General features: G+C 42.8%; 3 protein-coding genes across 4 annotated transcripts; all 3 read right to left on the minus strand.

Annotated features, from left to right (window-relative positions):
* Window positions 1-1159: 1159 nt before the first annotated feature.
* Window positions 1160-10068, minus strand: KLHL41 (kelch like family member 41). Its single transcript, XM_075284192.1, has 6 exons — window positions 8888-10068; window positions 6467-6624; window positions 6279-6386; window positions 5212-5397; window positions 2964-3110; window positions 1160-1589 (listed from the first exon to the last, which is right to left on the minus strand). The coding sequence occupies exons 1-6, from the start codon at window positions 9977-9979 to the stop codon at window positions 1478-1480; spliced, it is 1803 nt and encodes a 600-aa protein (XP_075140293.1). The 5' UTR covers window positions 9980-10068; the 3' UTR covers window positions 1160-1477.
* Window positions 10069-14483: 4415 nt separating this feature from the next.
* Window positions 14484-31378, minus strand: BBS5 (Bardet-Biedl syndrome 5). 2 transcript variants are annotated; one of them, XR_012717378.1, is made up of 13 exons: window positions 31225-31378; window positions 26313-26395; window positions 26134-26199; window positions 25907-25956; window positions 25177-25304; window positions 24079-24214; window positions 23245-23340; window positions 21387-21449; window positions 19918-20052; window positions 16673-16756; window positions 15766-15789; window positions 15306-15670; window positions 14487-14807 (listed from the first exon to the last, which is right to left on the minus strand). XR_012717378.1 is itself a non-coding variant. In XM_075285500.1 (12 exons), exons 1-12 carry the CDS (start codon window positions 31284-31286, stop codon window positions 15569-15571), a joined length of 1029 nt encoding a protein of 342 aa, XP_075141601.1. In that variant the 5' UTR covers window positions 31287-31378; the 3' UTR covers window positions 14484-15568. The 2 variants fall into 2 exon arrangements, 1 of the variants encoding a protein (XP_075141601.1); XM_075285500.1 differs by having other exon boundaries at window positions 14484-15670.
* A 4650-nt stretch (window positions 31379-36028) lies between these two features.
* COL28A1 (collagen type XXVIII alpha 1 chain) lies at window positions 36029-76678 on the minus strand. The gene is made up of 36 exons (XM_075285461.1): window positions 76528-76678; window positions 75569-76137; window positions 71333-71353; window positions 68817-68876; window positions 68177-68230; window positions 66030-66074; window positions 64676-64702; window positions 64290-64334; window positions 62826-62870; window positions 62591-62644; window positions 60556-60624; window positions 59101-59169; window positions 58206-58274; window positions 57846-57914; window positions 57674-57742; window positions 57522-57590; window positions 57217-57285; window positions 53691-53762; window positions 53467-53535; window positions 53209-53280; window positions 52876-52944; window positions 51713-51781; window positions 51529-51597; window positions 50851-50919; window positions 48284-48352; window positions 47982-48050; window positions 47750-47818; window positions 42935-43015; window positions 42651-42686; window positions 42453-42489; window positions 40977-41534; window positions 40493-40875; window positions 39238-39331; window positions 38039-38155; window positions 37559-37750; window positions 36029-36036 (listed from the first exon to the last, which is right to left on the minus strand). The coding sequence occupies exons 1-36, from the start codon at window positions 76676-76678 to the stop codon at window positions 36029-36031; spliced, it is 3756 nt and encodes a 1251-aa protein (XP_075141562.1).
* Window positions 76679-112075: the final 35397 nt, after the last annotated feature.

The following is a 112075-nucleotide window of genomic DNA, read 5'->3' on the forward strand; positions in this document are numbered from 1 at the left end:
AATGAGCTGTCTGGTTCTGTGCACTGTATTTCATTGATCAGTGGGGGTGCTGGGTGTCATATCCTCAATAATCTGATATTGGTGAGGATAAGCCATTGTAATCAGATCTTGGACAGCCACTATAATATGATCCTTCTTCTCTGCAGCTGCATACACCAAGGGACAGTAAGTCAATGTCAGCTGATTCCACCAAAATAAGTGGGATCAGGTAGGAGTGTATGGTCAGCTTTTGTTAGGTAACTATTACCCAAGGAGGATCCATAAGCAACATTGAAGGAGATTCTAGAAGACAAGCCGAGTAGTCTGTGGACTAAATTAGACAACTTGAAATGGCTGGCTAATCTATTTTCCCTATGACAGGCCAACATCATAGGTGTCAGAATGTCCCCCTGCTTGTAGTTACATGTACATGTATGAGCAGATGAACCAAATATGCTCAGGAAATATTTAGTAAGCTCTTGTAAAACACCACAGTCTTCATATTAGTTTTGTTTCCTGAATACTTTATCGGCAGATTAAAGCGTACCTCCAGCTAATAAAGGTTATGATACTTTATAATATCAAAGAAATCTGTTTTCAGTTTTTAGGTAGTTACTTCCTCCATTATCTTCTATGAAGAGGGGAAGGGGATAGAAAAGACACTCAAATAATTGCTGCTGTTACACTACGCTAGGTTGTAGATAAGAGGCTGTGAGTACACAGAATTAGGCAATAGTGATGCTGCCACCACTTGCAGCACAGACTGCTTCTCTACTTAAAATATGCTCATTTTTTAGTATGAAGGTAGATAATTTCATTTTCCTGAAATGGTGCCATTCTTGTCCATTGGTTTTGTCTGGTATTGCAGTTAGTTTTCTTTAAAGAAATGATGATGGTTCAAGATGAGTGAATGTACTTGATCGAATACCTGCTGCTGCAAAGCTCTCATTGGAAAAACACTTCTGGGGGCATCGAATTTTTACTGCCCACCCCACCTCCCTGGCGCTGGGAGCTACACCATGGAGGTATTCGATTGAGTATATTCGCTAATCTCTAATGATGGTCTGCAATATTAAACACTGCACACAGATAAGAGTGGCGCGGTTTCGGGGGGAAAAAAAGAAGACTCTTCAAGTAAAAAAATAAATAAATAAAAATTCATAGATATGTCAGACCAAAATTTTGAGAAGATGAATACCTCGTTTCCAAAACTTTATTAATTGAACTATAAATGTATGTACAACCTTTCTTTAGTCTTAAACAATTAGTAGCAAACAAAAAAAAATCTTGCAATACTTTAATTTCTGGTATCACCATAGACCGGGTGTCAGCCATCTTCAGCTCTCCAGCTGCTGTGAATCTACAACTCCCAGCATGCTCCATTCACTTCCATGGGAGTCCCAAGAACAGCAGAGCAAGTATGCATGCTGGGAGTTGTAGTTTTACAGCAGCTGGAGTGGCGAAGGTTGCTGACCCCTGCCATAGCCATCCTCTATTCTTACAGCTTTGTCAGCTTAAAAAGATTAAGGCGAGAATCGAGGCAGGTGGCCCCGGAGGCGTATCGGATCTCCTTTAGCATGCCGCTCCATTCCTTAGTGTCATCTTCAAACCTAAAAAAAAAATGTAATAAATTTAAGTTTGGATGGAATATACAGAGAACATGGAGCCTAGTGAATCAACAGAAGGGTCACATAAATTGTATCACATGGTGGGGTATCTATTTGTATATGCAAGGAAGAGTATGGCTGGGAAGAATACAGGTATTTTTTGCCCGTTTTCACAGATCCGTCCATACACTATAATGTATGGGGATCCTTGGGGTGCAAGACGGCTTTGAAAAATGGACTATTTTCATGACCATTTTGCAACTAGGTTGCCTGACTAACCTCACTTTTGTGAGAACAATAGGATCAGGCATGTTGAAATACAACAGCCCAATCCTTTGTGCACGGATTGCTTGTATGAATGATCCCACTGCAGAGGGTATGGAGAACGGCTATATGTATATTATGTTTTCATACAATGATCGGAAGAGAAACCTATAAAGATCGAATTCAGCATTCGACACTTACTAAAAGAATGCATGGGCAATATAATCCGATACGATTGATATGGCAAATATTTCTTCCTATAACCATAATCGCATCCTCAGGATCAATTGTCATATGACAGATTTATTGCAAAAATTTGGTGCACAAAATACATGAACCTGCTGCAGAAATAAGGCCATAGAGAAATATATGATATGGATATACTGTATATGTGGAGTCGATTTTATCACTCACTGGAATTGTACTAGTAGGGTCTACATTGCCCCCTATTCTAACAACCTTATTATAGAAGTGGTTCCTATACAAACAGCTGGCTGAAAGTAAAGGAGGAGTATATAGCGATAAAGGAATCTGCAAATTGGTAAGCTTGTACATGTGCATAAAAATCGCACATGTGTGTACAACCACCAACCTAGAAATGTTGCACATACTGCAATGTAAGTTCTATGACACCTCGGCACTAGAGATGAGCGAACACTGTTCGGATTAGCTCCCATAGAAATGAATGGAAGCACCTGGCACGTACACTTTGCCGGTGGCCGGTCGCCATGCCAGGTGCTTCCATTCATTTGTATGGGAGCGTGCTGTTCGGAACAGTGTTCGCTCATATCTACTCGGCACTAGAGTTGATTCGAATAGTATTTGAAACATAATCTGGAATACCTCGCTCCCATAGGAATGAATGGAAGCGGCCGAACAGTAAGGGGTTAAGCATCGGCCGCTTCCATTCATTCCTATGGAGCCAGGTATTCGAAACTATCGTTTCGAATACTATTCGCTCATCTCTACTCAGCAACATTAGTTACGTAGTATGGCAGACACAGAGGTCCACAAATACTTCAAAGCCTGCTTTGAAGGTTATATCTGGTCTATGTGTATAGGCCTCGCCTGTATACAATATACATTCTTCACATTGAAACCAGCTCAACTTACTTCCATATATCTGTGACCTCTGAAGGTGCAAATTCCTTTGATTCCAGCTGAACCATCGCAAATCCCCCTATTGCGTACAGAGATCCTGATGAAGTGACCAGGTTGATGGAGCTTCTTTCTTGTGGGAATTCTGCTATTGTTTCCCATCTGGAAGAAATGGCAGAAAATAAAAGGTTAACTTGTCAAAGCTCCAGCTCACGAAATGGGTTGCGTAGGATTAGAACAACATGGCCGCTCTTGTTCAGAGGCTGCATTTGGTATTACAGCTAAGTCCCAATCACTTGTATGAGCAGAGCTGGGGAGAGGTGTAATTCCAGACACAGCTTATGGACAAGAGAGGCGCTATTTCTTTCTCACAGCTATTTAATATGATGTTTTAGAAGGGGTAGGATCACATGAGCGGGTAAACTCTTGCAAATAACCATGTAAGCATCTGCGAAGGTTTCTAAGGAACCGACCGGCAATGTTTATTGTGAAGGATTCCATTATATTGAATTCACTTTAACACCGGTGACTGGAAAGAGCATTGTGTTCTATCTCCAAATCTCATGTGCCCAGTGCCAAGGGCTTCATGGATGCCTAGTAGTGGGCACAGGCAGGTTTAGCTTTCATCTTGGGATTACTGTAGGATGTGTCACCCATATAAATCCTCCAAGAAGGCTATTACATGACATCAGGTCCCCTGTTTTCTCTTGTAGCTGCTCATCACTTATTTCCTGGAAGTAATGTGCTTGGCGGCAACTTCTGCGGTAACTGATAACTAACCAGGATGTTCTATGAAGTTATAAAACTATTACACTACTTGGGATAGAACTCAAGCATCTTAAGATCCTGCTGGAGATGTATACTCTTTGTCAGCAGCTCTTCGGCTTACAAGACCACAGGGGAAGGATATGCTGCGGGATGTTGGCTCTGCATTGCAAAGGTTGAAAACACAGCAATAATGGACATGTTGCATGTTCAGAACACCCCAGCTCAAGACACTTTATATGCTGTGAGTTGATGAGATTGCCATGGGGGCTAACCCTTTGCAAACTTGCCCCATGTTCCCTGACCTTAGCGTTGATTCCCAGGCTCCCCCTATTACAGCTATATTCCATATAACGTGCACCTCCAATCACACATAGTTCAGGTGAATTTAAGAAACTTTGTAATAGACAATATTAAAGGAATATATTCCGTCTACATTTAACAAACTGAGCTACTTCTTACATATTATTCTATGGAGAGGGGCGGGGGGACTAGGAGGCTGCTGGAGAAGACATACAAATAACAGCAGTTGCTACACGGTGGATCCAGGAGCTGTTTTAACACTGCTAAGGTCCCGTTCACCTCTGCATTGGTAATACCAAACGCACTTGCAAGCGGTGTGCAGTGAAAGCACACGGATCCCCATAGACTATAATGGGGTCCGTGTGCTTGCCGCGAGATCTCCATGGAGAAGAAGCAGAGAGGAAAGTACTTCAAAATCTAGTTTCCTGTCCGCATGACTCGTGTGGAGATCTGGCAGCAAGCACACGGACCCCATTATAGTCTATGGGTTCCGTGTGCTTTCACTGCACACTGCTTGCAATGCGTTTGGGGGGGTCCCCATGCGGACTCCTCAAACAGATTACCAAACACAGATGTGAACTCAGGGTAAGTTTCTGGATAAGAATCTACCACTGCACAGAAAGAGGCAATAAATCAATTACCAGCCTCCTCCTCCTCCCCTCTCCATAGACCTCTGTGTGTGAGATGAATACAAAGATATAATCTACTGTAAAGAAACAGTTTGATAATGATTTAAGGAGGAGGAGAGCAGGCAAGTAGAAAACTAAACAGATTTCCTTAATTAGCTATATTACAAAGCTTCTTATATTCACCTGTACTATTCATTTCTGAAAAGTGGTATAATTAATAATGAAGGTACGCTCTGAGGCTACATTCACATTGTGAAAAACAGGCAAGACAGTAGTGGGAGTAAAGCTGTTGGTCAAAGATAACAGACATCACCATATTTTACTTGGTAGTGGAGCTTGATGACCACAGTTCCAAATTGTCTACTGTCACAGTGTGAAGCAGAGCCCTGCATTATAGGTGCATTATATCCCCCTTCTAGAGGATGCATTGACCACTAGACAGGCTTTCCATTGTGACTGAAGCTCCGAGTAGTGGCTCACAGCATTGGTATAATAAGACTAGGGGTCCTGGTGGTCTGGTGTGAGAACTGGTGGGATATGCAGGAGGTGTACTCTCTCATACTTACTTGTTTGTGGGGATATCATAGGCTTCCACTGATGCCGTCAGCCCTTCCTCTGTGACTCCTCCGGCAACAAAGATCTTGTCTTTATGGACAGCAATACCAAACATGGAGCGAGCGGTTCTCATCGGAGGAAGATCTTTCCATTCCCCTTTCTTGGGATTAAATACAAACATTCTGCCGGTGCATTTCCTGCAATGAAAAGAAAAGCCTTGAGATATCAAATGTCTCTTTATGAAGTCCAGCAAGATTCACAGGCCTTGTCTTGTTCTCTAATCTTAATGCAAGAAGATGACAAATTTTCATGGACCCAGACGGCCATGAAAACTTCCCATGCCCTGTCGGTGCCCCCTATTCTGCCACAGCCTCCCCCCTAGAATCCCTCCTTGAATTTATTCTGCTGACCATTTGCTACTTTTGGCATTATAAGGTTCACTTTCTCCTTTATGTTAGTAAAATTCTGTGTACCATAAATCCTTTTCACCTGTCTGACTCCTGTGCACCGGTGGACAGGGGGAATACATGTATGATGTGCAGATTACCAGCCATCTAAGGAAATCAAAGAAGTTTACCCATCTTCAGGGTGGTGAGGGAGACCTGTGACCCCACTAGCTTTTGGGCCCTGACGCAGTTGCGACCACTGCTCTCCCTATAGTTATGCCAGTGCTTATGGGCACCTATTACCTTTACAAATAATCCAGCACCCATTGAAATAAATGTGATTAGTACAATGGGTGCCGAGGGGAGAAGACAGAAGAGCCTTCAGTGCAGAGAGTCTGGGACCACATGGGATGAGAACCTTCCATGACACTTGTGATCTCGGAGGACGAAGACTTGCAAGTAGCCGAACCATCAGCTTTCCAAAGATTTAAAAGGAGACTCTCTTACGCTAGGTTCACACCTGCATTCGGCACTCCGTTCTGTGGTTTCCTTCTTCTGCATGCAAGAAGACGGAAACCACAGACCGGGTCCGGCCATGTGGACATCTTTATGGTCCATGGCTATGTCTATGGCTGAACAGTGCTGACCCTACAGACTGGAAGAATCCATGATCCTACACGGAAACCACTTACTTGTCATCTGTTTTTCCTCCAACACAATAGATGAGTCCATTATGTGACACTACAGAATGTCCATAAATCTTGGCGGGAAGTTTCTTTGCCTCTTTCCAAGCCACTGTTCTGAAAGGGTATAAAGAAACTTAATACCATGGCATGGGGGCGCCAAATAGTAAAGGTCTTGGTAACTATATACAACATACTTAACATCGTAAGAAAACACTGTATCAAGTGACTCTTCAGACTGCAGGTCTTTGCCAGCGATGGCATAGATACAGTTATCGGCCTCGCCCAGGCCAAAAAGACATCTGGCGGATGGTAGAGGTGGCAGCCCAATCCATTCCCCACCGATGCTGTCCAGCTGCAATACAGAAGGGGCAGAATATTATATGGTGTTACATCACCATGACATACTGTATGTGGTTTCTCTATCTGCTTCAAGATTAATTTGCAGCAAATGTCAAGTATATAATACAGAGGAACATAAATCCTGTGTATTAGTAAGCCGTGCCTGCTTGTGGCTACCCATAAAATACCAATAGCCCATAATGGCTATAACTATAGCACTGCTATACATTAGTTTACCATAATATCCTATTCTTAAAGGGGTTGTCCGAGATATAGCATGCTATAATATAACATAAGGACCTATATTCAGCCACTTAATCCCATGCCGATCCTGCACTGCTGCTCTCGTCCCTCCCACTGGGATTTGTATACTTGCCTGCAGGAATGACACACCCACATGACCCCTGTAGCCAATCACTGGCCTTAGTGGTATCACGTTATACACATGAAGGCCAGTAAATAGTGGTCATACGGATGGCCAAGTAAATAAAGACCAATGGGGATCACTAGAGTGTGCCACTGGAGAAACGAACAATTTAACAATTTTTGATTCTTTTATTTTATCACATTCCCTTCCTTTAGACACATTTTTTTTTACAATGTAAGAAGCCATCTCTAAAGCTTCCACCAAGTCCATCTCTTTGCATCCATCAATAGGCTCTGCACTCATGATCCTTGGCCAGTTGGAATTTTTTCTCTAGTCCCGACTGTTCCCGAGTAATCATTGCTGTTACCTTCACTCTCTACCGTCAGGTGGGCGGCCCTAGGCTGGAGCAGACAGACAGGGACCGCCCACTTGACAGCAGAGAACATAATAGTGCTACAACTAACAGGAATGGTGAGGGCTAGAGAAAAAATTCCAACTGTGTCAGAATCAATGAAGCGCTTTGTCAGAAATGCATTCACATTTATCAGTATCCTTGTGCCCTTTTACTCCAAAATATTCCTCTCGCTCCAATAGGTGGGCGGCGTAAAAAGTAACATGCAACAAAATTGATGCCACATTGCTTCCAGTAAAAGTGATTTACCATATGTGACAAATTGCCCCCATTGCCAAAATGCCACTATCTTTTTTGGGAGAAAGACCTTTAGTTATATTGGACAGGAATAGCATGTACATTCAGCTCAGATTGCTGTAGGGAGTCGGTGGGATAGCTGTCTACACGTAACATAATCTAATGTATAAGCCTTGGTGTGACAACTCACCCTTTAAATTTCCAGTCCTTAGGTATAATTTTGGTAAAATTCTGTTTGCATCAATTTCTTAATATGTTTCTTCATGGTGTCCAGAGCTTTTATTCTGATACAGAGCTCCAGATCCCCTTTCATAGATATAACATTAAAAGGGGTATCCCCTTCTTTGGCATTTCCACAGGATGTCCCTAACAGGTGTGGGCCCCACCTCTGGAAGCCTCATCCATTGAGACAACATTTAGAGGAGTGTGTTCTCTCCATTGAAACTTATAGAAATTAAAGGGGTTGTCCCATCTGAAGGATCCTATCTATACTGGTAGCTTATATAACTTGAAGACTTTTCCTAAATATATTGCTTTAGAAATTCTGCTTTGTTTGCCTGCTATGTGAACGTATACCTCACATTATTTACACAGCGTTGCTATAACCACGGAACTGTATGATAGGACAAGTGACATCACGCACTGCTTTGCCGGCAGGAAAATCAGTTCAGATAATTGCAGTTTGCTAATAAAGCCGAGTCTGTTATCTCTCTATGTAAACACACAGATTACACTCTGTACAAGAATCTGCATATTATCTTACCTGTATAAGTATTATGATACATCATAGTGTCATTCAGCAAGCTGGGGGGGGGTGGGGAGGGGAAATACAGGAAGTAAGAACAAGAGACAGCAGGCAAACTTCTAAAACAGTGAGATGGGAACACCCCTTTAAAGAAAGAGCTGAGATTTCTGCTAATCCTAGGATGGGAATATTCATGGTGAAATTCTGAATACCTGCTGTCACCACTAGGGGGAGCTTGGGAGTTTACTGCATACTGTTTAGGCCTTAAAAGTGTCAATTCTTTAGCTATGATTCTCTCCAGGCGGGGCCTCATTCTTGAGATAGATGCAGGTCCCAGAGGTGGGAGATTTATTGTACATCCTATGAATAGAACTGTAAATACTGAGATTGGAATACCCCTTTAAATTCAATAATATAACAACAGGGATGAAAAAATTGGCATTCCCTTGAAATAATCCCGGGATGTTAATATGTTTTACCCTATAAACTGATTAGATCATATCGCGTCTACATACCTGGAAGAAGTAGGACTGTAAAGGGTTATCCTTACTTTCTTCATCCACATACAGCCCACCAATGACGTACACTTGTTTGGATTTGGTGACGATACTGGAATGATTTCTTGGAATCTGCTCGGATAGAGCTACCAAGTAGCATTCGTTTTCTGTAGGATCGTAAGCCACTGTAGCCGTGTCACTGACCATTATGATAAGATCTTTGACAAACATGCCGTGCCTAGGAATGTCATTCAGATATCCAGGAAGTAAATCTTCATCCCCAACATCCCCATCTACTCCCTTATCTTTGGACGGTTCGGGCAGTTTTCCTCCAAAGGCGTCTTTAATAGCCTTAATTTTTTTCTGGATTTCCGGATCTCCTTTAAGCAGCTCCTCCTTTTCTACATGATCTTTGAAATACTTTTCGTTCATAAGACGAAATCGAATGCAGTCAAAGACGTCTGCCAGGGACTTCACCTTGTTCTCCTTGTCCGTTTTGACCCATTTGATGACGGCCTCGAAGACGGTTTCTTCTTTTTCAACATTCAACGTATCGCTAGAGATAACAGCGATCAATTCATGCGGGGCGAGCTGCAAAAAGTCATCTTCGTGACAGATCTGATTGAATCGATCGCACACATAGTCCCGAGCGGTGACTGCCAGACGTGGGCAGTCCAGAAGAAGGCCCAACCGGAAGATTGCCAGGCAGTTAGTGGGTGACAGGCGCCTCTGCAAGTAGGTGACACATACAGTGAAGACAGAGGGGATCTGGAATCGACTGGCCAGTGCAAAAATATCCTGGACATTTCCATCATTAAGGTCAATATCGGCGGAGTACAAGTATTTCAGAATGGCTTCCATTACCAGCGGGTCGACGTTGTCCAGCTCCACATTGTTTTTCTTCTCTTCGCTTTCATCAGATAAGAAGAACTCCCGGAAATAAGGACTACAGGCTGCAAGGATCAACCTGTGACAGGGTATACTTTTGTCTCCAGCTTTCAAGAAGCAATCGACAAACTTATTTTCATCTAGAAGTTCTTTCAGTCCATCCTGAAGAAGAGTAGATTGATAAAGCCGAAGCTCTTCTTTTAGTTCCCGGGTGGGATCCATTTTTTTTGTCTTTGCTTGAAGAGCAGAAGGTCCGAGGAAGCAGAAAGGCCTGAGCTGCTGTCAGCTCCCAAGTCAAGCAGTAAAAGGGCTGATCTGTGAACTTTGCCAAGCTTAAACTCTCTGCAATTTAAGCCTACCAGCTAAATATAGGTACAGGCTCTTACAATATGGAATTCAGGTTGGCCAATTTGGAAAGAGGAATGGCTCCTGCAGCTGTCACAGATTGAAAGAAACAACTGGAGATTTTGGTTGTTACTAGGGCGAGAGAGCTTTGTAAAAGTGGCAACGAAAGGATAACACTTTGCATATTCTTCAAGAAGATTGTGAGATTCTTAGAAAGTCTACATTAAAAAGAGCTATAGCTTTCTTTAGGGTAAGTTCACATAGATTTGCTTCTAAAAAAAATAAATAAATGTGTTCCATCCATATGGGGTTGTTTCTGCAACATGTGCATGGATGTGTGGGACAGTCGTAGAAAATTCTGCAACATATCTGCCACGTGTTTCCGTAATCCAAGCTCTGTCTTCCTCCCCACTGCATGACCGCCGTGAATGGAGCAGTTGTCAGGGATGTGCATTGCTGCTCTATTCAAGGTCTATGGGACTGACATAGATAGCGGCGTACAGAGCTTGGATATTTCCGCCAGTACCATAGACAATGAACGGCAAGGTGCATGCTGGACTGCTGCTTCATTCAAACAGTAACATTTAAAGGGGGGTTTAGGACCCCATTCCGGTTATGGGTGTTTGTTATTTCATCACTGCCCATTCATCTGTCCTGTGGATAGGTGATGTCCCCTTAAAGGGCTTCCCTAAAGATTTTTTATTTTTTTTTGCTAACTTCGTCCTTAGGATTTTAGATGCTGTACCTAGGTCTCCAAGTCAAGTGCCTAGGTACGGCTTCTAAGATCCCTGCAGATATTAAAGGGGTTGTCCCATCACAAGGATCCTATCTATACTGCTAGTTTATGTGGATGTAAGACTTTTCCTAAATGCATTGCTTTATCAAAACTGCTTTGTTTGGCCGCTATCTTAATTTATTCACTTCATTGTTTACACTCTGTTTCTATGGCCCTTGGGATTATCTGCTCATTTGTCAAGTGATGTAGCTGCCTGCTCTCAGGGGGGAGGGAGGGGCTGGGAGCAGCTCTGAGCCGTTTGTGTCTGATAAGTAGCTTCTCCGGGATTTCTGAGCTCTTATCAGTCGGTTTAATTGAATTTGGCTGATAAGGGCTGAGATAGAGAGGTCATTACCTTGTATGTAATGCAAACTGACTCAAATCCAGCTCTGCTACATCGGCTTCACACTGTAGTAATTAATTTACAACCAATCCCGTGCAAGTGAAACCCCACCCACCAATGTGCCGAGAAAAGAAGAAAGTGAAGAGAGCACTACAGCCTGCAGGTTAGTGAACAAGCGTCATGGGAATACCCCTTTAAGCCTGAAAAGACTCCCTGGAGAACCCCTTTAATCCTGCAATAACGGCACCCAACAAATACTGGATTACGACACATTCTGATAGAAATAATTTAGGATTAAAGCCAAAAATATATTATATTAATACAAAGGCTGCAACTATAACTTTGCTTTTATTTGCTTTCCGCACGGAACATGAGGACAGAAAAGTAGTTCACAATCTACTTTCCTGTCCGTATGACTCGTGTGGAGACCGTGCGGAAAGCACACGGACCCCATTATAGTCTATGGGATCTGTGCGCTCTCACTGCACACCGGTTGCCAATGCGTTTGGTAGTCCGTTCGGGGAGGGTACCCATGCGGACTTTCCCGAATGGTTTACCGACACAGATGTGAACGAGGCCTTATCAGACATCAGATTAAAGGAATCTCATGATTACCATTGGGGGCAAAAGGGTTTCAACAATGTATTCTCTGCATGCTGAACACTAATTTTTTTGAGTATATCTGTTTATCTACAAACTTTTTGCAAACTGTATATTAGAACAAGAACTGTGTATTAGGTAGACGGTATCAGATTTGCAGACGACACCTACATTTGCTTTATCGTCCTATTGATGTCTGGCTTCTTGATTTCATATTCTCACTGTATACTGTGGGGAGTCGACTCTCTAGAGATTACGGTCATGTCTGCTGGCAGCAAAAGTCACTGACAATGTTTCTAAGTTTAGCTGCCTCTGGACAAAGTATCTACAGCAGTGAGCGCACACATGTATCGGGACAGACGGCGTCATATACACCAAGCATAAGCAATCAGGCGATTCTCTGCATCTGGTTATCTGGCGGGGCTCTTATTTCCACCCAATTTAGAATATTTTTGATTTATGTAAAAGATGACAAGTATCTTATAACTAATAAAGCTTCAAATACTGCGAGGCCATATTCACAACACCGTCCGATTCTCGCTGTGCAGCACTTGTTGCAGTTGTTTGCACCAAAGCCAGAAGTGAATCAGGAGATGTAAAAGTTCCTTTATGTTTCCATTTCTTTTACATCCATTCCAGGTTGTGAATGAAAATATTGCAGTAAAAACTGCCACTAAAATACTGTACGTGACAGCAGCCTGAGGGAGCGTATTATTCGATAGTTTGGCCAGTGAACTGTCACACCCCTGTTACACCATGCTGAGACAGTCAGCTGCTAAAACAACAGCTGAGCAAAGAGCTCAGTTGACTAGGAGTCCATGTTTAGCTGAGCACATGTTATAAGGTAGTCGGTGACCTAAAGGACTGTCAGCTGTACTACACTGGGTACGACAATATACATGACATAAACCTCTCCAAACTAGAAGGAAAATGCTAGAAGGCTAACAGAGCAGAGACCATCTGACCTCACTCTATACAGTAATCTCCCTGCAATTATTACGCTTGGTTAAGGGGGGGGGGGGTCTAACACTGTAGTACAGAGGAGGAGCGATAGCATAGTCCTGATAGAAGACAGTATGACGGTGGAACAAGTGCAATAAATAGCAGTTATCACTATTGACGGGGTAGTGGTGCAAAACTCTACAAAGCCAAAGACAAAGTGGATCCAGCAGTAAGGAGAAGTACATGTCTTCCCTTTATACTTTCCATCCTTTTGAATCCAGCTCTGTTTTTGTCTCAAAAATCTGCCACATAAACTACAGCATTAAAAAAAAATAAAAATAATATATATATATATATATATATATATATATATATATATATATATATATACACACACACTCACCGGCCACTTTATTAGGTACACCTGTCCAACTGCTCGTTAACACTTAATTTCTAATCAGCCAATCACATGGCGGCAGCTCAGTGCATTTAGGCATGTAGACATGGTCAAGACAATCTGCAGTTCAAACCGAGCATCAGTATGGGGAAGAAAGGTGATTTGAGTGCCTTTGAACGTGGCATGGTTGTTGGTGCCAGAAGGGCTGGTCTGAGTATTTCAGAAACTGCTGATCTACTGGGATTTTCACGCACAACCATCTCTAGGGTTTACAGAGAATGGTCCGAAAAAGAAAAAACATCCAGTGAGCGGCAGTTCTGTGGGCGGAAATGCGTTGTTGATGCCAGAGGTCAGAGGAGAATGGCCAGACTGGTTCGAGCTGATAGAAAGGCAACAGTGACTCAAATAGCCACCCGTTACAACCAAGGTAGCCAGAAGAGCATCTCTGAACGCCGCACAGTACGTCGAACTTTGAGGCAGATGGGCTACAGCAGCAGAAGACCACACCGGGTGCCACTCCTTTCAGCTAAGAACAGGAAACTGAGGCTACAATTTGCACAAGCTCATCGAAATTGGACAATTGAAGATTGGAAAAACGTTGCCTGGTCTGATGAGTCTCGATTTCTGCTGCGACATTCGGATGGTAGGGTCAGAATTTGGCGTCAACAACATGAAAGCATGGATCCATCCTGCCTTGTATCAACGGTTCAGGCTGGTGGTGGTGGTGTCATGGTGTGGGGAATATTTTCTTGGCACTCTTTGGGCCCCTTGGTACCAATTGAGCATCGTTGCAACGCCAAAACCTACCTGAGTATTGTTGCTGACCATGTCCATCCCTTTATGACCACAATGTACCCAACATCTGATGGCTACTTTCAGCAGGATAATGCAATGCCATGTCATAAAGCTGGAATCATCTCAGACTGGTTTCTTGAACATGACAATGAGTTCACTGTACTCCAATGGCCTCCACAGTCACCAGATCTCAATCCAATAGAGCATCTTTGGGATGTGGTGGAACGGGAGATTCGCATCATGGATGTGCAGCCGACAAATCTGCGGCAACTGTGTGATGCCATCATGTCAATATGGACCAAAATCTCTGAGGAATGCTTCCAGCACCTTGTTGAATCTATGCCACGAAGAATTGAGGCAGTTCTGAAGGCAAAAGGGGGTCCAACCCGTTACTAGCATGGTGTACCTAATAAAGTGGCCGGTGAGTGTATATTAATAAGTGAAACCACTCCTAATATGCCAAACAATTAAATGAAGAATTTTCTTTATTTAAAATTAAACTGGATTCTATAAAACATTTAATAAATAGAAATTTTCTTATGTGTACACTCTCATACAAAAAGTTACCTAACATGAAAGTATCTCGGGTAGACTAGTGTGTGAAATTCTCAATAATGACAGTTTCTTGTAGAACTATTGTACTTACGGTGCTGTACTGTACTTAAAGTGGATCTTTCATGTCCTCTGTCGTCTGCAAAAAAGGTGGACAGTGGGCCAAATTCAGCAGACTGGTTTACGCCATGTGGGGCCCCGGCCTAAAAGTTTTTCTAAAGCTTAATTGTACCTTAAAGGGAACCAGTCACATGTTTTTTTCAACCTCAGATGGGTCCTTGGATGTCTAGCACAATCTCCACTGTCTACCAATACGTATTTGAACACCTGTGGTAGAATAGAAGCACAACATTTATTCCTATTCAATAGTTGGTATTCCCCAGCAGATGCCTCCTTATGGATGATATTGAGCGACACAATACTCCCGGATGCCTGGTGATACTCCTGGTGTATGTGAGCCATCAGTTGGGTGCAGTTTCTCTGGCCAACACTTGTCGCTCTCTATCTCCCAGTTTCTGCAGACTCGGTGCACAATCTGACAATCACCCTTCATCTTCCACTTGGTAATCACATAGGCCACTGTCGATTTTGGGTAATTCAGTTCGCTTGCTATGTCCCTTAAGGATCGACCATTTCTGTGGTACCCCACAAATACCCCTTTCTCGAAATCAGACAACTCTTGCATGCGATTAATGCCTATGCTGTTTGCTATTTAACGTCAGAAGGCGTGATGTACATCACCACCACAGATATCTTCATGTGCATGGGTGTCCAAATACTTATTGGTAGACAGTGTAACCCTCTCTCCTCTCATGCCCCTGAATAAGTGACCTGGAACTGAAGAGTTAAGTTATAATAGTTTATAATATTCCTGTGCTGGATCAGATATATCTAAGTACATCTGCATACATTTAGATATATCTAAGTACATCTGCATACTGCCTTTTGACTTTCATTATCAGGCTGCTTATTCAGAGACATAATAGAAAAGGGGGTTAAAAACTAGTAAAAAAAAAAAAAATTACAAATAGATAAAGTCGTCATTTTATCGTCTCTGAAAATTTAGCTCATAACATCCCATAATCCCTGAAGAGTAAATCCATCCTTTAGCTTCTCAATGGCGAGGCCAAGTTCTTCAGAAAAGACCGGCTCACGATCTTGTTGCTTGTAGGAAAGATAAAAAAGAAATGAAATAAACAAATCAAGGTTTTCCTATGACCATGCACTACAAATACTGACATGCCAGGAACTGACTGTACCTTGTTTCCATCAGCAAAATAAGCCTGAAAATGGAAAATAAAGAGTTATAAGCATAGATCAGTATATACATAGCATACCTCATGTGCAGTGACAACAATCTAGTACAGCCTCATGTATATGAATATGTGCACTGTCAGGGCTAGCTGAGTTTTTCATGGCAAGCACACTGACCCAATAATTTCTATGGCCCCATACACACAGCCATGTATGTTCACAATCCTGACTATGGGACCATGACCCAAGGTAAAATTCCTATATAAGTTTTATTCAGTGTCGTAACTACCAGGGTAGCAATGGTAGCAGTTGCCAGAGGGCCCAGGACAGTAGGAGCCCTGCCACAGCCACTACCGCTGCAATTTTTTTCTTTTCTTAATAGGCCCTATCCTGCGTGTCCGACTTTGCGTCTGGTTAAAAAAAAAACTGTTTTGTGGCGGAGAGCATAAAACACTCAAGGCGCTCACGGCCGGACTGCTTTCAAACCCATTCAAATGAATGGGTATGAAAGTCATGCAGCTTTCCGTCTCCTGCTCTGTTTTGTGCAGGAAACGGAAACCTGCAGAACGGAGACCGGGCGCAGATGTGAACAAGCCCTGAGAGATCTTTTTTAAAGGTATGTTCCCATTTCCAAAGTCCTCATAGAAAAATAGCACAGCATGCAGAGGTGTAAACCACAATGGACCCCGGACTAGTCCCATTTCAAGTCAGTGTGGTCATTAAGGTGACACTGGGATTCTAAAATCCAGAACTGTGGCTTCTATAATGAATGGAAGCAATGATGTATGTATGAACAAGGCCTGAGAGGAAGGACATGAGAAAGCACATCCACAATGTGTGAACAAATCCGCATTCAAATGTATTCTATGTTGTTGAGCATTTTCAGGACAGAATCTCTGCCAAGGCTCTTACCACAAACGCATCCGTGTGCTCATCAGCTTCTATCTCCACGTCATCCTGAACCTGTTCAACTGTGAGCTCCTCCAGGGCCTGGGGCTAAAATTAGAGAAAAGACACTGGTTTTACTTTCTAAGGCTTAAAAGAACATTACACATTCCCCAGCCTTTCTCTCCTCCTTTCATTCTACTTAATCTCATATTAAACTTAAAATCAAATCTTTCTGTGCCGCCCCCCCGTCTCACTGTCCTACAAGACTGTAAGACAACTGGCTGTACACAGCGGCACACAATCATATTTAAGTCCTGCCTCCTTCGCTAAGCCCCGCCCCCAGTTGGTCTCTACCCTGAAGGATTTCTACAAGACTGTTTGCCTCAGGATCATGCAGAAAATCCAGCAGACTGACAATCTCTATATTTCTTACTTAGTTTTTGCAATTATTTCTAGTCGTGTTGCTTTAAGAAAGAACCGCTTGTATATTTTCAGATTTCTAAGGATGTTTTTACGCAAGGGCAAGAAGGCATTTACATCCATTGCTACTTCTTACAAGATACTGTCAGTCTTGCTTTGATCATCTATTAGTAGTCATCTCCATACACCAGTCACTTCTGATATAATCTGTTTTAGAGCCCTAATTGATATAATAATAGTTTAACAATTATTAGTAACCCCCTTAATTAAAGGGATTGTGCACGTTGGACAATGTATCAGTCTTCAAATCCCCCCTATAATAATCTCCCAGTGATCTGCTGTAATCTGTAAGGAAACTTGGCAGCGCCACCACCAGTAAAATAAAGCATTACGCAGTTCCCATTAAACTTACTGGACTGCCCCTGTACATCACGGAGGTAGCGGGTCTTACAATCTCCTTGTACTCACTTTCTGGTGAGGGCCTAATTTCAATCACTAAAATAAATTAGCAATAAAAAAAAAAGCTTTGTAAACCAGACAACCCCTTTAACTTTCTATGAATGGTGACAAATGCTTAGTGCGGTGTAGAGGTGTCAGCATCGTAATGAACTGAGTAAGTGAAATGTCCTGGGTCATGTAAGAGTCACAGGCACGTCGCCATGAATAAATGGAAGCCCTGCACCTTGTCATTTTATTTATGGCACAGCTAATCTTCTCCAGGCAACTCTACATGAATATTCTTGAAAAGACCTTTCACATGAATCACAGTGCAGGTATGTGCCCTTGTGCCAGCCTTGTGCCAGCCGTTTTATAGAATACACATAAGCCCTCCAGTAACTTGCTATGTCCATGACAAATGAAGTCTGATATTTCCAAGCAATGACTAAACCTTTACAACATGTAAAATGGAAATGCTGTGTCATCTATATTAAATAAAAATTAGATCCCTCAGTCTGACACAGGGACATCAAGCTGCAAACCCATCACGCAAGCTGAAGCATTAAAGAGGTTGTCGGACTTTAAAGGGATCCAATCATTCAGACGACATTTTTTCTAAGTACCAGGTTGGAATAGCCTTAAGAAAGGCTATTTGTCTCCTACCTTTCGTTGTCTTCTCCGTGCCGCTGTTCGTCTACAATCCCGGGTTCTCTCGGTATGCAAATTAGCTCTCTCGCAGCACTGGGGGCGGGCCCCAGTGCTCAGATAGCACTGGGGGCTTCCCCAATGCTGCGAGAGAACTCTCTCCAGCGCTGCCTCCATCTTCTTCAGGAACGGCCTCTTCATTCTCTTCTTCCGGCGGTGTCTTCTTACTTCTAGGCCTCAGGCAGAGCAGACAGCGGATGCCCACAGGCCCCGAGAAAATGGCCTCTTACAATACTATGCAAGCACTCACGTCTCCCCGCCCTGTACCTGCCCACACTCTCCTAAGCCACAAGGGGGGCAGCGAAGCAAGAAGAGGAATGAGAACAGCGGGGTCTGGACCAGCGGCAGCGCTTCTGTGCAGGTAAGTGGACACCAGGGGAGAACGAAGTAGCCAGAGGATTCTATTTTAATCACTACACAGCATGGAGTCTCACAATTAAAGCGTTCAATTTTTAGACTCCATGTTGTGTAGTGAATAGGATCGTTTTTAAAATCCGATCTTCGATTATTAAAAAAATCCCATTGACTTGCATTGGGATTGGAATCGGGATTGAATGGAAAATGATCGGAAATCGGATTTTAAAAACGATCCTGAAATCTCAAGATCGGCTCAACCCTAGTGGCCATAGTGCTGACAATTAGAGATGAGCGAACAGTAAAATGTTCGGGGTTCGATATTCGTTTCGAGTAGCCCCTCAATATTCGACTACTCGAATCGAATAACGAACCCTATTATAGTCTATGGGGGGGAAAATGCTCGTTTCAGGGGTAGGCAACGTTCGATCAAATTATACTTACCAAGTCCACGAGTGAGGGTCGGGCTGGATCCTCCGAGAAGTCTTCTCCCTGCAGCGTCCCCGCGGCATCTTCCGGCTCTGAATTCACTCTGCCAGGCATCGGGCCTGGGCAGAGCAGACTGTGCATGCCCGCACTACAAGCGGACATGCGCAGTCGGCTCTGCCCAGGCCCGATGCCTGGCAGAGTGAATGAAAAGCTGGAAGACGCCGCGGGGACGCTGCACAGAGAAGACTTCTGCAGGTAGGAGAAGAACCAGTGTTAATTGGCCGACTGTATAGCATTCGGCCAATCAATGCTGGTTCTGCATCGAAGTTTTACATTCGAACAGCGAGTGGTACTCGATTGAGTACGAGTATTTTGAATACCGTAGTATTCGATCGAATACCTACTCGATCGAGTACTACTCGCTCATCTCTACTGACCATACATCACAGCGGTCACGTTTTGCTGTCACACAATACTAGAGTAACAGGAGACCAGGAAAAGTTGACACCAAACTGGACGGAGATTGGTTATAGCTGCACAGTGATAAGCTGAAATATTCATAGCTGCCCAGTGATCAGCCAAAGTGAATATTTCAGCCTAACAATCTACAGACCAGGACCCGTTTCCCATAGGTATTTTCTGAAAAGGGAAAGCTCATCAACATACCCTAAGGTGCTGCTGACCCCTCCTCTCTAGGAAGCTATTCTGCTGCTGGGGAGCTGGACTTGTCCTCATACTCTCCAGCTTCTTGCAATACAATGTGATCTAGTTTCAGCTCTGTAATTTTCTGAACGTACAAGTCTATATAGAAAATGCAAATTAAAAGGGCTACAGCGCTGTGTGACAAAAACAAACAAACCTCTACGATGCCGGCTGGAGATTTCTATTAACCATTAAAAATTCATAACAAAATGGCAAATGACCTTTTCTTCCATCTCATACTCTACTCCAAATATGGGGCTTGCAGAGTAAACTCGGTGCAGTGAATTTATCTCCTTTACAGAATCCTGGAGCTTCTCTACTGGGTCGATTTTAAAGCCGAGAACGTACCCGCCACTCTAAATCACAAGAAAGAGACAAGAATGGTGAAAAAAATGTGCAGAACAGGAGATTTCAAACATAAGTATCTAGGAAACTAAAGTAAATAAAAGTAAAACCTACAAAGGGTTATAAAAACTACCCAATAATGTAATATTACAATGGATAGTAACCCCAAAAAATATCAAAATCATCAATCAACATCAAAGCCTGCGACAATATAACTAAAAGCTTTAGGATGTTACGAATCTGCGTTCCTGGCCTGCTAGCAGAAAATTACCGTAATGACTCTAGTATAAGCCGAGGAGCACTTTTTCACCACAAAAACTGTGCTGAAAAACTCGGCTTATACTTGAGTATATACGGTAAGTATATTAGAAAAATGTTCACCAAAAACAAACAAACAAAACAAAAAAAAACGGCCGTTACACTATATGTGAATGGACGAAGTTGCAAAAATAGACAGGTACAGTACAGCACCTCTGCAGCCCGGACACAAACAAATTATAGATGTGTGTATATGAGTCTGTGACTAAGGCCTGGTTCACATCTGCTTTGGTAATCTGTTTGGGGAGTCTGCATGGTCACCCCCCCCCCCCCCCAATGGACTACCAAACACATTGGCAAGCGGTGTGCAGTGAAAGCAAATGGACCCCATAGACTATAATGGGGTCCTTGTGCTTTCAGCACAGTCTCCGCACGAATCATATGGAAAATAGATCGTGAAGTACTTTCCTGTCCGCATGACACGTGTACAAACCGCACGGAAAGCACAAGGACCCCATTATAGTCTATGGGGTCCGTGTGCTTTCACTGCACACCTCTTGCCAATGCATTGGGTAGTCCGTTCAGGGGGGGTCCCCGTGAAGACTCCCTGAACGGATTACTGACGCAGACGTGAACCAGGCCTTATCCGGCTACAAACCGCGGTCATGTGTATGGGATCTTAACAGCCAGTATTCTTTACAGCTGGTCTTTGAGGTCGCATAAGCGATTTCACAATGCCCTCCCCCACCCTTAAGTTCAGCAAAATAGCTGTCTTACGGAAATCCACTATTGTAGAACTGTTATTTACAGAGCACAATGACCATCCCATCCACACATGAGCAGCTCTCAATGCGAGGCCGGCTGTCCTCCCTACAACATAACTAGTAGGGACCACCAGCTGCTGCGACTCAATCACCTTCCGCTGACCAACACTTACTTTTCTGAATAAGCCACCTTCTCTACGGGAACAAAAAAAATTATCCATAAATTGTGTTTCTCAGTGGCTCTATTTGCTACTGAAAATTTCATAGTGTTTTTCAGCCAGTCTCGTTCACCTGAATGGGCTTGAGCTGCAGAGAACTTTTACCTGCTGGGAGCTTTCGATAACAAGAGCTAAGCCGAACTTGGAGTCTCGTATCTTTATGGAGCGCTAGAAGGAAAGGTAAAAGTAACGTAAATCACTAAGTCAATAGATGCACAGTATACCCAGTGGGATATGACATGTAATACAATGAGGCAGTATGTAACATTCATTTTCAGGACCCGGCTCCCACTTTTAGCGTCGTTGAAGGCAGATTCTGGGTGGGATCTAGTGCAGATTTTGGAGCGTATTAATGTGACAAGAGATGAAACACCAAGGATGTATGTTTTCTGCTGTTTTTGTTATTCTAAACCTAATCCTTTTTGGGTTGAACAGTACACAGAGGACAGGTGTGGGTTGTTTTTTTTAGTTTAATGTGAAATGGTCTTCAAATAGGTCCTGGCAGCTGCTCCACAAAGACACACAAAGAGTAAAGCTAACAAACCCAGCATTACTATCCTGCACCTGCATCCAAACAAAACTGACTCCGTTTATCTAGAGATCTAATGGCAGGAAAGAGTCAAAATATGGATAATGGAGTCAAATCCATAGGGAATTTCTCCATTAAGTGACACCTCACAGCAGAGAACGGTATAGGAAGAGGATGTGATTAATGAGCTAAGATGAGAAACTCGCTCACAACAAGCTATTCCTTATAACATTTCATTTTTGAGGAAATATTTCCATTCTTATGCTAACCATAATTCTAATTAAAGAGGATTTGTCACCACGTCTGAAAAACCAGATAACACACATCATCAGATCGGCGCTGTCATCCTAAGCAAATTGAGGTTTTATTTATCCAAATCTATTCCGCTATTCCACAGATAAAAGCCCTTTTAGTGTTGATTTGAATTAGGGTCTACTAGCCAAATGGGCGGTAACATTGCATAACATATAGCACACAGAGGACCACAGTGTTACCGCCCGCTTGTCTATTACATCCTAATTTGCACCAATACTAGAAGAGCTTATATCTGTCAAATGGCTGAACAGATTTGGATAAACAAAACACAAAACGCTTAGAGTGACAGCGTCGATTAAAAGATTTATGCAATGTTTCATTGATTGTATTGAATTTACTAATTTTGTGTGTAATTGTAATATTGAGTGTAATATGTTTTATATATAATGGTATTATTTACTGTATATAGAAATACCAAGTTATTGTTAATATGACTGGAGTGATCATATTTAAAGGGAACCTGTCATCATGTTTGAAGCCCCTTAACTAGCAGCCTGTCTTTATAGGGATCCAAACCTGGTAATCTCCTCTCCCTCTGTAACTCCATTCTGGAGTCACAGACTCCTCTCCGCCGCTTGTGTGCTGCACTATTGAAGCCAGGGACAGTAGGTAGATCTCACTTCACTGACAATGAAATGAGGTGTAATGCCTTTGGCATCAACAAAACAGATATAAAAGTTAAACTCCTGAGCAGTGTGATGGTACAGAAATAACTAGGAGTGGTGTCCTAAACCCCAGCAGAATAGTGGCCCTAAACCTGGTAAGAGGTTCCCTTTAATTGCTCAGATAACCCTTCTTCAATTGTGATCAAGTCTAAGAAATCATTGAAAGAAAGATGAAGACTAGGGATACATGGCGGCTTTGGTTCCATGACATGAAGATGGCAATATCACTTTGCAACTCTGCATCTAATGATTGTCAATATGGCTGCACCAAGACACAACTGTTGCCAAGATCAATCCAAATCAAAACCTTTGCCATCAACTGCAATATAAGAGGTTTGTGACTTGCTGCGGGAAAATTTCACACTTTTTCTGGTGACCAAAGTCTTTGTGTAGTTCTAGTTGAAACTGAGATGTGATTTACCAATATTAAAGTCATGAAAAATGAAAAACTTACAATTTGAAGGTAAGGTATGCTGACATTAAAGCTGTCGTTCATGTTGGCATGCCAAACTATTCTGACATTAGTTATAAAGAACGTGCCTAAGTTGCCCTGTGAAAGGAAAATAGAGGTTAATATACAGAAAAACAAGGAGCCTAAATATGAACCACTAATGATCAGATCTGATAACAATGGTGATTTTATATATATATATATATATATATATATATATATATATATATATATATATATATACACACACACACACACATACTGTATCTGTATCATACTTAGTGATTGTTGTCCCTTAAAGGAATTTTCCTGTACTTATATATTGATGACCACTAAGGATTTCCTTAGAATAGGTGATCGACGGAGGGCTGACACCTTTGACCCTCGCTGATCAGCAGAATTCAGGTGAGTGCTGTGGCCTCTTCACTGAAAACCAAACACAGTGCTGTAATCTGTATAGTGTCTATACTTGGCATCACAGCTCAGCCCAATTCACTTCAATTGAACTTCACTGACTATACCACGTAGCTGATGGACACGACATCACTAGCACAGGGAAGAGGTCGCAGCACTAGTGATAAGTCAAACAGTAGATTGGCGAGGGTCTCTGGTTTTAGAGCACCACCAATCACATATGGCTGACCTATTCTAAGGTAATAAATCCCGGAAAATCGATTTAAAGTCATATCTGCTGAGTCCGACACAGAATGTATCACACTCATCTCTAGTGCTGGTGGTGTTGGACCTCCAATAACAGAGATCCTGACTCCATGTCCAATTGCCAGAGCTGTGAAAGCTGTGTCCATCAAAACTGCCTTGCTAAAGTATTTGCATTACCTGGTCGCTGGACAGGTTCCACACGCCATTGATTTTGTCATAAACTTGTTCCCGAGGAAGGAGTCTAAGTTGCTTATTTTGGATCAGCGCCCCTCTTAGTTTGAGATCTCGATACATCTTAGATGTTTCATAAGCTCTATGAAATACCAAAGTAAGTATGAATAATGGATCCATGGAAAGAATGTAATAAAGATACCAGATTTTCAGGTTAAACTGACATAAATAAGATTTGAGCCACATGAACGACCCCAAAATGAAGCAATGCAGTTAAAGGGTCAATTCACACTGTGAGGAGATGATGTAGATATTCAGTAGGGATTCTCTACTGACAATCTACAGCAATGTGCGGTACACGACATATGGGATGGGGTTTTAAAACTCAGTACTGTTAGAATAAAGACACTGATAGACTGGTCTATATAAGTATATACAGTGGCAGAACACTACATGAGTATTCTGTAATAAATGATCAGAATCCAATCTCCATAAGGATATGGCCACAGTTTATTTGTTGCAAAATTTTTTGTAACTTTCCCATATATCTCAATCCAAAAATCCACATGGCTACTGCCAAAACAATCCTATTCACATGTATGGAGCTGATTTTCCATCAATTTCTGCAACAAAACTGCAGCATGTAACTATATACCCTTACAGGAACACAGGGATTTATTTAGATAGGCAAAGTTTTGTTCATTTCATTTCTTGTGCTATTTAAGGGATCCTTCACACAGAGTTACGCTGCGCTCATTCTGAACGCAAAAACATGTTCAGAATGAGCACGTAAAAAGTAGCTCCCATTGACTTGAATGAGAGCCGGCATACGTGCGCTCCCCATTGAAATCAATGGGAGGCTTTTTTCCCTATTGCTTTCAATGTATTACGCGCGTATCACATTAAAAGCAATAGGGAAAAAAGCCTCCCATTGATTTCAATGGGGAGCGCACGTATGCCGGCACCCATTCAAGTCAATGGGAGCTGCTTTTTACGCGCTCATTCTGAACGTATTTTTACGTTCAGAATGAGCGCAGCGTAACTCCGTGTGAAGGCTCCCTAAAATGTTACAACTGTGAGACTATATAATGACAGTAACATTACCTGTGTACAGCAATAACTGAAGTGAACAGCCTTGGACTGCCCGGTACCACATTGGTAAATATAAACTCAAAGCGAGTGTTGTTGCATTTAGTCAGTATATAGAGAGCTTCAGTTTGGCCCCGCAATTTCTAAGGATAAACAGAAAAATTCTTAAGAAATATCATAAATTCTACGCACAGATAGGCTAATAAAGAATGCAACATTTTTTTCTACCACTCTTGTTAGCACTATTGCCTTGCAGTGCTGAAGCCCTGGATTCAAATCCGACCAAGAGCAACATCTGCATAGGGTTTGTATGTTCTCCCCGTGTTTGCATGCATTTTCTCTGCACACTCCAGTTTCCTACTACACTCCAAAGACATACTAATAGGGAATTCAGATTGCGAGACCTACTTGGGACCGTGATTGACAATGTCTCTGTAATGTGCTTCTGAATATCCTGGCGCTATATAGATACCCAACATAAGTAAATAAATATTGGCCCCCTACACAGTATAATGTCCCAAAGTGGCCTCTCCATACAGTAAGAAAGTTTTAAAAATATGGAGCAGGTCCTATTCCTTTTTGTGTTTTCAGCTTGGTCTGTACACTTAAGGTCAGTGAAAATCACGGAGGACACATGGAAATTATGCTGTGTGCCATCCATTCATGCACTGCACATGTGCATGAAGCCTTAATAATAGGTCTGTTTTTTTCAGATAGTAAATGATGTAGACTTGTCCACACTTACTGAATTGGCTGTCCTCGTAGTAATGTTTATTATACAATTGTAGCCGACCGCTGGAAAACAGAGGAAAGAAAAAATCCATGTAGGCAGATACAATGATACAAGTATTATTTCTTTACAATGGCGCAGTGCTGGTAGCTGATACATGATGTTCCGGATTACGACTTAGTCAAAAAGACGCAGTTTTTGTATATACTATCTAAATACATTGACTAAGAAGTGTTACGTACCAAGATTAACTCTGGGCAATGCTATCGAGTGCCAAATGATTCGCAGGTTGGTTACTAAAAGTCTCCCTGACAAAAAAAAAAAAATGACACAAATGAGCATGCGACATGGCCATAGTATTTGCCAACAGACCAGTAAAACTGGCAAAATATTTCCTAAATTTCTGACGAATGAAAGTTACCTCTGTCCCCGTTGTTCCCCTTGGTATCTTCGATAGAGTCCAGGCAGTCTATCAGCACTTCTCCAGGTCTCATTTTCATTTGTCTGTAATACAAGAGCACATTGACTACTGCATAAGCATAAGCAAGAATGACAAATGGCCGGCATATTGTGTCATAGTATTGTGTTATATATGAAATTCAGCATTATTGGTGTCTGGTATCAAATTTTTCTACAGATCTGAATGTTGATTTACCATGGTTGGTATATTTATACGGTGCTGCAGAACTAGGCTGATCTGCTTCATGATACTTCAGTAATATACAGAATCAAAGGGTATATACTGCCCCCTATCTCAACTACAACCTACTTGAGATGTTAAATACTATACAAAGCAAAAACCGTACCTAGAAAACACAACCCAGTGTCATGTCTTGTTGGGCTAATTTGCTTTTAATCTTTAGGCCTCATGCACACACCTACATTATGGTTCTGTTTTGTATAAAGTTATCACCCTCATCCACAAGGCTCTCCATAATGCCGCACCTCCATACATTTCCTCCCTCATCTCTGTCTACCGCCCAACCCGTGCTCTCCGTTCACTCAATGACCTAACACTTACATCCTCTATTATCAGAACCTCCCACGCTCGTATACAAGACTTCTCCCGAGCTGCACCACTTCTCTGGAATGCTCTACCCCGGACAATCAGAGTAACTCCCAATTTCTACAGCTTCAAACGCAAACTAAAGACGCATCTTTTCAGACAGGCCTATCACAATGTCTAACGTAAACCCTTAACCCTCCTCTGTCCCCGCTCCCACATTTCTCCACATGATATGACGTCATCTCAGGATAACTTTATAGGTCCAAGCTCCATCCACATGTTAAAGGACACGACTGTTGACGGCTCATAAAGTTTTATGTTTGTGTAATGACAGTCACCTCTATTACAAAAGTGTCTGACCTCTGCATAAGCAATGCCGCCCCTGCTACCTCTTGTGTCACCCCCTCTACCTCATAGATTGTAAGCTCTTGCGAGCAGGGTCCTCAGTCCCATTGTGTGAAATGACTTTCTTTGTAATGCATCTTTCTGTCTGTATTTGAACCCTACAAATTGTACAGCACTGCGGAATATGTTGGTGCTATAGAAATAAAATTTATTATTATTATTATTACCTATATGCATGCATAGGCCTTTACTGTACCTCCATATGTCTCCTATTTCTTAAGGAGGGATACACGATCATCATGGCGATCTATATTGGATGGATATAGCACTTCTTGTGATTAGAAGGTCCACATATACAGCACCTGATGAAGCATGATATGCTAATAATGCTTCACTGCAGGGCGATTTGGGACACTAAACCCCTGGTTCATAAGGGTCTGTGGGTGGTTTAGGGTCCCAAATCGCCCTGATAGATTCCCTTTAAGCATTTAGTCTGATGTGCAGGCAGCAAGTTATAGAATAGGAGGAGATGAGCAGGATGATATATTGTTTCTTTAGAATTTATATTTTAGCCATTGAAATCTCTTCTGAAAAGTCCAGTGGGCGGAGTCTGATCAGTGATTGACAGTTATCTCTATGAGCACACTCATACAGGAAAGAATGTCAGTCACTGAGTAGGACCGCCCACCGGACTCCTAACTATAGACTGAGCAGAGATTTAAATGGATAAAGTGATACTGAATCTTTTCCTACAAAACCCTATAGCGATCTGCTCCTCTGCATATGGACAGAACTGTCTGATTACGGTGACAGGTTACCTTACCGAAATAACCACAGCCTGTTACCACTGATTTACTACACCGGTCTTCAGTATTACTCAGGGGATTTATGAGGATCCTGATATGTAAAGCAGATTATTTTCTAGACTCCTAATAAGATTACATACAAGGACAAGGTTTCATAGTAAACACCTATATACGGTACTCTTGTGGTCCGTAAGGCAGATGGACTGACAACCCACGAAACATTAACAATGGGGGCAGGAGGTCTCTATAAACACCATTATACTACACTAATGGCCATCTATGCCAACCGCATAGTTGTTCAATCTTCTTAGGAGACATTCGCGCTGCTGTAAAAAGCAGCCATTGCCCACATCTGTAAGGTTGCGGATGAGAACAATGGCTGCTCTTTATCGTAGCGTGAACGCATACCTCCCAACTTATGAAGAGCAGAAAGAGGGACAAAATGTGCGGCGCGCACAGCGGCAAATTTAGCCCTGCCCACTTTTATGTTGACTCCGCCCATTCTCGTTCATTATATGTCCTCCCTCCATCTCTTCCCCCAGTTTCATATAACCCCTTCATGTGCCCCCAGATTCATGTCCCCCCATCTATGCTCCCAAATTCATGTCCCCCCATCTCTTCCCCCAGATTCATGTTCCCCCATCTCTGTCTCTCCCCCCATTATGTTCCCCTCAATATTTAACACAAAAAAACACTTATACTCACCTTCCAACGCTCCCCCGCAGCTCTCTCTGCGGTCACTCACATAGTTGTAGGCGCGATGTGACGTCATCACATCGCGTCTACACATGCAGAAGCCGGAGCGTAGCAGTAAGGCAGGAGCTGAGCTGTGGCAGCTCCTGCTTTACTCGCTTATGTCTGACTTATGTCCGACTTTGTGTCCGGTTAAAAAAAAAACAAAACGGTTTTGCCGCGGAGAGCATAAAAAGCTCATGGGCGCTCACAGCCAGACACTTTTCAAACCCATTCAAATGAATGGGCTTGAATAATGCCTGCAGGTTTCCATGTCCTGCCCAGTTTCGTGCAGGAAATGGAAACCTGCATAGCGGAGACCGGGCGCTGGTGTGAACAAGTCCTCACCAAACTTCTACAAACTCGTGAACAGTAAATCTGTCCAGTTATGTGGTGACATATCCTCTGCTCCTAGAAGGGCGAGTCCACTCTGCTTCACCATTTGGCCCGTCTCTACTCCCGGAGTCTTGTGAGCAGACGGTGCGATGTAGTGATGTCACTGAAGTCTCCAGGAGCAGAGACAGGAGCGAACACAGGGGGATCTGGGAGAGGTATTTGTTTTTTGGTGTGATTGTTCAATACTGTGGTGCCACACGAAGAGCGACATAATACTGTGAGGGAACCAAAAGATACACATATATGGAGAAAACGGAGTTCATCATCTCCGCCCCACCCCATATGGCCCCTCCACCTGACCCATCTATCAAAGTCAACAGAACCACAATTACCCCTATCCCATGGACCCGATGCCTTGGAGTAACACTGGACCCCGACCTATCCTTCAAGTCACACATTCAAACCCTCAACACTTCCTGCTGCCTCCAACTCAAGAACATCCATCGAATCCGCTCCTTCCTCACCCCTGAAACGACTAAGACGCTCGTCCAGGTCCTCATAATCTCCCGCTTAGACTACTGCAACACCCTTCTCCATGGACTCTCAGCAAACACCCTCGCCCCCCTCTAGTCCACCTTAAACTGTGCTGCTCGCTTAATTCACCTCACCCCCCGATCTTCATCGGCTGCTCCCCTCTGCCAGTCCCACCACTGGTTACCAATAGCCCAGCGAATTGAGTTCAAGCTACTAACGCTAACATACAAAGCCATCCACACCCTGTCCCCTCCATATATCTCTGACCTAATCTCCCACTACCTGCCCACACGTAACCTCAGATCCTCCAACGACCTCCTACTCCGCTCTGCTCTCATCCGCTCCTCACACAACCGCCTCCAAGATTTCTCCCGTGCATCCCCCGTACTCTGGAACTCCTTACCACGACACATAAGACTGACCCCGACAATCACAGGATTCAAGAAGGCCCTGAAGACTCACCCATTCAGGAAGGCCTACAACCTCCATTAACACTATCACCACACCGCCATCTGTACAGTCTCTCCCTCTCCTTCTGTCTCTACCCCCTTCCCTCATAGATTGTAAGCCCTCGCGGGCAGGGCCCTCTACCCCACTGTGCCAGCCGGTCATTGTTAGTATTATATCTACCTGTATATTCTGTGTATTGTATGTAAACCCCAAATGTACAGCATCATGGGAGTAATATAATAATGTAAAGCACCAGGGAATTAATGGTATATATATATATATATATATATATATTATATTATTATTATAAACAATAATAATAATACACATGATACTGTAATGTATTATGTATTACAAAAGGTAATGCTTTCTTCCGGTGGATTCCACGGCTGAGTCAGCCCCGGCGTCCGCCTTGCGACAGCACCCTCCGGACTAGGCTTATTCATTTGGGCCTACTCCGGAGCGGGAAGCCGCAACAGTCGCATTTTGGTCCTATTCTGATGTGGCTTCCCCGCATAAGAATCAGGACCAAAATACGCGGCCCCGTGCGAACAAGGCCTTAGGTTTACACTATCGTTCGGCTCCTCATGGGGCCTATCCGCTAATAAAGCGGTTACCCGCGGCCCTGAGGAACCCATAGACTGTAAAGCTGTGACAGACTTTTCTCTAATGCACATGAACCTCGCCTAAAACACTTCTATTTAACTTTTTTCACCTGTAATTCTGTGACAACTGAACGTCTCCTGAGAAGGTTGAATAACTGTTCATTATACAATGTCTATGTGTTTTAGCTGTGGCCAATCCAAGAGCAGGGGGAGTGTCTCAGACTACTGGGGCGCACTGTACACGATTGGGGATTGATACTAGGCAGATTTCTAGACGAGGCGCAGATTTGGCGCAAGAAAGTGCTGGTGCTAGGTATGTGATCTATATATGGCCGAGCCCAAGGCAGAGACTGGCGCTGCTGCTTATCAGGGTAGAGAGAAACCTCATATAACAATGCCGGTCACCTAGCGGTCCACTGAGGAATCACATGACACAGGCACGTGACTCTTCTCTGCGCCTTGTAGTGCTACATTACCATGATTACTATAAGACGGAATGATTACCGAGTCTGTACTCACTGGGAGGCGATGTCAAACCGGACGTCGCGGTCCTCCCACAGCGCATCCAGCACGGACAACATGCTGCGCGAACGATTGGGGCCTGTAGAGGGAGAACGCAGCTTCTGTTACCAAGGCGACCAGACGTCCGTGCGCAGGATGACACGGTCCTGTACAGCGCATGCGCCCTGAGTGACACGCTCGCGCAAGCGGACTAGCCGCTTTTAACGCGCATGCGTGATAAGCCTAGCCTGGTTCTGGGCTGTAGAGATGTGAGATGTATAGGCTGCATTTTGTAGTAGCTCCAGATGGAAAGCTATTGCCTATATATACATATATATATATATATATATATATATATATATATATATATATATATATATATATATATATGTATATATAGATAGATAGATATGGGTAAAAAGTATAAGAATGACAAATAATTGTTAGTTATTTTATTTAATGTGTTTTTGGAACAAAGTCAAAGTGTGCATCAGTATAAGTTGTCTGTTTTCTGGTCTTTTGGAGGACCAGAACAACGGACAGGCAGTCCGCTACAGCAGGGGGTACACAAAAAAATTGTAGATCTTTTCATCAGGCAAACACTGTGACTAATTCTCTGAGGCCTGAGGTGGAGACTGACGCAAAAACTACCAAAAGTCGTCAGAGCAAGAAGTCCTGCATGGCCGTCTCAACACATTGATGGTCCCAATAAAAATGTTCCATAAGGGCACCCCAACATCACCACCACTTAGACATACTTGATCTGCAAAAATTGTAATGCCCCCTCAGTGCCCCCCCCCCTACACATAGTAAAATGTCCCTTAGTAGCCCTCACATAGTATAATGCTGTGCAATGGCATCACACACTAACCTGCCCCCTAGACATTAACATCACCCCCCATTGGCCCCTCAGACATTGTAATCTAATGTCTCCCTCCAGTTACCCCTTTAGTATAAAGTCCCTCTCCTTTTTCCCCTACGGTATAATGTCCCCCTTCTGGTTGCCCCCGACAGTTCCATGTCCCTTTCCAGGTCCCCCCCCCCCCAGTTTCATGTCCCCTTCCAGACGGCTTTCACTGTTTAATAGTAGCCCCATCACACAGTATAATGTCCCACCTTGGCTCCATCACACAGTATAATGTCCCACAGTGGCCCCATCACACAGTATAATGTCCCACAGTGGCCCCATCACACAGTATAATGTCCCACAGTGGCCCCATCACACAGTATAATGTCCCACAGTGGCCCCATCACACAGTATAATGTCCCACAGTGGCCCCATCACACAGTATAATGTCCCACAGTGGCCCCATCACACAGTATAATGTCCCACAGTGGCCCCATCACACAGTATAATGTCCCACAGTGGCCCCATCACACAGTATAATGTCCCACAGTGGCCCCATCACACAGTATAATGTCCCACAGTGGCCCCATCACACAGTATAATGTCCCACAGTGGCCCCATCACACAGTATAATGTCCCACAGTGGCTCCATCACACAGTATAATGTCCCACAGTGGCTCCATCACACAGTATAATGTCCCACAGTGGCTCCGTCACACAGTATAATATCCCACAGTGGCCCCATCACACAGTATAATGTCCCACAGTGGGCCCCATCACACAGTATAATATCCCACAGTGGCCCCATCACACAGTATAATGTCCCACAGTGGCCCCATCACACAGTATAATGTCCCACAGTGGCTCCATCACACAGTATAATGTCCCACAGTGGCTCCATCACACAGTATAATGTCCCACAGTGGCCTCATCACACAGTATAATGTCCCACAGTGGCCCCATCACGCAGTATAATGTCCCACAGTGGCCCCATCACACAGTATAATGTCCCACAGTGGCTCCATCACACAGTATAATGTCCCACAGTGGCCCCATCACACAGTATAATGTCCCACAGTGGCCCCATCACACAGTATAATGTCCCACAGTGGCCCCATCACGCAGTATAATGTCCCACAGTGGCCCCATCACATAGTATAATGTCCCACAGTGGCCCCATCACACAGTATAATGTCCCACAGTCGCCCCATCACATAGTATAATGTCCCACAGTGGCCCCATCACACAGTATAATGTCCCACAGTGGCCCCATCACACAGTATAATGTCCCACAGTGGCTCCATCACACAGTATAATGTCCCATAGTGGCCCCATCACACAGTATAATGTCCCATAGTGGCCCCATCTCACAGTATAATGTCCCATAGTGGCTCCATCACACAGTAGAATGTCCCATAGCTGTCCTCACCATGGCATAATGTCCCATAGTGGCCTGATCCACACAGTATAATGTCCCACAGTGGCTCCATCACACAGTATAATGTCCCATAGTGGCCCCATCACACAGTATAATGTCCCACAGTGGCCCCATCACACAGTATAATGTCCCACAGTGGCTCCATCACACAGTATAATGTCCCATAGTGGCCCCATCACACAGTATAATGTCCCACAGTGGCCCCATCACACAGTATAATGTCCCACAGTGGCTCCATCACACAGTATAATGTCCCATAGTGGCCCCATCACACAGTATAATGTCCCACAGTGGCCCCATCACACAGTATAATGTCCCACAGTGGCTCCATCACACAGTATAATGTCCCATAGTGGCCTGATCCACACAGTATAATGTCCCATAGTGGCCTCTATGAATTTTTGAAAAATTTCAGGTTCAGACAAAATATTTAGGGTTCGCCATTCAAGCTACTAATATACTCTGGGGTTTCTTCAGACCCCAAAGTGTAATGAGTGGAAGCCAAGGAAAGGTGATAGCAACCCACATGACCACTGAGACCCACTCACAGGCCATTTGTGACATCTCTGTGAGGGCTCTGGGACTGTCCTAAGGGGTTTTGCGTAACTGCCCCATTTGCCCTGTTGTGTAAATAAACACTAAACCCCAGAAACGGAAAAAAAAACATCGCAACTAGATTATTTATCACTTTAATGGATTTAAAGAATGACACAAAACAAAAACAGCATCTCTACTCTCTACAAAAATAGTGATATGTACAATATGGAAGGCTCCATTCAGGTATACAGCAGTGTGGGGGTCTGTAGGAGGGTCTTGTATGATATGGACTATGAGATATTATACATATAATTTATATCTGACGTACAAATAATTAGTTGTAAATGTAACAATAATAATAATTATATAGAAGTATAAAACACACACAGTACATGTGTCTGAGTCTAATGGAAACTGCTACATTGTATTACTACAATAACGTTCTGCAGTTCATCTCATGAAAAATATACAAAATGAATTTAGCACCAAAAAACACAGGTTCACAATATGTCTCCGAGGCACACTTGAAATTTGTCTTCTTTTTTTTGGAGCTGATTTGAGAGATAAATTCTGCCCCAAAATCTGATTCAAAAACATCTGAGGCCCCACGTTGTGGAAACGCAGCTTTTTTTGTTGCAGATTTTGCTGTGTTTTTTGAGCCGAAGCCAAGAATATCTACAAAAGGAATGAAGACTATATAAGCAGCTCTCAGGGTATGTTCACACAGAGTTTTTTGCAGGCTGATTTTGAGGCATAATCCGCCTCAAAAAACGCCTCCCATTCATTTCTATGGGAGCCAGTAGCAGTTTTTTTCCTCTAGCTATAGGGAAAAAAAAGTGACGTGACCTATCTTCAGGGCTCGTTCACATCTGCACCCGGGACTCCGTTCTGCAGGTTTCCGTTTCCTGCACAAAACAGAGCATAAAACGCCCACCGGCGCTCACGGCCGGACTCGGCATGACAGGTTTCCGTCTTCTGCATGCAGAAGATGGAATCCTGATATCGGAGTCCAGACGCTGGTGTTAACCCAGCGTCAGGCAGATTCTGCCTTAAAAAAACTCATTAAAATCAATGGGAGGCGAGAGTTTTTTTGATGCGGTTTTTGATGCAGCTTTTGCAAAACCCACATCAAAAAGCGCTAGCTTTTTTTTTTTTAAAGAGCAGTTTTCAGGTCCATATAGTGTGCTGGAGCAAAAAATGGGGCAAAAACCAAAAAATCAGGCCTCGGGCAGAGCCGACTGCGCATGCCCACAGCCACAAGAAAAATGGCCACTTACACAGTAAGTACGCGGCCATTTTCTTGTGGCCTGTGGGTATGTGCAGTTGGCTCTACCTTGGGCCGAAGCCTAGAAGTTTGACCGCCTGCGCCGGAAGAAGATACGTGAAGAGGCCGTTCCTGAAGAAGATGGAGGCGGCGCTGGAGAGTTCTCTCACAGCATTGGGGACGCCCCCAGTGCTGCGAGAGAACTCATTTGCTTTCTTAAGGCTATTCCTACGTGTCAACAAGAAAATTTTTTATTTTAATGGTAGAATCCCTTTAAGATTCTGCCCTTGAGACATGAAAGTCAACATAACGGTACATGTCAAAAAAGTATAAGACAATGCTATGACATCATAAACAGCGCTGATGACGAGCTGACACATAAAGGCCTCCTTCACACACACAGCGTTTTTAGACAAGAGTTTCATATAGGTTTTTTGTTTGCATTTTTTCAAGTATTTTTGGTGGCATTTTTTATTTTGTTACTTTTGTAACATGGTTTTTTTCTGCCCTCTTTTCAGTCCAATAGAGGGGCCTTTGGAGAATACGCCGTGCTTTGAAACAAAGAAATGCTGGTAAAATCGGCACAAACAAAAACGCTTTATGCAGAATTTGCAATACTTTTCTATGGACTATTGGGATCTAAAAAACACTGTTAGAAACACAAATAAAACACCAGAAGAAAAAGTTTCAATGAATCCTTCAGTTTCAAGAGTAGCGCCTCTCGCTTTACTCCACATTATTTTTCTGTAAAAAAAAAAAAAGAGAAAGTTACACATAGTGTTGTATATAAGGACGTAAGAATGTTATAAGATTTGCATCATTGTGCAGTTCCTATATAGATGTAATGTCTACCATATACGAGTAACTGTAGATTTAAAGGGGTTTCCCATCTCAGTATTTCAGCAGTTTGCCTGCTGTCTCTTCTTCTCACTTCCTGTATCCCCTCCCCCTTGCTGAACGACACTATGAAGTATCACAATACTTATGCAGATCAGATAATATGCAGATGCTTGTACACAATGGACTCAGTATTATCTGTGTATTTACATAGAGAGATAACAGACTCCTCATTATCAGCAAACTGCAATTAGCTGAACTGATTGTCCTGCAGCAGAGCAGTGAGTGACATCACTTGTCCTATCGCAAAGGACTGTGGTTATGGTAATGCCGTGTAAACAATGGGATGAATAAAATAACATAGCAGGAAAACAAAGCTACATTTCTAAAGCAATATATTTAGGAAACGTCTTCAATTTACATAAGTTACCAGTATAGATAGGATCCTTAAGATGGGCCTACCCCTTTAAGTTTTTGATTTAATTTTGTGCATATGTCTTCTATGTAAACCTATGTGTCTCTAAGGTTACAGACTACAATCAAATCTTATGTAGTCTGATCCAGCAGTCATATTTCCTACTATCTGTCATAACCTTGCAAAGACACACAGGACTGTGTAGGAGCAGTAGAAACAGAAATTATCAAACAACAAGATTTGCAAAATTGCTTGATGTTCACTTTAAATGTATTGGGACAATAAAAAGGGGGTTTAGGTGGTCACAACCACAAACTGATCCTAAGTTACTATCTATGGTACTCTGCTCCATAACCCTCCGGTGGGAGCACAGCTACGATTGGAGGTTTTATCATGACCGCGGCATGCTGCGGTATTAAACATGACTGCAGCATCCAAGGGGTTACATGTTACATGTCCCCCACGACACCTCCCGTGATGAGATCAGGGCGTCCCGATATGCATCTTCTGCAACCCGGGGTCTGGCCAGTGACTCTGGACTGCTAGTAGCCCCTAGAACCTGGTTGATCTTGCCCAGAAGTGAGGAAGTCAGCCTATGTATCTGCTGACTTCCTCTATAGCAGTGGTTCTTAACCTTGTTTGAGGTACCGAACCCACCAGTTTCATATGCACATTCACCGAACCCTTCTTTAGTGACAAATCAAATATGATTCCAAATTCAAGACATAGGTATATGTTTTTTTACTGGTACACAAAATGAACTGTGCATATGGCCTAGGGTTCGATCGAACCCTGGTTAAGAACCACTGCTCTATAGACTGTCATACATGTCTATAGAATCTAACATTTAGCGTTGTACATCTTGGAATTCAAGAAAGTATTGCCTCCTACCAATGGAATACAACTGGGGTAGGGAGACTTATGTTCACCCAATACTCCCAAGGAAAAAATTGTGCAAATTAGCCTTATTCCAAAAGAAATGGTTTTTGGACTTATTTCTTTTTTGGAACTTACCTCCCTCGAAGGCGAAGACACAGGATTTCTTACATTCATCTTCAGTATCAAAGCGATTACCATTTCCACTGCAGCCACCATACCAAAACTGGGCGCAAGAATTGGCTTGTTTATCGTAATACCATTTTATGATATATGTCCGGCATGGACCCTGATCTAATGGCAGCTTGCACCGTGCATCCTGGATGAACTCTACAAAAAGGGATGAAAGGATATATTTATTTACTAGCTTTGATTGACTTCTTATGTACCATTAGGTAAACATTAGACATGTAGCCAATGCCAAAGCATATGTATTCAATAGCAGTCTACATAGAGGAAATACAACTAGAGTTGCAAAGAAGATCTCCCAATCAATAGTAGGCTTTCGTCATCTACAAAATCCCTTGGCCATTGTGGTAGGTTCTGCTAAATACTTGTTATATCATTATATTTTTCATAGGCTTGTCTTACAGATGGGTAAATAGAAGTAAAGCTCACCTATTTTTGGTATTACTGTTTCAACTTTCTCAGATGAACTTGGAGATAATATGACAGTCCTAGATGAAGATGATGATATTGATATTGAAGGAGACGCAATCTCACCTGAGGTTACTACTATTGAAAGTAAACAGAAAAGAGACATGGTTAAGTCCAAATAACGTTTCAGCCGTCATTTTCTATACAACATTGTCATGCTAGTCACTTGAGCTATTTTATGAAGCTCCGCAGCAGTATGTGCCAGAACTAGAGATGAGCGAATCGAAGCTGACAAAGTGGAATTTGATCTGAATTTCAGGAAATATTCGATTCACATTCAATCTGGATTTGGTAATGAATCGCATGGTTTTTTTTTAAATGGCTGCTGTACATGTTAGGACATAAGGCAAGGAACTCTGGGAACACAGGATCACCCACAATGCTATCCATGCAACCAATCGCCAGCCAGCCCTGTGATGTTATAGTCATTTAACCCCTACGAGACCACCCATAACCCCCGGTGGGAGCACAGCTCAGATTGGAGGTTTTATCCCCTTGGATGCCGCAGTCAAACATGACCTTGGCATCAAAAGGGTTCCGCCATGTTACATGTCCCCCTCGGACACGTGTCAGAGTGTGAGCGCTCAAAACAGATCCCATTCATTTCAATGTGTCGGCTTACGGCGCTACACATTGAATTCAATGGGAGGCTTTTTTCCCTATTGCTTTCAATGTGTAGCGCCGGTAAGCCGACACATTGAAGTGAATGGGATCTGTTTTGAGCGCTCACACTCTGACAGGTGTATACGTGTCAGAATGCGCGTGCGTTAATTCCGTGTGAACGGAGCCTAATGCTTATTTTTTCCACTAGCTAAAAAAAAAAAAAACACCTACAGGAAAAATTCAAGGTCTGACTCACATTATAATTAATGGAGGTTGGTTTCAGGTGGAATTTGAAGCTGATTTGGGAGCATAATCAGCCTCAAATTCAGTGTCAAATTCTGCCATGTGAACATAACCTTAGGGTCCATTCACGCAAAGGAAAATGGTGAGGAATTTGGTGTGGAAAAGGAACCCATTGAAGTCAATGGGAGGTTTTTTTTCAGCGCTGAAATTCCACACCAAATTCCTCGCCATTTTCCTGCGTGTGAATGGACCCTTAAATAGGTAAAACTAACTAAAATAAGGGAAAAGTGTGAAGGGAAAACCAAAGCTTCAACTACCTCTACTATTAGAAGAAACTGGTGGTTGTTCTTCCTCCTCCTCATCATAATCTTCTTCCTCTTCTCCTCCTTCATCTACAATTTCTCTTTGCTATAACAGGAGAAAAAAAATGTTAAAATTATGAAATGTTATTTTTGGAGCATTTGTTTCCAGTAATACATTTGAAATTTTGATTTGCCGGTATTGATTTTTCATCACAATTGGTCACCTCCTAGAGCAGGGGTCCTCAAACTACGGCCCGTGGGCCACATGCGGCCCATCGAGAATATTTTTCCGGCCCGCCCGCAGTCGTTGTCTGGATCACTCACTAACGGGGAATCTGATACAGGATTGCCCGTTAGAGAGCAATCGCTACTATCAGTTGTATGTGCAAATGCACATCCAGCTGAAAGCAGTCTGTGTAGGCCGAGGTCCATGCGACCGTGGCCTACACTGACTGCAGCGTGTGATCTCTTGCCCCGACGCAGGCGCGATGAAGTAAGTCATCAGCTCCTGCAGTCAGAAGAAGGACAATGCCCGGCGGCTCTTCATGGGTAAGTATAATACTGTCTGTGTGTTTGTGGGGAAGGGGGGGGGGTTGAAAGGGTCATACTAAGGAGCATACAATACAATGTGAGGGGTGTACTGAGGAGCATATAATACTGTGTGTGTGGGGGGGGGCATATTGAGGAGCATATAATACTGTGTGGGGGGGCATACTGAGGAGCATATAATACTGTGTGGGAGGGCGTCCTGAGGAGCATATAATACTGTGTGGGAGGGCGTACTGAGGAGCATATAATACTGTGTGGGGGGGCGTACTGAGGAGCATATAATACTGTGTGGGAGGGCGTACTGAGGAGCATATAATACTGTGTGGGAGGGCGTACTGAGGAGCATATAATACAGTGTAGGGGGGTGTACTGAGGAGCATATAATACTGTGTGGGAGGGCGTACTGAGGAGCATATAATACTGTGTGGGAGGGCGTACTGAGGAGCATATAATACTGTGTGGGAGGGCGTACTGAGGAGCATATAATACTGTGTGGGAGGGCGTACTGAGGAGCATATAATACTGTGTGAGAGGGCGTACTGTGGAGCATATAATACTGTGGGGAGGCCTGCTGTGGAGCGCATAATTTAAAAAAATTTAAACTATATTTCAGCCCTCCAATGGTTTGAGGGACAGTGACTGGCCCCTTGGTTAAAAATTTTGAAGACCCCTGTCCTAGAGGGTCCATTTGCACTGCACATTTTGAGATCTATCATACCGGAATTTGATTCTCTCGGGAAACAATTAAAGTCTCCTCTTTTCTTCGCCTTTCTTCATCAAGTCTTCGTTTTTCTTCTTGACGAATCCTTTCTTCTTCTTGCCGAATGATTTCCTGTTGCCTCAGTCTTTCTTGTCGATTTCTTTCTTCTTCTAACCTTATTCTTTCTTGTTTAATTCTTTCTTCTTCTAACCTAATTCTTTCTTCTAACCTACGTTTCTCTTCTACTCTGCGAGTTTCTTCTGCATCAACATTGTCGGTAAAGGTAGTACTGGAAGAACCTTTCGGCGCATACATTGTACTGATTTTGTTTCCAATTCGATTGTAGATAAGGGCACCATTTTCATCTTCACAGAACTGGTTAACCAATTTTGACTCCAATGCTGAAAAAGAGTATGTCAAATATTAGTAATAGTGCTAAAAATTCTAGCTGAACTAAGCAGTGTAATGTATGTTGGGGTATTCAGTTCTTGCTCCCTTTTACCTGGTAGAGTGTTGAAATCGTCGATTAGGTACATGTGCTCAGCATCGGGGTCCGAGGCTATAAGATTTAGTTCCCTTATGAATTCTTGTTGCGTTGGGTCAGAAGAATTCACAATTCCAATGGCGTACATTTCTATATTGGCTGCTTGAGCCTCCCGAACTGCTATGTCCAGTTTCACAACTTCTCTCTTATCTGTTTGACCATCTGTAAGTACAATGGCTACTTTTCGGACACCATTCCTTGCTCCATAAAATCCTTCTTGTGTGGCTTTTCGTATGGCAGTTCCCGTGTAGGTTCCCTCTCCCATGTACAGCACCTTTCTGATAGCTTGCTTTACATCTTGTTGAGTAGTGAACCTGTTCAATCCAAACTCAAGCCGCACTTCTAAACTGTATAGAACAAGTCCTATGCGAGTGGCGTTTCGTCCTACTGTTACACGCTCCACAAGAGCAGTCACAAAGTCTTTGATAATTTCAAAGTTTTCTGGTCCAACACTCTCAGAGCTGTCGATAACAAAGACAAGCTCCATGGGTATCTCCTTACACTTCACACCACACCCTACAGGGGAACAAAGCATACATGTTACATGGTTAACCTTTCAGACAGCTTATTCTCATTTAAAACAGCAAGTGGAAAACTTCTCTAAAGTTCTTGCCACAGGGTGTCTCCCTCCTTCCTAATTTGCAGTCCGTTACCTGTTACTAAGGAAGCTTCATCTTTAGATACCAAGATACTCAAGCTGGAATAAAGGAAGTGGAAGGGGACGGGCAGGTCTACATCTTTACACACATATCTTCTGCTTTGTGCTCCCTTTGTCTACACTGCTCAAAGAATAAACTGGAGCTTATCACAGATCACAGTGAGTGTAAGGAGAATCTATCTATGGCTGACTAGCTGCTTGTGTTATTTATTGCTGACGGGATGTTAGTCAGAGACAGTAAGTGACTTTGCTTATTGTGCTCAGATTTCTCTTTTAGCAATCTTTTTAGCTGCATCATAACCTGGATTGGAGTCCAATATCCCTGGTTCATATATACTATGTTCACTTGAACTTTTCTTAGCTTTTTGTTTGCTATTTTGCAGTTCTGGCAGAATTACATGTAACGAAACAAGTAGTGACAGACATATTAACAGATTACCTAACAGGTATTTTATGTTTTAATGAAAACTCAGGTAACCTTTAAGTACACTGTAAAAATCTCTTGTCTATATGCTTCTCTTTTTATATGATATACCCACTTCAAAACAGAGTATGTTAGCAAAGGCTAAGGGGTAGATAAAAGTGAGTATGACTATAGGATCTGACTACACAGAGTAGTCTGTTTGTAGTCTGTTACTATAGATTCACATAGGGAAATAGGAACACAATTCAATCAAGGACTATTACAAAGTTTGGTTGCAAAGGTGGATATAGGATATATTATTTTAGCTTATAAAAAAAATTAAACAAGACAGTATAGCAGTCCAGTAGCTTACCACAAATTTCCTTTATCATCTTTATAATATCTTCTCTCTGTGTGATTTAAAAAGATACATTTGATCGTTTGAGAAATATACAATAAAAATATACAAAAATTTACACTGAAATTTAAATATAAAATAATATATAAATATATCACTTCATGTGCTACTGTTGTAATGTGATAAAATAAAAAATAATAACAGCTCGCTTACTGTTAATCCGGGGTCTCCTTTACTTCCAGGTCTGCCCTGTAATAACATGAAAAATAGTTGACATTTTTGGAGAAGAGGGTAGCCTTCACGCTCTTACAAGACAGCATAAGATCACATCCTTAGGTTTTTCTGTCCACGGGTTTCCTTGGTTAAGAGGATTGGCTTTCTGTTTTTTGGATCCCCAAGCGGACACAAAGAATTGAAAACCCAAACACAGGTTTGAACCTAGCATAAGCGAACTTGTATACTGGACAATGCAGTTGGAAACATTGATGAAGGCTTACCGCATCTCCAGGGGATCCAGGATCTCCATTGTCACCTTTATCCCCTTTTCTTCCTCTTTCACCAGAAGACCCTCGATCACCCTGAAAAGTTTAATGGACTCACATTAGAAAAAGAGTTTTTTGTGTTTAAGAAGAAAATATTTTACTCTGTACATCTATGTTGGAGGTGTGGGCCTAATCATGCCTCTCAAAGAGAGGAGGAACAAAAGCTATGGTGGAAGGAGTGCGCTGTGGCTAATTTACATATACATGCCTTTAATACTGCTCATGCACAGTCACAAACAGTCCCTTTGTGTATCCACACAGTATAATGTCTCCTCCATGTGGCCCCCAAAGTATAATGCGCTGTCCTTGTGGCCCCCACACAGTATAATGCTCTCTCATTATGACCCGCACACAGTATAAGGCTCTCTCCCCTTATTGTGACTAGAGATGAGCGAACAGTGTTCTATCGAACACATGTTCGATCGGATATCAGGGTGTTCGCCATGTTTGAATCGAATCGAACACCACGTGGTAAAGTGCGCCAAAATTCGATTCCCCTCCCACCTTCCCTGGCGCCTTTTTTGCACCAATAACAGCGCAGGGGAGGTGGGACAGGAACTACGACACTGGGGGCATTGAAAAAAATTGGAAAAAGTCATTGGCTGCCGAAATCAGGTGACCTCCATTTTAGACGAATAGTGGATTTCAAATCCGGGTCATATGAGAATGTGAACTTTGTGACTATGAGACAGGGATAGCTGTACAGGCAGGGATAGCTAGGGATAACCTTTATTTAGGGGGGAATGTTATTAAAAATAACTTTTTGGGGCTCTATCGGGTGTGTAATTGTGATTTTTGTGAGATAAACTTTTTCCCATAGGGATGCATTGGCCAGCGCTGATTGGCCGAATTCCGTACTCTGGCCAATCAGTGCTGGCCAATGCATTCTATTAGCTTGATGAAGCAGAGTGTGCACAAGGGTTCAAGCGCACCCTCGGCTCTGATGTAGCAGAGCCGAGGCTGCACAAGGGTTCAAGCGCACCCTCGGCTCTGATGTAGGAGAGCCGAGGGTGCACTTGAACCCTTGTGCACCCTCAGCTCTGCTACATCAGAGCCGAGGGTGCGCTTGAACCCTTGTGCACACTCTGCTTCATCAAGCTAATAGAATGCATTGGCCAGCGCTGATTGGCCAATGTATTCTATTAGCCTGATGAAGTAGAGCTGAATGTGTGTGCTAAGCACACACATTCAGCTCTACTTCATCGGGCTAATAGAATGCATTGGCCAGCGCTGATTGGCCAGAGTACGGAACTCGACCAATCAGCGCTGGCTCTGCTGGAGGAGGCGGAGTCTAAGATCGCTCCACACCAGTCTCCATTCAGGTCCGACCTTAGACTCCGCCTCCTCCGGCAGAGCCAGCGCTGATTGGCCGAAGGCTGGCCAATGCATTCCTATGCGAATGCAGAGACTTAGCAGTGCTGAGTCAGTTTTGCTCAACTACACATCTGATGCACACTTGGCACTGCTACATCAGATGTAGCAATCTGATGTAGCAGAGCCGAGGGTGCACTAGAACCCCTGTGCAAACTCAGTTCACGCTAATAGAATGCATTGGCCAGCGCTGATTGGCCAATGCATTCTATTAGCCCGATGAAGTAGAGCTGAATGTGTGTGCTAAGCACACACATTCAGCACTGCTTCATCACGCCAATACAATGCATTAGCCAGTGCTGATTGGCCAGAGTACGGAATTCGGCCAATCAGCGCTGGCTCTGCTGGAGGAGGCGGAGTCTAAGGTCGGACCTGAATGGAGACTGGTGTGGAGCGATCTTAGACTCCGCCTCCTCCAGCAGAGCCAGCGCTGATTGGTCGAGTTCCGTACTCTGGCCAATCAGCGCTGGCCAATGCATTCTATTAGCCCGATGAAGTAGAGCTGAATGTGTGTGCTTAGCACACACATTCAGCTCTACTTCATCAGGCTAATAGAATACATTGGCCAATCAGCGCTGGCCAATGCATTCTATTAGCTTGATGAAGCAGAGTGTGCACAAGGGTTCAAGCGCACCCTCGGCTCTGATGTAGCAGAGCTGAGGGTGCACAAGGGTTCAAGTGCACCCTCGGCTCTCCTACATCAGAGCCGAGGGTGCGCTTGAACCCTTGTGCAGCCTCGGCTCTGCTACATCAGAGCCGAGGGTGCGCTTGAACCCTTGTGCACACTCTGCTTCATCAAGCTAATAGAATGCATTGGCCAGCACTGATTGGCCAGAGTACGGAATTCGGCCAATCAGCGCTGGCCAATGCATTCTATTAGCCCGATGAAGTAGAGCTGAATGTGTGTGCTAAGCACACACATTCAGCACTGCTTCATCACGCCAATACAATGCATTAGCCAGTGCTGATTGGCCAGAGTACGGAATTCGGCCAATCAGCGCTGGCTCTGCTGGAGGAGGCGGAGTCTAAGATCGCTCCACACCAGTCTCCATTCAGGTCCGACCTTAGACTCCGCCTCCTCCAGCAGAGCCAGCGCTGATTGGCCGAATTCCGTACTCTGGCCAATCAGCACTGGCTAATGCATTGTATTGGCTTGATGAAGCAGTGCTGAATGTGTGTGCTTAGCACACACATTCAGCTCTACTTCATCGGGCTAATAGAATGCATTGGCCAGCGCTGATTGGCCGAATTCCGTACTCTGGCCAATCAGCACTGGCTAATGCATTGTATTGGCTTGATGAAGCAGTGCTGAATGTGTGTGCTTAGCACACACATTCAGCTCTACTTCATCGGGCTAATAGAATGCATTGGCCAATCAGCGCTGGCCAATGCATTCTATTAGCGTGAACTGAGTTTGCACAGGGGTTCTAGTGCACCCTCGGCTCTGCTACATCAGATTGCTACATCTGATGTAGCAGTGCCGAGTGTGCATCAGATGTGTAGTTGAGCAAAACTGACTCAGCACTGCTAAGTCTGCATTCGCATAGGAATGCATTGGCCAGCCTTCGGCCAATCAGCGCTGGCTCTGCCGGAGGAGGCGGAGTCTAAGGTCGGACCTGAATGGAGACTGGTGTGGAGCGATCTTAGACTCCGCCTCCTCCAGCAGAGCCAGCGCTGATTGGCCGAATTCCGTACTCTGGCCAATCAGCACTGGCTAATGCATTGTATTGGCTTGATGAAGCAGTGCTGAATGTGTGTGCTTAGCACACACATTCAGCTCTACTTCATCGGGCTAATAGAATGCATTGGCCAATCAGCGCTGGCCAATGCATTCTATTAGCGTGAACTGAGTTTGCACAGGGGTTCTAGTGCACCCTCGGCTCTGCTACATCAGATTGCTACATCTGATGTAGCAGTGCCGAGTGTGCATCAGATGTGTAGTTGAGCAAAACTGACTCAGCACTGCTAAGTCTGCATTCGCATAGGAATGCATTGGCCAGCCTTCGGCCAATCAGCGCTGGCTCTGCCGGAGGAGGCGGAGTCTAAGGTCGGACCTGAATGGAGACTGGTGTGGAGCGATCTTAGACTCCGCCTCCTCCAGCAGAGCCAGCGCTGATTGGCCGAATTCCGTACTCTGGCCAATCAGCACTGGCTAATGCATTGTATTGGCTTGATGAAGCAGTGCTGAATGTGTGTGCTTAGCACACACATTCAGCTCTACTTCATCGGGCTAATAGAATGCATTGGCCAACGCTGATTGGCCGAATTCCGTACTCTGGCCAATCAGCACTGGCTAATGCATTGTATTGGCTTGATGAAGCAGTGCTGAATGTGTGTGCTTAGCACACACATTCAGCTCTACTTCATCGGGCTAATAGAATGCATTGGCCAATCAGCGCTGGCCAATGCATTCTATTAGCGTGAACTGAGTTTGCACAGGGGTTCTAGTGCACCCTCGGCTCTGCTACATCAGATTGCTACATCTGATGTAGCAGTGCCGAGTGTGCATCAGATGTGTAGTTGAGCAAAACTGACTCAGCACTGCTAAGTCTGCATTCGCATAGGAATGCATTGGCCAGCCTTCGGCCAATCAGCGCTGGCTCTGCCGGAGGAGGCGGAGTCTAAGGTCGGACCTGAATGGAGACTGGTGTGGAGCTATCTTAGACTCCGCCTCCTCCAGCAGAGCCAGCGCTGATTGGTCGAGTTCCGTACTCTGGCCAATCAGCACTGGCCAATGCATTTCTATGGGGAAAAGTTAGCTTGCGAAAATCGCAAACTGACAGGGATTTCCATGAAATAAAGTGACTTTTATGCCCCCAGACATGCTTCCCCTGCTGTCCCAGTGTCATTCCAGGGTGTTGGTATCATTTCCTGGGGTGTCATAGTGGACTTGGTGACCCTCCAGACACGAATTTGGGTTTCCCCCTTAACGAGTTTATGTTCCCCATAGACTATAATGGGGTTCGAAACCCATTCGAACACTCGAACAGTGAGCGGCTGTTCGAATCGAATTTCGAACCTCGAACATTTTAGTGTTCGCTCATCTCTAATTGTGACCCCTTACACTATAATACCTTCTTATTGTGGACCTACACTATAATGTTCCCTTAGGTTGAAGCTGGGAAATATCCCTCATCACCTGGGACAGCACCCAAAATCCAGGACAGTGTCGCTGAATCCAGGATGGTTGTGGGTATGAGTCTAACCGCTTGAAATAAATTCTGTAGCCCTGACATTTTTGTGATTCATGTGGGTCCTACCTCAAACATTTTTACACATCATGCACTGAACCTTCTATTAAAATAATTGCTTATTTTATTTCGCCATTTGTATGTGGAAGCCTTGACACAAATTCATAATCCTAAGCATTATAATAGTGTAAATAAATTTTGTTCTGACCTTTGGCCCTAGAAGTCCCTCTCCTGGAAGTCCACGTGGCCCGGGCATACCTTGACTTCCTTGTTCTCCCTAAAAACAGAATAAAACATATAGCACATTTACTTAGAAAAAGAAAGACAAGCAAAAAGTGTAGAACATTCTAGAGAATTCTGAAGAAAAAGAAAAATCTTAGTGGTTTATTGGTTTGTCAAAGGCATGGCAAAAAGACAACATTGGGTGGTATATTCCTTACCTTTGGACCCTGTATCCCTTCTCCTGGAGGACCTTGGGGACCTTGTAATCCTGTTTTTCCCACATTTCCCTAAAAACAATATTAATATGAATGAAGTATCAAACGCAGCGGTAACTGCAAATACAAAAACAATGCAGAATTTTAGGAATTATTGTATTAATGTTTGTATTATTTGTATTTAATGTTTCGCTCTTGCATCATTTTCAAAATTAAAGACTAATAAGACTCTAGACAACTAGGCATGAGACCTTATAGATCTCAGCCACCAATTGGGCACACAGCTGTCTAATGGGTTTACTTACCTTAGGTCCTGGCAGTCCTTCACCAGGTGGACCAGGTAGACCAATAGGACCTCGGAAACCTGGGTCTCCCTATAAAAAACATTTGCAAAAAAAATTAGAACATTGCATAATTTAATTTCTAGATATGATTCTTTATAATCCTGGCATGATATAATCTCATTGTCTTTATTGACACATTGCAAAGCAATTTGGACCCATGTATATGATAAATTCGATATTTAGATGCTTGGACAAGTGACAGTATGGAGACGTGAAAGGAACCTGGCACATTGAAAATGCAGACCAACCTGCAAGCAGAATGTTGTAGAGCAGGAGCAGGCCGATATATAGAATGATATATTTAAAGTCAAGAGGGTGGTCTTTCTCAGTGATTGGCAGCCTCCTAACACAGGGAAGGCTTTAAATTACTGAGTAGGACCACCCACTTGACACTTAAGTAGTCAGAATAAACAGAGATGTAATACATAACAAGTTATACTGGAGCTCAAACAAGAAATAGATCTATTGAGTTCCTCCTGCTCTCTAACATGCTACCTAATTTTCCAATGTTTACTTTAAAGGGAGTCTGTCATCAGGAAAATCGGTATCAAACTAATGACAGTACCTTTCCAGTAGTCTTTCCAAAGATAACTTTCTTATTATTAAAATCAGTGCCCATCAGTAGCAGTATGGTTTCTCAGTCTCTGATGTTGCAATAGCCGATTGAGCTTTTCAATCATTTGAGGGAGATCATGTCATTAAAAGGAGTCTGTCAGCAGGAAACTTGGTAACAAATTAATGACAGAGCCTTGTAGTTCCTTGAAAACTGGGGTTTTATTCTTATGCAAATTAGATGAAAAGATCTTGAGGGGCGTGTCTTCTTCTGTACGCTAGATAACCCCCAACTGACACTCAGCTTCGCCTCCATTGCTTGAGTGACATCTTACCATCTGCACTTATTGTCTGGATAAGACATGGCAAGGGCAGTATTAACTGTATTGTGCATGCCTGATGATGTCAGTCCGTGCCCAGACCAGCAGTAGGCCGGCTTCGAACGATGTCACTCAAGCAATGGGGAGTGAAACTGGGTAGCAGGTAGAGGGGTTATCCAAAGTGGAACATGAAGTTCTGGCAGGAGAAGAAGTGCCCTTAAGAATACATAAGAATAAACCCACGCTTTTCAAGATACTACTGTAATGTCCCGGTGCTGCTTGTCCCATTCCCTTTAATAGTCCTTGCAGACCGAGATGATATGGATATTTGCATATAAGGTAAAGCGTTTATTCCCCCTTCATTCCTTCATTTCTATTTTTCCAGAGCCAGCACACAGAGGGTCTGTATGCGCCATCTTGTGGATGTTTTTGTGTACTACTCTGCCTATATTTACCATTGCAATGTAATTTGAGCTGGCACTGTAAAGAGAGTGTCCATTATAATTAGGTGACCTCCAGGACCACTCAAGGGAGCTTGGCTGGACTGGAGGCGGAGCTGAGTGACCGCCCTCTCTAGAGAGGGGGTTGGGAACTTTTTGGTCTCTTGTCTTCGGTGTTGAGCTGAGCACATGGGAAGTTGTAAAAATGGCAGCTAAGTCTCTGGGAAATTGTAACAGAGACGTCTTTTCCTCTGTACCCACGATTCTTCTCATAGAATATTTTCTCCTGAATCTCCAAGCAGAGATGTCTTTTCCTCTGCCTCCAAGATGTTCCTCAGAGAGTGTTTTCCTCTGAAGCTACACGTCTCTACGAGTAGGCTGTCCTGTTATCCATACATCTGGGAACTCCACACGTATCTATTCAAGTAAGTCTTTGGGACAAATCTATATTTAAGGAGCCCATAGCTAGTTCGACGGAAATTGAGGGTCGCCCGCCGTCGATAACTTGTATCTCTTCTTCTATATACGTGTACCCAGCTTTGTTGAGGTCTAACCCCCTGGATACAGGCCATCCTTACAAGTATATACAAGTTTAACTTCCCAAGCTACTACGAGTTAACCAAGTCCAAGGTATTCTTGCTCAAAGCTCCATCACCTGATTAAGTGGACACTGTCTATAAAGATCGCTGTATTGTATGTGAAGAATTCCTCCATATGTACATTTGTATTACTTTGTCCTGCTAGTAAAAAGAGCAACGATTACCCCCAAAGCCTGGTTGTCTGTTGTCATTGTCAGATATCAGAGTGGGGGCGGGTAATCGGGGCCATCAAAAAGGGAGATTTGGTGCACATTTGGGACCAAGGGACTCCCTGCAAGCCGGCCACATCGGATATAATCACCAGTGATACCAGCCCTGGCCCCTCCTGAGTGTTGCACTACAAGGTTCTATCATTGGTTTCTTACTGATTTTCCCTCTGAGATTCATTAATGACTTGCTCTCCCTTGACTGAATGAAGATCTTGAAAGGTCAGACATGACTCTTACAAGTGCCGAGACTGAGAAATCCTACGGGTGCTGACTGAGCACTATTGTGTAGCACAATATTTATAGCTTATCTTCACTTGAAATGGTAGACTTTATGTTTAGTAGATGAAGAAATGTCTGTTGTTAGAGTCCAATCCACTACTGTTACAGTATATCTGAACAGAAGGTTACCTTTGGTCCTGGAAGTCCAATGCCTTCTGGTCCTGGTTCACCTTGCGGTCCTGGAAGTCCTGGCATTCCCTAATTTAAAAAGAAAAGAAAAAAACGCAATCAAAAATAAGTACATTTTAGAATTTGAAAGGCTTTTCATGGTACTGGATGTGCCTAAAACACCAAAACCTATTGGGGAGAAACTTGTTCAGACTATCAGATTGTCGGTGACACTGGCAGAAGTGGCAGTATCATCAAGAGTCCCCGGCAGGAGGTCTTGTGTGCAGGGGCGTAACTACCATGGTAGCAGCGGTAATGGCATTAGGGGGCCTGACTCCGGATGTTTTTTTGGAATAGGCCATTACCTGCTGGAGTAACTCCAGCAGGTAACGGGTCCTATTTACTTACTGATCCTCGCTCCTGCTCACAGCTGTTGGATCTTCTCCTTCTGCGGAGGCGGCTGTGAGCAGTAGCCCGGATCGGTAAGTAAGGCCGCAGGCCCGCAGGAGGGCTCAGTCAGTCGGGGTGGGGGTCCCATGTCAAATGTTCTTGTTGGGGCCCGCCATTCCTAGTTATGCCACTGCTTATGTGCCATACTTAAAATCTATGCAGTCAAACCTCTCACTTTTTTGAACAGTGGGAATCGAGTCGGAAAATTTACAAACTGGCATGAAAAGTTTAGTAAGTTGTTTCACTTACTGGAGGTCCTGCAAATCCATCTCCTTTTGGTCCATATGGCCCTGGTGGTCCTGGATTTCCTCTGTCACCCTATAGCACAGGAATTGGTTTAATCAGATGTGATTATAAAAGATATTACATGGTCAATAGTATATAAAAGTAACCCAATATCAATCTCCATGACGACTGATAAATGTCACATTACCTTTGGACCAGCAATACCAATTCCAGGTTCTCCAATAAGACCTTGTAGACCTGGTGGACCAACATCTCCCTAATAGAGAGATAAAAGTATAACAATATGTAGAAATATCTAAAATGATAGTGGTCGAGGTTATGGTTAGGGGGTTAGAGTCAGGTGTAGGGTCGAGGTTATGGGGTTAGAGTCAGATGTAGGGTCGAGGTTATGGTTAGGGGGTTAGAGTCAGGTGTAGGGTCGAGGTTATGGTTAGGGGGTTAGAGTCAGGTGTAGGGTCGAGGTTATGGTTAGGGGGTTAGAGTCAGGTGTAGGGTCGAGGTTATGGGGTTAGAGTGAGGTGTAGGGTTGAGGTTATGGTTAGGGAGTTAGAGTCAGATGTAGGGTCGAGGTTATGGTTAGGGGGTTAGAGTCAGGTGTAGGGTCGAGGTTATGGTTAGGGGGTTAGAGACAGGTGTAGGGTTGAGGTTATGGTTAGGGGGTTAGAGTCAGGTGTAGGGTCGAGGTTATGGTTAGGGGGTTAAAGTCAGGTTTAGGGTTGAGGTTATGTTTAGGGGGTTAGAGTCAGATGTAGGGTCAAGGTTATGCTTAGGGGGTTAGAGTCAGGTTTAGGGTTGAGGTTATGGTTAGGGGGTTAGAGTCAGATGTAGGGTCAAGGTTATGGTTAGGGGTTAGAGTCAGGTGTAGGGTCGAGGTTATGGTTAGGGGGTTAGAGTCAGATGTAGGGTCAAGGTTATGGTTAGGGGGTTAGAGTCAGGTTTAGGGTTGAGGTTATGGTTAGGGGGTTAGAGTCAGATGTAGGGTCAAGGTTATGGTTAGGGGTTAGAGTCAGGTGTAGGATCGAGGTTATGGTTAGGGGGTTAGAGTCAGGTTTAATGTCGAGGTTATGGTTAGGGGGTTAGAGTCAGGTTTAGGGTCGAGGTTATGGTTAGGGGGTTAGAGTCAGGTGTAGGGTCGAGGTTATGGTTAGGGGGTTAGAGTCAGGTGTAGGGTCGAGGTTATGGTTAGGGGGTTAGAGTCAGGTGTAGGGTCGAGGTTATGGTTAGGGGGTTAGAGTCAGGTGTAGGGTTGAGGTTATGGTTAGTACTTCAACACAACTGCTACTACATAATTGTATATTTACTAATTTAGTTCCGCTACATTTATGGGATCATATTACATCATAAGCATACCTTAGGGCCCACTATTGCCCGACCAGGGGGACCAGGTAATCCGAGACGTCCAGCTGCACCAGGTTCACCCTGAAACACAACGGGAATTTATATCTGTTAAAAAAGCAGAAGATCCTAATACTTCCAACACATAACAAATTTAATATTTTGTTGAATAGGGATTCCTATTTTATATTCATCGTCTACCCTATAGGATGATCAAAGCATGTGAACCAGTAATAATTCAGTTTAAGAAAGTGAGTTTATATGGGAGGTCAAGGCATAGAAACCGAAAGGTTACACAAATGATTGTTCCTAATACAGATATTTTTAATAACAATGACACTTGATTACTTTTGGTCCTGATGGTCCAGCCGGTCCTGGGGGACCTGTTAACCCACGGATGCCACGTTGTCCTTGGTCACCCTTGAAAAAAAAAAAAACACAACATGTGATAAAGTGAAGTGTGCCACTACAACAGCGTTTTTCTCTAATAAGGATAATAATTGACTAATATTCAGTTGGAATCATCAAAATCAACTGGACAGTAAAAAATCGCATAAGCCTATAAATAATAATAACATTTACAAATGATGAATATTTGGGACTTACCTTTTCACCTTGTATGCCAATTCCAGGAGACCCTTCTGGACCCCGGAGACCTGGAAGTCCTGGCTCACCCTATAGTAAAATAGAAAATATTATTTTTATTTATTCATTGATTCTTAATAAATATTTACTATTTTGTCAATATAACACAACATTTAAAATTCTAAATTGAATTATAGACAAATTTAAATTTCTAAAAATGTTGTAATATTTATAGATATTAAAACCTTTTGTCCCGGGGCACCATCTTCTCCTGGTAAACCAGGTAATCCAGCTAAACCAGAAGAGCCAGGTTCACCCTGAAATATTAAAAACATAATTTTAATGAAACAACCGCTTATGAGAAGTCTGTATGAATATATTGTTATTGCTGTATAATAGATTTTTCCGAATCTATTTTTCTTTTCTGATTGTAGATTATTTGTTTACCCTGGGGTATGAATGTAGCCTCATAATCACTGAATGCATGACAGCCACTGAATTTAAACACCTTTCATGTATCATGAATAGAGATGAGCGAACACTAAAATGTTCGAGGTTCGAAATTCGATTCGAACAGCCGCTCACTGTTCGAGTGTTCGAATGGGTTTCGAACCCCATTATAGTCTATGGGGAACATAAACTCGTTAAGGGGGAAACCCAAATTCGTGTCTGGAGGGTCACCAAGTCCACTATGACACCCCAGGAAATGATACCAACACCCTGGAATGACACTGGGACAGCAGGGGAAGCATGTCTGGGGGCATAAAAGTCACTTTATTTCATGGAAATCCCTGTCAGTTTGCGATTTTCGCAAGCTAACTTTTCCCCATAGAAATGCATTGGCCAGTGCTGATTGGCCAGAGTACGGAACTCGACCAATCAGCGCTGGCTCTGCTGGAGGAGGCGGAGTCTAAGATAGCTCCACACCAGTCTCCATTCAGGTCCGACCTTAGACTCCGCCTCCTCCGGCAGAGCCAGCGCTGATTGGCCGAAGGCTGGCCAATGCATTCCTATGCGAATGCAGACTTAGCAGTGCTGAGTCAGTTTTGCTCAACTACACATCTGATGCACACTCGGCACTGCTACATCAGATGTAGCAATCTGATGTAGCAGAGCCGAGGGTGCACTAGAACCCCTGTGCAAACTCAGTTCACGCTAATAGAATGCATTGGCCAGCGCTGATTGGCCAATGCATTCTATTAGCCCGATGAAGTAGAGCTGAATGTGTGTGCTAAGCACACACATTCAGCACTGCTTCATCAAGCCAATACAATGCATTAGCCAGTGCTGATTGGCCAGAGTACGGAATTCGGCCAATCAGCGCTGGCCAATGCATTCTATTAGCCCGATGAAGTAGAGCTGAATGTGTGTGCTAAGCACACACATTCAGCACTGCTTCATCAAGCCAATACAATGCATTAGCCAGTGCTGATTGGCCAGAGTACGGAATTCGGCCAATCAGCGCTGGCTCTGCTGGAGGAGGCGGAGTCTAAGGTCGCTCCACACCAGTCTCCATTCAGGTCCGACCTTAGACTCCGCCTCCTCCGGCAGAGCCAGCGCTGATTGGCCGAAGGCTGGCCAATGCATTCCTATGCGAATGCAGACTTAGCAGTGCTGAGTCAGTTTTGCTCAACTACACATCTGATGCACACTCGGCACTGCTACATCAGATGTAGCAATCTGATGTAGCAGAGCCGAGGGTGCACTAGAACCCCTGTGCAAACTCAGTTCACGCTAATAGAATGCATTGGCCAGCGCTGATTGGCCAATGCATTCTATTAGCCCGATGAAGTAGAGCTGAATGTGTGTGCTAAGCACACACATTCAGCACTGCTTCATCAAGCCAATACAATGCATTAGCCAGTGCTGATTGGCCAGAGTACGGAATTCGGCCAATCAGCGCTGGCTCTGCTGGAGGAGGCGGAGTCTAAGGTCGCTCCACACCAGTCTCCATTCAGGTCCGACCTTAGACTCCGCCTCCTCCGGCAGAGCCAGCGCTGATTGGCCGAAGGCTGGCCAATGCATTCCTATGCGAATGCAGACTTAGCAGTGCTGAGTCAGTTTTGCTCAACTACACATCTGATGCACACTCGGCACTGCTACATCAGATGTAGCAATCTGATGTAGCAGAGCCGAGGGTGCACTAGAACCCCTGTGCAAACTCAGTTCACGCTAATAGAATGCATTGGCCAGCGCTGATTGGCCAATGCATTCTATTAGCCCGATGAAGTAGAGCTGAATGTGTGTGCTAAGCACACACATTCAGCACTGCTTCATCAAGCCAATACAATGCATTAGCCAGTGCTGATTGGCCAGAGTACGGAATTCGGCCAATCAGCGCTGGCTCTGCTGGAGGAGGCGGAGTCTAAGGTCGGACCTGAATGGAGACTGGTGTGGAGCGATCTTAGACTCCGCCTCCTCCAGCAGAGCCAGCGCTGATTGGCCGAATTCCGTACTCTGGCCAATCAGCACTGGCTAATGCATTGTATTGGCGTGATGAAGCAGTGCTGAATGTGTGTGCTTAGCACACACATTCAGCTCTACTTCATCGGGCTAATAGAATGCATTGGCCAGCGCTGATTGGCCGAATTCCGTACTCTGGCCAATCAGTGCTGGCCAATGCATTCTATTAGCTTGATGAAGCAGAGTGTGCACAAGGGTTCAAGCGCACCCTCGGCTCTGATGTAGCAGAGCCGAGGCTGCACAAGGGTTCAAGCGCACCCTCGGCTCTGATGTAGGAGAGCCGAGGGTGCACTTGAACCCTTGTGCAGCCTCGGCTCTGCTACATCAGAGCCGAGGGTGCGCTTGAACCCTTGTGCACACTCTGCTTCATCAAGCTAATAGAATGCATTGGCCAGCACTGATTGGCCAGAGTACGGAATTCGGCCAATCAGCGCTGGCCAATGCATCCCTATGGGAAAAAGTTTATCTCACAAAAATCACAATTACACACCCGATAGAGCCCCAAAAAGTTATTTTTAATAACATTCCCCCCTAAATAAAGGTTATCCCTAGCTATCCCTGCCTGTACAGCTATCCCTGTCTCATAGTCACAAAGTTCACATTCTCATATGACCCGGATTTGAAATCCACTATTCGTCTAAAATGGAGGTCACCTGATTTCGGCAGCCAATGACTTTTTCCAATTTTTTTCAATGCCCCCAGTGTCGTAGTTCCTGTCCCACCTCCCCTGCGCTGTTATTGGTGCAAAAAAGGCGCCAGGGAAGGTGGGAGGGGAATCGAATTTTGGCGCACTTTACCACGTGGTGTTCGATTCGATTCGAACATGGCGAACACCCTGATATCCGATCGAACATGTGTTCGATAGAACACTGTTCGCTCATCTCTAATCATGAAGGGTTGAGAAATAGGATGCTTGACCTTTTTTCTAGCGATCAATGGGAACACCAATGAGAAGACTTTTACCATATATCCTATGAATAGGTGATACATGCCACTTGTGAGATTATCCCTTTAAGTCTTGGTTTTTCATTTTACTTTTTCAAAAAAGAGGTCTGTGGCAAAGATTAAACTTTATCCCCATTTTGGTGTTGGTTGACACCACCAAAGTTACCACCTAAGATAGGAGGGTTTGATGCTTATTTAACCTCCATGACTTTTCCATGACCAGTGGGTTGAGTGATTGCCATATAGGCATCGTGGAGGGAAACTGCACAGTTTAGCAGAAAAACAGCCAGTTACGAGGATTTATTGAGGATGTATGGCCGTCTTTAGAAGGATAGACCTTAGTAATCAACTTAAATAATGTACCTTTGCTCCAGGTTCACCGATTCCTCTTTCTCCAGGCAGTCCAGATTCTCCTGGCAAACCTTGGTCACCCTAAATAAGAAAGATTTATGAGAAGAGATTATATGAATTGATATACAAGTCTACATGTACCGTCCAATTTCTATATGGCAACCTTGTGAAGACTTGTACGTGCCTATAGTAGTTTACCTATACATGTGGCTGGTTAAAGCTTTCTAACCAGATACAGATCAATGATCAAGAAATTACATCATGCCAACCTCAACTAGGGTATAGGTTTTATTTATTCTAATTTAGTATATTTTTACCTTAGGCCCCATGAGTCCTTCTCCTGGTGGTCCTCTCATGCCCGGTGGCCCGACAGGACCCTGAACTCCCTATAAAAAAGTATAGAAATTTTGGTTGTACTTTGAAGAACAAAATCCTGTTCTTAATACTCTATGAGGTATTTGGGTCTTACCTTTTCTCCTTGAATTCCAACCCCAGGTAAACCGATTGGTCCAGGCAATCCAGGAGGGCCAAAGTCTCCCTAAGAAACAAGATAGTGATAGAAGAGACAACCATAAGTCCATAGAGTGGGCAATAATAACGGTGTAGTGTATTGTGGCAAAAAGAGTGCCTTAAGTACTTACCTTATCGCCCTTAATGCTTGGTCCTGGTGGGCCACGAGATCCTCTAGGACCTTCAAACCCTCGGTCTCCCTATAAAGGAAACCAGTACATTACTTTTTAGATCTGATGAAGTTGGTACGTTGTGTAATTGAACCGAGACATAATAGAACAGATGGGAAATGAATACACTTGGGGGGGGGTTCATTAAATCACAAGTCGTTATGAAAAAGACTTTTCCAACACGGGCGACCCATTTAGACATTATATTAGGGATATTTGTTAACAAAGGTTAATATATTGTGTATTTTTATAAAAATTTGCAGGGCAATGGGGAACATACGTGAGTTCTGATTAGATTAAGAGGTGAAGAGCGAGTCTTACCTTCGGTCCAGGCAGTCCTTCTCCTTGCGGTCCCCTTTCTCCTGGAAGCCCCTGCGCTCCCTGAGGCCCCTGTTAGAATCAAGTCAATATATTTGCTTAGTTGGCACTACATGGATCAAACACTCTTTGACTTCACAGACCATCCAGTTGTAACATGTTTTACTATAATACTGTCATGTAACTTCACATAAACCAACTGACAAAAGCAATATGGCCGGGGGCTAATATTTACTATTGTCTTACAGTGTTGACAGATCAGTAAATGCTAAACTTTTTGTTGTTTTTTGAGACTTCATCTTAATCTGTTCCATCTGAAACCTGACATTCTCTGCTTTATATTTTCAGTAAAACAAATGATACATTTTCGAGCTTTTTAAAACTACAATTGATATAAAATCGACTAAAGATTTTTTTGGAGGATCTTTCAGATTTTGGATAGATTATAAAAACTTGTCCCAGCATGAACTTGATTTAGAAAAAATAACTGGGTTGTTGCATTCCTCATTCGATCTCTTTGCTACAGAGAAGATACGGTTAAATTCTAGTGAAACCTCTTTGACCTGACTATCGAAAATTGCATTGAAAAATCTTCTAGGTCTTGGAGAAGGGTGGTCATCTCAACGATGATGATATGGCGGGATTGAGAATTTGTCATAGGAAATCTAGTGCAGGTAAGGGAGTAGGTGGTCTACACCGATATACAATTAAACATAGACTGGATTTCAGATGACTTTTCACGCCTGTAGTATGTCTTGGCTTAAAAAAAAATAATTATATACTATGCTTTCTCTAAAATTCCGTAGTGAGTAACATAATATCCATAATATCCAATTATATTGATGTTATAATACACTGAGGTCTACACCTCCATATCTTCATTACGTAGAATACTTACAGCGGCACCCGGCTCTCCGATACCTGGTGGCCCACTTGGTCCTGGTCTTCCTTGTAGACCCATGTCTCCCTAGAAATGATTAATTTACATTAATTAACTCATTAATCATATAAGTTTCAATCAACCACTTTTTTTTAATGCAGCTCCTTCAAGAGAAGTTGGAGAGTATCTACTGCCATATTTTACTGCAGGGATATTTAAGAGGGGTTTTCTGAACCCATCAGTGGTTTTTGTACTGGTGACGTATCCTCAGGAAACACCATCAGTATTTGATCTTTGTGGGTCAGAAATCTGGGCCTGCACCGATCAGCTGTCTGTGGGCAATGGAATCTACTGCTGTGGACAAGGCAGCATGGTTCCTATTTAAGTAATTGGCAGTGCTGAGGTCCTGCAGCTCTTGGACTACCATTTGAATAGGAGAAGATCTCCTTCCGGTCCAAAGTATAAGTTTCTGGCACCGTAGGGCCACTGGATTAGCTGGTAGTGCTGGGTCTGGGTGTTGGACCACCATTGATTACATGTCCTCTGTAGAAGAAACATTGTTGGGACCGGAAAACCCCCTTAATATTACATGGATCTCATGGCAATCGTAAAAAGTGGCCATGCCAAGTACTCACTCATTAGAACTAATTCCCATGGCTATATTTTTGGACACATGCTCTCTTTATACAATGGACTGCACACAGTCAGACAGGACAGGTGCCCATAGTAGTGCATGCTGCAAATGACACAGTTAACCTGTGATCTTTGTAGAAAAATTGCAGCATACACTATTTTATGTGTACTGCAGATGGCATCGGCTTGGAGACCATGGGAGGCAATGGTTTCCAAAAACCGTCCAGTTCAGATTGGAACGAATGAAAAATTGTCCAACTTTATCAACATTCTTCTATGTTGGAGAGCCCCTTCTATGAGGTTCAAAGGTCATAATAAGGTCTATGGAGAAGTGCTTAGAGTCCTAATTGGGTTTATGGTGAAGGGCTTTGTAAAGGTCCTAGTAGGGTCTATGGAGAGGAGTTTGGTTAGGGTCCATATAGGGTCTATGGAAAAGTGCTTGGGTAGGATCCTAAAAAGGTCTATGGTGAAAAGATTTGTTAGGGTCTATATAGGGTTTAAGGAAAAGTGCTTTGTTAGGGTCTATATAGGGTTTAAGGAAAAGTGCTTTGTTAGGGTCCTAATAGGGTCTATGGAGAGGGGCTTGGTTAGTTTTCTAGTAAGGTCTATGAAGAGGGGCTTAGTTATGGCTCTAAAAGGGTATATGGAGAGTGTCTTGTATAGTAAACTGGGGATTTTGTATAAAAATGATGAATGCCTTCTTGTACATAGCGTTCTCCTCTGGACAGATTAGAAGAATCTGAACCCTATTCATGTAGACATAGCTAGAATGTGAATTCTGACTTCCATGCACTGCCATACGTAAATGTTGCTAGGAAGTATTATAGTATATTTTCTTACCTTGGGTCCTGGTAGCCCAAATCCTGTTTCTCCTTGTACTCCTGGTGGTCCAGCAACACCTCGATCCCCCTGTGTTATTCAAAAAGATTGCATTGTAATGACTGGATAGTTGGTAAATATTGCTCTTCTATATGAATGATATTCACTAGATAAGGACATTGCTCTGTAATAACATGCTGGTCTCAGAATAGGCAAATAGAAGTGTATGGAGATATAACCAAGCAAGTCTATGTAGCTCTATGGGTATTCTCATATGGAGGAATTTGAAACAAATTTTGAGGGAGATTCCACAAATTTGTCTTTAACCAGAAATATGCTGATTATTCTCCTCTATTTGATTTTTTTAGCTAGCGGAAAGAATATTCGTCATGCTCGAACTTCAGGTGAATTCCACCTGGAACACCCATTGAAATGAATGGGAACCATCCAAACAAGTACTTAGGATTTGCAAATTCTGTGCCAGATTCCACAGCACATTTTGTGGTGAATTTGGTAAAGCATAAAAATTCTGCTTCTGAATTCCTGAAGAAGAATTTTTAAGCTTCTACAAATTCCACCTTAGGCGAATTTCTCCAATAGCGACTATTAGACCGAAGTTTCATCTCTTCTCACTTTTGACTGTCTTGAGGGCAGCAATGGGGCCTGCCGAGAGATCACACATGTATGGCCAATCCCTCTTGCTGGAATGCTCCTTTTTATTCAAAAAAGCCATTCGTGCAGTGGAAAAGTAGAATGTTCTGAAAGCGGATTTACCAATCTAGCACATATCATGGCACAATACAGTGATAAGCAACATACTGTTGTTCTGCATATCACTTTTTAATCAATTTTATTATATTTAATAGAGACCATATTGGTAATAGGTTTTTAGTACAACGTTTGGGCTTTTTTAGTTTCTTCGTCTTGCCTGCATTGCAATACATAGCAAGCTGCAGGATGCCATCCATTAGAAAATTTGTCAGAGTGCCTGTCTGATAGCTCAATCTCCAACCCCTTTCTCTACTCCCCTGAATGTCTTCTAACAACCCTGATGTGGTCAAAAATCTGCTTAAAAGATTGTGTAAGACTAAGGCGCCATGTAGCGGGCCACAGCAAAAATGCACTGCTGGAAAACCTGTGGTGGCAATGCATCGCAGTTTTTCCCGCAGCACTTTTGCAAACAGTCAGCAGAGGTTTCCTCTGTGAACTTTCTGCTTCTATTATACCTATAATGCGGCGCCCCGGCCTAAAAGAAATCAGACAGAGGCTGAAGACCAAACTGTCAGACAGTCAGTGTGATGGATTTGCTTACAAATGACACTCTGCGGCTTGCTATGTACTGTAACACATGCAAGTTTCCAAAACTAAACTGTGCAAAATTTTTGCTAAAAGCCTGTTACAAATGGATTATTGAACAAAAATACATGCAATGAAAAAAAAAAGATCTATAGTGTTCATAGCCTTTAAAATTCCTCCACCAAGGACAAATGCATCCAATGAGGAGTATGGCTATGTGAGGTGCAGACGGAGCAGTTGTACCTGGGCCCTGCTGCCAAAGAGGGCCCAAAAGTCCTGCTGACATGTAAGAAGATGGTATATGTTTCATATGGGCATATTACTCCTGGATGACTCAGTTATAGGGTTGAGCGATCGGAATTCTTATCCCGATCTTTTTCGGCGGGATCGAGGACTCACGTTAGTTCCCACAATGCTTGACTACTGGCCAATAGGTTTGAGTGATCGGGAAAGATCGGATCCCGATTGGCGATTGAGCAAATTTCACGATCAGGATCGGCTGGAAAATGATCGAAAATCAGATTTTAAAAACGATCCTGAAATCTCAAGATCGGCTCAACCCTACTCAGTTAATGAAAGGATATTAAGTAATGGATGTAATGTATTTCCCTAATATATTACCCTGTATAACACCAAATCACAGAGCGACTCCATTCTTCTGTATTTGTGGCATTCAAACAACGGAAATTGCAACAATTCTATATACTTTGTGATCAACCTTAATAGCAAGTATGATTTTTCTTATGTCAATTCTTATTACCTTTGATCCTTGAGGTCCTTCAGGTCCTTGATCTCCTGGGGGTCCTTGGATACCCTATATAGAAATAGTAAAACGTCATATGTCTGGAAGCAGCTGGACAAATGAAGTTCAAGAAATTATAGTTTCAGCAAATGAAGATTAGACAATTTTACAATATATTTTCCGTATCCATTCCGCTAGATTTCAATGTGTCTGCCTGCAATCACTCAATAGGAGCCACCATGGTTTACCTTACCTGCACTCCTCTCAGTCCTCTTGGACCAGTTGGACCTTCAGGACCCTAAATAATGAAAAATATATTGATTACATATGACTTTAGTATGTTAATTGCATTGCAGCGTAATATTTGTATTTCTAATCTACATTTATTTGCACACTAATATAATGACTGGTTCTGGTTCGTCATAAAAATTTGTGGATCTCCCATGGATTCAGCCAAAAATCCTCAGACCCCTGGTCCCCACTGCCTTGATTTCCAATGGCTGCCAGTGTCTTAGAGTAGCCATTGCACACTATGCTGTGTAGTCTGAGATACTCCCCCTTTGTTCTCAGATTACATTCTTTATGAGGGTTACCTTATCTGTTTTCTTGATGTACTGTAATACATAAGATTTAATTGTCCAGGGGAGGTGGCAAGAAAAAAATCATACTCACCTTCCTTCACCCCTTTTGGGTCTTCTCGCAGTGTCCAGCGCTCTCCTGCTGACTTCATACACCCAGGGTCACCGCTGAAGCCTGTGACTGGGCCAACAGTGGTCACATGGGAAAAGCGACTAACGTGATATCATGACACTTGGCATCTCCATGTTAACACTGAGACCCAATCACAGGCCTGCAGTAAGCTGGGGTGCCTGACGTCACTGAGGAACTCGAGAGAAAGCACTGGAGACCCAAAAGAGGTTTGGGAAGATGAGTATGAATGTTTTTTTTATTTTTTACAAATCTCCTGAGTCCTTACTAAGGCAACACGGTGGCTCAGTAGTTAGCATTGCAGCCTTGCAGCACTGGAGTCCTGGGTTCAAATCCTGCCATGGATAACATCTGCGAGGAGTTTGTATGTTCTTCCCATGTTTGGTGGGTTTCCTCCCACATGCCAAAGACATACTGATAGGGACTGTATGGGACAGTGACTGTCAATGTCTGTAAAGCGCTGCGGAATATGATAGTGCTATATAAGTAATAATATCCTGTGAGGTCTGAAGAGACTGCAGAGTATAATAATGTCACTTTCCCTTTCACATAACTTCAGCTGTGTTTGCGTTAGAGAGCTAGAAATTGGATAGATAAGTTCCTAGAAGCCCTATCCATGTCACAAACTATGTGTTACAGGTAGGTTTCCAGGACTCCTCGCAGTGTTCTACATTATGTTTTAAGCCAATTCAAGGTATGATTCGTACTGAACTTTTTGAATCTGAAAAGAATATGGAACCCGAGAAACTCAAACCCGAAATAAACCCAGAGAGGTTCGCCCATATCTAGATAGAATATTGACCCAGGGACTTAGGTCAGTTGTCATATTTGGAGTTGGGAAGAATTTTTTTCCTATAATGGGGCAACTGGCATCTACCTCATGGTTTTTTTTGCCTTTCTCTGGGTTTGGATCAACCTAGTCGAGTTATAGGTTACACAGGGTGGACTTGAGCCTTTATGACACCTTATTGATTAAGTTACTATTTATGATAGTGTTTTTTTAACTTACCCGATCTCCCTTGACGCCAGGAATACCACATTCTCCTCTCTCACCCTACGATTAAAAAAACCCAAAACACTTTACAGTAATGATTTCCCATTTGCTTCATCTTTTTTGAAAGGGTTAATCAAATAATAATAGGGGAGACAATGCCAGACGAAGACACATAAACTGTGCGGGGTTATAGATGCATAAAGAGGTTGTATGAGACGACATGAAAGCTTTGCTATTATTTCCAGCACCTATGTCCATGGGCTCTGTTTAGGTAAACCGATAATATTAAGGTGTCAAGGTGACGGATGATGAAGAAGGTTAAACTGAGGGGTCAATGTAAGAAAATATCTACTATACTAATATTCCATATGTCTTTATAAAGGTGAAACCAAATACATTACCTGCTCTCCTTTATATCCAGGTTTTCCCTATGGAAAAAGATCACAACTCACTTGAAGAACATGGATAAATTACAGATAATAAGAACAGTATTATCCAACTAATATTATAAAATGTTTGTGAGTTTGGATGTTTGTTCCTCAATCACGCAAAAACGGCTGAACGGATTTGCATGAAATTTGTCACATACATAGATAGGAACCCCGATTAAAACATAGGCTACTTACACGACTGCAGTGAAGGAATTTAGGTTCACACAACACTAAAGGACCTGTGATGACATCATCAAAGGTCCTTGAGTCATTCTCAGATAGGATCATGCTAGGCAGTGGGCGGAGCTACACACTATTTTGTGGGCAGAGCTATATAGGATGAAGCTGGACAGTGTGAAAGCTGAAGAAAATGGAGTCTCATAGAAGATCAGGAGACTACAGAACATGCAGGCTGTGTGTGGGCAAAAGGACTATATTGGGTGTAGAGTTTCAGTGAGGAATGTGTTGTTCTGCCTCTGACATTTCAGCAACATCCGTTCAGCCCTTTGTAACACAAAAGCTGCTCAGTCACATAACCAAACCCCTGTAATCACAATTGCCCGATGTAGCAGAGTTTAGGCAGCACTGTAGCACACGTCTATAGGCTCTCCATATGCAAACATGTACATACAGCTGGGTATCCTATGCATATGCAGCGATGTAGCAGAGCCAAGATGCGGGAGCAGGCTGATCGAAATGTTGCAAATTTCTGCAACATCCGTTCAGCCATTTCCAACACAGAAGCTGCTCAGACACTGACATAAGAACACCCCTCTAATCCAAATGGCCAGATGTAGCAGAGCTTATGCAGCGCTGTAGCACAGCTGAGTACGCTCTCTATATGCAGAGATGCACATACAACTGAGTATGCTGCGCATATGCAGCGATGTAGCAGAGCCGAGACGCGGGAGCAGGCTGATCGTCCACAACAGCAATTGGCTAAATATAAGCGGCTCAGCGCCAACACCAACCCGCAGATGAAGTCGTGGGCAGATACTAGTAATAAGTAAGTCTAAAGCCTATCCTGTATGTATTAAACATGTATCAGAACTTAACATGTATCAGTCCTTAGGTGTGACAAGTCCTGCTTATAACGAAAGGTAAAGTGACAAAAACTGGTATTTCTCATAGCAAATGGTTATTACTTAGCCTATCAGACAATCCTATGCAGAGGCTTATGGTTTTGCTCCACCCTGGATGAACCAAAAATGGCAGAGTAACTCCTCTTTTTTCTGTAGATAGGCGCTGCCATTTTGTGGCCTGGATTCTAGGACAGTCTCTTGGAATACAATATGTTTCTTTTAGTGTGATTTTACAATTTTACCTCTAAACCGTCTCTTCCAGGAATACCATTAAGACCAGATTCACCCTGCAAGGAACAAAAAGAAGAAAATACACCACATTGATATCTTGTTCAGAAGTTTAATTTTGGATACGAGTATGTTATATAATGTAACAATTTATAGTTGAGATGAATGGGGTTCTATAATGAAATGACAATATTGGTTATAGAGAATCTGTTACTTCTGTCTATTTTCACTAAATATTAATTGTAAATATTAAATTCTGGACTTATTTTCTAAAATTAAAGTTGTAAGAATTTTGGGTGATTTCTAAAAAAAAAAATTTAGTTTCATTATGTATATGCATATAAATATTGTGAGAAGGTGACAGACAGAGTGCTGGAGTCCTGCTATATCTCCCCCAGGTTTCTGACCTATGTGTGGTCTAGGTTGGGTCTTGAGTAGGCCTCAGCCCCAGGTGTAGGTCCTGGGCTCATTGCTGGGCCATGAAAGGCTGTAGAACCAACTCTTCAGTGTAGATCCTGGGAGCGAGAGGAAGAGTCTGGGTCTGTCCTGAAATATTTTGTTTGTTTTTGCGGTGGGTAGTAAGCCACACATATACTTAGTGCTATACAGTTTAATTAGTGCTCGGACAAGCAGGGTTTTCTTTGATGTTTTCGCCTGAAGTTAAGGCTATATTTTATTTTGCTTATTCTGTGCCTGAAGTGAAGGTTTATTTATTTTCCCTGTTTGCAAAGAATCATTCGTACGGGCAGTGCGCTGCAAGCACACGGAGACCATTATATGCTATGGGGTCCGTGTGCTTAACTGTCCAGCGCTTGCAGGGGGAGGGGGGGGGGGGACTCCTGCGGACTCCTTCCGGACGGGAGGCAAGCACTAATGTGAACCGGCCCGTGCGCTTTAGCTGCACTTCGCTCCTCCTAAACACTCTCCTCCTGCTACTGGTGGACTTGGTGACTCTCCTTTAGTCGAATAGTGGTTTCCCCTGAAACGAGTTTTTTTCCATAGACTATAATGGGATTCCATATTTGATTGAGTAGTCGAATATTGAGGCTCTACTCGAAACGAATCTGGAATATTTCACTACTTGCTCATTTCTATTCCCTCCCCCTGATATATATCAATTCCTCAATTGCTGAACTCCGAAGTTATATCATGCTGCCTGCAGATTGGAGCACATGTATAATGTGACAATTTCCCTATAAATATATGGCTATGAAATTACTATGAAGATATGAACTATGAATTTACGGCCTGCTAATGTAAAGTGAATGATGCAGTCACTAGCTGAGCACATCGTTCACGTCCTACAGCTCCTGATTGAGTCCCCGGATGGTCATGTGATCAGGAGAGCGACCTGCCAATTTACACATCAACCAGAATTTCCTGATTTCTATGTAAGTCTTTGGAAGCATAACATATAGGTTAACATAGATTTACATAGGAAAAGAGACTGCCAGTTAGTGTGTGAATTGGAAGGTCAGTGTGCCGATCACATGACAAGCTGAGGAGACATTCAGGGACTTTATAAAGTGAATGAAGGGCCCCGTTCTGTTCTACAGGACTAGAGAAGATTGCAGTTCACTGGAAAGTGCTAAAATGATTGATGACGGATCCTAAGAATAGGTAATCAGTATCCGATTGGTGAAGGTCTAACACCTGGCACCCCCACCGATCAGCTATTCTTGGCAGCTGATATACAAAAAATGGAGCCAGAAGCAAAGTGTGTGAACTGAGTCACTGCAGTTTTAGCCCCTATGCAAGTGAATGGGAGCTGATGTGGAATACCCTGGTCTGGCCACTACACAAAGAACAGCGCTGTCTGCTTCCCATTCTATTCTCTGTGTATCAGCTGCTGAGAACAGATGATTGGTGGGGGTGTTGGACGTCAGACCCCCACCAAGTTAATATTGGATAGGGCATTAATATGTTTAGACCAGAATACATCTTTAAACATTGTTTTATACAAGAACAGTGGAAAAGTAATGGCATTATACTATAGTCCTAGCTTTAAACTGTATTTCAGCCATAATTTGGGGCCTTAAATTAAGCTTTGTCCAAAGTTGGAGTTACACTTTAATATACAAAAATAAATATAGGTATATATTGTAGAGCAAGTGTTTTCTCTAAATCTCTCCTATATGTATAGGTTACAAGATTTCCATACCTTACTGCCTTTCTGTCCAGGAAGACCATCGTCACCGGGCCGACCCTTCTTACCCTAGGAAATGGAAAAAAATCCTGATTGTATGATAATAAGCAATGTTTCAAGTCTAATGAGATGATCTAACAGCAGTTTTCATGTGATTTTTAAAGCAGTTTTTATTTTATTTTATAGGTAAAGTTAGATTCACATCTGCACAAGGCTCTTAGAGGGACCTGAACAATGGAGAGTCCAACCACCAAAGCAGCGGTTACCCACAGACATCGGCAGACCCCATAGATTATAGTGGAGTCTGACAGGTGTCCGCTGTTTTTATACTGAAAGCAGCGGCATAGAGAAAAGTCCTGCGTTTTCTCATATGTAGCTTTGCACCCCAATTGCATCATGTATATGCCGCCTAAAAGATACAACATCATATGCAATCCATCCACCCAGATGTAGCACATATCAAAATTCACCTAGCACCATCACCCACTGTAAATTCACCATGACCATGCTACATTAATGTCACACCCAATATAATGCTCTGAGTAAACCCCACACATTATAATGTCCCCTACATATCTCCCACACAGTGTTATTCCCCTTAGTGTCCCCAACACAGTAAAATAATACCGCCAGTACAATGTGGCGCTGCACTTACAGGAGCTCCTTGAAGTCCTCTTTCACCTTTTTCACAGGTACAAACCGGAGATTGACGACACTGCAAAGAAAGAGTAGTCAGTAAGAGAGACTATCTATTCATCTATCTTTCCAGTATCTATCCATCTTTCTTTCTTTCATATACCTATCTTTCCAGTATCTACAGTCCTATGAAAAAGTTTGGGCACCCCTATTAATCTTAATCATTTTTAGTTCTAAATATTTTGGTATTTGCTACAGCCATTTCAGTTTGATATATCTAATAACTGATGGACACAGTAATATTTCAGGATTGAAATGAGGTTTATTGTACTAACAGAAAATGTGCAATATGCATAAAACCAAAATTTGACCGGTGCAAAAGTATGGGCACCTCAACAGAAAAGTGACATTAATATTTAGTAGATCCTCCTTTTGCAAAGATAACAGCCTCTAGTCGCTTCCTGTAGCTTTTAATCAGTTCCTGGATAAAGGTATTTTGGACAAACAATTCGCGTTCAGTTCAGTTTGATGGTCGCCGAGCATGGACAGCCCACTTCAAATCATCCCACAGATGTTCAATGATATTCAGGTCTGGGGACTGGGATGGCCATTCCAGAACATTGTCATTGTTTCTCTGCATGAATGCCTGAGTTGATTTGGAGCAGTGTTTTGGATCATTGTCTTGCTGAAATATCCATCCCCGGCGTAACTTCAACTTCGTCACTGATTCTTGAACATTATTCTCAAGAATCTGCTGATACTGAGTGGAATCCATGCGACCCTCAACTTTACCAAGATTCCCGGTGCCGGCATTGGCCACACAGCCCCAAAGCATGATGGAACCTCCACCAAATTTTACAGTGGGTAGCAAGTGTTTTTCTTGGAATGCTGTTTCTTTTTGGATGCCATGCATAACACCTTTTTGTATGACCAAACAACTCAATCTTTGTTTCCAAAATGAAGTTGGCTTCTCCAAATGTGCTTTTGCATACCTCAGGCGACTCTATTTGTGGCGTACGTGCAGAAACGGCTTCTTTCTCATCACTCTCCCTGACAGCTTCTCCTTGTGCAAAGTGCGCTGTATAGTTGACCGATGCACAGTGACACCATCTGCAGCAAGATGATGCTGCAGCTCTTTGGAGGTGGTCTGTGGATTGTCCTTGACTGTTCTCACCATTCTTCTTCTCTGCCTTTCTGATATTTTTCTTGGCCTGCCACTTCTGGGCTTAACAAGAACTGTCCCTGTGGTCTTCCATTTCCTTACTATGTTCCTCACAGTGGAAACTGACAGGTTAAATCTCTGAGACAACGTTTTGTATCCTTCCCCTGAACAACTATGTTGAACAATCTTTGTTTTCAGATCATTTGAGAGCGGGCTGTCCATGTTCGGCGACCATCAAACTTAACTGAACTTGAATTGTTTTGTAGAAAGAAATGGTCCAAAATACCTTCATCCAGGATCCAGGAACTGATTAAAAGCTACAGGAAGCAACTAGAGGCTGTTATCTTTGCAAAAGGAGGATCTACTAAATATTAATTTCACTTTTCTGTTGAGGTGCCCATATTTTTGCACCGGTCAAATTTTGGTTTAATGCATATTGCGCATTTTCTGTTAGTACAATAAACCTCATTTCAATCCTGAAATATCACTGTGTCCATCAGTTATTAGATATATCAAACTGAAATGGCTGCTGCAAACACCAAAATATTTAGAACTAAAAATGATTAAGATTAATAGGGGCGCCCAAACTTTTTCATAGGACTGTATCTCCTATCTGTCTGTCTGTCCATCCATCCATCCAGTATAAATCTATCTATCTATCTATCTATCTATCTATCTATCTATCTATCTATCTATCTATCTATTCATTTATCTTTCCAGTATCTATCCATCTTTCTTTCTTTCTTTCTTTCTTTCTTTCTTTCTTTCTTTCTTTCTTTCTTTCTTTCTTTCTTTCATCTATCTTTCCAGTATCTATCTCCTATCTGTCTGTCTGTCCGTCCATCCGTCCATCCATCCATCCAGTATAAATCTATCTATCTATCTATCTATCTATCTATCTATCTATCTATCTATCTATCTATTCATTTATCTTTCCAGTATCTTTCTTTCTTTCTTTCTTTCTTTCTTTCTTTCTTTCTTTCTTTCTTTCTTTCTTTCTTTCTTTCTTTCTTTCTTCTATCTATCTATCTATCTATCTATCTATCTATCTATCTTAGTATTAGTGTTGAGCGAATAGTATTCGTCGAATATCTCGCTCCCATAGGAATGCGTGTTAGCGGCCGTCAAATATTCACTGTGCTTAACTCCTTGGTGTTCGGTCGCTTACACGCATTCCTATGGGAGCGAGGTATTCCACAAATACTATTCGAATACTATTCGCTCAACACTATTTTGCATGTATCTATTCATCTATCTTTCCAGTATCTGTAATATAAGTGTATTATACCATGCTGTATGTTTTAATACTAGACAATGAGATTCAGATTCTCTAAAAGTTCTCCATACTATGTAGTCAGCAGAAATAAACTTACCCCTTCTTCTGCAAGCTCTTTCTGCAAAAAGAAAAAAAAAGTAATCAGTGGCCTATAAGGGGGATAAAGCTTTTGACACAGTCTAACATATTTACCATGTGTACATTTTCTGATACTTTCATGTGATGCTTATCATTGATACTAATCTACATACATGGCTTAACCTGCTGACCTGTGAGGTTATCTAGGAGGACAATGAATGGCGGATAACCGATAGGAAAAGTGGATAAGCATCAAACAGCCAATGGAAAAAATGGACGCACAAGTATACTATAGAAGCTGAGTATAATAGTAATTCTCATTATATTACAACCTCTGAGCCATCATTCTATTAGTGCAAGGAGACATCTCGCCTAAAAACTGATGTGCAAAAGCTTTAGGCAGCCGCGGGAAAAGTAAGAATGCCTTCAGAAATGATCAGCACATGTGATCGGCTTTAAATGATCGGAAATCGGATTTTGAAATCTCAAGATCAGCTCAATTGGGATTGGAAAAGATCGGATTGTGATCGGCGATCGAGCAAATTTCACAATCGCGATCAGGATCAGCTGGAAAATGATCGGAAATCGGATTTTAAAATCAATGCTGAAATCTCAAGATTGGCTCAACTCTATTCACCACTGTTTTTTCTGTTTTGCCTCACAGTCATAGCAGCCACCACCAGGGGGAGCTAAGTGCATAAAGATACAAGCAGATATTACTGTATGTACTAGCGGTATATATAAATATGCAGGTAGTTCTCCATAGCAGTGGCTGCAGTCAGCCTAAGTGTGACCTTGTAACTGCTTGAAAAATGAAGCTTTGAGCCAATAAAGATCTACTAAACTGAGCGAAGACTATTTGAAACAGCCTTTTCGAATAGCACGCTCCTATAGCCGGCGGCTTAACCCCCCGCGTGCCGGCTACGTCCATTCATTTCTATGGAAGCTTGCTATTCCAAACAGCTGTTTTGAATAGTGTTCGCTCATCTCTAAGGATTTATGGTGGATTGCTGGAACCAGCAGAATGCTTTGGGCTAGGTCTGACGTAGGTGAGGCATGTGTTCTACTCACGTACACTAAATCCAAAAGAGGTTAATACGTATGCCCCATAGGTATGATTAGTAATCCCCACTTTCTCCTGAAGATGAGAAGATCACATGGTCTAGTCCTCTGTACCAAATGAGTTAATAAAAATCAAGCCATTGATAAATATAACTCATCCAGCAAAAAACAAGACTTCCTACAGGTACATCATTTGAAAAAAAAATTCCTTTAGGAAACTAAACAGTGTTGAGGACGGTTAAATATCTGTCACCAGAAAACGTAGCATCAGACCAACCACGGTGCATTGCAGAGGACATTGTGCTGAGTATATCCTAGCTTTACATAGCCCAGTAGATTCACCGTTTCCTTGGAAAAATCGTTGCAAATGAGATTGAAGTGCAATGGGACCTGTCAGTGCTTTGCATCCAGGTTTGAAATTCTCACACCCTAGTATACCCCCATTACACCTGAACCTCATTTCAATTGCGCCTCTGTTGGACTATCTAAAGGTATGAGGGTGCACAGCATAATGACCCCCACCATGCGCTATGTCTGGTGATATATTGAGTTTTCTGGTGACAGACACATCTTATTTTCCAATGTTCCATTGATGTAGCTGTACAAGGGCTTGTTTTTTGCAGGATGATCTTGATTTATCTATGGCTTACATGGGCTAGTGATCAAGAACGAGCAGTCATTAGTTTATGTAAGCAAATAGCCACACATTCTAGCAACCATGTATACCCGAATCTGTGCCACCAATGATCAATGACTGTATGAAAGTAGTATTGGTATTACCTTCAAACTTGTACAGTCATTGGCCACTGTGGAGGGATCGGATTTTGGATGCCAGAACTTGTGGCCATTCCCTATATGCACCTTGACCATAATGCAGCTGTCCAATTGATTGGAACATATGAACAATCCTGCCATCAATCAAGGGGGAAGACTTTAGTTGTTATAGGGTGTCTATCAACAAAACAGTCCGTATTGAGCTATAAGCATAGTCAGATAGCCAGGACTCACATGGGCAAAAAGCTTTTTCCTGATCCTGTTTGGTGCAATGAGGACATTACTGTCATCATTGCACTCATCACATAAAATCCACAGGGGTGTTTCATGGAGGGGATGGGTGCTGCAAAGCATGGCTTTTTGGTGCAATAAGAACAATGGTGATACCCCTCATTGGCATACCAGGAACAAAAGCTAATCTCAGTAATGGGGGCCCGTTAACAAAGTACAAACAATTATTTTGCAAATTTTTACTCATGTGAACCCTAACTACCTATCAGGTGACAGATAAACAAATATGGTGATTGACTGCCAACAATGATACAATGGCAGACCATGTAATGGCAGACCAATTGGCCATAGCAAATGGACGTTCATGGATTTTGTATGATCAGCTTTAGGCTAATTTTTAAAGAGTTTTCTAGTTTAGAAAGACATAACGTGCAATAAATATGGTACATTATAGAGGTTCTAAATAGGGGTCCCTCCCGCAGGGACAAGAGCTTCTTCATTTGGAGGACACAGACAATTCATTGATTTAATTGAGAATGATGTAATACCCTGTACCCTGTGGTGGTGCTTTGGGGAATTGATAACTGATCAGCGAGGGTCCTGGCACTGATCAGCGAAGGTCCTGGAACTGATCAGTGAGGGTTCTGGCACTATTGAACTTATTTTCCAGGGACTCTCATAATGAAAAGGATTGTAAAAAGTGGAAAAGCCCTTTACATTTGCCCAACTAAATCGGCTAAACGTGTTCTCTTGAAACGTGCATAAGAAGTAAGTCAAATAGATGTAAATTAAGGATCGTTTTCTTTCTTCAGGTAGTATACCTGTACTTAATGCTTAAAGTGTATCTGTCATTTCACTCACATCCGAAAAAAAGGACTGACTGTATAAAGGAGCCTGGACTCGTGTGACACATGCAGTGGCCAATGTGGATCAGCAGATTTCCTCTCATACTAACCTTTTCCTGTCTTCCATTGAAAGCTAACGCCGATACATTGTGCAGGGTCTGTCTATAGCCACAACTATCCTGTGTGTCCTAACACATTGTACTGGCAATACTATTATTACGGCCTATAGTATCACATGTGCAGGGACTTTGAGACAATGTATCAATTTTGTGTACATAGTGTTGCTGCATTGCCTCACAGTCCCCACACGTGATACTATAGAAGTAGCAATAGTAATGGCAGTACAATGTGCCATGCCTTCTAGGACACACAGGATAGTTGTGGCTGCAGGTAGAGCCAGGATACTGGAGCTGGGTTTGCATTGGATACTGTACATTCTGAAGATGGAAGGTTTACACAAAAGGCGTAGAGCATTATTTGTTATTATGAAAGCAAAGCCCTTTCCTTCTTTCTTGTGATTGATCTCAGTATCTCTGTTACTAGAGACAGACTTTACTTGGTATACCAAAAAAGCAAAAGAAAGTTATATGACTCACCATACGATACAAGGTGCACGACCTAATTCTTCCGGACTTTCAGAAGAAAAACACTTGCAAAGATGAAGGAGGTAAAGTCCGCAGCTCTTGTTCGTAAAAAATATCAACTTTTATTCTATCATTTTAAAAATTTTGACAAAAGATGTCATACAAAAAGAAGTGAAAAAAGAAAGAAAAAACGTGAAATAAAACACATCAAGAGATCATATCTCTGGCTTGGCTGACGCGTTTCAAAACCGCAAAGGTTTCTTAATCATAGCCTGGTGTATGCCTTACATGAAAGCCATACACCAGGCTATGATTAAGAAACCTTTGCGGTTTCGAAACGCGTCAGCCAAGCCAGAGATATGATCTCTTGATGTGTTTTATTTCACGTTTTTTCTTTCTTTTTTCACTTCTTTTTGTATGACATCTTTTGTCAAAATTTTTAAAATGATAGAATAAAAGTTGATATTTTTTACGAACAAGAGCTGCGGACTTTACCTCCTTCATCTTTACAGACTTTACTTAGCGACAGGCATTAGACAGCATGTTAGAGCAAAGAGATACGCCAAGTGGTCATGTTGTGGAAGCGATGTGTAGTGAAAATGATGGGATATAATGTATTGACGGAGAAGTAACCATGCACTATGTGGCATAGGGCAATAGAGTATGGACATGCATGTGGCAGGTATTTTCAATATGCAAAGTGAAATAGCATTTTTAGATATTTATAAATGAACTCATGATAGTCACATGGTTACTTACCACTTCCCTGAGGATTTTATCCACCATATCAGCTTCCTGCAAATGGGAGACAAATCTGGTGGCAGGCACACTAGCCAGGAGACGCAATTTTGCAGCATTGGCAGCCTCTTTAGCTACGGATGTCATTCCAACAATGAAAAGCTTAATATCGTGGTTTTTGGTATTAGCAGTAGCAGCAAATATATCAGGGTTTCTGGGATGGTCTACCCCATCGGTTATCAGTATGGCCACCTTCACGCTTTTGTGTGTACCTTCATTCATAAACAGCTGGGTTAGGTTGGTGATGGCGTAGGAGGTGAATGTACCATGACCTATATATGTGATGGGACCAATACGAGCTTTAAAGTTGTCCGGTCCTCTCCAGTCTCTGAACGTCTGCTCTATCTGCACCGTGCTGCTGTACTGTAACAGCGCCATCCTCCAGCTGAAGGGCCTCTTGGAGTCCAGCTGAATACCCTTTAGCTTGTCCACCATTTGCAAAACAAATCTCTTCTCCTGGTTATGATTATACTCCTTGGCACTTTCTGAACTGTCCAGGAGGAAGGCCATTTCCAGAAGGCAGTCTTCATCTGCAATGAGATGACAGGACATACACTGAGGTCCTCATAGAGTATCTTTCTATTATTCACCATTCATCATCATTTTTTAATATAAAGCATATATATATACAGTATATAGGATAGCTACACTTTGGTAATTTAGTTTTTTATTGTAAACTGCAATCTATCCATCTATCATCTATCTATCTATCTTATATCTATTTATCATCTATCTATCTATCTATCTATCTATCTATCTATCTATCTATCTATCTCTATCTATCCATTCAGCTATCTATCTATCTATCTATCTATCTATCTATCTATCTATCATCTATCAATCAATCAATCAATCAAATATCTATCTATCTATCTATCTATCTATCTATCTCCATTGTTTAGGAATCCCTTGGTTTATACCTTGTTCGCTGAGGCTGGGAATCTTCTCCACCGGGCCGGATATTAATGCTTTGGGTTTGTATCTTCCAACTCTTCTGTCTTCAAAATAATTCTGGGCCACAGAAGTCTGGGCATGTAATAAGAACAAAACCCACCACACCCGAGGGAACATGATTGATCTGTAAGGGAAATCAATGTGTTATCGAAAAACTCCATAAGTCATTTCGTGTAATAAATTTCTGAAAACCCTAAAATAATTATTAGGGAAATTATATATATATATATATATATATATATATATATATATATATATATATATATATATTCTATCGAACTGATATAACTTTTTGTGGAAATAACTAATAACTATGTCACATTTACATATGTGACTTGCTATAATGACTGAGGTCATTCAGTATATAAGGGTTATTACACCTCCTCCCTCACCTTTCCTTTAGGCTGGACAAGTCTAGATGTTTGTTTTAAGAGATGATTAGTAATTCAAGACAATATTGTTTTGCTATAATGAATTAGATTATGGGAAATATGGGAGTAAATCATATTCTCTATGTGTTTATGCACTGCCACCATGTGGTTGTGTTGTTAACTGCAGCCTTTTAAAGGTTTCATTTAACATGTTGGCATATTGTATTGAATTGACTTTATGAGAAATAGGAGTCCTTAACCAAATTTGAACTAAGGTAAAGGTGGACACATCTGTACCCTTGGATAACACAGAGTGTAATAACATAGCAAAAAGGTGTGTGCTTCAATTAATTTCAGCCATGAGGGGGCGCTGATGCATTCAGAACATTCTGATACTATCCCTTTATGCTAAATGCATACACCGTAATACAATGATGTTAGTTATTGGTATGTATATTGTACACATATTATAACCAGCTAATACTATATATATAAGGAAAGGACCACCTAAATTTCATAACAGATAATCGCTTTAACGGTTGAAAACTGGGTTTGTGGAAAATGGACCAAAACTGGCCAAAATAGGGTGATTTCTATGGCTGAAATTGCAGTACGCCTTCTGATTTCCATTGCAAACATTGAAAGCTGCTGGGAAAACATGCATCATAAGGGCTAGTTCACACGGGGCAAGAGGGGGCGGATTTTGGCGCAGAATCCACGTCACCTCACAATGGCATACCTCCCAACCGTCCCGATTTCCGCGGGACAGTCACGATTTGGGTGACATGTCCCGCGGTCCCGGTTAGAGGGAGGTATGTCCCGATTTCAACTCAGATCTGCGTCCAGAGGACGCAGATCTGAGTTGAACACATATGCGGCTGAAGCAAGGAGCTGACACAGGTCAGCTCCTCGCTTCGCCGCTTCCCGCCTCTCTCCCTGACACATGCGGCTGAAGCAGCTCGTATGCTCGCTTCGCCGCTGCGTCTCTCTCTCGCTGACACATGCGGCTGAAGCGAGGAGCAGACCTGTGTCAGCTCCTAGCTTCGCCGCTGCCGCCGGCTCCTGGCTTGTAGACGCGATGTACAAGCCAGGAGCTGGCGGCAGCGGCGAAGCAAGGAGCTGACACAGGTCAGCTCCTCGCTTCAGCCGCATGTGTCAGTGAGAGAGAGACGCAGCGGCGAAGCGAGCACGCGAGCAGCTTCAGCCGCATGTGTCAGGGAGAGAGGCGGGCAGCGGCGAAGCGAGGAGCTGACCTGTGTCAGCTCCTTCCTTCAGCCGCATGTGTCAGCGAGAGAGGCGGGCAGAGAGCGGCGAGGGAGCGGAGGAGAAGGTAAGTTTAATGTGGAGGTGGAACGTGAATCTGGGGGCAGATGAAGGAGAGGACGGCATGGCACTGGGGGCAGAGATGGAGAGGACATGAATCTGGGGACAGAGATGGAGAGGACATGAAACTGGGGGCAGAGATGTGGGGACAGGAATCTGGGGACAGAGATGGGGGACATGAATTTGGGGGCAGAGATGGAGAGGACATGAATCTGGGGGCAGAGATGGAGGGACATGAATCTGGGGGCAGAGATGTGGGGACATGAATCTGGGGACAGAGATGGGGGACATGAATTTGGGGGCAGAGATGGAGAGGACATGAATCTGGGGGCAGAGATGGAGGGACATGAATCTGGGGGCAGAGATGGGGGGACATGAATCTGGGGGCAGAGATGGGGGACATGAATCTGGGGGAAAAGATGGAAGGACATGAATCTGGGGGCATAGATGGAGGGACATGAATCTGGGGGAAAAGATGGAGGGACATGAATCTGGGGGAAGAGATGGAGGGACATGAATCTGGGGGCAGAGATGTGGGGACATGAATCTGGGGGCAGAGATGGGGGACATGAATCTGGGGGCAGAGATGGAGAGGACATGAATCTGGGGGCAGAGATGGAGGGACATGAATCTGGGGGCAGAGATGGAAGAGGGACATGAAACTGGGGGCAGATGAAGGGTGTATATGAAACTGGGGGAGAGATAGAGGGGGGACATATAATTTACGGGTGACTGTAGGAGGATTATACTGTGTGCGGGCACATGAAAAATTAACGAGTGGGCGGGGCTAAATTTCAGTTCTTCAAAAGTTGGGAGGTATGACAATGGTGGTCTATGTAGACCGCTAGCGGAAAAAAGAAACAACCTGCCCTTTTTACAGGCGGATTCCACGGCTGAATCAGCCACGGTGTCCACCTCGTGACAGCATCCTCCGGACTAGACCCATTCATTTGGGCCCAATCCGAAGCGGAAAGCCGCGATGAACTGCACTGCACCAGCATCCCGTAGCGGCAGCCGCGACAGAATTATGCACACGGGTATTTGCGTGTGAACTAACCCTAACAGTAAATGTGCACTGTGGACTAACCCGCTGTAACTACAGCCTGTGTGGACATACACCAGTAAGATTTACTAGATTAGAAACACATGGCTGCTTTCTTCCAGAAAAAGAGCCCATGCCTCCCAACCATCCTGGATTCACCTGGACCGTCTTGGATTCTGGGTGCTATGTAGGATACACGTACTGACTTCAACTCTGTCTCTTCTGTCTCTAGCAGGAATGATATGGTGACATCACATACATCATATCTGCGGCTCCCTGAAGCCTCAGGGACAAGAGACAGAAGAGAAGGGTAACGGGATGAGGTATTAGGGTTGTTTTTTATGTTTGTTTGATACTGTAGGGGCACCAGGAGAGGGACATAATATGGTGGGGGCAACTGCCGGGGGGACTTTATAATGTGGAAGTAGCTGGAAATAGACATTATACTGTACGGGGTAGCTGTAGGGGACTATAAACTGGGGGCAACTTGGGGATACATTAAACTGTGGGAGGAGCTGGAGGGGGCATTAAAATGTGGGGGCAAATGGAGAGAGACATTAGACTGTGTGTTCACAAGGAGAGGGAATATATACTGTGGGAAGCAATTGGAGGGGGACATTATAATGTGGACACAGAAGAAGGAGATTTGAAAGTTGGGAGGAATGAAAGAGCCGCTGCTGTCCATGAGTGTGCCTAATATTATATCTCAGCTCTATTTATATGAATGGACCTGAAGTGCTAAACCAAAGACAACCTATAGACAGATGAGATGTTTCTGGAAAGCGGCCATGTTTTTCTAATCCTTCACAATGCATCTAGTCTGACAACTGCAAACAACTCACGTTGCTGAGGGAAGTTCATGTTGGCCAAACATGTCCTTTCAGTAACTGTCCACCAGGGGCGTAGCTATACAGGGTGCAGAGGTAGCAGTCACTACCAGGCCCTGGATCCTTACCAGTCCTGATGCCAATGAACACATCATATACTTAGAATACTGAGAGTAAGGTTTTCAAGGGAACCACTTCCCATCCAAATGTGTACAAGGGAGCAGTTTGAAGTGACCCACTGAATATCTGGCTGATATAAATTATGACACAACGTTTTGGACATTAAAAACCCTTCATCAGGCATGAGATGACATAAGATGCGGGAACGCTCCTCTGCTGTCCGCACGGCTCCAGTAACTCACAGTGTCTTCTGCTTTCTGTATTGAACGTCAGGCCAAGTCCATGTTGACATCCTCTGTTATCAAATGCCTGATGGAGAGTTTTGACTCCCAATACATTGCATGTCATCGACTGAATAAAAGGACAGTGAGTGATGACAATATCAGTAATGTCCTATAGAATATGTTGGCACCATACAAGCATGCCAAATAAATACATAAGCATCAGCAATTGGTTTAACAATGAAATGTCATATTTGAAAAAACATTGTAATAATCCATAAAGAACATGCCCCATTATTGGTGCCCTAGGCAGCTGCCTACAATGCCTACCTATTGTCCCGGTTGTGGCTGCATTGGTCTGTTAAACTCCCCTAAAAAGACACATGACTGGTCTATAAAGCTGGAAGGCATTGACTAGTATTCTAGATTTCTCTATAGTAATGCCTCTGGATATCGGTGTATGCTTGCCTCTATAATCTGCCACATAGCTGATTAGTAATGCAAGGATACGCATAGCATGCGATAAAACAGAAATGTATTCCCCGATTAATCTTCATATATCAGCCCTTGAGCTAAACTTCAGGTTCATATGTTTCAATAGTCTCGGGGGCGACTCTGTGGTTGCTAAGAATGTCTCGAAGCTGGGGTCAAAAATATTACAAAAATGCTCTGAAAGGCTTCTATTGTCGTGTTTAAACCTGTGTTCCCTCCTATCTTATCGGAATATCAGATTTTATGATATCATGATTATATAGTGTCATATCAAGTTATGGCTAGTAATAAAATAGTGTGATTGATGTTTATATAAAATATTCATTGGATTACGTATGAAAAGTTATTAAAATAATAGCAGGCTTGGTGTCTTCTTAACTACTCGGGCTCTTACTGCCATGAAATACAATGTATCAATAAACGGATTATAAACATTATACCCTATACCTGTATTTGCATCTACTAGGCGACAACCGGTATGACCACCAGTACAGATTCTATAGGAGTCAGAGTCATGGCTAGCCTATTCTTTGTAAGGGTAAGGTTGGGTGTCTTTGATATGTATCTAAATATTCTTGCCAAGGAAGAACAACTTTCTGGCACCACCTAGGACACATACCCTGCCAGTTGTATCCTACATATAGCACTGCTTTGTATGTTACACCTGGAAGGCTATGCAGGAATACCCTATTAAAGAATGTGTTGAAACATATCTACATAAATATACAATTAAAGAGAAATGTCAATTTCTCTGCCTCCTTGGTGACGTCATGATGCCTAGCATACCCATGTGACCACTGGTGGTCCCATCACAGGCCTCAACAATGACCCTGGTCGAACCTGGATCGGTACAAGTCAGTTTGCCCATCTCTAGCTATATATTGACCTTATTAACATCTGATCCATTGTTCACACTAGCATCATGGCTTCCATTAACAGAGAGATGACTGTGCTGATCAGTTTTGAGGCACATCCTAATGAATCTTGGTGAATCCCATTGATCTGTAATGGATCTGCCGGGTTTCCATCGGGGTTACATTCCTTTATGACAAAAAGATGAACAGGACAGGGCAGTATCCGAATCCATATTGAACATCCTCATGCTATAGTTGTCCTGTCTAGCAATGGCTACGGACACATGAGTAAGATTCTGAATTCCTTACATCTATATTTATTCCAATGTTAATTCTAGGCTGACATCAATGTATTGAGAATGAGGCAATATTGAGATCCAATTGTTACGTAGCCGGCTCTCTGTATGGCTTTGAACTGTCTTATAGCTTATAATTTGGAGACATTAGAGACTGTAATGTGGTCTTAGGTGAAACTTAAGGGGATGAGATACCGAACAATTATGGGGTATAAAAATATTCCAGTGTAATCATTATCATCCTTACTTCACTACTTATGCAAAGGGAGTTATGGAATTCGAAAAAGATTCTTTGTTTTGACCAAAAATGGCGACCCTCTCCTCTCTGAGCTGCACCTGGTATTGCAGCGCAACTCTAGCCAAATCAGAACTGCAATACCAGACTTAGCCCATGGATAGATATGGCTGTTAGTGAGCTAAAAGCAGATCTATTTCTTCAGTGCACATGACCATAGGTAAAGAATATAATATATCATCAGACATTAACATAATACACAGTAGGGATGGTAGCAGTAGCAAAGCTCCTGAGCCCTAGCACGAAATCGCCATCATGGCTGCATTCATCGGTCATGAACCATATCACTTAAATACACGTCACAGATTTGTTGCAAACATTTCAACAACTGTCTTATTTGTAGAAATCCAGGTTTACCAACATAACAAAAATGTGCAAAAATTTCTGCAACAAATTTGCAACATGTGAGCTGACTCTTACAGCGCTGGGTTCCTCTTAGAAAGCAGGTCTGGATGTAACTGCAACTTCAGACCTATAGTTTTACCTCCAATTCCAGAACCGTACCTATGTACATTTCTGAAAATATCTAAAATAATTTCAGTAACATTTTTGCTCCTCTGTACCAAGTACCTCCTCAGATCACTAAGAACCAGGCGGGTTTATTCATACTGACCCTCTCAAAGAGGTACTGCAGGAGCTGTGTAACCGGTAAAATGGGATCCTTGATGTGTTCCACTATTTAAAGGGGTTGTTCTTCAGTAGGATTTTACTGTAAGATCATGTTAAATTGGATAATTGCTGTTATATACTTATTACAGTGCCCCCTGGTGTTCATATGATTCTCTCTAAAAATGTCCACCTAATGTGTTGAAGTGTTGGTGGTCACACATGCTCAGTAGCTCAGCTCCACCTACTGGATCCTCTGTGCCTACTGACTCCTCCTAGTGTACAGGCCAGCCAATAGAAGCAGCTCCTTACAGCACTGCACATAGAAGGTGGCTGACCTAACAGAAAATAAAAAGCAGGGGGCGCCATAACAAGTAACAAAAATACGAAGGCCCAGGAGCATTTTTGTAAAATCCTTCCAATTGAAAATTTGTTATATTTCAACATTTTAGAAAAAGACATGGATTGCAAATCCCAGTATCATACATTGATCTTGTTCTCGTCATCAACATCTACAAAAATGAATATGAAGTTCCTAGTAGAGATGAGCGAACCCTATTCGAAACATCCGTTTTGAATAGCACGCTCCCATAGAAATGAATGGAAGCGGCCCCGTGTGCCGGCTATCTCCATTCATTTCTATGGGAGCGTGCTATTCGAAACGGCTGTTTCGAATTGTGTTCGCTCATTTCTAGTTCCTAGTATATATTTTGATGAAGGCGTACGAGCCCACTATCCACGTCATGGTGACCTCTGTATAATAGGTCTCTACTCCATTGGGTGCATTGTGACCAGCACCACCAAAGCACATCGTCCACAGCTGAGCGACCCAGCAGCCCAACAGCACCCCCTACTGTCTGGTTAAGCCCCGAGGCTCTGGGCCGCCCCACCGCACAGGCACAGCACTATAGCAATGACACCACAGAGCATTTTTTCTAAAATGTTGAAAATTTGTTATGTTTTTCCTGATCTAACAGAGAAATGTAATAGTTATTAGTAGGAGAATCCCTTTAAGTATCACTGATGCAAATACAGTCTAGTGGGTTATTGTTAAAGGCAAAGTATGTTTGTTGCCCCATTGATGGATACAACATGGATGCATAATGAATTACATATGTAATTTTACAATTTTATTTTTAATTATTTAAAGAAGTTTTCCCAGTTTCCCTATAGTATAGGGGATAAACGTCTGGTTGCTGGGGGGGTTACAATGTTGGAACACCTGACAATGAACAGATTGGGTGCCCAATGAGGGTTGCATGTGAATGGAGTGGTGGTCAGACATGCACAACCTCTATTGGACATCCTGGATGAGCATTCGCACCACAGCCTTATTGATATAGAGCACTTAGGGCTATTGCAGGATCTCACGATGGCTAGTAGAAGTAGTCAGACCCCCCCCCCCTTGATCAGATAATTATCCCCATAATTATTGTGTGGTTAAGGGTAAGTGTCTAAAATGAGACAAACTCTTTAAGGACTTTTGAATGAATGGCTTATCCTTAGGATAGGTCACCAATTGACAATCCATGGGGGTCAAACACCCGGGACCCTTCTGGATTAGCTGTTTGGATTGCCGCTTCCGCTTCTTTAGACCATGTGACGTCACATGGCCCAATGACAGCTCAGTCCCATTCAAGCCTGAAGAGGCTGAACACTGATCAGCTGGGGGCCTGGGTGTTGGACCCCTGCCAATATTTAATAGATCACCGAACCTTTCAGAATTTTGTGTTCATTTGGGATTTTTATCAAATATTTGTGATAATTTACAAATAAATAAACAAAGTAAATTAAACAGCAAAAGGACCCAAAAATTAGCCATGGACACAGCAATATATGCACCATGTTACATTTATACTGCAAAAAATGAATACAATGCAATGATAATAAGTATAGGGTCTCTGGTAGAAGGAGCGAAGTTGTTACCTGTGAGTGCTGTGATGTAATGTGAGGTAGATCAGGGGTTGCAGGAGAGCAAAGCTGGCGGCAGATGTTAATAGCCACAGGGTTTCTTCCCCATGTTACTGCTAATCCTTCTTTCTTAGGTCTGCACTGAAGACTTCTCTAAAATTTAGTCTTATAGTTGTGGGCTGGACAACTCCTGTACCTGTCAGAAAAGCTGAAATATGGTTAACATTGGGGGATATGCAAATACATGTGTGAGGAGGGTCTGTTCATTTTAAGGTGTGACCCAACTTTTCTTCAAAAGCATTGGAACCCTGAAATGCCTAAAGCAGCTTTCAGGAATATTTCACAAATTACATGTGTGGAAAATTTTCAGTATTCTGTACATCAAAGACTACTGGGTTTCCATAGAGGAATGAATTGCAAAATTGTTACATCACTTTCTAAGATTCCATTTGATGTGTTTCTTTTATATGATCCACAAGTTGTGTTTCGTTTGTGTTTTACTATAAGGCCCCACGTAGCAAATTGCAGCTAAAAAAAATAATCATTCCTACTATGGCAGAAAACTGGTGCAGAGAGATTGTGTTGTCCTTTCTTGCACTAAACACGCGCCCCAAGCTCTGATTCATTCCTCGCCTGCCATATTTGGAGAATGTATGCAGTGTGGGGCAAGGATTGGGGACGGCCAAAGCATCTGTGTCTGTCTGACAGATTGAATTATGGAATCAATGGAAATCTAAAGTAAGTAGTGTCCATTTATTACGATACATCTTTTATGCACATTATGTGAAAGGTGTGTGTGATATATATACTATACCTCCCAACTGTCCCGAATCCTGTGGGACAGTCCCGGATTGTGAGTCCTGTACCGCGGTCTTGGTCGGCGGGAGAACTCCTGCTTCACCACTGTGGTCCGGCCCCCGAGAGCTTTAGGCTGGATGTGATCACGTCACCAAAGCTGAACCTAGGCTCTCTGCTGTCTGAGGCGGATGATTGAAAGACGACTCCCCCCCCTTCCTTGGACTGAATACTGGGGGGATGAGGGAGTTGGTGGTCTTTCAATTGTCCGCCTCAGGTAGTAGACAGGCTGGGGTAGGTGGCTGGGGTGCTAGTGGTAACATTACATTCAATACAGTGCAGTAACATTTTGTGACTTACAGGAGACATTTTCTCACATTTCCCGTCTCTTCCCTTTGGACCGCCATGACCACTACTTCCAGCTGTGACTTGTCATTGTAAAGTTTGCAATGAAGACATCTCTGACTCTGCACTTCTCCACGCACCTGACCCCTATCTCCTATCTATCTATCTATCTCTCTATTTATTTTTTTCTGAAACGTGTTGTCTATTCAGATATCTCATCAACCATAATAAATCCTCGGTGACAAAAATGATGTAAGGCAGAAGAAGCCATCACCTTACACAGAATCCTTACCCATGAATATTCTGTGCTCTGTATGATATATGATATGCTGTATATTACTGTATATATGCCATGATTTATGATTTATTGCAGGGTCATTTTCATCATCTTCACACCTTCTTTGGTCTGGGCCATTCTGGAGTACTGACTGCAAGATTGGAGTCGGGAAGGAATTTTTTCCCCTGAAATGGGGCAATTGGCATGAGCCTCATGGGGTTTTTTGCCTTCCCCTAGATCAACACTGTAGGGATTGTAGGGTTATCCCTAGAATGCGCGACATCAGAAATCTTCATATTAACGTGTTGGGGGCCTTTTAGGCCCCCATGCGAATCACATGGAAAAACACACTTATATAAAACTTCTACAAGTTTATTTTAAAACTGCTAAATAAAATATGACTAGTAAACAAAATTTTACTAATTTTTCACAAATAAAACCAAAAAAATTATTTTTTTCCAAATTTCTCACAAACATATGAAAAAACGCACAAAAAAAACGCATAGAATTCTATACCAAACTAGCTGCAGCTACATTTCTATTATGTTTCTTTTCTATTCTATTAGTCTTCCAAACAATTTTGACAAGTTATTTTTTCGGAAGAATGTTCTTTGCAGACATTTTCCTTACAAATTGAACGAAATCTCTCAGTTTTCCTTTCTACGTTTCTTGGACACATGAAACAGCGCTTTCTTTTTCTTTCTCCTGGCCCTGGAATCATCTGAAACTGTACGCCACACCGTTTCATTGCTTCTTTAGTTTGCTTTATCAAGCCTTTCACGTCACTTCGCTGTATCATGTGAGGCATTACAAGCTCATGACAAAGGTCCTTCAAAAATAGGCGTCTCCTGTCCTTCCTCCGTGCATGGAATTCTGGATGATTTTCTGTATAAATGATGAATGAATTCAGGGCTGCTACATCAAGCATATTTGAAAAAAGTACTACAGGCCATCGTTTTGTTTGCCTCTTGAATCAGTCTTCCTCTCAACATCTTATCTTATCTCAGGTCCTTCACAATTAGCTCACAGTGTATACTGTCGTCATTACTCTATACACAGCTCATTACTGTATTCCAAAGGACCTGAGATGATGTCATGGCCTTACCACTCCCTCCCAAAATCACATGACATCCTCATATGGCATTATCCACACCCTGGCCCTCCCACCAGCATTACTGAGTACAAATAAAGTAACTTGAGACACAAACACTACTGAGAAAATGATAAAATATACATGGGGGCCTAAAAGGCCCCCAACACGTACAGATGTGGTTTTCACCAAAAAAGCATTGTTACACCGAAATGCCTATGAAAAAAATTATATGAACAACTGGATATTACCAAAAACGACATACTTGAGGATTACCTGGAGTTTCAAAATTCTAACTTAAGTAATTTTGCAGATAATAGCAAAAAAGTAAGCATGGGGGCCTAAAAGGCCCCCAATACGCATTCTAGGGTTTATAGGTTGGACTTGATGGACTGATGTCTTCATCCAACCTCATCTACTATGGAACTATGGAGAGCAGGCGGCACTATGGTTCTAACCAGATGGATGCAACCTATGTCTGTCTATTGCTTGTACAACGGGCAGTGCTTTTTTCGTACTATCTATGCATGCTATAGCCTGATGGGCATGAAAAATTCCTATATAAAAGGGTGGCTTTCCTGCACCTTCAGGTCTTCCATCTGGATCTTCTTTACGACCATTGTGGTTACATGTCTGTGCAGTGTGGTACCGGAAGTGTGCTGACTGCATCCAACTGCAAGTGTAGTGAGCCAAGCATGAGTCTGAGAAGTGCAAATCCCTGTGAGAACTGGGCAACAGCTGTGTCTCGCCTCAGGACCGCTGCCCTTTTGTTAAAAGACTGCTGAGTGTTTGCAGTATTCACTATCGAGTGATTGCTGCTTTGTGTGTAGACACTTATACCACAATACATTTCTGGTGACAATAAATCTTGCAAAAATGAGTGTGCTTTCTTTACAGTGGCTTTACAAGCATGCAAGTATTGGGAACTTGTCCTGTCCTTGTGGTCATGGAAAGCGCACGAATACATTATGTAGTAGTCGCTTGCTGTTTCCTTTACTATTATATACAGTAACTCAAGATAAGATCCTGATACAATGCCTGTGAATAGCAGTTTGGAGATGACTCGGATGGAGGAAGCCCAATATGGCAACCACTTGCGCTTTTCTTAACACAGTGGCTTTAGATCCAAATCCTCTTACAGCCACTGTGGTGAGGGGTCGCACTTGGGTGATGTTTAAGGGTCGTCTTTGGCTGTGTAGTAGCTCACTGTAAAGTTTAATTTGCAGATTTGCTTACAGTCACAACATGGAGGGACATTTACTTACCGCAGCAAGTTACTTTTGTATGGCACTTTACAAACATGGGACAAGAGTGGCAGCTGGTTTTCACTCTATCCTCAAGAACTTTGATCCTTTCCACCATGGAGATGTCGAAAACATCATGAAACTCATTGTACATTAGTAAAACTTTGTCATATTTAGCAGAGTGACTCTTCTGGGGGATGTTGCACTTAGATTCTTTAAGTAATGTCTGACACCCGAAGGCTACTGGAACAGCTGATCTGTGTGGGGTTTCTATTGTGGGACTAGTTGCAAATATAAAATATTGGTGCCATGTGTAAGGTCAGAGTGAAGTAAGGCAATGCCATGGCTTACAGACAGTAAGTGACTGGTGTAAGGACTGGTGAAGATTTCAGGCATAAGTGTCTGGATAACCCAACTGCAAAGCCAAGGACACTGAAAGTGGCAGGAGTTGTGTAGCCATCACCATATAACTCAGAAATAAGACTTGTTTTCCAGCAAATTATCATGTTAGAGAATTACATTTCCTGCCATATCCACTTTGCCATATCCACCTCGTCTCTGCCATTAAATAGCTGGGCGATGCACCAAGCTGGTTACCCGACATATATGTGAGTTCTGAGCAATGACTGATAATTATTACAATACGTTCCATCACATTCCTAAATGTATCTAATATAATGGTTGTAATTCTCTACAGAGAACCCCCCAAGTGTGATAACACAAATCCCATTGATCATTCAGGCCCTTGGGTACGGAAAGCTTTCAATCATTTTTCCAAGTTCTCTATTTCTTAGCGTGAGTTGCAGTTTTTCTCCATGGGGGGTTTTCGAGGAGTTCAGCATACTGTAATCCTTCATATCACAGAACTGTCTACAGTTTTCTGTTTCTAGATACAGTATGTGGTTATATACTTATTACAATAGGTTCACATGGTTGATTTTATGGCAAATTCCAACATGAATCACATTGACATCAGCTCCATAGTCTGCCCATTATCTGACAGTCCTGCTCGATTGTCCTGAAGATTGACATTGACTAGCCACATTGGAAACTTGGAGAGGGTTCTTAGGTGGAAGACCACCCAAATTCCTCTATAAATGCTACTGTGTAAACCAAGCCTAATGGTGCCCCCTGCTGATTTTCCACCTAATGGGGGGATCTTATCATACATTTTATACCCTACTATCGGACTCATAGTAGACTTGTTATTATTCCTTCAAGCATAGTAAAAAGGGTTTTCGAGCTCCAAATGCATTTTTCATAGTGATGACCTATCCACAAGATAGGATATCCGTATCTAATCTTGGGGGTATGGGGTTCGACATCTGGACCCCACACAGATCAGCTGTTCTGGTGCTGAAGCTACAGTACTGGATGAAGAGCAGAGCTGTATAGCATTGAGGTACTGCGGCTGATCTGTGCATGGTCCGGGTGTCAGACCCCCACAGATCAGATACTGATGACCTCTCCTCTGGATAAGACATCAGAATGAAAAATGAAATTGGGATCAGAAAACTCCTTCAATAAACAAAGATCTCTCTATACATTAATGTCACTTGCATTTGTTACCCTCTCTTTAGGTATCCCACAGTATTCCGCCATAGCCTTTCCTACATTATATAATATATAAACTAAAAAATGGACAAAAAGTAGCAAAATAATAAAAAATACACTGTAGGAGATTTGTTAGTGCTACAGAACATTAGAAGTAGTCGTGCAGAATGAAAGATCTCATCGTATGTTATCCCTGTTTGTATCCAGTATCCATTTGACTGTGGCTGTAGCACAAGGCAGAATATAAAAGAGAGTCATGCCGTGATTCATCTTGTATCTTACGTGCTGAAACTCGCTGTCTCAGCGTGAAATCCATTTGTAGAAGGCAATGTGTTTATAGACTTTAGCCCTTATTCTGTTGCCTCTGTCAAGCAATATATACAACTTGTTTGTGTAGCTATTATATCCTTTCTGTTTGTTTACTCGCGTCTGCCTTTGTGTTATGGTGTCTGGCTTCTTCTTATAGTGGCTGTAGCACGAGCCAGAATATAAGAGAGTCATGTCGTGATTCATCTTGTATCTTGGATGCAGAAACTCAGTGTCTCAGCGTGAAATCTTATTGTAGAATGCAATCGATGTGATTTATCATGAAGGAAGTTTTGCTGGAATCCGCGTTGTACGACATTTGATACATTTGTTGCGTCTTTAGTCTAACACTTCTGTCCTGAGATGTTACTCGATGATCTACGTCACTCCTCTACTGGGGTAAGATTGGCACGAGTTTTTGGGTTAATTCTGATATACATACTCAACAAATAAACCCCTTAACCGCTTTACAACCCACCGCTCAAAAGTGCAAAAAATCACAAAATGTACAAATAAAACCCAAAAATTTCTGATGGTAGAATTGTGGGGCACAGGTGATGAGAAATTCCCCCAATGTGTTTACAACATTCAGCGCCTATTCCATTCCCTCACTCAAGCAATATATAACTACTGATGGGCGAAACATTCAGAACTTTTTATGTTTCAGGTTCAGCCAGCTTGAGTCCCTCATAAGGTTGGGCGAAACTCTGAAGATTTGTTTCCTCCACTGTATAGACCCGAACTTTTGTTTATTATACTGTGAGGTCTCTTCTAATATTCACATTACTTCATCTCTTGTGGGTTCCCTTGTTGCATCTGATGCTTCCTCAGCATTCCTGGGTGGCAACATAGGCTCAGGGAACTTCTAAGTCTTGTGATTGGGTCTCAGTGGTCACATGGGGCGTGACAATTTTAGGACACCTTAGGGGGCATTCACACGGAGTAACGCCGGGCGTGTATCACAGCCGTACACGCCGGCGTTACGGCAGACTGCCGAACACTTCCCATTCACTTCAATGGGAGCGCTCGTAACAGTGGCGTTTACGAGCGCCCCCATTGAAGTGAATGGGAAGTGTTCGGCAGTCTGCCGTAACGCCGGCGTGTACGGCTGTGATACACGCCCGGCGTTACTCCGTGTGAATGCCCCCTTACTGTAAATTGGTTGGTGCACCACATGTGACCACTGAGCACCAATCACATGCCTCAGGGGTCCCCCAGGTCTCATGACATAACCAAGGAGGCCAACAGAGCCAGTCAGAGGATCCCAGGGCAGTGATGAATGCGGCAAGGGAGCAGTGACGTACAGTCCTATGAAAAAGTTTGGGCACCCCTATTAATCTTAATCATTTTTAGTTCTAAATATTTTGGTGTTTGCAACAGCCATTTCCGTTTGATATATCTAATAACTGATAGACACAGTAATATTTCAGGATTGAAATGAGGTTTATTGTACTAACAGAAAATGTGCAATATGCATTAAACCAAAATTTGACCAGTGCAAAAGTATGGGCACCTCAACAGAAAAGTGACATTAATATTTCGTAGATCCTCCTTTTGCACAGATAACAGCCTCTAGTCGCTTCCTGTAGCTTTTAATCAGTTCCTGGATCCTGGATGAAGGTATTTTGGACCATTCCTCTTTACAAAACAATTCAAGTTCAGTTAAGTTTGATGGTCGCCGAACATGGACAGCCCGCTCTCAAATGATCTGAAAACAAAGATTGTTCAACATAGTTGTTCAGGGGAAAGATACAAAAAGTTGTCTCAGAGATTTAACCTGTCAGTTTCCACTGTGAGGAACATAGTAAGGAAATGGAAGACCACAGGGACAGTTCTTGTTAAGCCCAGAAGTGGCAGGCCAAGAAAAATATCAGAAAGGCAGAGAAGGAGAATGGTGAGAACAGTCAAGGACAATCCACAGACCACCTCCAAAGAGCTGCAGCATCATCTTGCTGCAGATGGTGTCACTGTGCATCGGTCAACAATACAGCGCACTTTGCACAAGGAGAAGCTGTCAGGGAGAGTGATGAGAAAGAAGCCGTTTCTGCAAGCATGCCACAAACAGAGTCACCTGAGGTATGTAAAAGCACATTTGGACAAGCCAGCTTCATTTTGGAAGAAGGTCCTGTGGACTGATGAAACAAAGATTGAGTTGTTTGGTCATGCAAAAAGGCGTTATGCATGGCGCCCAAAAAAAACAGCATTCCAAGAAAAATACTTGCTACCCACTGTAAAATTTGGTGGAGTTTCCATCATGCTTTGGGGCTGTGTGGCCAATGCCGGCACCGGGAATCTTGTTAAAGTTGAGGGTCGCATGGATTCCACTCAGTATCAGCAGATTCTTGAGAATAATGTTCAAGAATCAGTGACGAAGTTGAAGTTATGCCGGGGATGGATATTTCAGCAAGACAATGATCCAAAACACCGCTCCAAATCAACTCAGGCATTCATGCAGAGGAACAATTACAATGTTCTGGAATGGCCACACCAGTCCCCAGACCTGAATATCATTGAACATCTGTGGGATGATTTGAAGCGGGCTGTCCATGCTCGGCGACCATCAAACTTAACTGAACTTGAATTGTTTTGTGAAGAGGAATGGTCCAAAATACCTTCATCCAGGATCCAGGAGCTGATTAAAAGCTACAGGAAGCGACTAGAGGCCGTTATCTTTGCAAAAGGAGGATCTACTAAATATTAATGTCACTTTTCTGTTGAGGTGCCCATACTTTTGCACCGGTCAAATTTTGGTTTAATGCATATTGCACATTTTCTGTTAGTACAATAAACTTCATTTCAATCCTGAAATATTACTGTGTCCATCAGTTATCAGATATATCAAACTGAAATGGCTGTTGCAAACACCAAAATATTTAGAACTAAAAATGATTAAGATTAATAGGGGTGCCCAAACTTTTTCATAGGACTGTAACTAAAGCCATGTGGCCCCGGTGCAATCTTTTGTCCGAGATCCCCTACCTCATCCCTACAGTGATTTCTTGATAGTGATGGTTACGGGTGATAAGGAGTTTAATCCACTTTAGTGTGGTTAGGGTAATCTGTGGGTCTCCTTGGTTTATGGGCCAGATGGAAGCTGCAATCTCAATACTGATGCCAGTGCTTATAGCCCCCCCCCCCCCAAGGCTCCTGGACCCCAGTGCGACTGCACCCTCTGCACCCCCTCAGTTATGCCCCTGCAACGGAGCCAAGTAGAGGTGAAGGTATGTGAATATAAGTGTTTACTCCCTTGGGTCTCCACTTACTATACTCTAGACTACCTGTGTGCCAAACCTCAGATGTTTTGGGTTTGGGTCAAACCCCAAACTTTTAGAAAACACAGGACTTATCTATTTCGCTCTGGACTCGTTCACTTCTCTCTACCTTTAAAACTATAGTGCAAACATTGTCCGAGAGCCTTATAAAAGAAAGGATTATATACTTTAACCCATCAAATGCATTAAAACTTTTTAAGGGATTTCCTAAGAAAATTCCACTTGTCATTTTGCTTATAGACCCTTCTATTCCCGCTAAAACTACTCGTAAAATGCAGCTGTTTTCAATGCCTAAAATATTTGACTATGTATTTAGCAGAATGAGCTTCAGTAATACCAGAGCCAGCTGTGGTCAGGATAGGTGCGTTATTCCAAGTTACAACCTTGAGGCTAAAATAGTTTTGTAGAATGGAGCTGTCACTGAAGAATGCACCCCTGGAAGTTTGAGCTTCAGATTTGTTTGCCACTAGGCTTCTAGGTGTTGAGGTTAGAGATGGCCTCCGTCTAGCACGTTTCATTGATACCGGTGTAGCAAAGCTAAATCTGGGAACGTATGGACTGACCTTTCAATAAGAAATATAAAAATTTATTGATTTATTCATTGTTTATTCTCAAGCTGAAAAGGGAGCCATATATGCCAAAACTTCACCCTATTTGTATTCTGGCCCAGTTTGTGGTAGTCCTGGGAATGGGACTTAAAAGGGTTGTTCAATGAAGTGAAGCCTGCAGGACTTTTCTCCCTGGACAGCGCTCCCACTCATTTTGCATTCTGTATCTCCGGTGCTCCCATTGAAATGAATTGAAGGACCAATCACCATCAGTCCTGCCCACATTTATCCAGGTTGCGCTCAGGTTGAATGATCCCTTTAAGCTTACGTATTTCCCAGTTCACAAAGTTGCTGTAACATTTCTGCCTGTTCAGGTCCCTGCACCACCCTCCACTGTGGCACGGGAGGTTTGTTCAATTATTATTTCTTGCATTAGGTTCTTGTTCTTCTGTCTGAATGTTGCTCTATTCGCTCATCTCTATAATTGATTTTTCACCACACTCAGCTCTTACACCTTTGTTTCCCTTTGCTCCTTTAATATTTAATCTTAGCCTTTCCTGTGTAATTGACAGACGATCTGCCTATCAAGTCTGGGGCTGGTTCTGGACTTCCTATAAACAGGTCATCAGCCCACACAGGTTTGCTGGCTATTAAGACTCTGTCCTGGCTAAGTGTTCTACTTGCTCTTTATTGTATTGTACCTACTGACTTCTGACCTTTGGCTTTTCTTGTGGCTTCTCTTTTGGATTACAATTTGGTACTGCTTTATCCCTCTGGTTTGATCTCAGCTTGCTGATTTTTCTTCTGTGTTGTTTGTCTTGTCCTGTTCTGTGTATCATTTATTCAGAGAAGGGACTGTCACCCAGTTGTCCCTGTCATTAGGAGAGTTGTGGGAAGTAGGTAGGGACAGAAGCTGGGTCGAGTTTAGGATTCACTGTCTCTGTCTTCCCATTCCTTCCTGGCTTCAGCAGCAGTACTGGGGAATTGCTCAACTGGTAATTTCTTTACAGTTGCTAAGTATGCACCAGTAATACAATTGATACATGATAGATAGGAGATTCTATTTCAGATTTTGCACTGGGATCTCGTAACTTCTTCCAGTGTTACTTTGGGATTAATGATATTTCTATCAGAGGACCTATAGCTCCTAGGAAGTGATTTTGTAATATTTTACTCTGGACAGCGATCAAAGTTATTACAGATCTGGAGGAGGCAGATTGTGGATGGAGATGAAACTATATTTCCCATAGCTCACCCTAGCATGGCACCAATACTCAGCACACAGTATTATTCCAAGGACCATACATATAGAGAGGATACTGAACACAGTAACACATGGAGCGCAGCATTGAACACAAGCCATGCCTCACATTCCCTGATTATAGGATCATCCTCTGTGTACTGTATTTCATCATCCTAAATACAGATGCATATGACTGTTTTACTAGAATTTGTTTGCTATCAAGTAGCTCCTATGTGTACAATGGTAGGAAGCTGAAAGGGACAGATCTGTGTAATTGTGACATAAAGGAAAAAGTGACATTATTGTAGAAAACAGGTAGAAGAGTAGACATACAATGTCTCCTTTATGCCCCCGCACAGTATAATGGCCCACTTATTAAACCACGCACAGTATTATAATCCCCTTTTGCCCTGACAAACAATATAATGCCCCTATTTTCTCCCTACATGCAGTATCATGGCATCCTTTTTCTGCAACAAACAATAGAGTGGCCTTATTTTCCTCCCATACACAGTACAATGGGTCCCTTTTCCCCCATATAATTCCCACTTGTACAATCACACATGATGAAATGGCTCCTTCTACCCCCATACAGTTTAATAGCCCCTTCTGCTCCTACACACAGTATAATGACACTTTTTGGGCCCATACAATATTATGGCCCCAATTTCCCCCCAAACAGTTTAATGGCTCCTTTCCCCCCATAAAGTATAATGACCCCCTGGCCATATAGTCTCAAGGAGCAAGCGGTACTTAGAAACGTCAGCATTGCTTACAGCTTGCAGTTCCCTGAACTCCTTGCCCCTTCTCTGAGTTCTATCACCTGCATAACCCTGTGAGTGCCGAAGCAACGAAGGGTGCGGAGTGTGGGGAGCTGCTTGGGTTGACCAGTTGGTGATGCCTTCACTTGTATTAGTTAAAGGGATTATCTAAGACAGAAAATGAATGACCAGTCCTTTGGATAGTTCTTTAAATTGAGAGTGGTGGAGGTCTGGAATCCAAGCACTGCACTGATATGTCTTAGCACAGTATACAAAGCCAGGCCAGTGCACTATACAGGCTCTGTATACTGTATAGTGTCCTGGCTATGTTATTACTGCTCAGTTTCCATTCTAATGAATGGGAAGACTGTCTCATATTGTATGAACGTATTCTAAGAGGGCTAAATAACACTATGGAACAGAGTTGTTGTCCTTGTTCATCAGATGTTATTTCCTAGCAGTGCATAGGTTGGCATTACAGAAAATACTAATTATTAATCAACTTTGTTTTTATGACCAGGGCATTGAAAACAGTAAAAATGTCTGATATTAATAAAAATAATGACTATATTCAGCTGTCTAGCTTTATATATAATAACAAAATATCATAGAAAAATAACATCATTATACAGTTGGACGAGGTCCAACCAGACCCAAACGGCCGTCCGTAGCTGAGAAACTGACTTGGTAAAAATCCCACATTATGCAGTAAAGGCTTCTGGGAAGTCGGGCATGATGTTCAGGGTGCTTCCTATAGAGGGCAGCATAACAGAGGCACTGTCTCCCTGTTTACATCTTGGGAGACAGATTTACATATTCCTCCCATGATCCCTTACAGTGGAGCGACTATGGCTGTATAAGTCTCCACACACCTAATAGGTGGTCTCTCCTTAAGGAGTGACATTATCCCCATATACACTACTGTAAGAGTCGAGATATTAAACTTAAAAGTGTGTTTGTTTTCTAGATTTACGATTATACTGTAAGTCACTTTCTCGAACAAGTCCCCAAATGTAATCTCCCATCATGTTTTCGTTGTACTGTCCTTGGTAGCGACGTTCAGAATTCAGTATATCTTGATGAAAGCGTTCTCCTTGCTCCTCAGAGATTGCCCCCATATTCTCCTTAAACTTGTAGAGGTAGGCATCAAGAATATGAACTTCAAGAGACATCCTACAGCCCATTCGTGATACTTGCGCACAATCTGACGTGCCACTTTCTTCTGATGATGGCTGATTTCTTTCAGGAGGTGCAGTTATGGGGAGCTCAGTGCAGTGGAGCAGTTGATGATGGGATATCAGGATACGCTGGAGGAGCATTCTTGCCACTTTGATGATTGGAAGGATTGACCATGCAAAAGTAGCAGTTGGTTGAGTGTTCGGTAGGCTCTCACCAATTTCTTGGAATAGCAAACTTCATGGCTCTTCTTTCCCCTCGGAACCATCCCTCAAGTGTTCTTTTGCAGTTTTCACAACTGTAGTGAGGTGCCCAGGTTTGTCCTGGTCCACAACCTGTACTCCGAAGTATACCTTAAGGCTTCACACATCCTGACCGATGTTCTCATTGAATATTTCTTGGCTCGCGTCTTGATGAATTCGCTACATATGTAGCAAAACGAATCAGCTGAACGCTTACAGACTCTTGATGCCGTCTCTACATCTAACTACACACTATATGTCTCAGTTTTATTCAGTTGCTGCACTTGCACTCACACTATATCGCTATCCACTAACATACTATATCGCTATCCACTAACATACTATATCGCTATCCACTAACATACTATATCGCTATACACTATCACACTATAACTGCAATTACAATAAGGACAACTGTCCAGCAGACGTGCTAATATAGCAAACAGGCAGACATCTAGAATATTCTACCGACATCTAGACATGGCTAGAATGATGTAGACGTTAGAAGTTTTCAGAACAGTCTAGAACAGCGGTGCCAAATACGTCGATCGCGATCTATCGGTCGATCGCAATGGACGTATGGGTCGATCGTGGGATGCAGCCAGGGATCCCCGGTGTCTGCTTGTTCACAGTGTAGGCTGAGAGTCGACTCTCAGCCTGCGCTGTGAACAAGCACTCCGGACACTTGCAGGCCGCTCTTAGGGATGGAGGGAGCCGGGGTGCTGCTTGTTCACAGCGCAGGCTGAGAGTTATCTCTGGACACTGGCAGGCTGGGGCTGCGGCAGCCCTGCCTACCAGTGTCCGTAGATGACTCTCAGCCTGCGCTGTGAACAAGCACTCCGGACACTTGCAGGCCGCTCTTAGGGATGGAGGGGGCCAGAGTGCTGCTTGGTCACAGCGCAGACTGAGAGTCATCTACGGACACTGGTAGGCAGGGCTGCCGCAGCCCCAGCCTGCCAGTGTCCAGAGATAACTCTCAGCCTGCGCTGTGAACAAGCAGACAGCGGGGATCCCTGGACGGCCACAGAACGCCGCTGTCTCCTGCTCTCACGCTCTGCCCGCCCCCGCCCACACGCATGGCCCTGCCCACAGACACGCCCCGTCCCGCCCACAGGTCAGCCCCGGCCTCACCCACAAGAACTGGGTAGTAGATCTTTCGACTTGGTCATGTTATAAAGTAGCTCACACGCTGACATAGTGTGAGCACCCCTGGTCTAGAATATTTCCCCAACATCTAGACATAGGATATGCTTGTTAATTAAAATATATGATTTTAAAATATCGATGTCCTGGTATCAAAAGCAAAGTTTATGAGTTGAAATGAGTGTTTAATATTCTTTTCAGATCTAAATGATCAGAAAATAACATTATTAAAACAAAGACAAAACAAAACTAAAAATTTGTTACATAGTGTAATATACATATCCCAAAGAAGTTACTTCACACTTCATACGCCTCCCCTTCCCCTCCACCCCAGCAAAGCTCACCATAGACCAGATCTTGAGGTGGAAGTGTCTAAAATAAGTAGCATGAGGGATGGAAGTGAAGGATGGATGAAGGAGGACAGTAGGGGGTCCTGGACCTAAAGTGCTTATCATGATTTATACCTGATGCACATGTCTTCTATATGGAGAGGGGTCAATATTATGGAGCGGGGTCAGGACTCTTTATTGGCTCAGCTCAGGCTCAATGACTGATAAGAGCCTGAAGTCTTGGTGAACACTACACAGAAGCATAAATCATAAGAATGATCTATACATGGGGTTAGATGGCAGACCAGATGGCCCAATGTTGGATTACACAGAGCAACCCACCAGGAATCTTCCCTGTAAAGTATAAGGCCATTCACCATCCAGGAGGCAATAAAGGGATCATTTTGCTCCAGGCTCGACACTTAGATAATCGCAGGGGTAGCGTTTGGGCATATATAGAGTGTATATGTCTCATCTCTAATTTGGGGAAGGGGCACCATTAACTCGTTTGCCTCAGGCGACCTTCTACTATCATCTTCCACTTGTAACTTTACTAAGCAGGTTCCGTTCTCGGAGTGCAGATGATTTTATTGAGCATAGTAACTATTTTACAGACTTATCATTTGGCAGCACATTTTTCTGAAAATAGCTTTTTTCTTTAACTGGCTCTTCCCCTCCAGATACAATATTTCCAGGTGTAAATCTGTCCATAAAGCTTAGTTGAGCCTCAGTAATTTTGCAGTGAGACAATTACAACATGCAGGAGTTTCCTTTATAGAATTCTAAGTATGCAAAATGTCTCCACGCACCTCTAGACTTGTAGTCAGCGGAAACAGAATCATTATCACAAACTTTCCTCAGCCTTGATGTTTCCAACATGGTACCAGAATATTGTTTTTTTATATAGTTTTTTTTAGATTTAATGGCCTTTTCAGACCCCAGAGTATAATAATCGGAGACCCGGGGAATAAAAACATTAAAAAAAACTGTTACTTACCTGTCCCCTGGCTCCTACGCTGTCTTCTCTCCTGCCGTCCTTCTTCTATGAAGTCGGACGTCACATGACCCGGGACGCAGGCCGGGTTCATGTGACGTCAGAAAGGAGGCCTGGCAGGATCGTGGAGAGGTAAGTAACATGTTTTTTATGTTCCCTTACCTCTCCTGGTCCGCCAATCATTATACTCCGGGGTCCGAAAAGACCCCCAAGTATAATGATGGTAGCGGCTGTCAACGGGCCCCTAATGTCCCGGGCCCTGTGGCAGCTGCCTCCGCTGCTATGGTGGTAGTTACGTCACTGGTTGGGAGGTTTGATCATCTACAACCTGCAGATCGAGCTGTGTTTTCAGCAAGACAAGTTCCTCTTACGATAGGTCTGAGATTCAGCACCCTCACCGATCAGCTTGAATGGGCTGCGATACTGATGTATTGTGGCCTTTTTATTTTTGTGCCAGCTGATTTTAGTATTTTTTTTTTCTGCATCTGTAAAAAGTATCAAAACATGATGTGAATGGTCCCTAATTTTGTTTCATGCTATCATTATATGTTTCTATTTATTTCTCAGAATTCGTCCTTACAATGGCAGTAGATTGTTTCCATGAGTACAGGTAGAACACTACACATACTAGTGTATACATACTGTATCTGTTCCATCTCGTCATTGTTAGTGTATTTTGGCGGTTTTAGCTGCTACCTATGTACATAATGCTGCAGCGTGTACAGGGATCTGGTAAGGAATGCCTCCTCACCTGAGACCTTGGGGGTTAGCTGCCCTTTAGACCTTTCCCCTCGCGCAGTATGCCGACTATTTCACTTCTGCATTTCTTACATACGTCTGATGTAAAGTAGCCTTCAGTTATTGCTGGTCCATGGCGACATGCATAACTTTAATAACACAAAACATCAGTAAATTATCTGACATGTCAGAGCACAGAAGAGGGCATGTAGCCCCCTCGCCCCACCCTTGTCTCATTGTCTTTATAACCAGCAGCAATGAATATAGTAAACCGAAGAAGTGGCGAATTATACAGAATATAGTAAGTAGAAAAAAGCAGGAGATATACACAGTATCAAATTGTAACAACATTATGGCAAGTCAATGAGAATCCCCCAGACCTCAAAAAAATCACTATGGCAATTTACAGCTATGTCCACATTGCAACGGATTAGCCAAATGGACTTGTCCTCTAATCCAGTGAGATATGGGGTAGCAGAAAAGTAGATAAGATTTAAGCAAATCTCATCCACACATTGTACAATTTCCCAGATGCAAAAATTGGACCTGGATATATGATTTTCAGTGGGACAGTCCTGGATTTCAGGTGCAATCCCAAGAGGCACGGGGTATGTCCTGGTTGTAAACACGATAGTATGAGTCCACAGCCTGTCACATAAAGTAAATGATGATGCACGGACCAGTCCCCCGGATTGGGACGGCAAAACATATACAAAAGGAAAATTAGTCCAGCACCAAAAGCATATAATGTGCTAAAACATAGCTTTTAATTAGAAAAAGTAAAAAAACATATAGGAGGATACAGAAAAATACACAATGTCTTTTGGATTCAACACATATTCATGAAGAAATCAGTAGATGGAAAAAAGGCATGACTGTGATATTGAAATGGAACAAACCACGTCCTTGTTCACATGATGAGAGCTGACGCGTTTCGAGATGTTGATCTCGACTAAGAGATCAACATCTTGAAACGCGTCAGCTCTCATCATGTGAACAAGGACGTGGTTTGTTCCATTTCAATATCACAGTCATGCCTTTTTTCCATCTACTGATTTCTTCATGAATATGTGTTGAATCCAAAAGACATTGTGTATTTTTCTGTATCCTCCTATATGTTTTTTTACTTTTTCTAATTAAAAGCTATGTTTTAGCACATTATATGCTTTTGGTGCTGGATTAATTTTCCTTTTGTATATGTCCTGGTTGTAACTCATCTTTGGTCTCTGCATACAAATGGAGTTGAGTACAATGATGAAGCTGGCGGCCATCCGTTCCTTGCTTCACCATTCAGTCTCTCCTACCAGCGTCTTGGAAGCAGGCGGGGCGGTGTAGTGACATCATTACCTTGCAACTGCTGCCCTTGAAATTTGGGAGGTGTGTATTGGTATTTACACTCATAAAAGACAAGCTGTCAATCACTTTGCAGGACCGCCCACTGGACTCCTAAGATGAGAATGAGCAGATATTTCAATGAAGCTACAAGTTATACTGAATCTTTCCTCACCAAGCTATACATCAGTCTGCTCAGCTACTCCTGCCCTGCATGCTTAATATGGCAGGTTCACTTTAAGAACCCTAAATGCAATCCATTCATACACCTAACAAACCACTGTTCAGTAATTTCCCTTTGGAAATCTTGTTTAACCCTTTAAAATGTCATAAACCGTGACCCACATATTTCTCCGCAATCCTTTGAAAAGCAAAGGAAGCGTTGGAAAAAAATCATTTATTAAATATCTGACAATGAGGAATGTGTTCATAGTCTTCATGTTTGCAGCCAGATCCCAATCGGCCCTGAAGCAGTTAACACACAGTAAAAGGAGCAAAATGTAAATTCACGAGCAGTAATATGTAAAGTGCACCTGTTGTTACAAGTAGGCTGAAGGATTTATGGACATATTGACTATTTCACTTGGTTTGACCTATTATTCACTTCTTAAAGGGAAATACCTTTAAATTAAGTATTTGCAAAATTAAATTGAAAAAAATAATAAAAATTACAGAATTATTCACTTGCATGGTGGCCCATCTGCAGTAACTCATCTCGACCACTACACAGAGAACAGCGCTGTCTGCCTCCAGCTCTGTTATCTGCATGGGGTGAACATTCAATTGGTCTGAATCCTCTTGAGTATTTTGCCCCAACTGATATAATAGTGCCCACATTTTGTGAATTAGAGGAGTATTGCGGTTTCTGACTCACATTACTCGCCCTAAGTAGCCCTAAATATATCTTTTGCCCAACGCATTTCGTAACCTTGTGACAGGTACTGGCTTTACTTGTTTGACGTCTAGGAGACAACCTTAGTAATGTCAATAAGGGGCTCACGGCTATAGTCCCTTATGATTGGCTGTACTAGATGAAATACTGTCTGCAAGGTATACAATGACCCCCTTCCCCCAGGCCACTGTCCAAGGTCATGTGTTTCTTCTTTGTCCATGTTTTGTAAACTTGAATGACTTGTGCGGGGCCCATGCCAACACTTTCAGATTTCCTAGTATCTTAAACATTTGAGAAATTTGTCACACAATTGTTATCTCTGCCTAACACCTATTACATGTAATCCTGGGGAACCTCCTTAATATTGGATCTACATTATTGTAGCAGAAGAAGAAAGTCAAGGTGAAAACATAATAGAACGCAGGTAATTTCTCATTTTCACGACTGTAGACTATAATTACCCCCTGCACCTGGGCAATTCATGGGCTTATCCATCTGGTCCAGGAATTTTCATAAATTGCTCACATATTTTCTTTCAACTGTCGAATGTCAATAATAGAGATTTCCCCGATTCATGTCATGAAAGAGGCGCTCACCATTTATCATGAGAAGACTGTCAGTGTATAAGCCCAGGCTGATGATGTCATCTGTAAAGGTATATTAAGGTATCTTCTCTCATGATACACAATACTGGACTGCACATTTTTTCACATAATTTCTATTCTGCCCATGGCAACTTGTCAAATTAACACCTGCAGAGGACTCAATGACATGAAGGATATCGGTTATAGCAACGGTAGGATACGAGACCCACTGTCCCCATGATAACACTTGGTGTACTGGAGCAGAATCTTCTGTTGGGACAAGGCAAGTGATGTACAGAGAAGAGAGGGGGGTCTTATAGCAAGTTAAAAAAAGAGAGAGGGTCTTATAGCGAGTTAAAAAAGAGAGGGGGTCTTATAGTGAGTTACAAAGAAGAGAAGGGGTCTTATAGCAAGTTAAAAAAAGAGAGGGGGTCTTATAGCGAGTTAAAAAAAGAGAGGGGGTCTTATAGTGAGTTACAAAGAAGAGAAGGAGTCTTATAGCGATTTGCAAAGAAGAGAGGGGGTCTTATAGCGAGTCACCAAGTTTGGGTGTAGTTTTGTAAGCCTCACCTGTTTCTGTTTGGGGACTGCCCCCATGATAACACTTGGTGCACTGGAGCAGAATCTTCTGTTGGGACAAGGCAAGTGATGTACAGAGAAGAGAGGGGGTCTTATAGCGCGTTAAAAAGAAGAGAGGGGGTCTTATAGTGAGTTACAAAGAAGAGAGGGGGTTATAGCAAGTTACAAAGAAGAGAGGGGGTCTTATAGCGAGTTAAAAAGAAGAGAGGGGGTCTTATAGCGAGTTAAAAAGAAGAGAGGGGGGTCTTATAGCGAGTTAAAAAGAAGAGAGGGGGTCTTATAGCGAGTCACCAAGTTTGGGTGTAGTTTTGTAAGCCTCACTTGTTTCTGTTTGGGGACTGCCCCCATGATAACACTTGGTGCACTGGAGCAGAATCTTCTGTTGGGACAAGGCAAGTGATGTACAGAGAAGAGAAGGGGTCTTATAGCGAGTTAAAAAGAAGAGAGGGGGGTCCTATAGCGAGTTACAAAGAAGAGAAGGGGTCTTATAGCGAGTTGCAAAGAAGAGAGGAGGTCTTATAGAGAGTCACCAAGTTTGGGTGTAGTTTTGTAAGCCTCACTTGTTTCTGTTTGGGGCCTGCCCCCATGATAACACTTGGTGCACTGGAGCAGAATCTTCTGTTTGGACAAGGCAAGTTATGTACAGAGAAGAGAGGGGGTCTTATAGCGAGTTACAAAGAAGAGAGGGGGTCTTATAGCGAGTCACCAAGTTTGGGTGTAGTTTTGTAAGCCTCACCTGTTTCTGTTTGGGGACTGCCCATATATACCAGAACTGTTGCCAAAAATTAGGCAAATTTGGGGCAGTTGCCAAATGAGTTCAGAAAAACTTTACTTCTTTGCCACCGATACACTGTGACTCTGGTCTCCTGCGATCTTGACACAGTCATTGTGTGAATACTGCACTCGATGGTCATAGTGAACATAGTGGTCCTGCTGCAGCCAGTAATGGGCTCCAGTGGTCAAATGACATTGTCGCAACGTCATCCCTGGAGATCAGTATAGAGACGTCTTACTGAAGTCATGTATGACCCAAGGCAAGGACTGAGATTGATGGGTATTCAAGGATCAGTGGAGTTTCTAGAAGAACATTCAATAATAAAAAAGTGCTCTGTGATCAAGTCCTTGTAATATACAGCGTATAACCTCACCGTATACAAGGAGAAGAATATTTATAGCTTATAGTACATGGCAGGAGATGGATGTGTTTATGTCTTACTGTATCTATCCTTTTAAGACGTCGGTTAGATTTATAGCACATTCCTAATCCCTGCATTTATAGGGGGAGCAGGAGATCACAGATACAGATACAGATACAGACAGCTAGATCATCTTCTGAGGGTTTTATATTATATATGATCATCGGTGAGAATTTGTTTTAAGTTTTAGAGGCAACCTATGTCACCGTGATAATGCTGACAATCTACTGTGAGCATGTTATATGGCGAAAGGTGCAGGGAGATATAGTTTTTGGGAAAAGATTCATTATTTTTAGCAATTTCTTCACTATAATCCTTGTTCTTCTGATACGAAGGAGTCCAGTGGGCAGTGTCAGTTATTGAGCTTGTACACAATGAGGACTACCACACATCAGAACCACATCTGCAGGAGAACATGTTTTTCTGCCTACATTCAATCTGTCAATCTGTATGTTTAGTGGTCGGCACTGGGTGGCCATAGCAGGTGAAAGTACGCCATACCCTGTATACACAGGACAGCTGCCTTGTATAAGGATTCAAAGGTTATTTTTTTAAGCAGCAAGATAGCTTTTTAACACAGAAAAGTAAATTCACTAGAAATGGTTTAGAGGACATTTTGGTGGTGGTTACAGGGCGGTAAGATGAACCACCAACTCCAACTCCTCCATTTTTCCACAGGCCAACTCTGACTCCAGCTTTGACTTATCCCTGTACTGTGACATCACTGTGTGTATTATCTCTGTACTGTGACATCGCTGTGTGTATTATCCCTGTACTGTGACATCACTGTGTATATTATCTCTGTACTGTGACATCACTGTGTGTATTATCTCTGTACTGTGACATCACTGTGTGTATTATCTCTGTACTGTGACATCACTGTGTATTATCCCTGTACTGTGACATCACTGTGTGTATTATCCCTGTACTGTGACATCACTGTGTGTATTATCCCTGTACTGTGATATCACTGTGTGTATTATCCCTGTACTGTGACATCACTGTGTATATTATCTCTGTACTGTGACATCACTGTGTGTATTATCTCTGTACTGTGACATCACTGTGTATTATCCCTGTACTGTGACATCACTGTGTGTATTATCCCTGTACTGTGACATCACTGTGTGTATTATCCTGTACTGTGACATCACTGTGTGTATTATCCTGTACTGTGATATCACTGTGTGTATTATCCCTGTACTGTGACATCACTGTGTGTATTATCCTGTACTGTGACATCACTGTGTGTATTATCCTGTACTGTGATATCACTGTGTGTATTATCCCTGTACTGTGATATCACTGTGTGTATTATCCCTGTACTGTGACATCACTGTGTATTATCCCTGTACTGTGACATCACTGTGTGTATTATTCTGTATTGCGACATCACTGTGTATTATCCCTGTACTGTGACATCACTGTGTGTATTATCCTGTACTGTGACATCACTGTGTGTATTATCCCTGTACTGTGACATCGCTGTGTGTATTATCCCTGTACTGTGACATCGCTGTGTATATTATCTCTGTACTGTGACATTACTGTATGTATTATCTCTGTACTGTGACATCACTGTGTGTATTATCCCTGTACTGTGACATCACTGTGTTTATTATCCCTGTACTGTGACATCACTGTGTGTATTATCCCTGTACTGTGACATCACTGTGTGTATTATCTCTGTACTGTGACATCACTGTGTGTATTATCTCTGTACTGTGACATCACTGTGTGTATTATCCCTGTACTGTGACATCACTGTGTTTATTATCCCTGTACTGTGACATCACTGTGTGTATTATCCCTGTACTGTGACATCACTGTGTGTATTATCTCTGTACTGTGACATCACTGTGTGTATTATCCCTGTACTGTGACATCACTGTGTGTATTATCCCTGTACTGTGACATCACTGTGTGTATTATCCCTGTACTGTGACATCACTGTGTGTATTATCCCTGTACTGTGACATCACTATGTGTATTATCTCTGTACTGTGACATCACTGTGTGTATTATCTCTGTACTGTGACATCGCTGTGTGTATTATCCCTGTACTGTGACATCACTGTGTGTATTATCTCTGTACTGTGACATCACTGTGTGTATTATCCTGTACTGTGACATCACTGTGTGTATTATCCCTGTACTGTGACATCACTGTGTGTATTATCTCTGTACTGTGACATCACTGTGTGTATTATCCCTGTACTGTGACATCACTGTGTGTATTATCCCTGTACTGTGACATCACTGTGTGTATTATCCCTGTACTGTGACATCACTGTGTGTATTATCCCTGTACTGTGACATCACTGTGTGTATTATCCCTGTACTGTGACATCACTGTGTGTATTATCCTGCACTGTGACATCACTGTGTGTATTATCCCTGTACTGTGACATCACTGTGTGTATTATCCTGCACTGTGACATCACTGTGTGTATTATCCCTGTACTGTGACATCACTGTTTCTGCTATGTATTTTGATATCACTGCGCCCATGTATTGTGACATTCTGTATTTATTATCTCTGTCTTTATTTCCTCTCCAGGTAACCAGGAGTCAGGGTATCCCTTTACTTAACATGCAGGTTCCAGAGATGGGACCTATATATTACTGTCTTTGATAGGAACACTCCTTTAAGACAGACCTCTTCATGTCATCCCCATCTACAATGCTTTATGCTATGGCTGATCATCTTAAAACACTTAAAATAATAATCCTAATGTCTGTTTTGTGAAGGTAACAGTTTCACTTTGAATACGTGACACCAGGTCCTTCAATTACTGTATTTAACATTCCTTGGTCAGCCCCTGCCCCCGGGGTGCCCCCCTACAAGCACAGGCTCAGCAGTATCGTGGAGTTACTAGAATATATTCGGCATCTACTTGTGCCTTTACTACTACACTAGGATACCTGATCAATAAATGATATATTTATTCATGAATTTTCCCTCTGCACTAATTATTCTATACATCTCCATCATCCCCTCTAATTTTCAGGAGTGGGGTATGTATCCTGCAGCTCGTGCCGATGACATGCCTTGACCTTTGAACTTGCATGGCTGACAAAGTGCCTGAAGAATGTAATTCGAGGTCAAGAAGAAGTCTTGCCTGGTCATGCTTTATTGCTGCACTAGGTGCTATCCTTCACATTGCAATCTGGAAAGTGACAAATATTACAACCACAAGCTCCTTCACGTTGCCTTCGGACCAAGCAGAACGACACCTGTAAATCAAAGAACGGTTGGGTTATGGCAGATGAAAAGGAAATATTTAATAACCATCTATATAATGTTATTGGAATATTTGCCATTCCGAGATTCACAGTCACAAAAGCCAGGACCACCAACGTCCTATACAGATGTAGCCGACTGAAATCTAAAAGTCAAGTTAAAGTTTGTTACTATTGTTTATTTAATGAGTTGAGTATCACTTTAAACTTTGCTACATCTGAATAGCAGAAGCGTTCTGTACTTGATGGACAGTCTAATGGCGGCCTGTTATAGGGCAGGAGGAGCGGAGGGAAAAGAATCAGTGCAACTTGCATTTTATCCATTACAATTCCTTCACTTTGTATGCTTAGGAGTCCAATGGGCGGTACTAGTCAGTGACTGACAGCCTTATCTTTATTCATGTGCATAAATATCCCTCATGTCATTTATAGTATCACTTGATAGATTGGACTAAGCATAGAAAGAGCAGACGTTTCAATAAATATATGATGTCCTTTACATGGCATACGGAGGGTCCTGCAACTGCTGAGAGAAGGTTGGAAAGGTTTAGTGACATCTTTGTGGAATCCATCATGACCACTCCACCTTCCATCCTGCTGAAGACCATTAGGATGTGCCCTAAGGGAAGACTACGACCACCATCAGCTTCTCTGCAGGCCCCCTCAGCTCCATACCAGCCTAGGAGATGAGCTGGAGGAGATAGTTGAGTTTCCTAGCCACAGTGACCACTCCTCTTATTACTATTACTCATGCCAGGATCCCTACAAAGGGTCGCTGCACAAGCAGTTTAGTGGCCAAACAAATTTAGAGAGTGGTAAGTAGAGGCTTCTTCATGGCAAAGAGCATGCTTAACAGTATCCTCAGTAGAGATGGATGAACTGATTTGTTCCAAGCAGGATGTGATCTGAATATTCCAAATTGTTTGGTTTTTAACAAAACTGAACAAATGGAGATTCATCTTGGACTAACTAAAATTGGCGAACATTTCGGCAAAGTATTATACTGTGGGATCCCTCCTGGTGACGTCATGCTCCCAAGGTGGGGCCTGTGATTGAGTCTCAATGGTACCCCGGGTACCAGTGCGTAACTAGGAATGGCATGGCCCCGTGGCGAACTTTTGACATGGGCCCCCCCCCCCAACCGACACCAACACCAAAGACCTCGACCGACCCCCTCCTACGCATTCCTGCGCTCTATTATCCCCCATAGTGGCCCCTGCACACAGTATTATCCCCCATAGTGGCCCCTGCACACAGTATTATACCCCATAGTGGCTCCTGCACACAGTATTATCCCCCATAGTGGTCCCTGCTCACATTATTATACCCCATAGTGGCCCCTGCACACAGTATTATGTCCCTTAGTGGCCCCTGCACACATTATTATCCCCCATAGTGGCCCCTGCACACAGTATTATACCCCATAGTGGCTCCTGCACACAGTATTATCCCCCATAGTGGCCCCTGCACACATTATTATACCCCATAGTGGCCCCTGCACACAGTATTATGTCCCGTAGTGGCCCCTGCACACATTATTATCCCCCATTGTGGACCACCCATGAACAATTATACTCTGGGGTCTTTTCAGACCCCAGAGTATAATGATCGGAGACCCAGGGACCCAGGGAGACATCAGACGACTAGGCCGAAGCCTGCACTGATCGTGGAGAGGTAAGTAACATGTTTTTTATGTTTCTTACCTCTCCCAGTCCGCCAATCATTATACTCGGGGGTCCGAAAAGACCCCCGAGTACAATGATAGCAGCAGTAGCGGCTGTCGCCAGGCCCCTAATGTCCCGGGCCCTGTGGCAGCTGTCTTTGCTGCTATGGCGGTAGTTATGCCACTGCCGGGTACATGACATCACCAAGGAGGTCAAGAGAGAAGGCTGCTAGGCATGAGCAGTGAACGTATATTCTATACAGTGGTGATATTTGTTTGTATAGACTAGTTTTCATTTACATTATAGTCATAGTGATCACTCACTTTGTGGTGGAAATAAGCGGTCAGTGTGTGGCAGTATTGTTTGGCAGATGTAGTTTTATTGGTAACATTGGCAATGGTATACTGGTTTTATCCAAGAACAGTATGCTGATAATACAGTATGTGTTCCTTGTATATTGTTCTCGGGGCTGAATAAATTTAGGATTTGCTGTCTGAATTTATCTGTACTACAAAGGATGAGAATAGCCGTGAAGGAAAGAGGCCAAAGATGTCTTGGCGACAAATTCTGCAGTCATCGGAGAAGTTGTCGTGGTGGTCTGCGTCAGATGCAGAAGAAAAGGGAATCCGAAGTCTACAATCAGAGAAGGTGTCACCTGTAAGTCACTGGCTTTATTATAATACCTGATGGGTCTGTTATTGTAAGTCATTGTATTACCCATGATAACTATGAAACATCTCAAATAAGCACCCAAAGATTATACAGTAGTTACAAGCGGCTAATAGACCTTATTACACAATATTATATTGGCAGCAATAGACTCGTCCCTCTTTTCCAGACCTCCAGCTATCCACCCACCATCATGTCAGTTCTTACTCTTTGGTCCTTGATCCAGAAAAGGTTCTACAATCATAGCTGAGTCACTCCTAATGGTTAATCCTACAATTTCCATCATTTCCCACTTGCCATGCTGTTGTGAAGGGCAGTCCTGGAAATGATGATATGGCCTCAACGGTTCCAGCAGACCCCTCGAGACAATCGCTCAGGAGGAACGTTTGTTGGTTAGAAAATCAAAAAACAGCCCCTCTTCCACTGCAGCAGAGCTCCAACAGGCCTGGTCACCTCAAGTCCCTGTGTCAACTAGAACAGTTTGTAGGATTCTGTCTCAAAATGTCCTCCATGGTGGAATCAGAGCCCAGAAGCCATCACTAAACAAAAGGCAATTAAAGGCCCACAGCCTGCTACACGGATGGACGCTGGAAAAGTGGCAGAAGGTAGATTTCTCAGATGAATCTCCAGTTGAATTACACCACAGCCATCACAAATACTGCCAGAGACCTACTGGAGCCCGTATGGATCCAAGATACACCCAGAAAACAGTTAAGTTTGGTGGTGGTAAGATCATGGTCTGGAGTTACATTCAGTATGGGGGTGTGCAAAACATTTGCAAGGTGGAAGGCAATATCAATAGCCTAAAATATCAAGAAGTATTAGCTTCCTCTTACATTCCCAATCATAAAAGGGGTCAAATTTTGCCACAGGATGGTGCTCCATCTCATACATCCATCTCTACATTAAAGTTCCTCAAGGCAAAGAAGATGAAGATGCT

This window comes from Leptodactylus fuscus, chromosome 8, assembly GCF_031893055.1.
Source record: "Leptodactylus fuscus isolate aLepFus1 chromosome 8, aLepFus1.hap2, whole genome shotgun sequence".
NCBI classification, from domain to species: domain Eukaryota; kingdom Metazoa; phylum Chordata; class Amphibia; order Anura; family Leptodactylidae; genus Leptodactylus; species Leptodactylus fuscus.

What these genes read in the sequence shown, in the direction of transcription:
- KLHL41 (XM_075284192.1), bottom strand. Translation starts at nt 9,979, where the DNA reads ATGGATCCCACCCGGGAACTAAAAGAAGAGCTTCGGCTTTATCAATCT. An exon ending in GTGTTTTCTTACGATGTTAA is followed by an intron (nt 6,387 to 6,466) that starts GTATGTTGTATA and finishes ATACCCTTTCAG; the next exon opens with AACAGTGGCTTGGAAAGAGG. An exon ending in TATGATATCCCCACAAACAA is followed by an intron (nt 3,111 to 5,211) that starts GTAAGTATGAGA and finishes CATTTCTTCCAG; the next exon opens with ATGGGAAACAATAGCAGAAT.
- BBS5 (XM_075285500.1), bottom strand. Translation starts at nt 31,286, where the DNA reads ATGTTGTCCGTGCTGGATGCGCTGTGGGAGGACCGCGACGTCCGGTTT. An exon ending in CGGTTTGACATCGCCTCCCA is followed by an intron (nt 26,396 to 31,224) that starts GTGAGTACAGAC and finishes CTTGTATTACAG; the next exon opens with ACAAATGAAAATGAGACCTG. An exon ending in AGTATGAGATGGAAGAAAAG is followed by an intron (nt 16,757 to 19,917) that starts GTCATTTGCCAT and finishes CTCTAATTTTAG; the next exon opens with CCCCAGGCCCTGGAGGAGCT.
- COL28A1 (XM_075285461.1), bottom strand. Translation starts at nt 76,678, where the DNA reads ATGTTCCCTCGGGTGTGGTGGGTTTTGTTCTTATTACATGCCCAGACT. An exon ending in GAGGACTGAGAGGAGTGCAG is followed by an intron (nt 62,645 to 62,825) that starts GTAAGGTAAACC and finishes ATTTCTATATAG; the next exon opens with GGTATCCAAGGACCCCCAGG. An exon ending in AGGGACTTCTAGGGCCAAAG is followed by an intron (nt 43,016 to 47,749) that starts GTCAGAACAAAA and finishes TAAACTTTTCAG; the next exon opens with GGTGATCGAGGGTCTTCTGG.